General features: G+C 44.7%; 2 protein-coding genes across 4 annotated transcripts; one reads left to right on the top strand and one right to left on the bottom strand.

Moving 5' to 3' along the window:
- The first annotated feature begins 2,305 nt into the window (after positions 1-2,305).
- Positions 2,306-89,107, top strand: tmem121b (transmembrane protein 121B). Of its 3 annotated transcripts, none has more exons than XM_041215704.1 (2): positions 2,306-4,629; positions 89,085-89,107. In XM_041215704.1, the coding sequence occupies exon 1, from the start codon at positions 2,480-2,482 to the stop codon at positions 3,644-3,646; it is 1,167 nt and encodes a 388-aa protein (XP_041071638.1). In that variant the 5' UTR covers positions 2,306-2,479; the 3' UTR covers positions 3,647-4,629; positions 89,085-89,107. The 3 variants fall into 3 exon arrangements, with proteins under 3 accessions (XP_041071638.1, XP_041071636.1, XP_041071639.1); XM_041215702.1 differs by lacking the exon at positions 89,085-89,107 and adding an exon at positions 14,765-14,883; XM_041215705.1 differs by lacking the exon at positions 89,085-89,107 and having other exon boundaries at positions 2,306-4,109; positions 4,528-4,921.
- On the bottom strand, positions 33,769-97,836 carry il17ra1a (interleukin 17 receptor A1a). Its single transcript, XM_041215701.1, has 13 exons — positions 97,674-97,836; positions 82,168-82,192; positions 73,661-73,807; positions 71,595-71,719; positions 69,896-70,022; positions 68,726-68,773; positions 68,016-68,167; positions 66,794-66,868; positions 58,604-58,676; positions 57,155-57,193; positions 43,802-43,906; positions 38,730-38,762; positions 33,769-37,020 (listed from the first exon to the last, which is right to left on the bottom strand). Exons 1-13 carry the CDS (start codon positions 97,755-97,757, stop codon positions 35,579-35,581), a joined length of 2,475 nt encoding a protein of 824 aa, XP_041071635.1. The 5' UTR covers positions 97,758-97,836; the 3' UTR covers positions 33,769-35,578.
- Between the last annotated feature and the right edge of the window lie 46,343 nt (positions 97,837-144,179).

Raw genomic sequence — 144,179 nt, forward strand, 5'->3', positions numbered from 1 at the left:
ATTTTGGGATTTTGTACTATGGGGTTGTGAGTGATTCAATAAAGCAATCATGAATTATCAGAAGAACTTGTCTTGCTGGTCATTCTGTTCAAGCCATAACTTGTGGATCTGGTGTCACAAACTTGAATGTGGAGAGGGTTTCGAAGGGAAAAGGGGAACCCCTATAGCCTTCAGCCATTTCTTGATATCACATGGAGTGAATCGAATTGGCTCAAGATTAGCATCCGTGATGCTGGGAGCCTCTGGAGGAGGCCAAGATGGATCATCCACTCGACACTTCTGCTGAAGTGCTGAAGATGGTTACAAATGCTTCACCCTTATCTTTTGCACGGATATACTGGGCTCAGCCATCATCGAGGATGCAAATATTTGTGGAGCCTCCTCCTCTAGTGAGTTGTTTAATTGTCCACCACCATTCATGACTGGATATGAGAGGACTGCAGAGTTTAGATCTGATCCGCTGGTTGTGGAATTGCTTAGCTTTGTCTATCCTTGCTGCTTATGTTGTTTGGCAGACAAGTAGCATTCATCCAATTCTCTTTTGAAAGTTGCTATTGAATCATCTCCCACCACCCTTTCAGAGAGTGTATTCCAGATCATCATAACTCTGTTTTTTATATCTTTATCTCTTTTACCAATTATCTAAATGCTGTGTCATCTGGTTATTGATACTTCTGGTGCTGGAAATAGTTTATCCTCAATGATTCTGTCAAAATACTTTATGATTTTAAACACCTCTATTAAATCTACCCTTACATTCTCTGCTTTAAGGAGAATAAACCCAGCTTTGCTAGCTTCTTCACATTTCTCACAAAGTTCATCAATTGACACTTAGCCACATTAAATTTTATTTGTCATGTTTCTGACAATTTCACTAATCTATGTCCTCCAGAAGTCTGTTACTATCCTGCTCACTATTTACTGTGTTGCCAACCTTTCAGCTGCAAACTTTTCAATCCATGTAATTTCCAGGGCCGGTGCAACCATGAGGCAAACTAGGCAGCTAAATTTGCAGGGCATCAAAAAACAGAATGAACTATTCATGAAACTACATAAGGAAACCAATAGGCTTCAGCCGTGGGAATGAAAGGTTTAGATCTACTGATACACATCCACATTTACTGACATACATATAAATTTCCATGTATTAACATTGCAGTCTTTCCCAAAATTTCATATTATATTTCATTCTGTTTATGTGACAGTTTTACAAATTTGTACATCTATATGAACCAGTAAATAATATCAATGAATGTAATTTAATCTAGCCCACTCTATCATGATTATTGATTATGTAAATTGCACACAATATCATTTAATAACTGTTGCAGGAACACATAATATTACATCATGTAAACCATTATACACATAATGTGCATTTCTTCCAGTATATACCCCGTGAAAAGTGTTGAACAATTCTAATGTACAAACAGTATCATATTCTCCTTTTTCATGTACAATAAATCTGTAATTATAAATGCAGAATTTTTATTCATTCTAATGTACGATATTCGGTGCAAGGCCGAAGGTTCGTCTAGGGCGGCTATTCCTCTTGCCTCGGCCCTGGTCTTTCTGCAGAAGGAATAATCCCAATCCCGACCCCTGGGGACCCCATGCCTACTTCTCCCCTGTCAGAAAAATATCCGTCCAGTATTACTCTTCCTATCCCTTAGTCAGTCATGCACCCAATTAATCGTTGTCCCTTTAATACCAAATTCTTCCATTTTTTGAATGTGTCTTAGGCACTTTATCAAGTGCCCTTTGAAAGTTGTTATTGTACCGTTTATTTCCCGAGCAAAATGTCACTATTTCTCAGCTTTGCAAATATGACAGTAAAAAGTCCACGAACAAGAAAGAAGGGTCACACGGAGTCGAAACGTTAACTCTGTTTCTCTCTCCACAGATGTTGTCAGACCTGCTGAGTTTTTCCATCATTTTCTGTTTTTCTTTCATTAATAAAACCAGAGTGGTCAGAATAGTGTCCATTGGTCATAGAGGAGGTACATATTTTACTCACTTTTAGTATTAGAATACAAAGCACAAGGAACATTTAACATAAACACGAAGCTAATACTTAAATATATTTATTAGTTGATGACCCAAATCATCGATAAAACTGCCTACCACCGGCCTCAACAGCTCATCCATCACTGGGGACTGCAAGAGTCAATGTACCCAAATTCTCTGGCAGGCCCCATTGATCAGTGTCTGAGTGAAACCGGACAGTTACTGGGAACATCTCCAATGTCAAATCTCGGCTATAGATGTAGATAATCCCGTTAAAGGTGCACTCTGCTCAACCCGCCTGTGGGTGTATGCTGGGGTATTTTTAATCTCGCTCTTTTAGGCTATCTGCCCCTGAGTGGATGATTGAGCAGCAATCCCTTCCCTGCAAATCCATCCCCGTGCTTGGGATCCGCCCGCCTCTGCCTGAGCTGCACCGATCCGCCAGGGACAGGAGGCTTTCAAAGGGGAGACAATGAGCGCTGCGCCCGGCAACGAGAGCTCCCGACCGGCTGCCCCAGTACCGAGCGGAGCCGAGGGAAACCTTCGGACGGGAGAGAACGATTCCCTGTTCATCAGGAACAGCTCCTTCAGGAGGAACTCTCAGACCTCGACAGCGAGTCTCAGCCGAGAGATCGGTGCCGCTTCCAACATCAAAGCCCGTCCAGCCTTCATCATCACTTCGGGAGAATTCCTGCAGCACAGCTCAGACTGTACCAGCAGCCCGGGGCCACCTTCAACCACCAGGACCCTCTTCTATAAGGGCCTCTGCCTTCTGCTGCTGCTGTGTCAGGGGGGGCTCCTGGATTTCTACCTGATTATTTTTACCGACCTGTACTGGTGCTCTTGGATCGCCACCGACCTGGTGGTGATGGCGGGCTGGCTCATCTTCTTCATCAAACACTCGAGGCGGAGAGGGGCCGGGGAGAAGGCGGCCCCCGGGGCAGCCGACAGCGGCCAGTTCGCTTTCGCCTACCTGGCCTGGCTCATTTATGTCATCGCCTGCACGCCCAAAATAGTCCTGATCCTGGAGACCTCCATCCTCGACCTGATTGAGCTGAAGGTTCCCCTGGGCACCACTGGCTTTAAGATCGTGGTCATGTCGTCCGTGCCCTTGCTCTACACACTCATAAACTCGGTCACTGAAGAGCTGAGCTGCCAGAGCAGTCACCGAGCGCAGAATTACTATAGCAGGACATGCCTGGATCTCCTGGACAGTTTCACCCTCATGGAACTGATGCTGTCCGGCCACATTCCCAGTGTTTACCTCAAGTATACGGTCACCACCGTTTACTTCGTAGCGTTTTTCATTCCGGTCCTCTGGCTCTATGAACTCAACTCATTGCAGCTACATTACAAGTGTGTCGTGTTCCGTTTCCTGTCCGGTTCCGCGGTCAATGGCCCTCTCTTGGTGGTCAGGTGCTTTCTTGTCTTTCTTTATGACCAACAGGTCTCGGTGTTCCTGTTGAAGAATGTCTTTTGGTTGTGTTGTGATTGTGCCGAGGTGCTGGAGAGATGTTGCAGTGTGAGACGTGTCCGCAAGTATTCGAGCCCTCCCGTGCAGTTTACACATTGCATCTCAGAGAATGAAATGTGTGCACATGGATATGTGAATACCCTGGCAGTGACAGCCCAGACATAGCAGCAGCTGGCCTTTCAATCCAACTTGTAGGATTTATTGTTACATTTTAATTTTAGTGAACTCTTTTGTATCGTTAATTGAGGATGCTTTTTGAATGTTTGTTTATCAATTCGTATTGGTGCTAGTATTCGATTTCTGCACAGCGAGTTGGATATGAGAAAATTATTTTCTGGATCAGCTGTGCATCCTGTCAGGCTGAACCCATTCCCTTGATTTACGCTTGCAAACTAATTGGTTTCGTGAATTGCCTGCCTCAGTTATTCACTTTCAAGGCTGAAGTATGTGGTTTATGTCAAGTGGACATAATCATTATAATAAATGTGGGAGGTAACTTTAGAAGTGCATCCCTTCCCGGCTTTAATTTTAACCAGCCCCCACTGGGCCTCTGTCGTTAACCTGATCGCGATACTCAAAGGAAACCTAACGTTCACCACGGTGTAACTTTAATTTTGAAGCCCTGGAAGTAAGAGATATACTTCGATTTTGTCAAGTTCCTGCTTTGTCTGAATTCAGTTTAGACATTGTAAATGCAATTGTCAGCATAATATAGTAAATAAGTAGGACTCTGGAACAAACCAGGAATTACAGGGGTAATGAGAAATAAGTTCCATATGAGAAATTCAACTTTAATTGTGTTCATTTTGTAACTTATCAACCGAATCAAAAATGATAACGGGAAATCATAGCACAAATCATGTACATGATGAGACCCTTAGAATACAGAATAAGGTTAACCAAGAGGGTCCAATGGGTGCATTTGAGACATTTACACCAATGTCAACTATATTGTAATACAAAGGGAAAGTTGCACAAACAGACATATGTCAACAATTACTCGTTTATGGAACTGGTTACGAAATATTGAAGCATGTTTGCAACAGGGTCGACTGTGGAATATTTACATGGAAAACCTTTTTTAGAAAAAGCTTACCAAAATGGAATTGCTTCAACTTCACAGCGTTACACGAGATCAAGATAGCAAGGTACATAATAATTCTTGTTTCATATTAATATTTACATGTCATTAATTTTGCATTTTACCAAAAGCAGTGTTAATGCAAATAAATTGATAAAAGCCTTATATAATTTGGATGCTTATTTAACCAATCTTATTGTATTTTTCATCTGTGATTGTAGAGTTTTTGTATTGAAGTCAGTATGTTCAGGAGAAAGCCTTTTTATATTTGTAAAGTGTTTTGCACAGTTAGTATTGAATGTTCACAAAATTGTGTATGAAATCCTTTTAAAATGTAAATAAATTTGTGCTGATTTTAAGTTTGTTCAGTTGATGTAATGGAAAATATTTGTTATTTGGAATTTTACTAATGAAAAGATTCATGGTCATAGTGTCAAAATAACAAAAATTGAAAATTAAAAATAAAAACAGAAAATGCTGGAAATACTCAGCAAGTCTGACGGCATCAGTGGAGATAGAAACAAAGTTAATGTTTCACGTTTGTGACTTTTCATCAGAACTCCGGTTCCCTGCTTTAGTTTTCCCCTTAATCCAAAAAGTGCTGGAAAATGTTGGAAATACACAGACCTGAAACATCAACTCTGTTTCTCTCTCCATAGATGCTGCCTGACCTGCTGAGTATTTCCAACATTTTTAGTTCTTATCTCAGATTTCCAGCATCTGCAGTATTTTGCTTTTGTATAAGAATCACAGGTTTTTATTTACAGCTATTACACTTCTTGAATGGAGCGGAAGCCCAAAGCAGGGAACCTGATTTCAAAGCCATAGTGTCACACAATGGTCTCAACAAAACTCGTTTCTGCACATGCAAACTGGACCTAAGTATTTGGTGGTCACAAAGTCTGTCTACATAAGTTATTTCTAAACCATATTTGAGATCCTTGCATCATTGGTTTCTGTGTGTTTGGAAAGCTTGGTGACAATATGTGCTTTTATCTCTGGCACATGAGTTTGAATCTTCTCTGCTGGCTGTTAAGATCCTATATAAAATAAATCTGGGACAAACCTACAGCCTTCAGGCACTGCTCAATCAGGGGGTAACCTGCACCTTTTAAATTTCCTTTCACGGGCACATCTTCCCCCTTCCATGACACCACAGATGGCACAGAATCGGTGCTCAAGGGGAGGAGGTAAGGGACTGATGGTGGAGGGTGAGACGTGGAAGGGAAAAAGAGGTGGAGGGGAGAGAGGTGGGGGGAAATAGAGGTGGAAGGAAAGGGGTAAAGGGGAAATAAAGGTGGAGGTGAGAGAGAGAAATGGAGGGAAGAGAGGTGGAGAGAAGAGACGGGTGAGTGGAGAAGGGCAGGAGTTGGGTTACATTGGAAGATGGTGGGCAAGGTTTAGGGGATTGAGATCCAGGGCAGGCATAGGGGTGGGGAGGTGGGGCAGGACGGACAGGGTAAGAAGTGCAAGGATGAGGGGAGTGACAGGAGCGATTGGGGGAAGACAGAGAGATGGAGATGTTGAGGTTGGGCGAACTGGGATAATAGACAGAAGGACGACTGAAGGGGAGATGGATTGGAGGTCAAGGGGTACAAGGGGAATAGATTGACAAGAGGGAGGGAGTGACTGGGGAAAGGAGCGGTGACTAGGGAAAGGGATGGTGACTGGGGAAAGTGGGGTATCTGAGGAAAAGAAAGGCAGGACGACGGGAAGGGGAGATGGGAATGGGGTGACTGGGGTATGGGAGAGAGATGGGAGGAGCAGGAAGTGGGAGTGAGGGGACAAGGGGATAGACAATAGAGGAGGTGTGGGAGAGGGAGGGACTGCAGAGAGAGTGAAACTTGAGGGGAAAGAGTGTCAGGACTGGGGTTAGGGGATGGGTGCTCAGTGGAGAACATTGCATGAAAAACAATTGGTTGAAGATGGCTGGCTGTGGGCTGGATGACAAAGACTAGCAGGTGGGTAAGCTGGGGAGATTGTGAAATGGGCTTGGGGAATTAGCGCTTGTATTGGATGAAGAGAGAGGATCAGAGAATAGGATAGAATGGGCCTGGGACTCAGCATTTTCTGCAGTGCAAAGAGCAACAGCAATAACATGGTCATTGGAAGTGATGTCCACAGAGCAGCAGCCAATAAAGGGGCAAGTGAAACTGGGGTAAACATTACCTATCCTACAATATCTTCAATTGATCTCCATCCAACCTTTAAGGACCACTGTCGAGCTGAAAAATCTTGTTGCAGCTTGCAAGGTATATGCTCCACCTAATTTTTACACATTTTGCCGAAGGGTCCTGAAACAAGCACAGGACTGTCTCCATCTCCGACTTACCCCACGTGGATTTCAACTGAAATTCCACCCCTCATGTTTCGAACCCACCCAGGATTACAGGTATTTCCGGGACAAAAAACGTTTCTCGGACTGCTGTTCCCATCACATTCTGAAATCCACACTCAGTGCCATGCGCCGCCATATGAACACACTCGACCAGCAGCACCGCCATACCCTTTTTCAAAGCTGCGCGTGCCCCCAGTTTCATTTTATCCTTTGGCTCATCCGACGCCTCAACAAGAAACTTTTTCTCTTTCTCTTAAGTGCTAAGGAACGCAAGCTCCAACAACTCATCGACACCAACACCCATCTAGGACCCTCCACCCCTGCCTGTCCCTCCGTCCCCACCTTTTCTTCCAATCCCAACCCCAGCCGTGTATTCACTATACCCCCTGACCTTCCCCTCTCCGATGCTGAACGTTCAGTGCTCAGCAAAGGACTTAGTTTCATACCCTTACGCCCTCACCTCAATGAATTTCGGGCTCGGCATGATACTGAACTCTTCTTCCGCCGTCTTCGTCTCCGGGCTCACTTCTTTGGGCAGGAGTCCTCTCCCCATTCAACGGATCCTTTTACCCATCTCCAATATTCTCCCTCCACCTGGACCCCTCCCTCTGGATTCTTACCTTCTCTTGATCTTTTCATTGAGAACTGTCGGCGCGACATTAGTCGTCTCAATTTCTCTGCTCCTCTCACCCATTCTAACCTGTCTCTCTCTGAACTTACTGCACTCCATTCTCTCAGGTCCAACCCTGACATTGTCATCTAACCCGGTGACAAGGGTGGTGCTGTTGTAGTCTGGCGCACTGACCTCTACCTCGCGGAGGCTGAGCGTCAACTCGCAGACACTTCCTCCTACCTCTCCCTGGACCATGACCCCACCACTGAACATCAAGCCATTGTTTCCAGGACTGTCACTGACCTCATCTCCTCTGGGGATCTCCCTCCCACAGCTTCCAACCTGATAGTCGCCCAACCTCGGACGGCCCGCTTCTATCTCCTACCCAAAATCCACAAACAGAACTGCCCCGGTAGACCGATCGTCTCAGCTTGCTCCTGCCCCACAGAACTCATTTCTCGTTATCTTGACTCCCTTCTCTCTCCCCTTGTCCAGTCCCTTCCCACCTACATCCGTAATTCCTCTGACACCTTACGTCACATCAACAATTTCCAGTTCCCTGGCCCCAACCGCTTCCTCTTCACCATGGACGTCCAATCCCTCTACACCTCCATCCCCCACCAGGATGGTCTGAGGGCCCTTAGCTTCTTCCTCGAACAGAGGCCCGAACAATCCCCATCCACCACTACTCTCCTCCGTCTGGCTGAACTTGTTCTCACGCTGAACAATTTCTCCTTCAACTCCTCTCACTTCCTCCAAATAAAAGGTGTGGCTATGGGTACCCGCATGGGCCCCAGCTATGCCTGTCTCTTTTGGGGTATGTGGAACATTCCTTGTTCCAGTCCTACTCTGGCCCCCTTCCACAACTCTTTCTCCGGTACATCGATGATTACTTCGGGTGCCGCTTCATGGTCTCGTCGGGACTTGGAAAAATTTATTAATTTTGCTTCCAATCTCCACCCCTCCATCATTTTCACGTGGTCCATCTCTGACACTTCCCTTCCCTTCCTTGACCTCTCTGTCTCAATCTCTGGTGATAGACTGTCCACCAATATCCATTACAAACCCACCGACTCCCACAGCTATCTCGACTACAGCTCCTCACACCCCGCTTCCTGTAAGGACTCCATCCCATTCTCTCAGTTCCTTCGCCTCCGTCGCATCTGTTCCGATGATGCTACATTCAAAAACAGTTCCTCTGACATGTCCTCCTTCTTCCTTAACCGAGGTTTTCCACCCACGGTCGTTGACAGGGCCCTCAACCGTGTCCGGCCCATCTCCCGCGCATCCGCCCTCACGCCTTCTCCTCCCTCCCAGAAACATGATAGGGTCCCCCTTGTCCTCACTTATCACCCCACCAGCCTCCGCATTCAAAGGATCATCCTCCGCCATTTCCACCAACTCCAGCATGAGGCCACCACCAAACACATCTTCCCTTCACCCCCCCTTATCAGCATTCCGTAGGGATCGCTCCCTCCGGGACACCCTGGTCCACTCCTCCATCACCCCCTACTCCTCAACCCCCTCCTATGGCACCACCCCATGCCCACGCAAAAGATGCAACACCTACCCCTTCACTTCCTCTCTCCTCACCGTCCAAGGACCCAAACACTCCTTTCAAGTGAAGCAGCGTTTCACTTGCATTTCCCCCAACTTAGTCTACTGCATTCATGGCTCCCAATGTGGTCTCCTCTACATTGGAAAGACCAAACGTAAACTGGGCGACCGCTTTGCAGAACACCTGCGGTCTGTCCGCAAGAATGACCCAAACCTCCCTGTCGCTTGCCATTTTAACACTCCACCCTGCTCTCTTGCCCACATGTCTGTCCTTGGCTTGCTGCATTGTTCCAGTGAAGCCCAACGCAAACTGGAGGAACAACACCTCATCTTCCGACTAGGGACTTTACAGCCTTCCGGACTGAATATTGAATTCAACAACTTTAGGTCATGAGCTCCCTCCCCCATCCCCACCCCTTTTCTGTTTCCCCCTTCCCTTTTTTTTTCCAATAAATTATAAAGATTTTCCTTTTCCCACCTATTTCCATTATATAAAAAAAATTTAAAAAAAACCCCACTAGAGCTATACCTTGAGTGCCCTACCATCCATTCTTAATTAGCACATTCGTTTAGATAATATCACCAACTTTAACTTTAACACCTATGTGTTCTATTGTACTATTGTCGTTGACATCTTTTGATGATCTGCTTCTATCACTGCTTGTTTGTCCCTACAACCACACACCCACCCCCCTCCCACCTCTCTCTCTCTCTATCTCTCCGCCCCCCACACACACATCTTAAACCAGCTTATATTTCAACTCTTTCTTGGACTCGAACTCAAGTTCTGTCGAAGGGTCATGAGGACTCGAAACGTCAACTCTTTTCTTCTCCACCAATGCTGCCAGACCTGCTGAGTTTTTCCAGGTAATTCTGTTTTTGTTACAGGACACTTGTTTGGAAGTTTCAAGTGCTGACTTAATGCAGCTGCCAGGTTTGCCTAAAACAATGAGGACCAATGAGCAACCATACTGCTGGCATAGATAAGGTGCAGGAATTTGTGCCCAGAAATTCATACCTATTGAGCCAGCTTTACACCCAACAAATCAGTGAAATGTATACCAATTTCCAGTGATTTTTAAAAAATAAATTGTACCCTAATGTGTGATGTCAGTCTTTTACTGATAACCTTAGTTTTAAGGAGACTATTTTATTGAATTTACTAAAAATCTGGCATTAAAAGTCTGACGATGACCGTTGTCGATTGTCGTAAAAACCCATCTGGTTCACTAATATGCTTCAGGGATGGGTATCTGCCTTCCTTACCTGGTCTGGCCTACATGTGATTCCAGACCCACTGCAATGTGATTCACTCTTAACTGCCCTTTGAAATGACCTAGCAAACCACTCAGTTGTATCAAACTGCTACAATGCCTATAAGGAATAAAACTGGATGGATCACTCAGCATTGTCTTAGGCACTGGAAATGACAATGGCAAACTCAGCCCTGTCGACCCTGCAAAGTCCTCCTTACTAACATCTTACAAAAGTCGGGAGAGCTGTCTCACAGCCGAATCAAGCAACAATCTGACATAGTCATAGTCAGGGAATTGTACCTGTCTCAGACACCACCATCACCATTCCTGGGTGTCTCCCACCTGCAGAACAGACCTAGTAGAGGTAGCAGCAGAATGGTATACAGTAGGAGGGGAGTTGCCTTGGGAGTCCTCAACCTCGACTCCAGACCACATGAAGTCTCATGGCATCAGGTCAAACATGGGCAAGGAAACCTGCTGATTACCACATACTGCCCTCCCTCAGCTGATAAATCAGTACTCCTCCATGTTGAACACCACTTGGAGGAAGCACTGAGGGTGGCAAGGGCACAGAATGTACTCTAGGCGGGGGACGTCAACGTCCATCACCAAGGGTGGCTTGGTAACACCCCTACTGATCGAGCTGGCTGAGTCTTAAAAGACATAGCAGCTAGGCTGGGTCTCTGGCAGGTGGCGAGGGAACCAACAAGAGGGAAAGACATACTTGGCCTCATCCTCACCAATCTGATTGCCGTGGATGCATCTGTCCATGACAATATCAATAGGAGTGACCACCACGCTCCTTGTGGAAATAAAGTCCCTTCTTCACATTGAAAATACCTTCCATCGTGTTGTGTGGCACTACCACTGTGCTAAGTCGGATAGATCTCGAACAGATCTAGCAACTCAAAATTGGGCATCCATGAGATGCAGTGGGCCATCAGCTGCAGCAGAATTGTCTCAACTGCAGTCAGTAACCTCATGGCCTGACATATCCCCCACTCTACCATTACCACCAAGACAAGGGATCAGCCCTGGTTCAATGAAGAGCACAGGAGGGCATGCCAGGATCAGCACCAGGCATGCCTAAAAAAAATGAGGTGTCAACCTGGTGAAGCTACAACACAGGACTACTTGCATGTCAAACAGAGTGAGCAGCATGTGATAGAGCTAAGTGATTCCACAACCAACAGATTAGATCTCAGCTCTGCAGTCTTGACACATCCAGTGGTGGACAATTAAGCACCTCACTGAAGGAGGAGGCTCCACAAATAGCCCATCCTCAAAGATGGGGAAGCTCAGCATATAAGTGCAAAAGATAAGGCTGAAGCATTTGCAACAATCTTCAGCCAGAAGTGCTGAGTGGCTAATCCATTTCAGTGTCTTCTGTGGCCCTCAGCATCACAGATGTCTTCAGCCAATTCAATTCACTCCACTTGATATCAAGAAATGGTTGCAGGCACTGGATACTGCAAAGGCTATGGGCCCTGACCATATTCCAGTAATAGGACTGAAGACTTGTGCTCCAGAACTTTCTGTGCCCCTAGCCAAGCTGTTCCAGTACAGTTACAACATTGGAATCTACCTGGCAATGTGGAAAATTGCCCAGGTATGTCCTGCACACAAAAAGCAGGACAAATCCAACCTAGCCAATTACCGCCCCATCAGTCTACTCTCAATCATCAGTAAAGTAATGGAAGGGGTCATCAACAGTGCTATCAAGCGGCACTTGCTTAGCAATGACCTGCTCACTGCTGCCCAGCCAGGGCCACTCAGGTCCTGACCTCATTACAGCCTGGGTTCAAACATGGACAAAAGAGCTGACATCCTGAGGTGAGGTGAGAGTGACTGAACTTGACATCAAAGCCGCATTTGACCGAATGTGGCGTCAAGGAGCACTTGCAAAACTGGAGTAAATGGGAATCAGAGGGAAAACTCTTCGCTTGTTGGAGTAATACCTAGCACAAAGGAAGATCTTTTTGGTTGTTGCAGGTCAATCATCTTAGCTCCAGGACAGCACTGCAGGAGTTCCTCAGGGTAGTGTCCTCAGAACAACCATCTTCAGCTGCCTCATCAATGACTTTCCTTCCATCGTAAAGTCAGAAGTAGGGATGTCTGCTGATGATTGCACAATGTTCAGCACCATTTGCAACTCCTCAGATACTGAAGCAGTCCATGCCCAAATGCAGCAAGACCTGGACAATATCCAGGCTTGGGCTGACAAGTGGCAAGTAACATTTATGCCATACAAGTGCCAGGCAATGACCATCTCCAACAATAGAGAATCTAACCATCGCCCTTGACATTCAATGTTACAGTCGCTGAATCCCCCACTATCAACATCCTGGCAGTTACCATTGACCAGAAACCAATCTGGACTAGCCATATAAATACAAGAGCAGGTCAGAGGCTAGGAATCGTGGCAAGTAACTCATCTCCTAACTCCCCAAACCCTGTCCACTATGCACAAGGCGCAAGTCAAGAGTGTGATGGAATACTCTCCACTTGCTTGGATGAGTACAGCTCCAACAACACTCAAGAACCTGAACAACATCCAGGCCAAAGCAGCCCGCTTGATAGGCACTACATCCATAAATATTCATTACCTGCACCACCGACACAGTGGCAGCAGTGTGTACCATCTACAATATATATTGCAGAAACTCACCAAGCCTCCTTAGTCAGCACCTTCCAAATCCATGAATACTACCATCTAGGACATGGGCAGCAGATGCATGGGAACACCACAGCCTGGACTTGGAAATATATCGCCATTCCTTCACTGTTGCTGGGTCAAAATCTTGGAACTCCCTTCCTAACACTGTGGGTGTACCTACACCACATGGACTGCAGCGGTTCAAGAAGGCAGCTCACCACCAGCTTCTCAAGGGCAGTTAGCGATGGGCAATAAATGCTGGCCCAGCCAGTGACGCCCACATCCCATGAATGAATTGTGTTAATTGTGAAAGCAGATGGAATGGTGTTCACTACATAGCTGCTGGACTGCAGGATGAACTTCTTTTGGCAGTTTACTTTCTTTCCTCAATCCTCTAATTTCATTCGTGTCACGAGACTATGTCCCTTCAATTCTGAGATAGGATTTTCAAAATTTCAACCGACTGGAAATTTTGCAATTTGAAATGAGACATACCAAACTACTTAAAAATGCAAGGCCACCTTCCAAGGTGCAGGTGAGAAACAAACAAGCCACCCTCAGGGGAGTGTGAAGATTCAGGGACCTATCAGAACTTGTCACCATCTAAGGAAAAGACATTAAAATGCAAAGTACTGAATATTGAAACAATGGCAGCCACAGACAGACCCACCCAAAACTCTGTGGAAATACACAATGGGTGAAGTCTAACAGGCCAAGCTGCACACACTGCAGAGACTGCAAGAAAGTTTTCAGCAAAGGTTCATGGAATGCTGGGGGAAATAATAGGAAGTACTTCTTCACACAAAAGGGTGGTAGAAGTTACAGTAATTGATGCCAGATCACTTGTAAACTTGAAATCTGAAAATGATAGATTTCTGTTGACCAAGAGGATGAAAGGGGAACCAGTTCGCCCCTTCTCACCTGATCATGACACTACACAGATTCCACCAGTGCCTCAGCTACTGCTTTGCTGCTTGAATGGCTTCTGAATCCATAGCTAACTCCAAACCTGACTGCAAACCTTTTACAAGACAACTTCATCCCAATACCTCAGATTTTAACTTTGCATTATTTTAGATCATTTTTCTATCCTCTGTTTATGGCTAAAGCTTGGCTATATCTCCAGTAATTTCTGCCATGCCTGTGTAACCCAAATTCCATTTATACTTATTTCCATGCAGCTACTCTGGACCAAAACCCAATAGTTCTATGGATTGCATATGTTTTTAAAAATAAAATAATGCTCTGTAATGCAGTGAACTGTTCCATGAAGAGATAAATTATTTAGGATTTGTGACTTCAGTGACTGCCTTTTACTGTCAAAAGTAGTTAGGGCAATGATTTGTAAAGCTTGTAAAAGTGAGAAAATATTAGATCTATATGAATCTTCATAGCAGAGCATAAAGCCGTACCACATAATGAACGTTAGTTAGATGGCTAAATACAGAAGGGAGCCATGATAGAAAATGGATAGTATGTGCATGGAAAGAAGATCGGTTATTTTTAAATTGCAAAAATAAAAGAAACACAACTTTTTTGGAAAATGATTCATAAGAGCAGATGTGGACACAGGTAACTAAAAGGTCCAAACAGTGGAATCCTATCTCTCTACTTCTGCATCCCAGCTCTGACAGCAAAAGATGAAGGGAGTTGTGAAATAAATGGAAAACATGGTATGGATCTCCATTCAGAGGACATACATAATCTAGTTGTTAGAAGTTGCCTGACTTTCAGTAAAGAATGTGGCATCCTCTGTTTATATCAGATTTCACTGTATTTCAGCTGGCTTTGGCCCAATTTGAGGACGGAACCAACAAGAGGGAAAAATCAACTTGACCTTGTCCTCCCGAATCTAAGTGTTGCAGATGCATCAGTCCATGACAAAATTGGCATGAGTGACCACTGAACAGTCCTTGTGGAGACAAAGTTCCGACTTAACATTGTGTTGTGTGGCACTACCACCATGCTAAACAGGATAGATTTTGAATAGATCTAGCAACTCAAAACTGGAATCCATGAGGTGAGCCATAAGCAGCAGCAGAATTATATTCAACCACAATCTGTAACCTCATGGCCCGGCATATCCCCTGCTCTACCATTACCATCAAGACAGGGTATCAACCCTGGTTAAATGAAGAGTGCAGGAGGGCATGCCAGGAGCAGCACCAAGCATACGTAAAAATGAGCGTTTAACCCGGTGAACGCACATAGGACTAATTGCATATCAAACAGCTGAAGTACCTTGCAATAGACAGTGCTAAGCGATCCCACAGCCTATGGATCTAAGCTCTGCAGTCCTGCTATATCCAATCCAAGGAGGCTGCACAAATGTCCCCATCCTCAATGATGGGGGAGCCCAGCACATCAATGCTAGAGACAAGGCTGGAGCACTTGTGACAATCTTCAGTCAGAAGTGTCAAGTGGATGATGTCCCCAGCTTCACAGATGCCAATTTTCAGCCAATTTGATTCACTATATATGATATCAAGAAATGGCTGAAGGCACTGGATACTGAAAAGGCTATGGGCCCTGACAACAGTCCAGCAATAGTACTTAAGACTTCTGCTCCAGAACTAGCAGCACCCCTGGCGAACCTGCTCCAGTACAGCTGCAACACTGATTTCTACCTGGCTATGTGGAAAATTGCCCAGGTATGTCCTGTATACGAAAAGCAGGACAAATCCAACCCAACCAGTTACTGCACCATCAGTCTACTCTAGAAAATCAGCAAAGTGTTGGAAAGGGTCATTAACAGTGCTATCAAGTGGCACTTGCTTAGCAATAACCTGTTAACTGATGCTCAGTTTGGGTTCTGCCAGGGCCGCTCAACTCCTGACCTCATTACAGCCTTGATTCAAACACTGACAAAAGAGCTGAACTCAAGCTGAGTTGAGATTGACTGTAACTAAAACAAAAAATGCTAGAAAAACTCAGCAGGTCTGACAGCATCTGTGGAGAGAAAGACAAAGTTAATGTCTCGAGTCTGTTTGACCCTTCTTCAGAGCTAAAGGGAAGTAGAAATGTGATGAAATATATTTCACCACATCTCTACTTCCCTTTAGTTCTTAAGAAGAGTCATACGAACTCGAAACATTAACTCTGTCTTTCTCTCCACAGATGCTGTCAGACCTGCTGAGTTTTTCTAGCATTTTTTGTTTTTTTGTTTCAGATTTCCAGCATCCACAGTATTTTACCTTTATGTTGAGAGTGACTGCCCTTGACATCAAGGCAGCATTTGACTGAGTGTGACATCAAGGAGCCCTAGCAAAACTGGAGTCAATGAGAATGAGGGGGGAAGCTCTTCACTGGTTGGAGTCATAGCTAGCACAAAGAAAGATGGTAGTGGTTGTAGGAGGTCAATCATCTCAGTTCCAGAACACCACTGCAGGAGTTCGTCAGGGTAGTGTCCTGTGCCCAGCTATCTTCAGCTGAGTCATCAATGACCTTCCCTCAATCATAAGGTCAGAAGTGGGGATGTTCACTGATGATTGCATAGTGTTCAGCATCATTCACGATCCCTCAGATCCTGAAGCAGTCCCTGTCCATTTGCAGCAAGGCCTGGACAATATTCAGGCCTGGGCTGATACATGGCAAGTAACATTCTTGCCACACAAGTGCCAGGCAATGACTGTCTCCAACATGAGAGATTCTAACCATCTCCCCATGACTTTTAGTAGCATTACCATTACTGAATTCCTCTCTGTTGACACACTGGAGGTTATTATTGAACAGAAACTGTACTGGAAAAGCCATATAAACACTGTGGTTACAACAGTAGGTCAAAAGCTAGGAATTCTGCAGTGAGTAACTCATCTCTTGACTCCCCAAAACTGTCCATCATCCACAACGTACAAGTCAGGAGAGTGATGGAATACTCTCCATTTGCCTGGATGAGTACAGCTCCAATAACAATCAAGAAGTTTGAGACTAGTCAGGACAAAGTAGTCCGTTTGATTGGCACCCCATCCACCACTTTAAACATTCACTACCTCCATCACTAATGCACAGTGGCAGCAGTGTGTAACATCTACAAGATGCACTGTAGCAACTCACCAAGACTCCTTCGATTGCACCTTCCAAACCCGTGACCTCTATCACCTAGAAGGACAAGGGCAGCAGATAGATGGGAACACCACCCACCTGCAAGCTTCCCTACAAATCACAGCCCATCCTGACTTGGAGTTATATCGCTGGTCATTCACTGTCGCTGGTCCTAGCACTCCCTTCCTAACAGCATTACTGGTATACCTACACCATATGGACTGCAGTGTTTCAAGGCTGTGGCTCATCACCACCTTCTCAAGGACAATTAGGGATGGGCAATAAATGATGGCCTAGCCACCCTGTGAAATGCGTTTTTCTTGATTTCAACTTGGGTTCTCCTGGGCTTTATATGAAAGTTAACGGGAACAAGATACTGGTGTGAGCAATGATTCAGTAACAAAGGAAGGAATGAAGATGCAATAATTACATAAAGTTGTGATCAACAGGAAAGTCTTCATGAAACAATGTTCTTTGTTTGGTTACAAAGGAACAGCATGATGTAAATTGTGGTGGTTTGATCTGCAACATATGTAAACAATGCTTGGTATTGTGGCTTTTCTCCCACTGTGAATTTATGACTCATCTGGAACAAGAAAGTGACAAAATTAGTTGGAATAATCGGAAGCTTGCCTTTCCATTTAACATGACGGACATGGTTTAATCAAATTTTGGTGGAATTTGAAATTTCTGAGCTCCTAAGCATAATAAATAATTGTGCTTTACAATCTGTGCTACCTATCCATTATGTTTTCCATTATACAGAAGTATTTGGCTTGATGAAAATTAAACCAGGTGATTTCTGTGTTTTGCTCCTATCTATGTGATGCCCTTTGACCTAGAAGCAGTAAGAGTAAGGAAAATTTGTCATTACTTTAAGGTGTTTGTGGAATCTGTAATTGTTTCTAAAAATGTTTAAAAATGACTTTTAAGAGTTTGTATCATTTGTGAAGGGAAATACTGGTCCATGTGATCTGGTGACCCTTGACCTAGGTGCATTCCAATAGGAAGTAATTTAAGAAACAGTGGCCATCTGGCCGGACACAAAAAGAAAGTAGATGAGAGGGAGACCAGAAGGTGATCAGCAAGCCAAGTTGTGGAGCTGGATTCCTGAGTGGTTGAAAGCATGTTTAGGACTGATGCTGCTGATTCTTTCGCTTCTGAGTGGTTGAGTGCTCCGAATCAGTCACACAGTTTGAAGGTAAAGGCTGTTCTGACAGATCCATGCTATTATGACCAATGGGAGCTGAGTGTGGAGAAGGCTCCAGAAAGAAGTGCACCGTATAAGTAAGACTGCTTGGGTGAAACGCTGTGAATCCCTTAATATGAAGAATCTGCTGAGTCTTTGAAGGAAAGGGACTGGAATTCTGCTTGGGAGAACTGTGTCTATGCGGGCTGAGTGTACTGCCTAGAAAATCTGTGAGGTAGTCCTTGTTGTCTCTGCAATTCAATTTATTCAGGTCAGTCCAATGCCCTTCTACCACCACTGCAATGATTGTGAGGCTTCACTCTTCTGCTGAGTCTGTATCTGGCTATTGGCTCAACTGATGTCTTTTCAGCTTCAGCCTGTTGCTTGCCACAGGCCACATACACATGGGCATATGATCACGCACACACCTAACACAGTAATGTCTCACAATACAGCCTGGCCTCCAATTGCCTCTGAAGCCCTTGCCATTGGACCAAGGCCCTGCTCTGCAGAGACCATGTTGTGGTCAGCATGTGATGACCACCCCACCTTAAAAAAAAAATCACACACCAGTATCTTCCACTTGTCAAACTGAAGCATGGCACCTGGAACGTCAGGGCACTCATGGACAACCCCAACAGCGACAGACCTGAGTGCTGCACTGCCATCATCGCTGGGGAGCTCAGGTACCTTGGCATTGACATTGCTGCCCTGAGTGAGTCACAACATGCAGGTGAAGGCCAACTGAAGGAATAAGCCAGAGGGTACACCATTTTCTGGCAGTGTCTTCCAGATGAGGAATAGTATATCTACGGGGTGGGCTTCACCATCAAAAATAAGCTTGTCTGGTGCCTCAGTGACCCGCCCTCCCCACTGTGAGATAAGCGAGTGCCTCATGACAGCTGGCTCACCTCAACCAAGAATCAGCATGCCACTGTCATCAGCACAGACGCTCCTATACTTGAGGCAACTGATGAGACCAAGGATGGATCCTACACCAACACTGAGCAATCCCTAGCCCAACTCCCTGCATGTGACAAACTGATCATCTCAGAGATTTCAACGCCAGAGTCAGGAATTTGCAAATTTCTGTAAGAATGTAATAGGCAAGGAAGGAGTAAGGAAAGCCAACTCCAACGGAGTTCTCCTACTGATGAACATGACTTTGTCATAAGCAACACCTTGTTCTGTCAGCAAGAGGAGCACAAAACCTCATGGCGACATCCATGGCCGTAACACTGGTACTTGCTTGACCATGTCATTGTTTGTGCAAGGGATCACAGAGATGTTGTAAGATTTCAATAATCTACTAATCTTAGGATCTTACATTGATTAGGACTAGCATTTTGGGATCTCATACTAACCACATCTTAAATAGACCAACTTAAGTTCCTGCCTGCTGTGACAGGTAATTGATCAGGCTGCTAGCAATATGCAGTTGTGAGACTCAAGGTTGTCAGTACTGTGTGAAGAATTGTCTTGCTAATAAGAGTTAGCTTGTCTGCTTTTCTGAAGTGTTACAGACTCACACTCAAGGCCTCCTAAGAAATCTCAGCATGAATTCCTTTCTACAGTGATAAAGGCTAGTACCAACACATGTATCTTTTAATTATAATAGTTTTCTAACATCATAATAAATACAGAAAATTCTGGAAAAACTCAATAGGCCTGGCAGCATCTGTGGAGAGAGAAACAGAGTTAACATTTCGAGTCCATATATCTCCTCTTCACAGCTGAAGAGAGGTAGAAATGTGGTGGATTTTATACCATTGAGTGGGGGGGGTGCGGTGCTGTTGGTGGTGGTGGTGGGGTGGGGGGGTGTGGTGTGGTGTGTGGAAGGGGGGTGGGTGGGTGCGGTGTGGTGAAGCAGGTGGAGTAAAATAGAATGTCAGGGATAGGTGGGAGCTCAGGAAAGATTTGACAAAGATGTCGTGGACACAAGACAAAGGGAGTATTAAAGACCAAAGAAGGTGCTGATAGTGGCATAAAGGTAAGATACCAGAATGCGTTAATAGCAGAACAAGTGACAGATAGCCCCGTAGGATGAGGTGGGGGTTCAGGAAAAAAACTTGGGTTAAAAAAGGAGTCAAGATGAAGGAGGCAGTCCATAGTCTGAAGTTGTTGAGCTCAATGTTAAGCCCAGAAGGCTGTAAAGTGCCTAATCGGCAGATAACGTAACTGGAAGAACAGCACCTCATCTTCCGATTAGGCACTTTGCAGCCTTCTGGACTTAACATTGTTCAACAACTTCAGACCATGAACTCTCTCCTTCATCTTGACCCCTATTTTAAATCAATTATTTTTCCCCAAACCCCACCCCCCCACCCCATGATGTCATCTGTCACTTGTTCTTTTGTTTTGTTTTCACATAGCGCTTACCCTTGTCTTGCTATTAATACATCTTTATGCCAATATCAGCACCTTATTTAGTCTTTAACACTGCCATTAACACTCCTTTTGTCCTGTGTTCATGACAGCTTTGTCAATCAGTCCTGAGCTCCCACATATCCCTGACCTTCTATTTTGCTCCACCAGCTCCACCCCCTCTTAAACAGTATAAAATGCATCACATTTTTACCTCTCTTTATCTCTGAAGAGGAGTCATTCCGTCTCAAAACGTTAACCCTGTTTCTCTCTCCACAGATGCTGCCAGCCCTGCTAAGTTTTTCCAGCATTTTCTGTTCTAATTTCAGATTTCTACCATCCACAATATTTTGCTTTTATTTTAGTTTTCTAACATATTGATCATTTAAGAATATAGAATAAGTCATTTTAAACAATTTATTTTCAAGTTCAAATATTGCATAAAGATCTGCAGAATTTGGGATAACTAGTAAAGGTTTCAAGACATTGATGAAACAGCATCACCATGGTGATAACTCTCTTGAGATACAGCTCGAATCAGGACAAAGACAAAGATCTCACCTATGCTGTCAACAACAGAGGAATCTCAGGGGGATAAGAATATCCTAGCTCCCTTCACTGTCATTTGTTAATTATATTGACCATTCTTGCTTAATAAATTCTATTTTGATTCACTACTCCTGATTGTCTCCATCACTTGATTGTACCTTTTGGGTCAACTCAGCGAGACCTGTACAGGTTGTGAATTTGGGATAAAAAGCTAAATTGACTAAAGATACCAGCAGACCTAAATTTTAATCAGCCCAAATTCTTATAATGTCTACATCACCTGCACCATGACAGGCACTGATGACTGCTGGACTGATCATCATCCTATCTGATCTACCGTCTCTTTCACCCTGGCCCCCAAACAGCGGCAGCAACAGGAGCAATGCCACTAGAAAGTGAACATTGAAGGCCTCAAAGATCCTATCAAAGTGGTCCTTCCCACTCAGTATCTCACTGTCAACCTCCCAACGTTCACCCACGAGGAGTCACAGTGTGTCCATAATGCTTGGTCGACCCTAAAGCCCACCATAATAACTAGCGAAGATGTCCTTTGTCTCTACAAGGAAACCTGGTCACTGGTTTGATGACAATGACCAAGAGATACATGACCTAACTGAACATAAGTGCAAAGCTTTCACTGACTCGAAAATCCACCATGGCTCAAGAGAAATGCAGCTACAGGTGGTTGTAGGCTGTAACAGTCCTTCAGGGTGTGGAGAGGAACTGGACCTGCGTGGGAGCTCCTCTAATCAGAATGTATAAATAGAGGATGAGGTTGGGGGCTTTCACTTAACTTCAGGAGCATAGAGGAACCAGACCAACAACGGAGAACCTGTAATCGGGAGCAGATAAACGGAGGGTGAGACTTGGGGCCTTCACTTAGCTTCAGGGAGTGGAGAGGAACCTGACATGTGTGAGAACACCCCCAATCAGGAGCTTTCAGGAGCTGACTGTGTTTGAAAAGTAAACCAAGCAGTGACAGCACAGGAAACTATAGCTGATTGATTGGTGAGTAACTGCTGTTAAGGAGTGTCTGTGAATAGCTGGAAACTTTAAGAAAATGTACAGTTAGAAATGTTTTTTAAGTAGAGACAGCTACTTAAAATTAATTAAGAGATTCAAGCAGAAGGAAAGTAAAGTTAAGGCAAAGTAAAATAAAGTTAAGGCAAGTGAAGCAAAGTTAAAGCATGGAAGGGCAGCTCAGCCACATGGAATGGGCATCCTGTGGCATATGGAAAGTTATGGATGCTTCCCATGACCTAGATAATCACCTGTGCAGGAAGGGTCACCAGCTGCAGAAATTTGAGCTCTGGACTTCAGAATTTGACCGGTAGCTGGAGTAACTGTGGTGCATCTGCGAGGCTGAGAATTATGTGGATAGCATGTTTAGGGAGGTGATCACAGTATAGATTTAGGGAGTGCAGCAGAGAGGGAATGGGTGACCGCCAGACAGCCTAGGAGGATCAGGCAGGTAGTGCAGGAGTCTCCTGAGTCCATCATGCTCAATAACCATTTTTTTGCTTTGGATACAAGTGAGGGTGATGATTCCTCATAAGAGTGCAGCCAGAGCCAAGTCTGTGGCACCACAGGTGGCTCAGCTGCACAGGTTGGGAGGAAGAAGAGTGGAACAGCAGAAGTGGTAGGAGATTCAATAGTTAGGGGAATAGACAGCATTTCTGCAGCCATAGACTTGACCCCAGGATGGTATGTTTCCTCCCTGGTGCCAGGCCAAGGATGTCACTGGGTGGCTGCAGGGAGAGGGTGAACAGCTAGAGGTCTTGGCCCACGTTGGTACCAATGGCATAATTAGAAAGAGTAATGAGCTCCTGAAAGCAGATTTTAGAGATCTAGGAAAGAGCTTAAAAAGCAGGACTTCAAAGGTAATAATCTCAGGATTACTCCCAGTGCCACCTGTTAGTGAGTACAGATATAGGAAGATAGAGTAGGTGAATGTGTGGCTGGAGAAGTGGTGAAGGAGCAAGGGCTTTAGATTTATGAGGGACTGGGACTTGTCTTGGGGCAGGTGGGGCCTGTACAAGGAAGATGAATTACACTTTAGCAGGACTGGGACCAAGATCCTCACAGAGAGATTTGCTAGTGCTGTAGGGGAGGATTTAAACTAGCTTGGCAGGGGCATGGGAAACCAGAGAGGGAATTGAGATAGGAGAGAAACAAAGCTGGTTTTGATAGGAAGAAAAAGTAATAAGCAAAATTGGAAGGCAGTGGAAACAAAGGCCACCATCAAATGGGGTCAAAATATGGAAAATGTTAAAAAGGTAAAATTAAAGGCACTCTACATGAATTCATGGAGCATTCACAACAAGGTAGATGAACTGATGGCACAAATTGAAGTAAACAGGTATGATCTAATTGCCATTATGGAGATGTGGCTGCAGGGTGACCGGGTTCAGGCTGGGAACTGAAAGTATTTGATATTTAGGAAGGATAGGTAAAAAGGCAAAGGAGGTGGGATAGCACTGTTAATAAAGGGTGAAATCAGTACCTTAGTGAGAGAGGATCTTCAATCAGAAGACTAAGATGTAGAATCAATTTGGGTGGAGCTAAGAAACAACATGGAACAGCAAACATTGGTAGGAGTTATTCATTCAACCTGTAGTATTGATGTCAGGCATGGTATAAATAGGAAATTTGAGGTGCATGAATTAAGGGTAATACAGTAATCATGAGACTTGAACCTATATATAGACTGAGTAAATCAAATTAACATTAATTTGGGGAGGACGAATACCTAAGATGTATACAAGATGGCTTTCTAGAATAGAGGAACCAAATAGGGAATGGGATATTTTAGATCTAGAGCTGTAACCTTCGAGCTCCCCTGTATCAGATTTGGGGGTGGAGGTACCCCAAAGATGCACTGGGGAATCTCTCTTGGCAGTTCCCAGTGCACACTTCCTTTGGACAATTGCCCTGTGCTGGGAAACCATCCAAAAATGCAGTTTAAATCTTAAACTTCGGATGACTGTCTCCTATGGGACTCCCCCCACACCTCCGATCACCCCTGACATTATGGGGGAAAATACAAAAAAACCTCTCAGAAATACTAGAGCACCAAGGGACTAGCAGGAATGAGAAATTAGTATTAGCTAAAAGGTAGTACTAGAAAAAATAATGGGACTGAAAGAAGATCATCTTCCAAAATCCTATAGGTTCTGGAATGGCTTGTACAGATTGGAAAGTAGCAATTGTGACCCCCACTATTTAAGAAAGGAGGGAGAGAGAAAAGGGGGAATAACACACCTGTTAGCCTGATATCAGTTGTATGAAAAATGCTAGATTCTCCTACAAAAGATGCGATAAATGGACACTTAAAAGTAATGGTAGGATTGGACTGAGTCAGCATGGATTTATGAAAGGAAACTCATGTTTTAGAAACCTGTTGGAGTTTTTTGAGGATGTGACTAGCAGAACATATAAGGGGAACCACTGGATATAGGACAGAATTTTACCCTTGCGGGCACACACGATCGGCAGGCCCAGGACCGATTGGGAAATGGACCGTCGAGTGTGATCAGCCCCCGACCATGATTTCATGCTGGCTGGTCTCAAATATACCAGTGGAAACTGCGTGTTCCCTCTCCAGGACCACCTGGTCATGAACGTTGCTGCTGAGGAGGGGCAGTCGGGGCTAACTATCCCCTATTTATATGTGCTCCAAGTACTTAATTAAACAATACCTTCACCTGTCTGCCCTAACAATATAATTAACATCGAAGCCTCATGGAATGTACATCCTGTTCCGTGTGGAAACTCCAGCACCCTGCATCCTGGCCACCCATATGTACAAGTGTCACCAGCTGGAGCAGCTCAAGCAACAGGTTTCCACACTTAAGCAGCAGCTCGCATCACTGTGGTGCTTCCATGAGACTTACAGCTATGGATGTGGTCACCTTGGAGCTTAAGGTGTGCAAGCTGAGAGGGAATGGGTGACACCAGGCATTTGCAGTGGACCAAATAGGGAGTTCAGAAATACCAAGTGCATCTTGGTCTCTAACCAGCATTCAGTTCTGAATGCTGGCCATGATGATGGTTCCTCTCGAGAGTGCAACCAGAGCCAAGTCCATGGCATGGGTGACACAGCTGTGCACAGGGGCAGGAGAAAAATTGGGAAAACAGTAGTGATAAGAGGTTCTATAGTTATGGGACCAGACGGGCATTTCTGCTGCCGCAGATGTGAATCCTGCATGGTACGTTGTCTCCCTGGTGACAGAGCCATGGGTGCTACTAAATGGCTGCTGAGCACTCTGACAGGGGAGGGTGAACAGCCAGAGGTCATGGTGCATATTGGTAACACAGTAGGTAGGAAGAGGAATAAGGTCATGCAAACAGATGTGAGAGAGCTAGGAAAGAGACTAGCAAGCAGGACCTCAAAAACTGAGCATAGAAATAGGAGGATAACTCAGATGAATGTATGGTGTGAGGGATTGTGCAGGAGGGTGGACTTTAGAATCCTGGGAGTTTGAGATTAGTTCTGGAGAGGTGGAACCTATGCAAGCCAACTGGGTTGTAGCTCAACTGGAACCAATGTTAGAGAGTCATTACAGCACAGAAGGCCATTTGGCTCATTGAGTCCATGCCAGCTCTGTGTAGAGCAGTGCCCTGCAGGCTTATTTCCCTTAATTGCCAATTCAATTTCTTTTTGAAATCATTGTTCATCTCCACTTCCACCATACTTGTGGGCAGCAAATTCCATTACCACTCAATATATAAAAATGGTCTTCCTTTCATTCACCCTGCATCTCTTGTCCAAAACCTTAAATCTGTGTCCTCCAGTCATGTACCATCAGTTAATGGGAACAGCTTTGTTGTCTACTTTATCTTAATCTGTCATAATCTTGTACACCTCTATCAGATTTCCCCTCAACTTCCCTTACTCCAAGGAGAACAATTTCAGCTTCTCCGGCCTAACTTTGTAGCTAAACTCCTTCATCCCTGGAACCATTCTGGTAAAGCTCCTCTGCACCTTCTCGAGGAGCCTCACATCCTTCCTAAAGTATGGTGACCAGAACTGGAAGAAGTTGTGGCCTATAAAGGTTTACAAAGGTTCCGCATAACTTCCCTGCTTTTTCACCCAATAGCTCAAGTTATGAAGCTCAGGATGCCATATGCGTTGTTAACCAGTCTCTCATGCCACCTTCAAAAATCTATGCATATGAACCCCTAGGTCCCCTTGTCACTGCACACTCTTTAGAACAATCCCATTAAGTCAGTATTGCTTCTCCCTATCCCTTCTGCCAAAATGCACCAGCTTATACTTCTCTGTATTAAATTCTATCTGCCACTTGTCTGCCCATTCTGTTAGCCTGTGTCCTGTTGCAGTCAATTAAGAACATAAGAAATAGGAACAGGAGTAGACTGTACATCCCCTTAAGCTTACTTCACCATTCAATACATCCATGGCTATCTCAGCCTTAAATGTACTCAACAATGCAACCTCCACAACCCACTGGGGTAGAGAATTCCAAAGATTCTTAATTCTTTGAGTGAATAAATTTCTAATCTCAGTTCTAAATGTTTATTCCTTATCCTGAGATTGTTCCATTGTGTTCTAGATGCCCCAGCCAGGGGAAACAAACTTTGTTAAAAATAAAAAAACCGTGGATGCTGGAAATCCAAAACAGAAACGGAATTACCTGGAAAAACTCAGCAGGTCTGGCAGCATCGGCGGAGAAGAAAAGAGTTGACGTTTCGAGTCCTCATGACCCTTCGACAGAACTTGAGTTCGAGTCCAAGAAAGAGTTGAAATACAAGCTGGTTTAAGGTGTGGGGGGGGTGGTGGGGGGGGGGGGGGTGGCGGTGTGCGGAGAGAGAGAGAGAGAAGTGGAGGGGGTTGGTATGGTTGTAGGGACAAACAAGCAGTGATAGAAGCAGATCATCAAAAGATGTCACCAACAATAGAACAAAACAACACATAGGTGTTAAAGTTGGTGATATTATCTAAACGAATGTGCTAATTAAGAATGGATGGTAGGGCACTAAAGGTATAGCTCTAGTGGGGGTGGGGAGAGCATAAAAGATATTAAAATATTTAAAAATAATGGAAATAGGTGGGAAAAGAAAAATCTATATAATTTATTGGAAAAAAAAAGGAAGGGGGAAACAGAAAGGGGGTGGGGATGGGGGAGGGAGCTCAAGACCTAAAGTTGTTGAATTCAATATTCAGTCCGGAAGGCTGTAAAGTGCCTAGTCGGAAGATGAGGTGTTGTTCCTCCAGTTTGCGTTGGGCTTCACTGGAACTATGCAGCAAGCCAAGGACAGACATGTGGGCAAGAGAGCAGGGTGGAGTGTTAAAATGGCAAGCGACAGGGAGGTTTGGGTCATTCTTGCGGACAGACCGCAGGTGTTCTGCAAAGCGGTCACCCAGTTTACGTTTGGTCGCTCCAATGTAGAGGAGAGCACATCGGGAGCAACGAATGCAGTAGACTAAGTTGGGGGAAATGCAAGTGAAATGCTGCTTCACTTGAAAGGAGTGTTTGGGCCCTTGGACGGTGAGGAGAGAGGAAGTGAAGGGGCAGGTGTTGCATCTTTTGCGTGGGCATGGGGTGGTGCCATAGGAGGGGGTTGAGGAGTAGGGGGTGATGGAGGAGTGGACCAGGGTGTCCCGGAGGGAGCAATCCCTACGGAATGCTGATAGGGGGGGTGAAGGGAAGATGTGTTTGGTGGTGGCATCATGCTGGAGTTGGCGGAAATGGCGGAGGATGATCCTTTGAATGCGGAGGCCGGTGGGGTGATAAGTGAGGACAAGGGGGACTCTATCATGTTTCTGGGAGGGAGAAGGCGTGAGGGTGGATGCGCGGGAGATGGGCCGGACCCAGTTGAGGGCCCTGTCAACAACCGTGGGTGGAAAACCTCGGTTAAGGAAGAAGGAGGACATGTCAGAGGAACTGTTTTTGAAGGTAGCATCATCGGAACAGATGCGACGGAGGCGAAGGAACTGAGAGAATGGGATGGAGTCCTTACAGGAAGCGGGGTGTGAGGAGCTGTAGTCGAGGTTGCTGTGGGAGTCGGTGGGTTTGTAATGGATATTGTGGACAGTCTATCACCAGAGATTGAGACAGAGAGGTCAAGGAAGGGAAGGGAAGTGTCAGAGATGGACCATGTGAAAATGATGGAGGGGTGGAGATTGGAAGCAAAATTAATAAATTTTTCCAAGTCCCGACGAGAGCATGAAGCGGCACCCGAAGTAATCATCGATGTACCGGAGAAAGAGTTGTGAAAGGGGGCCGGAGTAGGACTGGAACAAGGAATGTTCCACATACCCCATAAAGAGACAGGCATAGCTGGGGCCCATGCGGGTACCCATAGCCACACCTTTTATTTGGAGGAAGTGAGAGGAGTTGAAGGAGAAATTGTTCAGCATGAGAACAAGTTCAGTCAGACGGAGGAGAGTAGTGGTGGATGGGGATTGTTCGGGCCTCTGTTCGAGGAAGAAGCTAAGGGCCCTCAGACCATCCTGGTGGGGGATGGAGGTGTAGAGGGATTGGACATCCATGGTGAAGAGGAAGCGGTTGGGGCCAGGGAACTGGAAATTGTTGATGTGATGTAAGGTGTCAGAGGAATTACGGATGTAGGTGGGAAGGGACTGGACAAGGGGAGAGAGAAGGGAGTCAAGATAACGAGAAATGAGTTCTGTGGGGCAGGAGCAAGTTGAGACGATCGGTCTACCGGGGCAGTTCTGTTTGTGGATTTTGGGTAGGAGATAGAAGCGGGCCGTCCGAGGTTGGGCGACTATCAGGTTGGAAGCTGCGGGAGGAAGATCCCCAGAGGAGATGAGGTCAATGACAGTCTTGGAAACAATGGCTTGATGTTCAGTGGTGGGGTCATGGTCCAGGGAGAGGTAGGAGGAAGTGTCTGTGAGTTGACGCTCAGCCTCCGCGATGTAGAGGTCAGTGAGCCAGACAACAACAGCACCACCCTTGACAGCGGGTTTGATGACAATGTCAGGGTTGGACCTGAGAGAATGGAGTGCAGTAAGTTCAGAGAGAGACAGGTTAGAATGGGTGAGAGGAGCAGAGAAATTGAGACGACTAATGTCGCGCCGACAGTTCTCAATGAAAAGATCAAGAGAAGGTAAGAATCCAGAGGGAGGGGTCCAGGTGGAGGGAGAATATTGGAGGTGGGTGAAAGGATCCGTTGAATGGGGAGAGGACTCCTGCCCAAAGAAGTGAGCCCAGAGACGAAGACGGCGGAAGAAGAGTTCAGCATCGTGCCGAGCCCGAAATTCATTGAGGTGAGGGCGTAAGGGTATGAAACTAAATCCTTTGCTGAGCACTGAACGTTCAGCATCGGAGAGGGGAAGGTCAGGGGGTATAGTGAATACACGGCTGAGGCTGGGATTGGAAGATGGGGTGGGGACGGAGGGACAGGCAGGGGTGGAGGGTCCTAGATGGGTGTTGGTGTCGATGAGTTGTTGGAGCTTGCGTTCCTTAGCACTTGAGAAAAAGAGAAAAAGTTTCTTGTTGAGGCGTCGGATGAGCCGAAGAATAAAATGAAACTGGGGGCACGCGCAGCTTTGAAAAAGGGTGCGGCAGTGCTGCTGGAGGGAGAGGTCGAGTCTGTTCATATGGCGGCGCATGGCACTGAGTGTGGATTTCAGAATGTGACGGGAACAGCAGTCCGAGAAACGTTTTATGTCCCGGAAATACCTGTAATCCTGGGTGGGTTCGAAACATGAGGGTGGAATTTCAGTTGAAATCCACGTGGGGTAAGTCGGAGACAGAGACAGTCACTGAGAAAGGAGATATGGCTGTGAAAGCGGGTTTTAGTAAACACCTTGTCAAACACCAGGAGGGAAATGGAAAGCAATGAAGGTGAACAAGGCAAAAGAGAGATACGGAAATCTTGTCACAGAGAAGAACAGAACTTCTTCAAGGAGCCTTCCGGACTGAATATTGAAATCAACAACTTTAGGTCTTGAGCTCCCTCCCCCATCCCCACCCCCTTTCTGTTTCCCCCTTCCTTTTAGTTTCCAATAAATTATATAGATTTTTCTTTTCCCACTTATTTCCATTATTTTTAAATATTTTAAAATCTTTAATGCTCTCCCCACCCCCACTAGAGCTATACGTTTAGTGCCCTACCATCCATTTTTAATTAGCACATTCGTTTAGATAATATCACCAACTTTAACACCTATGTGTTTTGTTCTATTGTTGGTGACATCTTTTGATGATCTGCTTCTATCACTGCTTGTTTGTCCCTACAACCACACCAACCTCCTTCACTTCTCTCTCTCTCTCCGCACCCCCCCTCCCCCACCCCACACACACACACACCTTAAACCAGCTTATATTTCAGCTCTTTCTTGGACTCGAACTCAAGTTCTGTCGAAGGGTCATGAGGACTCGAAACGTCAACTCTTTTCTTCTCCACCAATGCTGCCAGACCTGCTGAGTTTTTCCAGGTAATTCTGTTTTTGTTACAGGACACTTGTCGAATCATTGGCTATTAGTTTTCTGCTGACATTTTCTTATCTGTCAAATTTGAGCATATAATCTAGACTATGTGGTTTGAACCCAGTAACTTACCTTTGAGGCAAGATTGTTGGCGCTCTACCAAGCACAAAAAGCAGCAACTGTCTGTTGATGCATTTATTAGATTTATCCTGGCTGGTATTGGTTTCCTGACTTTCCTGAAGTCAGATTCATGCTGTGGTATGGTTCCATGGATGCTGTGTCCCAAATGGCCATTCATCGTGTACAAGCCTAAATCATGTTATTCATTGTCCACAGAAGTAATTGTATAGTGCAACTGAGTCCAGTTATAACAACCTACTAATGCCCCAAATGATCACTTAACTGGTTTATGACTAGCACCTCCCTTTACTCAGCATTGATGTTTTTGTTCTTGCTTATACCCTCTCTCTGTCCTTTAGACTATTACCATTTCCATTATCATTACTCTTTAGTTCTTGCACCTCTCTAATTTCCAGACGAGATATCCCGAATTGTTATGTTCCTAGGTGAGGAGGGATGAATTGCCTCCCCTTCTTTATTCAACCCCCTTGGTTGGTCGCAACAAGATTAATTTAAAAAGGATCCCTTCCCTCGTGGATACCTTTTCCCAGTCCAAATATTTTCATGTTTTAGAACAAGCCAATTTAATCAGGCTTTCTTGAGTCAAAGAAAGTGTAAGTTTATTAGTTCCTAAAAATTGAGAAAAAATAATAAAAACACAACACACATATGCACAGATTAGAAATGCAAAAATTGAGTCCAAAAATAAAAGTTAGAAAATGTATACCATCAGTCTTTGGCTTGTCCATGAGGAATTTGAAGGTGAAACATTGCGGCTGTGAAGTTGGCTAATTCTGGTAGAGCTGACTTTGGCAGTTGGACAGTTGGTTTGGAGACACTTGGTTCTGCAGGTCCTGATGAAGTTGTCGTGTTTCCTTTTTAATTGTTGCTTTGCTGACTGTCTTGTCCCCAGCAAGGGAGACTTTTTTTTAACCTGCAAGCTTCACAGCACACACTAGCACACCAGAACAGACCAGGTTTGCAGGTGGCTTTTAAACCCATTTTCTTGTGTATTCCTGGAAGGGAAAAAACATATCTTTCACCCAGAATCTGCTTTCTTTCAACTCAGACCATTTCCACATTCTGAGATATAACTCAACAGGAGATGGTTCCTGCTGAAATGGTAATCAATCTTCATTGGCTCTGAAACCACAGGAGATTAGAGTTCAGCCTTTTGCAGTGCATCTGTCCCTTTCAAGTATCTCTGTCTGAAGTAGGCCTTGACACTTTTTAGGTGCGATATTCTGTTCTCTCTCAAAAAGTCAGTCAAGTGTAATCCATAATTTCCCAGTAAGAGGTTACTTTACATTCCCAGCCAGCTTTTGCTTGTGGGGCTTTTAAAAAAATATTTTCCTTAAAAATGTTCAATATGTCCGTAAGTAATTCAGGCTGCGATCTGCTGTCATGACAGTGGCATATTGCTATGGAGGATCTAACTTTATTCAGCACGAGTGAAACTTGACATATTATAGTATGAGCAGTAATTTGCAAGGCATAATTGAGAGTTTTATTACCCCATTTATGACTTGGATAAAAGTCATGCTCACAAGTACCTTCACCCCCTGGGCTGAACCTCTGGCTCATCCTTCGAGTGTATTGGAAGTACTCCCAACTTTCAGTCTAATGGCCCCTGACCTGATTTGTTTTTCTTCTGTTGGAGCTGTTATCAGCACAGCTGTGGCAATACAAAGTGGCATATTTTACACTGGCCTTGGTCTAATAATTCTGGCCAAGATGCTGATTTCCCCCATCCCAGCCCATCCCTATCCTGAACTAAGGAACAATCCACCCCTACGTATCGCATTTCCTTATTAGACCAAGGCCAGTGTAAAACGACACAGCAGTTGGTAAGTGCTGAGTTAATTAAAATTCCAGAGGGAAACTTTAAACAACTGTTATAACCCCTATATTTTCAATTGATATGTTTGAGGTGCAACTCTGAATTCAGAAATGAAACCAAGCCTCCAGAGGTTTGTTATATCAATTAAACTAAACATTTATTAATTTTAATAAGAAATTAAACACATACACATCTACAAATTACTACCATAATAACTATTAAACAAATCCCCAAATTAATCATTTCCAGGTAATCTTCCCCAAGGCAACAATAACCCATAGACTTAAACAGACACCAGGCAAAGCACATTTTATCTTACAAATTCAAAATGAGGTCCCTTTCAATTTGTTCCTCCACAGACACAGTGGTAGGCTTACAGGCTTAGATCTTACATGCCTCCAACTTCCACACACAAAACTCTTCTTTATATATCTAGCCTTCTCTTTGAATACAAATTCTCATTGTATCACCAGGCTCTTTGAACTCCACCTCTTCTAACAATAAAACCCCTTCCATAGTACCAATTTTATTAGTAATATAAACATATTACTTGGTGTCTCCTAGCTAGGTGCAAGATTTCATCCCCAGTCTTGAATGGTTTATTCAACAAAATGTAAATGTCCCCTTTACCTTACTGTTTAACATCTCAAGACTACTGTACATCAAAGCACCCAGGCTAGCTGGCTTTAATCCAATTAAGCCACACACCCACTCACCCAGGGACATAGAAGTCCACTTTAAAATAGCTTCCAATAACGTTATATATATTAATATCCTCATGACAGATGACCCTTTGTATTGCCACAGCTACACTTTGCTCCTCTTATTTTTGCTGTGCTTTTAATTTAATTTGTGATATTACCCATACTTTATGTCCGCTACTATTTCCTCTACTTTCTTAATGTTATCCACACCTGGAACTCATAATGATTCCCTAGGTTAATGCAGAAGTATAACAAAACAAATATGTATTTAGATTGTATGGGGTTGTAGGGGAGTAGTTTTTAACCAGATATGGTTTTCTAATTAAATGTTTATCCTAATAAGCAACAAGAGAATATACTAGAGAACTCCCAGATATCATAACATAAAATAAGAGGACTGCACTGTCAAAAGTACGATCTTTCAGATGAGGTATTAAACCAAAGCTCTGCCTGTTTGCTCAGGTAATTACTCATCCATCAACCCTCACTACTAAAATATATGAGGGTCTTACTGTGTCTACCTAACAGCATCTTCTGTGTTCTAAGACATAAAAATTGAAACATCAAATTAAGAAATTTATTGACATGATACAAATTAGTGAGCATGTCTAATGCTAATAATGAGTTTTCATTGTACATTATAAACAGGAACAGTCCACAGCATGACTAATATTGTATTATCATACATTTACTGAAATCCCCTCAACAGCTCTGTTCAGATCAAGTAATTCCCATCACCACTCTTCCTCATCCCTCCAACAAAAACAGGGCAGAATTTTAACTGTGGTGTGCCATTCCTGATGGTGCAACAGGAAGTAGGCGCCACTTCCACAATCTTGCTTTTTGCTGGCTTCCAAGAGATTCCAATGAAAATTTGAAGTGCCAGCTGTGTGCTTGGGAGACAAGTGCGATCACGCTGTGGGAGAAGCTTTTCAGTGGTGAAATCCACCGTCAACAGACAATGTACAGGTACGGGCAGGCTATAAAACAGCCTCCTGGATAAACAGGGAGGCTGTTCATCACAGCCACGGCTTTATTGCCCAACTCCATTGCCATTAACATAAGACTTATTGAGAGCATAAAGATGGCATGTGTTTTTTAAATTTAAATTTCACTTGTAAATAATCCACATTACATTGGTTTCACTTTATTCATATGAGCATCATCATTATTGGTTGAGACTAGCTTAATCAGAGAGATAAATGAACTGGTGTGCCTCATGGTTGGCATGCATTGGTGATTACAGAGGAGTCAGCGACATTTCTTTATTGTGGAAGAAACAATGTTGTATTTTTGCATTCACCCTTTATTGAATGTTCATGTTAATGTCCAGTGTTGTAGTCGTCACTCCATGGGACGTGCTGAACTTGCAGGCTCAACCAGACTTTGCACTGTAAAGGGAATTGTCCAAAATCACCCTCAGCAGGGATAATTGAAATGTTGTAGGTGAACTCAAAGCCCTATAAGGACTCTGCCAGAGATGAATCACAAGTGGATAGTGCTGACACTGCCCTTTGGGTCCCTCATTTTCTTACCTTGATGAATTGCTCCCATCACCCCCACGAGGCAGGTTCTTCTGACTTCTCTCCTCCATGCCCTGACCCCACCCTCTCATCTCTCTTGTATTCTTCTTCAACTCCTCCATGATTCACTCCGCCCTACAACTGACTTACCCTTGCCAGTCCTGGGTCTCCAAGTTGCCATTCTCTTGCTCCCTTCCCTTGTGCCAAAGGGTTCAAGAAGAAAACCCGTTTACCTCAGACACAACTGCACAAAGCCTGTACGCTACCTTTAAATGAATGTGAGCCGGGTGCCACGAGATGCACGTGCACCACTAACTTTATCAGGAAAAACAACTTTGGCATCTGGAGATTGATTTGGATGTATATTACATGGATGTATGTTTTAAAAAAAAGCTAACAATACCTTAAACTTACAAGCTTGGAATTACCTTGATTAATAATGCTTTAGTGCCCTTTGTTGTCCTTCACAGAGATTAATTGGGCTGAAATTCAGAGTGAATCCTTTTACATAATCAGATTTGTACTCAGATTTTATTCTGAATCCAGTTTTGGTCACAGATTTTAACAAGTCAATTTAGTCAATTTCATTTCTACATTTGTCTTAGAGAGTGATAAGTAGTGTGCAAACATGATGAGCAATTTAAATCACTTCTGTTTTAAATTATTTACCTGATGGCTTACATGTTGATTTCACATGTGACACACAACTTAAGAAAGGGAGGGCAGGAAAAGTTCATTGGACTTGCCTCATCCACACAACTCTGCTAATATTTACTGTTCTGAGTCATTAAGGTAGCTTGTCTATAAGTCACAACATTGTGCAATTTTGCAGCATACGTTCACCTTCTATTCAGTTACTCATGCTTTCATTAAGTAAAGCTACCTGCAGAATTTGTAATTCATCTAGTGCTTCAGAAGAAATGCTCACACCTGACGGGACTTCACCCACTGAGAATGACTGCTTGGAGCTATAGCCTTGGTCTGAAGCTACATTCTCTTCTTTCTCAAGAGAGAGAGATTGTGGATATCCAATAACCTCACTTTGCAAATGAGAGAGTCTGGTTGAGTCCTGTGAAGACATTAAACCCTGAAGAAATAGCATCTGCTGAAACTCTTCCAGTTTCTTCTTTACATCATGAGAAATACATGAGACTTGGTCACCTCCTGAATGCACACCAATTTCATTCACTGTAATGTCACCTTCACAACTTTGCAGAGGAAAATCTATGACATCATTCCTCAATATCCAATCCTTTTCCAAGAGTGGTTCCTCTTCTGCCTTAGGGAGCTCAAAGTTGGGACAGTTTAACTCATTCTGACTACAGCCAGATAATGACATGCTGTACAATGGTTCCAGGGTATATACTGGATTTAGCACTTGTGCCTCATTGCAGTCTACTTCAATTACATTTTGAGACAAACTTATATCTTGGACTCTATGCTCAAATCCCACTGGATGCTTGATAAGTGCCTCATTGCTCGATGTGGCCATGTACACTTCATTCACTGTGCAGGGCATATCATCAAGGGGCTTGTAACGCACAACATTTTGACTAATTGATAGGAGATCACAAGGTTCTTCATTCCAGTTTGGTTCAACCCCTGCTTCGTCTGGAGAGATGATACATTCTTTCTCAAACCAGTCCGGCTGCTCCATTTGCAACAACTTGAACTTTTGAACTGCATCTTTCAATGTTTTACCAGATGGATGTTCATGGTAATCATCCATTGTTATTCCTGCCACACGGTAAGTTTTTCCTGGTTCATATTTCTCCAAGTCTTGCACTCGGAAGTGTATTTCCTCAAACTGCTTCATCAGCTTATACTTCACACCAACATTAAATGGATCAGGTATGTCTTCTTCACTGCTGATGTCATCAAAATATGCAACAATGTACTTCCCAAACGAAGCTGGCCGTTTAAAGTCTGGCAAAATCAGGTTCATGGCGGGAGTGAACATGTCACGCATTGGTGAGCGTTCATCACTTCTCAGCAAAATCTGATTCTGTCCAACCCGCAGCATGGCTTCCCATTTCAATCCTGTCCCACGGGAGCATAAAATTATAACTTTGTCTGACTCATTTTTGTGCAATGTGAGCCAATTGATGTGTCCGACTTCCGCAATCTTGTTAATCTCTAAAAGATCTAAAGTTACTTTGGTACCACAGGCAGTCATTAGGAACTCTGCAAACGCCAGGACCACATTCTTGTAGAGGTCATGGTCCAATGAATATATTATCAGGACTTTCTTTTTCACCTGTGGAAGTTCTGGGTGTACAACTGTTGGTTCATCTGGAACAATGAAGATAGTTTCATCAATTTGAATAAAAACAGAAACAAACGAGTTAAATAAATCCAGACTGATCTTTGATGATTGAACTTATTTATTGCAGCTAGTTAGACTGATGTAAGGTCAAGAGAATAAATTTGGCCAAATTCTCTATTCAGTGAACACTGACAAATACATATGGGGCAGAATTTTGCCCTGGGTAGGCGGGATCAGCAGGGACCACACCACGATTTCACGCTGGCGGGCCAATTAAGGAGGAGGGTGAGTGGGCTGAGCGTGAACTTGGCACATGCGCACCAATCAGTGCGAGCATAGAGCTGCCTCAGGGAGAGGAAGAGATATATTAAAAATATAAAAATGTAATAAAACGTCCCCTCATGTGACTCTGTCACATGAGTGGGGCATGTTATTAATTCAATTGTAAGACTTTTATTTTATTTTTATTTGCTTTTGGAAACCTCATGCCACTCGTGCATGAGGTTTCCAAAAAAATGCAAAGGCCCTTGACCGTTAGGTTGGATGTCAACCGTTAGGTTGGATGGGCAGTGAAAATTTAACTTAATTGATTATTTAATGGCCTTAACAGGCCTTTTAACTGTCGGTGGGCAACTCCAGCATGTGCCTGCTGACCAAACTATCGTGCAACTGCGCACTGACGTCGGCATGCTTGGCTGACGTCAATGCACATCATTTCATGCTTGAGCGGATTGGGCACGCACCCGCCCGCTGAGTGAAAATTTCTGCCCATGTAAACAAGGGCTGCCAACTCTGATTGAAGGCATTCCTGGACGTTTGCTCACATGACATTCTGACCATATGACATGTACAAATATTAATTTACTTTGTAAAGGTTGGGATCTGTGCAGTTAAGTAACTGCATGTGGTTTTGTGCCAGCACCTTCTTGAAATGGGAGGCAGGCTGTAGCAGGAGGGAAGTGGAACGTAAGGGATGTAGGAAAGGTATTCACTACAGGCGTACATACATAGTGGCATGTGGTAAAATGCAGAACATCATTTGAAATTAAAACAGGGCTGTGGAACAAGAGGGCAAGTTGAAAATAGTGAAAATTCTATTCATAAGGATCAACAAGTGGCCATCTGGTTACCTTGTGAAGGCAATAATTCTGGAATCATTTAAGATGGGCTAAATGACTTTTCTTATCTGTATCTATGCTGTGATCTTTGACAGGAAATTGCAAAAGGGAATAAATCATTGTCACAAAAATATGTCCTACTCATCTATGGCATAGTGTGAAGAAGCACTGTTACACTGCATGTTTACCTGGCACAAAGATTGTAAGTAAATATGGGTCAAATGCACGCATGGAATCAAAATCTAATGTAGTGTTCATATGAAATGGGATTAGAGGGCAGAGGGGTATTGGCCTGGGGCTGCAAACACCAGTTACTATTTTTGTATGATCCTTCTAACCTTATTTAATTGAATTTATTTTATTTGAATTCCTACATCCACATTTATAATGGAGCTTCCTTCGTCATACAGTAATTCTACCCTCTTGCTTGTGATGTGCTGGGTGCTTTTCTAGAGGGAAACTAAATATTAAAAGCATAACAAGTTTATATAGGTAGTTTCCATTATAAACGTGAACATAAGAATTTATTAAAACTGAGATAAAACGTGTACAAATGTAACTTGATTAATAACATGTATTACATATATAAAATAACTAGTTTGGCTTGTTTAACTTACCAATCCATAACTTGTCATGTGAGGGCTTCATTTCTAAAAGAAAACAAGATGGCTTAGAATTATTGATATTAGTGCCAGTGAGTATTGGTTTATTTTTAAATTACAAGCAGAATGCCAAGATCTGTGACGCCAAAAGAAAACTGTTTCCCTCTCCTCATCCTTTTCCTGAGCTACCAAATGAACACAAAGTTCACAGATTCAGCGCATGTTATAGAATACGTTCTTTTACTGAACCACACACCATCACGCATTTCGGCATCAGCACTGTACTCATATACTTTTTTAAAATTTCAAAATGATGAGAAATGGGGGAAAGTAAGGAAGAAGATAAAGAAAAGCAAGTATTGGTGAGTAAAAATACTTCCTAAACAAAGCACTATAGAGGATATGGTTTTCAATTTTAAAAACTCTACTTGTAGCTTTGGGAGACTTAACCTTCCATATCAAATAGAGACACTGATTTCAAAGTAACTGATGTCAAGGACAACATTAATCAGCAAGCGGTTTATATGTAATTGGTACTGGTTGTACTATAACCCAGTATCATCCTATAATTTGAAGGTACATTGACCCATCCACCACCTGACAGCCTCTGAATCTTGGTCTCAGCAATTTAGAGTTTTTTAAATTTATTCTTTCATGGGAAGTGGGCATCATTGGCTAAGCCAGCATTTATCCTGAATTGTCCTTGAGATGATGGTGAGCTGCCTTCTTGAACCCCTGCAGGCCAGGTGGTTTACGAACACTCAGTACTGTTAGAAAGGGAATTCCAGGATTTTGACCAAGCAACACTGGAGAAATGGTAATATAGTTCCAACTCAGGATGGTGTATGGCTTGGAGGGGAACTTGCAGGTAGTGATGTTCCTATGCATCTGTTGCCCTAGTCCATCCAGATGGTAGAGGTTGCGGGTTTGGAAGTTGCAGTCGAAGGAACCTTGGTGTGTTGCTGCTGTGCATTTTGTAGATGGTACACACTACTGCCACTGTGCATTTCTGGTGAAGGGAGTGAATGTTTAAGGTGATGGATGGGATGCCAATCAAGCCGGCTACTTTGTCCTGGATTGTGTCAAGCTTCTTGATAGCTGTTAGAACTGTACTCACCCAAGTGAGAATATTCCATCACACTCCTGACTTGTTTCTTGTAGGTGGTGGACAGGCTTTGGGGAGTCAGGTGGTGAGTTACTCGCTGCAAAATTTTCAGTCACCCACTCTTGTGGCCACAGTATTCATATGGCTGGTCCAGTTCAGTTTCTGGTCACTGGTAATACCCAGGATGTTGACAGTAGGGACTAAGCGATGGTAATGCCATTGAATGTCAAGGGAAGATGGTTATATTTTCTCTTGTTAGAGATAGTTATTGTCTAGCATTTGTAAGGCATGAATGTTCCTTGCCACTTATCAGCTCAAGTTTGAATGTTGTCCAGGTCTTGCTGCACATGGACACAAAATGCTTCTGTATCTGAGGAGTTGCGAATGGTACTGAACAATGTGCAATCATAAGCCAACATCCCCACTTCTGACCTTATAAGGAGGGCAGGTCATTGATGAAGCAGCTGAAGAAGGTTGGTCCTAGGACACTACCCTAAGGAACTCCGGGAGCAATGTCCTGGGACTAAAATGATTGACCTCCAACAGCCAGAACCATCTTCCTTTGACTCCAACCAGTGGAGAGATTTCCCCCAATTCCCATTAGCTCCAGCTGTGCTATGGCTCCTTGATGCCATACTTGGTCAAGGGCAGTCACCCTCACCTCACCTCGAGTCTATGTTTGGACCAAAGCTGTAATGAGTTCAGGAGCAGAATGGCCCTGGCAGAACCCAAACTGAGCATCAATGAGCATGTTATTGCTGAATAAGTGCTGCTTGATAGTATTGTCAATGACAGCTTCCATCACTTTGCTGATGATCAAGAGTAGACTATTGGGGTGATAATTGGCAGGGTTGGATTTTTCCTGCCTTTTGTGGATAGGATATACCTGGGCAATTTTCCACTTTGCCAGGTAGATGTCATTGTTATAGATGTACTGGAACAGCTTGACCAGGGGCGTGGCTAGTTCTGGAGCACAAGTCTTCAGTACTATTGATGGAATGTTATCAGGGCCCATAGCCTTTGCAATATCCAGTGCCTTCAGCCATTTCTTGACATCACGTCAGTGATTCGAATTGGCTGAAAACTATTTTCTGTGTTGCTGGGGACCTCAGGAGGAGGCTGAGATGGGTCATCCACTCGGTCCCTCTGGCTGAAGATGGTTGCAAATGCTTCAGCCTTGTTTTTTGCACTGATGTGCTGGGCTCCCTCATCATTGAGGATCGGATATTTGTGAAGCCTCCTCCTCCAGTTAGTTGTTTAATTGTCCACCACCATTCACAACTATTTTTAATAAAATGCAATCGCATTTCAGAAATACAATCATAGTTCAAGGCCATTAAGTACTCAGTTTTCAAGGTATATAACTGTTTGATTTGTATGTTGGGGTACTACCACTGCTTCTGTGTAGCAGGACAAGCTTATGGGGATCTCTCTTTTGGCTATCCATTCGATGGCTTCTGAGTTGCCGAGTGGAGAAATGAGGTACCTCCTGTAACAGATCTCAGTGGGTAGGTTGATGCGAGGTATTCAATGGCCACAATTGCACTTTGGGTATAATGTGAACGGAGTTCAAGACTGGAAGAATACCAATTGAAGACAATCATGAAAGGGGGCAGTCTGCCCAAGCCACTCACACCTTCCCTTCAGCTGCTCATCTTGCTTTAAATTTTTGGTTGTATATTACAACAGTGCTTTCACATTCCAATAGATCAAGGGTGGGGAACCTTTTCTTATCAAGGGCCACTCACACAGACAAAATCAGTGGTGGGCCACAGACATAAAAACCAACTTAAATTTATTTATTTCTTTAGAGAGATAATACAGAAACATTCAACTCACCCACTGCTTTAATGCGGTGGTGAGTTTGCTTTCCCTTAATAAGCCTTGTTATTGTAGATTCTATGCGTTCACAATGACTGGTGCTTTGGTTGCATTACTGCCGCTTCTAAAACCTCCTGCCCATCACATGCCAGAGGCATGAACACTGTGGGCTGTGACTGCCACTGGTAGTGACCTTTAAATGGTGGAGTTTGGCTTGCTACCACCTTCTCAAGGACAATTAGAGATGGGCAACAAATGCTGGTCTAGCCAGTGATGCCCACAACACATGAATGAATAATAAAAAGATGGCACAGTCTGAACTTTCCTCCCTTGCTAAACTCAGTTAAGTTCTGGGACTAGATTTTATTGTGGGGTGGCCCTCCAATATGTTCTGGTGTCCTCCTTTACTCATCCTCCAGAAAGAGTATGGCCCTGAGGCTAATCCACACGGTGTTAAAGGAGAGTGGCAGCAAGTAGAAATGGACAGGGTCACTTTGAAAGAGCAGAACTGGGTCTGCGTTGAACGCCAACTTAAAATGTAAAACAATGGTCGCACTGTTTAACAGTGGGAATACCACATGGTACCCCCCATCAGGCAATGTGTAGCCTTGAACAGGTAAAAAAAAAACCTCACATAATCAGGTAAATGATTCAGGGATTCATAAGGCATCACTGAGTTCTGGATTTCCAATTTAGAACCAGAAACACTTAAGAATGTTAATTGCAGAACAGGGCAGGGGGCGTTCTCTTTGTCATATTATATGAGAATAAAATGTTCACCACGTAGCAGAGGCAGTGTTAACACAGAGAGAGGGGGAGGGAATGAAGGTACAATCTTATTCTCCCCTGGGGGAGATTTGGGCGAGGAAGAGCAGAGCAGCTGTAATTCAACCATTCCAAACAATACTTATTCACTGCAAGGAAACTTCTAACCATCCATAAGGTCACCTTATAAGTGTCTTTGTTTCTGATAAGTGAGCAAGTTTGCCTTAAGATTAAGATTAAGTGCGTACAGACTCGAAATGTTAACTCTGTTTCTTTATCCACAGATGCTGCCAGACCTGTTGAGTTTTTCCAGCATTTTCTGTTTTTATTTCAGATTTCCAGCATCCGCAGTATTTTGCTTTCATCTTTGATTTTAGATTAACTGATAACTGCAACAGTTACATCCTTGAACTCATGAAATAAATTTGCTTTTTACGGATGTTTCAAAGTAATTAGCAACACATTATGATTCCGTTGTGCAGCATTTTTAAGAGGCGTATAGAAGCAGCAAATGAATTTTGGCCTAGCAGCAGCTGACTGCCTGTTATGAAATTTGCTTATGAATAGGCTTTGCTGAAAGAGGCAGCATTTGCATGAAATTGTTGGCAAGCGAGTTATTAACTCGTGTAGACTCCGTGTTTTCTTTGTTCTATGACTATTTATTTAGGAATTGTTTTCTCTGATATATTTTTTGAAAACTCACTGCAGGCTGGATGTAAAAGTGCAACAGGCTGCATCCGGCCCCTGGGCTGGAGGTTCCCCACCCCTGCATAAAATTTTCCGGGTGTTTATTACTTGCCTGTCCTTCCCACAAACCTGCTTTATGAGTTAAATAACGCTACCCTCGCGATGAGAGCTGGCAGCAAGTTTGGAAAAGCTGCCCAGGGTAACTTTCTTCCTTTTCATGAAAAAGAGCAACCAATACCTCCATTTCAACTCCTCTGCAACAACTGAAACCTGTAACATGCTAATTGATCAGAAGGGAGACAGATATGCATGGAGTTTTTATACAGTGACAATGTGATAAATGACTGTTTTATCTTAGCTGACTTATTCAGGCAAGATTTTCAATCTTCCCTCTGCATGCCCCTCCATCAAATATCCAGCACCACTAGACAAAGAGGATCCCCCATGGGCTAAGTCCTGGATTTCAGGGGTGTCGGAATTGGGGTAGGTACTAACTGGACCATGGGGAGGAAGACAAGGAGTATAGTTCTAGGTCACCATCTCACAAATGCAAACAACTGGAAGCAAGCAATCAAACTTTTCAGTTAAGATACATGGCATGACCTACTGACACCTGGGAGAGGAGAAAAGTTATGACAATACAAAAAAATGTAAAAATTAGATCAGGTGAAAATTAGATTAGATTAGATTAGATCAGGCCATTCCTTACCATTTCTCTTGGATTTTAGTTGTACCCATACTGTACAACCAAATATTATAACGAAAACTAAAACACCAGTGGCAGCAAAAAACCAAGATCTCTCAGTTGGCCCTCCTGCAATTAACAGAACAGAGGTTAAACTTTCCAAATAATAGTGTAACCCTGTAGATTACAACTCAAACTAACATTATCCTGCTAACATTTAGAGCATGTTAGTGCATGCTATATCTCAAAGTAGTTCCTATATTAAGGACGATTTCCTGCAACACCCAACTGTAGAGATGAATGGGGAGACTGTAGAGTACTCTACCAAGCCAGGTAATTTTGCACTTTGTCTTGAGATTTCTGCAGTACAAGAAACAAGCAGCTCCCAAGACCTACAAAAGTGTTTGTATGTCTAAGATAATACAGAAGAATCACAGAATTGCTATGGTGCAGGAGGCAATGTGGCCCATCATGTCTGCACCAGCTCTCTGAGTCTTTTAACTTAGTGCCAATCTCCTGCCTTTTCCCCGTAACCCTGCACATTGTTACTATTTAAATAATCATCCAATGCCCTCTTGAATGCCTCAATTGAACCTGCCACACCACACTTCCAGGTAGTGCATTCTAAACCTTAACTAGTCACCATGTGAAAAAGATATTCTCACCTTTGCTTCTGTTGTAAAACACTTTAAAACTGTGCCCTCCGGTTCTCGATCTATTTATGAGCAGGAACAGTTTCTCCCTATCTACTCTTTCCAGACCCCTTATGATTTTGAAAACTTCTATCAAGTCTCCTCTTAGCCTTCTCCTGTCCAAGAAAAACACTCTTAACTTCTCCAATCTTTTCCTCATAACTGAAGTGTCTCATTCCTGGAACCAGTCTTGTAACCAGTCTAATGCACTCTCCAATTTGTTCACATCCTTCCTATAGTCCATAAGACTATAAGACGTAGGAGCAGAAGTAGGCCATTCGCCCATCGAGTCTGCTCCAGCATTCAATGAGATCATGGCTGATCTGATAATCCTCAACTCCACTTTCCTGCGTTTTCCCCATAATCCTTGATTCACTTACTGATTAAAAATCTGTCTATCTCAGCCTTGAATATCCTTAATGACCTAGCCTCCATAGCCCTCTGCGGTAAAGAATTCCACAGATTGACTATCCTCTGAGAGAAGAAATTCCTCCTCATCTCCATTTTAAATGGGCGTCCCCTTACTCTGAGATTATTTCTGGTCCTATACTCTCCCACGAGAAGAAACAATCTGTCCACATCTACCCTATCAAGCCCCCTAAGAATCTTATGTGTTTCAATAAAGTCGCCTCTCATTCTTCTAAACACCAATTAGTACAGATCCAACATACTCAACCTCTCCTCATAAGAAAATCCCTCCATATCTGGGATCAACCTAGTGAAGCTTCTCTGGACTGCCTCCAATGCCAGTGTATCTCTCCTTAGATAAGGGGACCACATTTGCTCATAGTATTCTAGGTGTGATCTAACTAGTGCCTTGTATAGTTTTAGCAAGACTTTCCTATTTTTATACTCCATCTGCCTTGAAACAAAGGCCAACATTCCATTTGCCTTCCCTGTTACCTGTTGAACTTGTATGTTAGCTTTTTGGGATTCATGCATAAGGCCTCCCAAGTCCCTTTGTGCTGCAGCTTCCTGCAGTCTTTCTCCATTTAAGTAATATTCATTTCCTCTATTCTTCCTGCCAAAGTGCATAACCTCACATTTTCCCACATTATATTCCATCTGCCAAGTTTTTGCCCACCCACTTAACCTGTCCATATCCCTCTGTATGGGACACCTTATGTCACCCTCACCACTTGCCTTCCCACCTATTTTTGTGTCATCCGCAAACTTAGCTATAGTACATGCACTTCCCTCATCTAAGTCATTTATATATATTGTAAATAATTGAAGCCCCAGCACTGATCCCTATGTCACCCCAACAGTTACAGGTTGCCATCCCAAAAATGTCCCCCTTATCCCAACTCTGTCCTCCATTAGTTAGCCAATCCTCTATCCATGCTAATATACTACCACCAACACCATGGGCTCTTATCTTATTAATTAGCCTTATGTGCGATACCTTATTGAATGCCTTTTGGAAATCCAAATATATTATATCTACTGGTTCCCCTTTATCTATCCTGCTTGTTACCTCCTCAAAGAATTCTAATAAATTTGTTAGGTAGGATTTTCCCCTTTATGAAGCCATGCTGACTCTGCTTGATTAGATTATGTATTTCTAAATGCTCTGCCATTACACCCTTTACAATAGATTTCAACATTTTCCTAATGACAGATGTTAAGCTAACTGGCTTATTTGCCATTTACCTGTTTTTTGCCTCCCTCCCTTTTTGAATAAGGGTGTTACATTGGCTGTTCTCCAATCTTCTGGGACTTTTCCAAGATTCTTGGAAGATTGCTACCAGTGCATCTACTATCTCTGTAGCTACTTGCTTTAGTGTCCTAGGAGGCAACCCATCACGTCCAGGGGACTTATCAGTCTTTAGTCCCATTAGTTTCCCTAGTACCTTTTCTCCAGTGATAGTTATTGTATTTATTTCCTCCCCACCTTTTGCCCCTTGACTATTTAGTATTTTTGGAATGCTATTAGTATCTTCTACGTGAAGACTTAAGCAAAGTGTTTATTCAACTCCTCTGCCATTTCCTGGTTCCCCATGATTATTTCCCCAGTCTCATTCTCTAAGGGGCCCATGTTCACTTTGGCCTGACTCTCTTTTTATATATTTAAAGAAGCTCTTACTGTCCGTTTTTATATTACTTGCTAGTTTACCCTCAAAGTTTATTTTCTCCTTCTATTATTTTGTTGGTCATCTTTTGTTGGTTTTTAAAACTTTCCCAATCCTCTGGCTTACTACTAATCTTTGCCACATTGTATGTTTTTTCTTTCAATTTGATACTGTCCTTAACTTCCTTTGTTAACCATGGTTGGTATATCCCCTTCCTTGAATCCTTCTTTCTCACCGGGATATATCTTTGTTGTGAGTCATGAACTATTTTCTTAAACATTTGCCATTGTTTGTCAACCGTTTTTTCTGCTAAACTGCTTTCCCAGTCCACTCCAGCCAACTCTGCCCTCATTCCATTGTAATTACCCTTATTTAAGTTTAGCACAGTTGTTTCCGACCCAGGTTTCTCATTCTCAAATTGGCTGCTAAATTCTACCATATTATGGTCACTGTTTCCTAGTGTGGCACCCAGAACTGTACACAACACTCCAGCTGAGGTCTAACCAGTGTCTTATATAAGTTCATTATAATCTCCTTGCTCTTGACCTCTAAGCTCCTATTAATGAAGTCTAGCATACTGTATACTTTAGAAACAGCTCTCTCTACCTGGCCTGTCACATTCAATGACTTATGTATATATACACTTAGGTCGCTATGCTCCTGTACACCCTTCAGAATAGTATGCTTTAATTTATACTGTTTCCCAATTTCTTTGTACCCAATTGTATCACCTCATACTTCTCCGCATTGAACTTCATCTGCAACCTATCTACCCACTCCACCAATGTGTCAATGTCCTTTTGAAGTTCTACACGGTTCTCCTCACAGTTTACAATTCTCCCAAGTTTTGTGTCATCCGCAAACTTTGAAATTATCCCCTGCACACCAAGATCTAGATCATTTGTTTATATATATATATATATATATATTATATATATATATATACACACATATATATATATATCTCTCCAGAAAAGCAAGGGTCCCAATATCGACCCCTGAGGAACTCTACTACGAAACTTCTTCCAGCCTGAAAAATACGCATTACTCTGTTTCCTATCCCTCAGCCAATTTTGTATACACATTGCTACTGTCGCTTTTTTCCATGACCTGTAACTTCCCTCATAAGCCTGTTGTGTGGCACTGTATCAAACACCTTTTGGAAGTCCACATACACCAAATCAATGGCCTTACCCTCATTGACCATCTCTGGTACCTCTTCAAAGAACTCCAGCATGTTACTTACACATGATTTTCCTTTAATAAATCCATGCTGACTCTTCCAAAGCAATCCACTTTTTTACATGTGATGATAATTCTATCCCAAATAGTTGTTTCTAGAAGTTTCTCCACCATTGAAGTTAAACTGACTGGTCTGTAGTTGCAGGGTAGATCTTTACAACCTTTTTTGAACAAGGGTGTGATGTTTGCAATTCTCCAGTCCTCCGGCATCTCCCCCAGGTCCAGGGAACATTGAATGATTATTGCCCCTGCAATTTCCACTCTCACCTCCTTCAATATTCTTGGATTCATCTCATCTAGTCCCAATGCCTTATTAACTTTCAGTACTGACAGCTTAACCAATACCTCCTCCTTATCAATTTTAAACCCTCCTAGTGACTGAATTTCCTCCTCTGGCCTGGGCAGCATCTGCCTTGTAGATAAAGACAGCTGCAAAGTAACACCTCAGCCATGCCTCTAGTCTCTGTGTAAATACCCTTTTTGGTCCATAATCGGCCCAACTCCTTTTACCAGCCCTTTACTACTGATGTGCTTATAGAATACTTTGGGGTTTCCTTTTATATTAGCTGCCAATCTTTTTTTATAATCCCTCTTTGCTCCTCATATTTTCTTTTTCAAATCCCTTCTGAACCTTATGTATTCAGCTTAGTTCTCAATTGTATTTGCTACCTGAAACCTGTTGTAAGCACACTTTTTCTTCCTTAACTTAATTTCTTTCTCCTTTCTAATCCAGGGAACTCTGGATTTGTTTGTCCTACCCTTCCCTTTTGAGGGAATATACCTTTACCGTGCCCAACCCATCTTCTCTTTGAAGGTAGTCTATTATTCAGCTACTATTTTTTCCACCAACCTTTGGTCTCAGTCTATCTGGCCCAACTCCATTCTTGCCTCATTGAATCCGCTCTCTGCCAGTTGATTATTCTTATTCTGTATTAACCAATGTCATTTTCCACCGTCATCCTAAACCTTATGATACAATGATCACTGACCCCCAAATGTTTTTTTATTCATTCACAGGATAGCTGGGCCAGCATTTATTACCTATCCCTAGTTGCCCTTGAAAAGGTGGTGGTGAACTGCCTTCTTGAACTGCTGCAGTCCATGTGGTGTAGGTACACCCACAATGCTATGAGGAAGGGAATTCCAGGATTTTGACCCTGCGACAGTGAAGGAACAGCGATATACTTCCAAGTCAGGATGCTGAGCGACTTGGAGGGGAACTTCCAGGTGGTGGTGTTCCATCTATCGGCTGCCCTTGTCCTTCTAGATGGTTGTGGTCGTGGGTTTGGAAGGTATTGTCTAAGGAGCCTTGGTAAATTCCTGCAATGCACCTTATAGATGGTACACACTGCTGCTATTGTGTGTCGGTGGTGGAGGGAGCAAATGTTTGTGGATGTGGTGCCAATCAAGTGGGCTGCTTTGTCCTGGATGGTGTCAAGCTTCTTGAGTGTTGTGGGAGCTGCACTCATCCATGCAATGGGGAATATTCCATTACACTCCTAGCTTAGAAACATAGAAAATAGGAGTAGGAGTAGGCCATTAGGCCCTTCGAGCCTGCTCCACCATTCTTTGTGATTGTGGCTGATCATCCAACTCAATAGCTTGCTCCTGCTTTCTCCCCATATCCTTTGATCCCTTTCGCTCCAAGAGCTATATCTAACTACTTCTTGAAAACATACCATGTTTTGGCCTCAACTACTTTCTGTGGTAGCGAATTCCACAGGCTCACCACTCCCTGGGTGAAGACATTTCTCTTCATCTCAGTCCAAAATGGTCTACCCCGTATCCTCAGACAGTGATCCCTGGTTCTGGACTTACCCACCATCGGGAACATCCTTCCTGCATCTACCCTGCCTAGTCCTGTTAAGAGTTTTATAGATTTCTATGAGATCCCTCCTCATTCTTCTGAACTCCAGTGAATATAATCCTAATCTCTCATATGTCAGTCCCGCCATCCCAGGAATCGGTCTGGTAAACCTTCGTTGCACTCTTTCTATAGCAAGAATATCCTTCCTCAGATAAGGAGACCAAAACTGCAAACAATATTCCAGGTGTGGTCTCACCAAGATATCCCTGCTCCTACACTCGAATCCTCTCGCTATGAAGGCCAACATACCATTTGCCTTCTTTACCGCCTCAATTTTCCCCTTCTTAATCAATCCCTTGGTCCTCCTTTGTTGAATTCTAAATTACTCCCAATCCTCAGGTCTGTTTTTTTTTAGCCAATTTGTATGCCTCTTCCTTGGATCTAATACTATCTCTAATTTCCGCTGTAAGCCATGGTTTGGCCACCTTTCCTGTTCTACTTTTGTGCCAGACAGGAACGAACAATTGTTGCAGTTCACCCATGCGCTCTTTGAATGTTTACCATTGCCCATCCACTGTCATCCCTTTAAGTAACGTTTCCCAACCATCATAGCCAACTTGCACCTCATACCATCGTAGTTTCCTTTATTAAGATTCAGGACCAGAATCAACTAAGTCACTCTCCATCTTGATGAAGAATTGTATCATATTATGGTCGCTCATCCCCAAGGGACCTTGCTCAACCCCCTCCTATGGCACCACCCCATGCCCATGCAAAAGATGTAACACCTGCCCCTTCACTTCCTCTCTCCTCACCGTCCAAGGGCCCAAACACTCCTTTCAAGTGAAGCAGCGTTTCACTTGCATTTCCCCCAACTTAGTCTACTGCATTCGTTGCTCCCAGTGTGGTCTCCTCTACATTGGAGACACCAAATGTAAACTGGGCGACCGCCTTGCAGAACACCTGCGGTCTGTCTGCAAGAATGACCCAAACCTCCCTGTCGCTTGCCATTTTAACACTCCACCCTGCTCTCTCGCCCACATGTCTGTCCTTGGCTTGCTGCATTGTTCCAGTAAAGCCCAACGCAAACTGGAGGAACAACACCTCATCTTCCGACTAGGCACTTTACAGCCTTCCGGACTGAATAGTGAATTCAACAACTTTAGATCTTGAGCTCCCTCCTCCATCCCCACCTCCCTTCTGTTTCTTCCCCCTTCCTTTTGTTTTTTCCAATAAATTATATAGATTTTTCTTTTCCCACCTATTTCCATTATTTTTAAATATTTTTAAATCTTTTATGCTCTCCCCACCCCCACTAGAGCTATACCTTGAGTGCCCTACCATCCATTCTTAATTAGCACATTCGTTTAGATAGTATCACCAACCTTAACACCTATGTGTTCTTTTGTTCTGTTGTCTGTGACATCTTTTGATGATCTGCTTCTATTACTGCTTGTTTGTCCCTACAACCACACCAACCTCCTCCACTTCTCTACCCCCATCCAAACTCACCCCCCCCACTCCACACACACACACCTTAAACCAGCTTATATTTCACCCCTTTCTTGGATTCACTCAAGTTCTGTCGAAGGGTCATGAGGACTCGAAACGTCAATTCTTTTCTTCTCCACCGATGCTGCCAGACCTGCTGAGTTTTTCCAGGTAATTCTGTTTTTGTTTTAGATTGCCAATTATTCCTTTCTCATTACATAATATCCAGTCTAGGATGGCCTGTTTCCTAGTTGGTTCCTCAACGTATTGGTCCAGAAAACCATCCCTTATACACTCCAGGAATTCCTCCTCTATGCTATTGTTACTAATTTGATTTGCATGGGTTTCTAATTTCCTGTTTAATGCCATTCCCAACATCGCCACTACTATTTGGGGGTCTATATACAACACCCTCTAACGTTTTTTGCCCCTTAGTGTTTCTCAGCTCTACCCATACAGATTCCACATCGTCGGAGCTAATATCTTTCCTCACTATTGCATTAATTTCCTCTTTAACCAGCAATGCAACTCCACCATCTTTTCCTCCTGATTCCCATCGATTCCAGTTTTGCTACCTGTTTATAGATTGGGATAATGGTAGTGTAAGCGGTAGTGAGGGTCAAGCGTTCCTAGATTGTGTTTAGGAGAATTTCCTACAGCAGTGTGTCCAACAAGAAAGGAGGCAATGCTAGACCTGGTTCTTCGGATTGAGGTGGGCCAAGTAACACAAGTGACAGCGGGGGAACAGCCTTGTCGACCCTGCAAAGTCCTTCTTACTAACATCTGGTGGCTAGTGCCAAAATTGGGAGAGCTGTCTCACAGACCAGTTAAGCAACAGCCTGACACAGTAATCCTCACAGAATCATACCTTAGAGATACTGTCCCAGACACCATCATCACCATCCCTGGGTATGTGCTGTCCCACCAAGAGGACAGACCCAGCAGAGGTGGCGGCACAGTGGTATACATCCAGGAGGGAGTTACCCTGGGAGTTCTCTACATCAACTGCAGACCCCATGAAGTCTCTTGGCATCAGGTCAAGCATGGGCAAGGAAACCTCCTAATGATTACCACGTTTCTCCCTCCCTCAGCTGATGAATCAGTGCTCCTCCATATTGAACATCACTTGGATGAGAAAGCACTGAGGGTGGCAAGGGCGCAGAATGTACTCTGGGTGGGGGACTACAATATCCATCACCAAGATTGGCTCGGTAGCACACTATTGACCGAGCTGGTCGAGTCCTGAAGGACATAGCTACTAGACTGGATCTGCAGCAGGCGGTGAGGGAACCAACAAGGGGGAAAAAACATACTTGATCTCATCCTCACCAACCTGCCTGCCGCAGATGCATCTGTCCATGACAATATCGGGCGGAGTGACCACTGCACAGTCCTGTGGAGACGGAGTCCCACTTTCACATTGAGGATACCCTCTATCATGTTGTGTGGCACCTACAACCATGCTAAGTGGGATAGATTTTGAACAAATCTAGCAACTCAAGACTGGGCATCCATAAGGCACTGTGGGCCATCAGCAGCAGCAAAACCGTACTCGAACACAATCTGTAACTTCATGGCCCGGCATATCCCCCCCGCTCTACCATTACTACCAAGCCAGGGAATAACCTTGGTTCAATGAAGAGTGCAGGAGGGCCTTCCAGGAGCAGCACCAGGCATACCTAAAAATGAGGTGTCAGCCTGGTGAAGCTATAACACAGGGCTACTTGCGTGCCAAACAGCATAAGCGGCAAGTGATAGACAGTGCGAAGTGATTCCACAACCAACAGATCAGATCTAAGCTCTGCAGTCCTGCTAATGGTGGTGGACAATTAAACAACTCACTGGAGGAGGAGATCCACAAAAATCTCCATCCTCAATGATGGTGGAGCCCAGCACATCAGAGCAAAAGATAAGGCTGACGCATTCGCAACAATCTTCAGCCAGAACTGCCGAGTGGATGATGCACCTTAGCCTCCTCTGGAGGTCTCCAGTATCACAGATGCCAGTCTTCAGCCAATTCAATTCACTCCATGTGATAACAAGAAAGGGCTGAAGGCACTGGATACTGCAAAAGCTATGGGCCCTGACAATATTCCGACAATAAAACTGATGACTTATGCTCCAGAACTTGCTGCACCTGTAGCCAAGCTGTTCCAATATAGCTACAACACTGGCATCTACCCGGCTATGTGGAAAAATGCTCAGGTATGTCCTGTACACAAAAAGCAGGACAAATCCAACCCAGCCAATTACCGCCCCATCACTCTACTCTTGATCATCAGTAAAGTAATGAAGAGGGGTATCAAGTAGCATTTGCTTAGCAGTAACCTACTCACTGATGTCCAGTTTGGGTTCCGCCAGGGCCACTCAGCTCCTGACCTCATTACAGCCTTGGTTCAAACATGGACAAAAGAGCTGTACTCCTGAGGTGATGTTACAATGACTGCCTTTGACATCAAGTCTGCATTGGACCGAATGTGGCATCGAGGAATCATGCAGTGTAACCTTGATTTAGACTTCATTACTTGCTCCCTTACTCTGACTCCATCTATTAACTTAATATTCTCTATTTTAGTGCTATCTGCATCTCCCAGCATTTGGTGTGCTCTGGTATTACTTTCTAATGTTCTCTCCTGGTTCCCACACCCCTGCTGAGTTAGTTTAAACCCTTCCCCCAACAGCACTAGCAAAATGTCCTGCAAGGAACTCAGTCCCAGTTCTGTTCAGTTGCAACCCGTCCGCTTGTACTGGTGCCATCTCTGCCAGAGCTAGTCCCAGTGTCCCAGAAATCTAAAGCCCTCCCTCCTGCACCATCTTTACAGCCATGCATTCATCTATCTTAGCTTCCTATTTATGTACACACTTGCATATGGCACTGGGAGTAATCTGGAGATTATTACTTTAGAGGTCCGGTTTACAAATTTTCTACCTAGCTCCCTAAATTCTGACCACATCCCCATTCCTACCAATGTCATTAGTACCAATCTGGACCACGACCTCTGGCTGTTTCCCTCCCCCACAAGAATGTCATGCATCTGTTCTGTGACATCCTTGACCCTCGCGCCAGGGAGGCAACAACTCATCCTGGAGTCATCTGGGCTGATGGCCGCAGAAACAGCTGCCTGTTCCCCTAACTAAAGAATCCCCTACCAGCACTTCCCTTCCGCTCTTCTTCCTCCTCTCCTGTGCAGCTGCGCCACCTGTGGTGCCACGGGCTTGGTTCTTGCTGCACTCCTCCAACGATCTATTGCCCTCACCAATATCCAGAATGGACAGCTGGTTAGTGAGTGGGACCTCTGGGGATTCCTGCACTACCTGCTTGTTTCCCTTGAACTGCCTGGCGATTACCCATTCCCTATCTGCTGCTTGCCCCAGCTCACGGTGTGATCACCTCTCTGAACGTGTTATCCACATAGTTCTCTGCCTCACAGATACACCTCAAAGACTCCAGCTGCCACTCAAGCTCTGAAATGCAGAGCTCAAGCTTGTGCAGCCGGTGACACTTCCTGCACATGGGCTTGTCTGGGTCACGAGAAGTGTCCACGACTTCCCACATGCTACAGGATGGGCATTCTGCTTGGCTGAGCTATCCTGCCATGCCTTAACCTTAAACCTTTAAATCACTTTTGTACTTAAACTTTAGTTACATTTACTTTAACCTTAATCTTGTACTATTAACTATAAACTGGAGATTAGTAGAAAGTAGAAATTCTTCACCCTTACTCACAAATCAGCTCTGTCTCCTTTGCCTATAAATTTTTACTTTCCTTGTGCTTGTTTAGGAATTTACGTTTCTGTACTCGTGCTGTTTTATCTCCCGAACTCTCGCTGTTTTATCTCCCGAATGCCCACTGTTTTAAATCCTGAACTCTCGCTGTTTTAACTCCTGAACTCTTGCTGTTTTATCTCCTGAACTCTCGCTGTTTTATCTCCTGAACTCTCGCTGTTTTATCTCCTGAACTCTCGCTGTTTTATCTCCTGAACTCTCGCTGTTTTAAATCCTGAACTCTCGCTGTTTTATCTCGCGAACTCTTGCTGTTTTATCTCCCGAATGCCCGCTGTTTTAAATCCTGAACTCTTGCTGTTTTAACTCCTGAACTCTTGCTGTTTTATCTCCTGAACTCTCGCTGTTTTATCTCCTGAACTCTCGCTGTTTTATCTCCTGAACTCTCGCTGTTTTATCTCCTGAACTCTCGCTGTTTTATCTCCTGAACTCTCGCTGTTTTATCTCCTGAACTCTCGCTGTTTTATCTCCTGAACTCTCGCTGTTTTATCTCCTGAACTCTCGCTGTTTTAAATCCTGAACTCTCGCTGTTTTATCTCGCGAACTCTTGCTGTTTTATCTCCCGAATGCCCGCTGTTTTAAATCCTGAACTCTTGCTGTTTTAACTCCTGAACTCTTGCTGTTTTATCTCCTGAACTCTCGCTGTTTTATCTCCTGAACTCTCGCTGTTTTATCTCCTGAACTCTCGCTGTTTTATCTCCTGAACTCTCGCTGTTTTATCTCCCGAATGCCCGCTGTTTTAAATCCTGAACTCTCGCTGTTTTATCTCCCGAACTCTTGCTGTCTTATCTCCCGAATGCCCGCTGTTTTAAATCCTGAACTCGCGCTGTTTTATCTCCTAAATACTGCAGGGATCTGAATACAGTCAAGATCTCAAGGATACCCCACTTCTGAACAATAAGACAGTCAGCAAAAACAAGACAACAACAATTTTTATGCCAAATGAAATAAGAAAGTGACCTTGGTAAGAATTCTGGATGAGTTGGAAGAAGTAAATCATGATGCCAAAGAACGATTGATTCACAATCAGAGGGAATTCAATGGCTACACAGCCTGAAACTAAGGACATCAATAAAGAGTTTTCTTTGAATGAAAAAATATGTTGCAACTGAAAATTAAAATGACAATTTGGAATCAGCAAGGATTTGGCTAACTGGTTTGAATTGAGAAATTCCCTAACAAACTGGAAATCAAAAACTCATTTGAACTGACTGCAACATTATATGCTTTGACAGCAAATGAACTCTGTGAAATGACTAATATATCAGCCACTAGGAGTAAGAGTGATCTTTTTCTAGAAAGGATGCCAGACCTGCTGAGTTTTTCCAGCACATTCTGTTTTTATTTTTGAAACAGCTATCCAATTAGTCCCATTCCACTGTTCTTTCCCTAAAGCCCTACAAGTTCTTCCACCTCAAGGATTTATCCAATACCCTTTTGAAACTTATTGAATTCTGCTTTCGCCGCCCTTTCAGGCAGTACATCCCAGATGATCATACTTGCTGCGTAATGTTTTTCCTCTCCTGCCACTCTGGTTCTATTGGCAATCACCATAAATCTGTGTCCTCTTATTATTGCCCCTTGTGCCATTGGAAATGGAGTAAATGAGGAGAAACTATCATAACCCTTTTGAACACCAATCACATCACCCCTTAGCCTTGGAGAAACCCAGGTTTCTCTAGTCTTGCCGTCTATTATTATAATAAATCTCATCAGCACCCTCTCTAAGGTCTTGACATCCTTACAGAAGTGTGGTGCCCAGAATTTTCTTCAATCTCTCTTGGGATGTGGGCATCGCTGGCAAGGTCAGCCATTTGTCACCATCCCTGATTGCCCTTGAACTGAGTGGCTTGCTAGGCCATTTCAAAGGGCAGTTAAGAGTCAACCACATTGCTGTGAATCTGGAGTCACCAGGTAAAGATGGCAGATTTCCTTCCCTAAATGACATTAGTGACCAGTTGGGTTTTTATGACAATCAATGATCACTGAGATGAGCTTTATATTCCAGGTTTATTAACTGAATGCCAGTTCCACCAACTGCCATTGTTGAGATTTGAATCCATGTCTGCTAAGCATTAGCCTGGGTCTCTGGATTATTAGTCCAGCGACATTACCACTGTGCCACCAACTCCCCTACTCTGTGTTAGGATTTCATTTGCCATGTGTCTGTCCATTTCAACAGTCCATTTTATGTCCTCTCAAGTGCTATCACTTACAACAGGTAAGTAATGAGATTATGCTCACTCATTCAATACTATACTTTCAAAACAAGAGTTCTGTTCAACCCACCTGGAGTTGATAGTGTTGGCAATTCTGGTGAAGGTTCTCCTGGAAGAAGTATAATCCAAACAGTATTAGAAACATACAAAAAATAAACATGCAGTTGGGCAACACAGATAGAAATGCCTTTCACTTATAAGCCCTGGGCTTGAAATTGACCCAGACTGATGGGCTGAAAGTCTCACTCGAAACTGTAAGGATTCAGTGTGACATGAGTTGGGGACTGGCTCAGCAACAACTTGCATTTATACAGAGCTTTAAACACAGGAAAACATCACATGGCACTTCATAAAGGTATAATCAAACAAAAGTGTGTGCAAAGGCAGAAGGAGATTTTGGGAGATGTGACTAAAAGCTGGATCAGACAGCAGATTTTAAGGAGAGTTTCAGAGGAGGCGAAGAGGCTTGAGGGGCAGCGGGGTTTATAGGTACGGAATTCCAGAGGATATAGCATATGGTTGAGGATATAGTTAGGAAAGCTCCAACAACATTGGGCATAGGGTGTACAAAAGGCTGGAGTCAGAGGAATGAAGGTTTTTGTTGGTGGGGGGTGGGGTCGTGGTAGTTGTGAAATGGGAACAGTTAGGGAAGAGTGAGATCATGAGGATGCTTAAACATGAGGGTGAGAAGTTAAATTTAACACCTAGAGGAACCAGGATAATGAGCAAGCAGGTTTTAGGACAGCAATGCATACAGCAGCTGTGGTGTGGATGAGTTAAGGTTTATGGTGGAGTTTGGGAGACAAGCCAGGGCAGCAGGGAATAATCAGGTTGGGAAATGATGAAGGTATGGATGAAGGTTTAGGGAGCAAATGGATTGAGGCAGTGGTGGAGAGGGGAAACAGTATGGAGTTAGAAATAGGAGGTCTTTGTGATGACAAGCATATGGAGTCTGAAGCTCAGCTCAGGGTTGAACAAGACATTGAGATTTCCAAAAGCACAGTTCAGCATGAAGCAATGGCTGAAGAAGAGGGCAGAATTGATGAGGTTATGAGCCAAACACAATGGCTTCAGTCTTCTCAAAGTTTAACTGGAGGAAATTGCAGCTCAACCAAGATTGGATAAGTTAGAAAAGCAGTCTGCCAACATAGAGCTGTGGAGGGAGGGCCAATAAGTTAGTGGAAAAATAAGTTTGGTGTCATCAACATACATGTGGGAACTGACCTTAAACCTATGTAACAATATTGTCAAGGAGAATCATATGATTGAAAAAGAGTTTTGCTTCAGGACAAAGAAAATTACTAGCCCTTTGGGCTCATAGATTTCAAAGTCCATTATATTATTCAAGTGAATAACTGCTCCTGAACTTTGCTTCTCTGCAATTTCAGAGGGTCATTCATAACCCTGGAGTATGCTTTCTATGAGTCATTGCTCAAACAGGCCAGAAGGTAGGGTGGGGAAAAGAGGGGTTGTGCAAAGATTACGGAGTAATATAAATACCTTTGCTTAAATGCCTTACCGTCAATAATCATCAATATTTTTTTTGTAAATCTTGTGCAGTCATTGTCGCAATCAATGAAAAATGGCTGAATCTGAAACAAAGACAAAAGTGTTATTTAGAGATGTTTCAGCAATTTTCAACAGGATGCTGAGGGGGTTGAGGCATTAGGGCTTCTGTTAAGTAAAGGATTTTATAAAATGCATTTGAAAGGCTACTTTGAGATCCGATTTCTACTTGATATCATTATAGGTTTTGAGAGCCAAGCTGCTCAAGAAAGCAAGCTGAGTTTCCCGTTAGACACAATTCCTGCCCAAGAATGTACTGAGCACAACCTGCCCTCAACACTTCGTGAAGAAACAAAGGGATTTGGATGAGCATGTACATTAAGTACAAAAACAATCAAGAAGACTCAGGATGTTGGCCTTTATCGCAAGGGGATTGGAATTTAAGAGTGAGGAAGTAATGCTTCAACTGGTCAGGTCCCATCTAAAGTACTGCAACAAGTTTTGCTTCTCAGGAGAAGTACATTAGCCTAGATTTTGTCATCAGCAATGAAGGAACAGCACTTGCCATTTACAAAAATGACAGCTCCCCACATACTTTTCATGGGCTTCTGAGCAGGCTTGCTGTCATTGGACATCTGATCCAGTGTGGCATCCTCTAGAGGGTGGTGTGCATGAGTAGTGCAAGCAGCAGCATGGCACTGCAATCGGATTGATGAATTCTTACTGAGCCAAGTGGAGTCTAAACCAGGAAGTATAAATCAGATTTAAATCATGCACAAAAAGCAAAATAAAAATTGGGATAGAAATATAAGATTAAGAGGGGAAAAATAAGACAGTACAAATGAGTTTAATTTGTTATTTAAAAATTCTCCAATGCTAATTCAATTCTAAAGGAATGAGACTTTGCACCTTTAAAGCTAAGTTTTCCAAGACCAGAGAAGTTGGTTTGCAGTAATCATGATTTATGCACTTATGCCTGAATCACCTTCTTCAATGAAGAGCGCAGGAGGATGTGCCAGAAGCAGCACCAGGCATATCTAAAATTAGGTGTCAACCTGGTGAAGCTACAACACAGGATTACTTGCATACTAAACAGCAGACACAGCGTGTGATAAGCAGAGCTATGCAAGCCCACAACCAACGGATCAGATCTTAGCTCCTTAGCTCCGCAGTCCTGCCACCTCCAGTCATGAATGGTGGTGGACAACTAAATAACTAACTGGAGGAGGAGGCTCAAAAATATCCCTCTCCTCAATGATGGGACAGCTCAGCACATCAGAGCAAAAGACAAAGGCTGAAGCATTTGCAGTTATAAAGTTAGCATGAAGGTACAGCAAGTCAAAGTCAGTATGTAGGTACAGCAAGTGATTAGGAAGGCAAATGGAATGTTGGAGTTTACTGCAAGAAGAATGGAATATAAAAGTAGGGAAGTTTTACTGCAGCTGTACAGGGCTTTGATGAGACTACATCTGGGATACTGTGTGTGGTTTTGGTCTCTTTATTTAAAAAAGAGGTATCATTGCTTTAGAAGCTGTTCAGAGAAGGTTCACTGGACTCATTCCGGAGATGAAGGGGTTGTTTATGAAGAAAGATTGAATAAGTTAGGCCTGTACCCATTGGAGTTTAGAAGAATGAGAGGTGACCTTACTGAAACGTAAGTTTCGAAGGGGACTTGATAGAGTGGATGTTTCCTCTTGTGGGAGAAATTAAAACTAGCGTCATGGTTAAAAAATAAGGAGTCCCTTTTAAGAAAGAGATGAGGAGAAAATTTTTCTCCCAAAGGATCAATGGTGTGTGGAATTCTCTTCTCCAGCAATTAGTGGAGGCTTGGGCATTGAATTTATTAAAGGCAAAAGTTAGGCAGATTTTTGTTAAGCAAGGCAGGCAAGGATTTTGGGGGCAGACAGGAAAATGGAGCTGAGACTACAACCAGGTCAACTATGATCTTATTGAATGGTAAAGTAGGCTCGAAGGGCCAAATGGTCTACTCCTGCACCTATGTTCCTATGGAGGGTCCATCTTGGCCTACTCCTGACGTCCCCAGCATCACTGATGCCAGTCTTCAGCCAATTCAATTCATTCCACATGACATCAAAAAACAGCTGAAGGCACTGGATACTGGAAGGCCATGGGGCCTGACAACATTCTGATAATAGTACTTACGACTTGTGCTTCAAATCAAGCTGGGCCCCTAGCCAAATTGTTCCAGTACAGCTACAGCACTATCGTCTATGATGTGGAAATGTAGAAATTTGTCCAGGTGTGTCCTGTCCACAAAAGCAGGAAAAATCCAATCCAGCCAATTACCGCCCTTTCAGTCTACTCTCAACCATCAACAAAGTGATGGAATGGGTCATTGATGGTGTGATCAAGCAGCACTTACTCAGCAAGAACCTGCCCACTGACACTCACTTTGGGTTCTGCCAGGGTTGCTCAGTTCCTGAACTCATTACAGCCTTGATCCGTACATGGACAAAAGAACTGAACTCCGGAGGTGAGGTGAGAGTGATAGCCCTTGACATCAAGGCAATTTTTGACCAAGTGACATCAAAGAGTGATACCGCAACTGAATTCAATGGGAATCAGGGGGAAATTCTCCACTGGTTGGAGTGTATATAATGTGATTGGAAATTATTATTTTTTTAAAAATAGACTTTTAGTCTGTGGGTGCGGCTTAATTGGATTAAAGCCAGCTAGTCTGGGTGCTTTGATGTATATTAGTTTTAAGATGTACAAGAGGTAGAATGCATTTACATTTTGTTGAATAGAGCATTCAAGAAGGGGACTGAATTCTGGCACCTAGTTAGCAGAGACCAAGCAATATGTTTATATTACTAATAAATCTGGTACTATGAAAGGTGTTTTATTGTTAGAAGATGTGGAGTTCAAAAGGGCTGGTACACAATGAGCATTTACATTCAATGAGATATGGTGGGTATAACTGATAGTAGTTTAGTGTGTGCAGGGCAGAAGCAATGTAAGATCAAAGCCTGTAAGCTTGCCACTGTGTCTGCAAAGGAACCAAAGTGAAAGGAACCTCATTTTGAATTTGTACGGTGAAAATGATTTGCCTGGTGTCTGCTCAAAGTCTATGAGTTGCTGTTGCCTTAATGGAGATTAGTCTGGAAATTTAAGTTATGATAGTAGTAATTTGTAGCCATGTGTATGTGTTTAATGTGTTGTAACTTAACAAAATGTTTCATTTAATTTAATATAAAACCTCTCATGAACTGGTGGTCTGATTTCTGAATTTAGAGCTGCATCTCAAACATACCACTTAAAATATAGGTTATGACAGTTGTTTAAAGTTTCTCTCTGGGATTTTTAAAAAACTCAGCTTTACCAACTGTTGGGTCATAACATGGAGTCATACCTAGCACAAAAGAAGATGGTTATGGTTGCTGGGGGTCAAACATCTCGAGTCCCAGGACATTGTTGCAGGAGTTCCTCAGGGTAGTGTTCTAGTCCAAAACATCTTCAGCTGTTGCATCAATTACCTTCCCTCCATTATAAGGTCAGAAATGAGGATGTTTGCTGATGATTGTACAATGTTCAGCATCATTCATGACTCCTCAGATACTGAAGGAGTCCTTGTCTATATGCAGCAAGGGTGGGACAACATTTAGCCTTGGGCTGGTAAGTGGCAAGTAAGATCCATGCCACACAAGTGCCAGGCAACGATCAGCTCCAATGAGAAAATGTAACTGTCTCCCCTTGACATTTAATGGCCTTATTATCGCTGAAACCCCCACTATCAAGTTCCTGGGGGTTACCATTGACAGAAACTGAACTGGACCAGACATACAAATACTGTAGCTACAAGTGCAGTTCAGAGGCTGGGAATTCAAGTAACATACATTCTGACTCCCAAAAACTTGTCCATAACCTACAAGGCACAAGTCAGGAATGTGATGGAATACTTGCCTAGATAAATACAGCTCCAATGACACTTAAGAAGCTTGACACCATCCGAGACAAAGCAGCCTGCTTGACTGGTGCCCCATCCACCACTTTAAACACTCACTTCCTTCACCACCAATGCACAGCAGCAGCGTGTACCATCTACAAGGTGCACTGCAGCAGTTCATCAAGGCTACTTCAACAGCACCTTCAAAACCCACGACCTCTACCACCTGGGTGGACAAGGGCAACAGATGCATGGGAACGCCACCAGCTGTAAATGCCCCTCCAAGTCAAACAGTATCCTGACTTGGAAATATATCGCTGTTCCTTCACTGTTGCTGTGTCAAAATCCTGGAACTTCCTTCCTAACAACACTGTAGATGTACCTACACTACATGCAGCAGTTCAAGAAGGTGGCTCACTACTACCTTTTCAATGACAATTAGGGATGGACAATAAATGCTGGCCTAACTAGAGACACCCACATCCCATGAAAGAATAAATAAAACTGCAGCAGCCGTAAAGCTTCTTTGAAATAAGAAGTGCTAGAAATATTTGGCAGGTCAAGCTGCATTTGTGGAGAGAAACAGGATTAACCTTTCAGGTTGGGATGACCTTTCATCAGAGCCAGGACTCAAAGGGCCAGGCTCAAAGTTTTTATTTGTGAAGTAAGGTTGCATAAAGCTGGCTTAATAGTTGGTTGATGGATTATCTAATCAAGGTCTTTAAAATGATAAATTTGGACACAGAAACTATTTCTTTTGGTGGGGAGTCAAGAATAAGAGGGCATAATCTTAAAATTTGAGCTAGAACATCAAGATGTGAAATCTGGAAACATTTTTCATGCAAAAGGTAGTGAAAGGCTGCAACTCGCTTCTCCAAAAGACAAAGCTTGGCAGACTGAAATTTTCAAGACAGAGATCAACAGACTTATAACACTTAAGGACATCAAGGGTTATGGAAAAAAGGCAGATGAATGGAATTAAGGCATGGGTCAACTATGATCAAATAGAATGGCAAAACAGGCTCCAGGGATATGGAGCAAAGGTGGACAAACCAAAGAGGCCAGCCAGTCCAAGCTGGCCAAAGTTCAAAGGAATAGACTACAGAGCTGTATCAGCATGTCCAATGGCACCCACTGCTCTCCAGATTTATCTCAATGAGATCAAAGACAAATTTAGAAAGCGCTCGAGTTTCTCCCTTCTCTTGCAAATCCAGCATGTTGACAATTTTGTGCCTTTCATCAGTCACTGCAAATTTTAGATCTGAATCACTGAGCAATACCGCAGGGGAACTGTGAGGAGTGATACAGACTTGACACATTAACTCTGTTTCTCGCTCCACAGATGCCACCGGACTTGCTGAGTTTTTCCAGCATTTTCTGTTTTTATACCATAGGAGAACTCCTAGTTTCATTTTTAAAAAAGGTTAAGGGTCATAAAATTCAGCTAAAGTCTTGCTGAAAACTGTTTCTCAATAATTTTTGGGATTAGGGAGAGAGCAAAGCAAGAAAACCCATTGCAATAATTACTTACAAACAACATGATGATAAGCTTTGACAGAATCAGCAGATTTATAAAGTCTATATACAGGTAACACGAAATGCAATACTCTGTAGCAACTGATGTGTCCCTTTAAAGCCACAAATGGTGATAGCTGAGCTTATGAAAGTAAATTAGAGCTAGGTGGTCTCAACAGATTAATTTACAATCAAACTGGTTTTCTTTTTTCCCCCAAATGGTTGCCAGAAAATTGTTTGCATGACACCTGAAGTGTGATATTTAAATCACAAAACCTTTGTGTGCTGAAGAGTATCCCTGTGGCTCACAGTAATTTGGATAACACACTGGTTTTTAATCACAGGTTTAGTTCTGTTAAGAGATACTGGGAGGGGGTTGGAGGACAGGTGAGTTTCCATGAGTGTTGTACTGATAGCCCACTGTTCTTTGCCAGTAGAGCCATTTCGCAGACTGAAATAGTTTTGTTAGTTTCAGTTCAGTATCACTTGCATTTTAAGATTATTTTGCACCTAATAAAATGCAACATAGGCATACCGTTCCAAGTGTATTAGTAACTGATCTCTTGTGACATTGTTCACGGCAAGTCAGATGATACACTATTTTATTGTTATACCATGCAATGCAAAGAATTGTGTTCTGCTAGAAGGTGGGGTAGTATCCATTTCAAGGTCACAAATTTCAAATATTAATTAAAAATCCATGACAGATCATTCAGACTTACTCATTCTTTTTTGGTCTGGAACTCTGCAAATTAGAACATGCTTGTCAGTTTACATTTCCAGCTGAGAAGGTATGATAAAATTGTGTCACATCTGTAACAGTGTAGAGTCTGCAGTGATACCTGTGGATGCAGATATACCATTTCTAATATATTACTAGCAAATCTTGTTCAGAGCAAGTTGTAAGTCAGAGCAAGTGTTGTTTTATAAGGTTGAATTTTACTGCCCCCCCCGGGGGCAGGGAGGGAGGTGGGGGGTGCAGGGGACAGGTAAAATTGCGTGGATCTATGTTGGATCAGCTCCTGACCAAGTCGCATCATCAAGGAATTTTACCGATCGGGGGACTTGAATTGGAAAGGCTGTTGTCCCCCCTCAAATTTACACACTTAAAAAGGGACATACTAAGGGCTAATTTACCATGCCATTGATATTTTGCCAACTTTGGATCTATCCCCCACTGCATGTGGACGCCACCAGATAAGTGTAGGCAGCTCAGTGGCAACCTGATGGAGGTAAGGGTTTTTAAAGCAAAGAGGGGATCGCAGGAAGAGAAGGTAGCCCCTGTGATTTCCCCAGAGCATTTTCCCCTCCAGCAGTCAGCTCTTATTTAAAGGATTTTGTTATCCTTCCTGAAGGCAGCAGGTCTCCAGCGTGCCTCTGCAATCGCCACCATTCCTGGTGGAGTTGCCGAGGCTGCTAGTCTTCTGATTGGCCTGGCAATTCTCGGGGGTGGGCTGTCATCATGAACAGGACAGTAGCCTCGGCAGCAGCCACTTAATTGGCTGCTGCCTGTAAAATTCAATGACATGCATTTCCTCCTGATGTTGGGCCATCCATCCATCCAATCGGTAAAATTCCACCCATAATCTCAGGAACATTATACTAATTAAACTATGGGTGTTTGACTCCTCAAGGCTAAAAGTCTAATTGCGTAAGCAAAACTGGGTTGACAGAGATGAATTGAAAGGCTGCAGATTTATTTTTGCTTTTGTTTCAGATTTCCAGCATCCGCAGTATTTTGCTTTTATCCTATGTATCTGATGGCCATCTGTTCCAGTACTGGGATTGTTCCCTGCACCCAGATCACACTGGGTCTATCCAACATCAGTCACTTGAAGCGTGACAGGCAGCAAATACATCTTAGATGTGCCGCTTTTAGGTTTCATAGAATCATGCTGCATGTTTGCAAATGACATCTGAAAAGCATCCCATGCAGTTTTAGGTCTCTACATCTTGAAAATAAACCATACAGATGTGAAGATAACTTGTTCTTGATCTGTTGCTAGCTATTACATCTGAAGATTCTCATGGTCTAATATGGACCAGTGTAAGTAAGAGTCACTCTGAAGGAATCAACTTAGCAACAGGAATGTATTGCAGAGCAGTCAGATTCTTGTTCACACATGACCATACACTGGAAATGACTAATTTAGTTCCTCCCTCCACCTTGGGACATGTTGGGCTGTAACACAGAGTAACATGATTTACAATGGGTTTGAACACTTCATTTCACAGTGCTATATGGTGGTGTTGCAACATATTTTGCTGGTGTGTTACTGATTATCTATAACTTCACACTCGCAACTGTTGATGCATTATTCATCCCACTGGGCATCATTAAATGGAAGGATTTGTCATGGTGCATTTTAACATCATCACTGTATCAAATGCATCTGCCATTGAGCCTGCAATTGTTAATGCACAATTTTCTAACATATTAGACATTTCATTATTAAGCCAAAAAGGAAAAACTTTTGGGCCCACCACTTGGAATTAATGTTTGACAGACAGACCAGACATCATAACCCATGAACCACCATGTCATTGTCATTTGTGATCAAATTCAAGTGCTGTCCCCTTACAAAGGGTTTCATTTCAGATTGACATTTCACAGCAACATACCCATAGAGTTTATCAAACTAAAGACACATTTTATGCCGACAATGTTTGCATTCCAGCCTCTTACCCCACAAGTAAAATTAAACAATTTAACCCTTAAATTCCAGAGATTAAGCAATACATTTAACCAGAAATCTTGAGCGGATCTCTGAAATTTCTTACCTCAATATTATAAGCCATGCAGCTTTGCATCCAGTTTTCAGTTGAAAAGGTTACATTGGCTTTTTGTTCAGTTTCCTTTAACAAAAAAAAAGTTAGAATAAGACCCTTCGCTGAAAGTTTCACCTATCTCCAGAGAATTGTTGTCTTCTCTAGACGTTCCATTCTGTTTTCTGGAGAAAGGATATAATGCTCCAATAATAGGCACCAGCACATTCCCAGCTGACCCACAAAAGTAATCAAAGGTTAATCCATGGTTAACTCATCCTGAAGTTGCCTAAAGAGCCACCTCTTCAAGAGAAGCAAACCTTACAGATTAGCCATGATCTCATTAAGTAACAGAACAGGCTGGAGGGGCTGAATGACCTACTCTTGTTCCTAATGAGTGGAAATAAATGCTGTGTGAAAATATATAAAATCACATGTACATGATGTCACCATGATGATCCTGGCTCCCTGTGCCCAAATGCAAAAAGGGTCAAACACTTTTTTCATGAAATACTTCCCTAAAAAGGGATTCTCAGTTGACCTTAATTCTCTTACAGGTGGCTGGAACTTGTTTAAAATGAACAAAAGGAATTTAGTAATAGTTGAACTTGGAATTCAAAGTTGTGAATCTAAATTGGGAGTATAGTGTCACTGTTTGAGTATTCCTTTATCCATGACAAATCTGGAAGTTATTTTTATATCATATCTGTGCTGAACCCTACAAAATATAGGCAAATAAAGAATCTGTACATTTGTTTAAATCTACATATTTACTGTGGTGTTAAGAGGTAACTTCATTTCAATATTATTTTATTATGTACTGGCAGCAGATTGTTGAGCTGATATAGGGCAACAAACCCACTGAATCAACTGCTGCGATACTTGTCAAACAAAAGTTAACTTATCAAATAAAGATCAGTAATACTAGCACAGAAGGGGAAAAATCATCAATTTAGACCTTTGATCCTACTAAATAAGTAAATCTTTTGCAAAGAAAAAATAGCTGAAAATACACAACACCTGAAAGAGAAAAGACAGGCTGATGTTGTGATGAAGGGTTTCTATCTGAAACACTATCTTTCACCTTTTCAGATACTGACTGAGCAGTTATGGATATCCAGTGTTTACTTTCTCCATTCCAGAATTTGAGCATCTGAATGTTTTTCTTTGTAAACAAATCTTCTGATTGTGTTGAAGTAAATACAAAAGCTACATAAAAATCAGCATAAGGTTTTACCTTCAAGATACACTGTTGGTTGCAGCGCTTCCCATCTGAACCATGACTACTCAAACAGACACGGTATTTATTGGCGTACTTGCCAGCTTGGAAGAAGATGGTTGTCTTCATCTCACTTATGGTGTGTGTGATATTGGGGTTCCATATACTCCCTGTTGACAGTAAATGCAGAAAGAAGTGGGAAAATAACAACACCTTACACGATAATAGTATCTGCCAAATAACCACAGGCACCATATGTGATATCATCAAAATCTAATGTCTTCCATGTCTTTTCCCCTGCCCGATTTGACCTATACCCTCAGTCAAGCAATAACCACGGCATAATACCAACCACTGTGTATCAGATACTATGGGCCAGGTTTTCATTTTGAGTTGGGACACCAGCCTCAAGATAATTTCTGGGTTTGGTCCTGTGCAGCTTTGGCATGACACACGCTTTGTGATTTTTAAATGTAAATGAAAGGCCACTTAATGGCTAAAGGGGAAAGAAGGGATGAGTGGGAGATGATGAGGAGAGGATGGGGAGGCAAGAAGGGGAAGGGGGAGGGAAAAGGGAAGGGGTGGAAGGGGTGAAGCGGGGAGAGAGGAGGAGGGGGAGGGTAGGGGATGGGGAGAGGGTGCGGTGGAAGGGGAGGAGGTGGAGGAAGGAGGAGTAGGGAGTGAGTGGAAATTTGCCTGAGTGTATCTTTAAAGTAACCTTCACTTACCTCTACGTTTGCAGATCTCTGTATATTTGATTCGATCATCCTTACAACCTACAGAAAAAGTTCAGGTTAGCTTGCCCTCTATCAGGATAAAAGCAAATTACAAGCTGCTCTGAAACTTCGCAAAATGCAAAAATGAATGGTGTTTTACTGGAATTAATTGCCTAGCTTCACTACACAACTGGGCCTGAAAGGACTATACTGGGATTCCTGTTATCTGTGAGACTGTTCCCATCAAGTATCATTCAAAGCTTCTCACATCTGATAAATCACCCAGAGATGGAAATGAAGATGTTCGTGCTCTCACTCAATTCCTGTTCCTCATTTCCCACAGTTAGTCATATCTATTTGATAAACTTGTTTGCATGAACACAATGCAGAAGATACACTGAAAGATGGTGCTCATATGACACAGTTGCATTTTCAAAATTACTTATTACAAAATTGGACAATAGATGTAAATCTTCCCTGTCACTGAGTGACTTACTCTCAAATTTTCTAAATCATTAAATCCAATCTACTCAAACACTGCCTCTAAAATCTCTGGAAATGGTCTAATCTGGACAGGTGAAAGAAAGTAAACTATGAAAAAATGAGAACACAAAATGTTTTCAGATATAACCTTGATCCCAGTGACTGAGTTAACCATTAACTAGAATATTAGCCTACTCTAATTTTATATTAAGAATCAAAACAAAGAGTCTCACCACCAATAACACTTTATAGCATTAAACATTATGAATAAATGAATTTCTCTTTATTTATTTCTGTATATCTCTGAAACTTATTGTTTAAAAAGTGAATCTTGACATAATTCGGTGGTGTTTTGCAGGAGGTTCAGATCATGACGGGGTGAAGGAGCTGAAATGCCACAAGCGCTAAAGTATAACTGTTAGTGACTATCTATTGCTTAAGCAAATCAGTAACTCCTCCCAGCTGGCACCATGTGCGGTTGTGAGAACACACCAGATACTTCCCAACAAATCATTATTTGGCAAACACTGTGCATCCTTTCAGCAGCAGCCTCGGCTGTTCACCTGGCCACAGGAGATGCACAACCCAATAAGATCTATGCAAGAAGGACGCAATATGGGATTTGAAAAGAAGAAAGCAAAAGTGGTGACATTTTCCAGTAATAGTGCACCACCAACACTAGCAACTGGGTAGACGCACCAGGCACAATAAAAATGAATACTTCGCAATCATTATCTTGATTGATGTTGGCTCTTGGTAAACTGCATGCAGACACCTTGTAGGTCTGCTCTGGTTCCGCCACAAATCTCTCCAGGGAGAAAGTCCACTGCAAGAGAACACACACAATCAACTGCTTTCAGAAACGATTCTATACTCTTTACACATCCAGACTTGGAATAATCAACTAAGATCACCTTTAACTGTTTGAGTACTATTGCCTTAGTTAAGACTTTCTCATTGCTCAGCATATTATACATGCCAAGCATGAAGAATAGCAAAACTTACCAACTTTGCCAGAAAAACTGAAATTTTAACTGTCCCAAATATTGGCTGTACACACAAAGATAGACTGAAAAATGCAGCAGATCATGGGATCATAACTTAAGCTGCAAGTGTGTCCTACAATCATTTTTTTTTATTCGTCCCTAGGATGTGGGCGTCACTGGCAAAGCCAGCATTTGTTACCCATCCATAATTTCCCTTGGGTAGGGTGTGGGGGTGAACCACCTTCTTGAACCACTGCAGTCCATGTGCTGTAGGTAAATCCACAGTTTGGTTAGGAAGGGCATTTCAGGATTTTGACACAGCAACAATGAAGAAATGGCGATATAGCTCCAAGTCTGGATTGTGTGTGACTTGGAGGGAACTTACAGGTGGTGGTGCTTCCATGTGTCTGCTGTCCTTGTTCCAGGTGATAGAGATCACAGGTTTGGAAGGAGCCGCCAAAGAAGCCTCAGCAAGCTGCTGCAAAGCATCTTGTAGATGGTACACACTGTACTGGTGGTGGAGGGAGTGACTGTTGGTTGATGAGGTGCTGATCAAGTGGGCTGCTTTTTCTTGGATGGTGTCAAGCTTCTTGAGTGTTATTGGAGGAGCATTCATCCAGGCAAGCGAGGAATATTTCATCACACTCCTGATGTGCCATGTAGATGGTTCCAGGGTTGACCATAAGGACAGTTCATTTGGGTTTAGCTCTCAAACCCACGATCTTAACCACCTAGAACAGCAAGGGCAACAGGTGCACTGGAACACCAGCACCTCGAAGTTGCTGCCTCAAGTCACACATTATCCAAATTTGGATAGATATCACAGTTTCTTCATCTTCACTGAGTAAAAATCTTGAAATATCTGACCCAACAACACTGCGGGAAGAACATTTCTATGTCAACTGCAGTGTTTGAAGAAAGCAGCACACCACCACTTTTTCCAAGACAGTAGTGTCAGGGATGGGGAATAAATGCTGGCCTGCTAGCAACACACAAATCGCAAAATAGATGTTAAAAAAAATGTCGACTCTCATTGGACAGATTCCTGCTCTGTTACTGCTTCACCTGCTTAAGAGTCCATTCCAGCTCACTCTGGTCTGCTGTGGCCAAAAAGGTCCCCTTCTTGGGATCATGATCTGCTTTGGCTGCATCTATCAAATCCCTTCCTTCCTCATTCCACAGGCCCAAACCCTGTCCTGGTCTGTTCTTAATGGTCAAATAGCCTTCAGTCTCCACCTTTCCCAACTCTGGTGGCCCGAGGGAGCAGTTCCCAAACCGAAACTGCGATACAGACTGGTGCTGTGTTTACCAACCCTTAGGCTTCAGATCATAGAAGCTTGGTCGGCTACGAAAGTGCAAACATAAGGAAAAGCCTGAGCTGTAACATCTACAGGGCTTTTTGTGGTACGTACCTTATCTCCTTGTGGATTTACTTGGCTGCTTATCATGTTATTGAACCGGTATTGAACACATTTCTCCTCCCCATTGTTCTGTTTTGTCACAGAGATCGTTACTCCTTGAGAATACTTTATACTGGCTGAAAAACCCAAATGTACCAAACAGATTAAGATAAGTAAAATCAAAACTTTATTCAGCGCAGAGGTTTAAGGATGCTATTATTAAACTGGGATGAAATATGTACTCAGTATGGTGTTGAGGCATCAATGCACTCGTAATTTTGTCCCCCTCACGTTTTGGATCCAGTGTCAGCATCAAGTGCATCACACATAACTGATCACATGGTCACACATTCAGCTCAGATATACTGGTGATATAATCAGACAGCAGGATATAGTTTCTGCCTTGATGTAATCAGTGCCCAGAGAACAATTACACCTGAAGCTACCATTTAGAGGTGTGTTTTGTTTCCACCTATAAGAGTTTTCAATCAAGCTATCTTGCAAATTGGTGAACACAAAATCTGGTAGGAGACAGCACAATTGGGCAGCGTGAACATAATTTTTAAAAAAAGCACTTAAAAATTCCTTGAGATATTTAAGAGTAGCTTGGTACAGTTTGATTAATACAGCTGAAAATGGACTTATTACAAAGATAAGCATTTTAATTAGTGTCTACTCCACCACCTATAAGCAACAGAATTTAAGTAACTGAAAATGACTTTAGTCATCACTTTCTCAGTAAATCAAAAAAAATTCAAAAGTTTTTAAAATATGTCTATTAGTGGCCTTCCACTTAGAAAAACCAATTTAACGTTTTTAGAGACTCTTTGAACGTCACAATCAAGCATAATGGAAGAATAAGAATCTAGAACTAGGGAGCACATTTTCAAAATATGGGGTGGCGATTTAAGATGGAGATGAAGAGGAATTTCTTCTGAAGGTGCTAACCTATGGAATTCTCTTCCCCAGCAAGCAATGGAGACTGGGTCATTGAATATATTCAAGATTGAATTAGGTGGATTTTGATCTATGGAGGACACACAGCAAGTGATATTAAGGCCACAATCATATCTGTTACAATCTTACTGGGTGGTGGAGCAGGCTTGAGGGGTTAATAGCCTACTCCTGCTCCTATTTTTTATGTTCTCATCATTGGTGATTTGCAATGTAGGGACATAAGCAGTTCAATGGCGGGGTTTCCTAAACTAGTGCAGCAGATTGTGGAAATTTGATTTGCACTGAATACAACTTTTGCTTAAAGTTCTTCAATCTTTGCAACAAAGGGCAATAGAAATGGAGCAAGGTCCTGTGAGGTGTGGGCAATGCCTAAGAGAAAGTCTGTAGCTGCAGCTTCAATGCTGAAAAACTACAGTGGCAGCTGGATGGGTAAGATACCAGGCACTAAGTTATTGGGAAGTAAAGGCCATCAATATAAGATAGTAATCAAGAAATCCAACAGAGAAGTCAGAAGAAACTTCTTTACCCAAATAGTGTGAGAAAATGGAACATGCTCACAACAATGAGTGGTTGAAATGAATAGTATAGATGCTTTTAAGGAGAAGCTAGACAAGTATGAGGCAAAAGGGAATAAAGGATTATGATAATAAATTTAGATGACGAAAGATTGGAGGAGACTTGAGTGGAACATAAATTCCAGCATTTATTAGTTTGATCAGAAGGTCTGTTTCTGTGTCGTCTATTCTATGTAATCTTATGTAGAGCAGACCCAGAGGTGCAGGGAAAATATGCTTATGTACAGAATGTTTTTAAAATGTCTCCACATTTAGCTGAAAAATGAATCAAGAAAAAAAAACCAAAGTCCATATCTCTGGGTTCATGGATCAGCCTGTTCATTTTGCTGCTACTTAAGGCATCAAAATAATCCACACGTTCTTCCCCCATCCTCACTCATGGAGATGAAAATCACTCCTGAACAATTGCTGCAATGGCTGGAGAGTGACAGTCCATCGTCACTTCACACAGCTATCCTTTCAACAACAGACAAGACAAAAAAAGGGGAGAAACTCATCAAAATCTACCCACCCTCAAAGAAAAATCTTTTGATTTTGTGTGCTTACCATCAGTTCCCAGTCTCCACCTGATGGACAGTACAGGTACTGAGATTCCAGTTGTATCCTCTTGCTTGGCTATATTTACAAGCAGTTCTTTGGGAGGTGAAGGTGTCCACTTGGAAGGTGTCAGCCAACTGCTATCCAAACAGCCACCTAGCATGAGAATGGGGATGAAAATACAACATATTTTTCCCACCTTGTTAGTCAATTCTAATTGAAAAAAAATCTAGTTTAGAAACAAGTCACTCTTTAGTTTCTGACTGTACTACTAGGTTAGGAACACAACTGCTATCCAGAAGCACCGAGGGGAGGCCATGCCACCCCTCACAGGTTGGAGAAGATTTCCAGAGATACCCTCTTCTGTGTCTTTGGTCAGTACTTCAGGATAGGCACTGGTGCTGGCCTGTGGGTCAGCTGCCAATCCTGGGTGGAACAATAATGGGAAAACAACTTGTGCTGTCGCTGACTCCAATCTGTCAGGCCACAGCTGGGATGCATCACAAGTGCTGCAGTCATTTGATCACAGAAGGGCACTGAAATTAGTCAAACACAAGCTCCCAGCAGACCACTCTACCCTGGCAAGTTTGTGGATACTATTAAACCAATTATAGTTACATTTATCAAAATATGATAATTTCCTTCATAATGTGATCTCTGATCTACAGGATCTCAATTTACAAGTCAGAAACTCAGTTGTTCTTGACCGAATCATTCTGCCAATTAGAAAAGTACCCAATTGGCAGAAAGTGAAAATTGGGTCACAAGGCCTTGACTGTACACGTGGTGGGAGCCAAAAAGGGCAAGACTCTCAAAGTCATACATAGCGAAAAGGACACCAAAAGGTAAAGAAATAAAGAATGCAACAAAGAACAGCTTCATTTCTAATGATAAAAAACAACTCTATGTTTTTTGTGATACCTGACACATTTTACAGAATGTGCATTTTATATGACTTAGTTCCAAAACAACACTATCCAATATAATCAGGCATCTAAACAATGACTCAGAAAAAGGAGAGCCCTGCATTCCCAGCCAACAGCATCAGTCTCCTGAAGTCAGATTTGGAATGTCTCTCAGGTAATTTTGAAGTTGCATCACCTGCATGTTTTGGTTGGAGCTGCTCTGGGATCTTCTCTTGTAACTTATATCACTAATATGAATATAAAGAAGAGGAGCAGAAAAAGGCCATTCGGCCCCTTGAGCCTGCTCTGCCATTCAATAAGATCATGGCTGATCTGCTTGTGTTTCAAATTCCACATTCCCATTTAGCTCCGATAACTTTTGATTCCCTTGCCTAATGAGAATCTATCGCCCTCTGCCTTAAAAATATTCAATGGCCCTGCCTCCACCACCTTATGAGGCAGAGTGTTCCAAAGCCACAAGGGCAATCCCTAATTTTAAAACAGTGACCCCTGGTTCTGGACTTACCCATAATGGGAAACATCATTTCCACGTCCACCTTGTCAAGACCATTCAGGATCTTATATACTTCAATCACGTCACCTTTTGCTCTTCTAAACTCCAGTGGAAACAAGCCCAATCTGTCCAACCTTTCTTCATAAAACAACTCATTCATTCCAGGTATCAATCTAGTAAACCTCCTTTGAACCACCTCCAATGCATTTACATCTTTCCTTAAATAAGGAAGCCAAAGCTGCATACAGTATTCGAGATGCAGTCTCACCAATGCCCTGTATAACTGAAGCATAACATCATTCCATGTTCAATTCCTCTCTCAATAAGGGATAGCATTGAGTTAGCCTTCTTAATTACTTGCTGTGCCTAGCAAGGAGGAAGACCCTGCTTAAAAAGTATCCAGCAACAAAAGTGATTAAAAAAAAAATCAAAGCAGCATCTGGTAAAGTTATTCATTTCTTTGCTTTACATGAGGGGTCTAATTTTAATTAAAAAATAATTTCCCTAACCTTTCTTTCTCCTTCAAAAAGTAGCGAATGTCTTTCAACTTATAGCAAAACCTGAAGATCTCTTGTGGTGAGTGTTGCGGGTTTGTGGCCAATAAATAACAAGTTCTGCACTCTGTGTGTCTACGGTGACAACTACTACTGACAGGTGGCAAGGAGAGTAATTCTCATGGAGAGCAGAGTGCCCTAAGGATCAATATTGGGGCCTCAGCTATTTACAATCTATATGAATGAATAGGCGAAGAGACCAAGAGTAATATATTCAAGTTTTCTGATGATGCAAACTGGTGGGAATGTAAGATAAAAGCAAAAAACTGCGGATGCTGGAAATCCAAAACAAAAACAAAAATACCTGGAAAAACTCAGCAGGTCTGACAGCATCTGTGGAGAGGAACACAGTTAACGTTTTGAGTCCGTATGACTCTTCAACAGAACTAAGGAAAAATAGAAAAGGGGTGAAACATAAGCTGGTTTAAGGGGGGGTGGGACAGGTAGAGCTGGATAGAGGGCCAATGATAGGTGGAGATGACCAAAAGATGTCATAAACAAAAGGACAAAGAGGTGTTGAAGGTGGTGATATTATCTAAGGAATGTGATAATAGGTGACATTAAGGGTAGAAAGCTGGACAATCAAGGTGCAGATAGCCCTAGTGGGGATGGGGTGGGGGGAAGGGATCGAAATAGGCTAAAAGATAAAACAATGGATGGAAATTTATTTAAAAATAATGAAAATAGGTGGGAAAAGAAAAATTGGGTGTGCGTCACGCTGGGTGGGCCTGAATTGGCCCGGCCACATAAAATGGAGGCACAAACCCAATCAAGGGTGCTGATCAGGTCCCCACCTGCCCGTGCCCACTCCGTCTGCCTGACAGGCAGAAAATTCTGCCCAATGTTCCAACTGAAGCTGAACCAGTGTTTTATACAGCTTGCTTGCTTTTGTACTCCATGCCCCCTTTGTTTTATATTGCCTCACCTTGTTCTTCCTGCCAAAATGAATCACTTCACATTTCTCTGCATTAAGTTTCACAATGCTTCCAAGTTTTGTATCATACACAAACTTTGTAATCGTGTCCTGTACACCAAAGTCTAGGTCAGTAATATATATCAAGGAAAGCAATGGTCCTATCATCAAATCCTGGGGAATCCCACTTTATACATTCCTCCAGTTCATCACTATTCTCTGTTTCCTGTCACTCAGCCAATTTTGTATCCAGACAGCTACTGTCCTTTTATTCCAACTTTACTGATAAGCCTGTTATGTGGCATTCATCAAATGCTTTCTGTAAGTCCATCTGCACCACATTAACCACATGACCCTATCAACCCTCTCCAAACCCTCATCAAAAACTCACACAAGTTAGTTAAGTATGATTTGCCCTTAACAGATCTACGCTGGGTTTGCTTAAAAATCCACATTTGTGGAAGTACTGTTAATCTAGTTCTGAATGATCATTTCTAAAAACTTTCCCACTACCTTGACTAAAGTGACTGACCTGGTGTTGTTGGGCTTATTCTAACAACCTTGTTCAAAAAGGAGTGTATCATTTGGGGGAGAATTTTCTCCTCGACGGGCAGGCTAGGTGGGTGCCGCCATTTTGCATGGGCGGGCCAATTAAGACCCACCCAGCGTGACACGCACCAGGAAGCGCTCAGCACTACTTGTGCAGGTGCGGCGGGGGTGGGGGGGGGGCGGGGTGGAAGAGTCAGGGCCTGCACATGCGCACAAAAGAGTGCAGAAATCTCCCTGAGGCACGGAGTTGCCTCAAGGAGATTAAGAAAATTTATAAAAATGTGAACAATAAAAGAATAAAACTATTCAGACATGTCCCCTCATGTGACATTGCCACATGAGCTGGGACATGTTTATGAACTTACATGAAACATTTTATTAAATTAATAAACACTTCACGAAACCTCCTCCCATCCAGGGATGAAGTTCCATGAAAAAAGTGAAGGTCACCTGGGCTCTTCGCCTGCCTGCCAACCTTAAGGTTGGACGGGCAGCCCTGACAAGTACCTCAATTAGTTGATTAATGGCCTTAATAGGCCTTTGACAGTTTGGCAGGCGGAAGATCGGAATGACGTGCGGTGACATTGGGATGCACATCCGACCTCACCACGTCATTTTATGTGTTGGCGTTCGCGCCCCCCCCCCCCCCCCCACCCCACACACACACTGAATTGAAGATTCAGTACTTGTAATTTTCCAGTCCTCTGGCACCAGGCCTGTGTCTAAACAGGAAAGTTGTGACCAATGCCTCTGCAAATTTTACTTAGTTTCCTTAGATGCCTTTCATTTGGTCCTGGTGACTTATCAGCTTCAAGTACAGTCGGTCTATCTAATAACTCCACTTTATAAATTTCTAGCCCATTCAGTGTCTCAACTATCCCCTCTTTCACGATGACTTGGGTCGCATGTTCTTCCTTGGTAAAGATGCAAAGTATTCATTTAGCATCTCAACCATGGCCACTGCCTCCATGTGTAAATTCTCTTTTAGGCCTTACTCCCATTTTTACCACCTTTTTACTATTTATATGCCTATAAATGGCTTTTAGATTCCCTTTTAAGTTAGCCCCTTCTCATACTCTCTCTTTGCTTCTCTTACCTGTTTTTTCACTTCCACTCTGCATCTTCTATATTCAACCTCCTCTCAACTGTATTATCCACTTGACATCTATCATATGAGGGACTAGTTAGCTTGATCAGCTCAAGACCAACAGTGGAAGGATCAATATCCATTCCAGCCTGCCTCCTCACCCTACCTGTGGTAAGAAATCATGCCACTTTGCAAATAATTGCCAAGGACATAGAACTCATGAAGATGATCTGTCATATGCACCCTTTCTGAGCTTCATTTTACTCTCTAACTTTTTAGTCATCCAGTGAGCTCTGAGTTTGCTTTCCCTGTCTTTTCCACTTGTGGGAATGTACCTTGACTGTACCCGAACTATCTCCTCTTTAAAGACAGCCCATTGTTCCATTACAGTTTTGCTTGCCAATCTTAGACTCCAATTTACGTGGACAAGATCTGTTCTCAGCGATGATGTTGGCTCTCCCCAATTAATTATTTTTACTCTGATTGCTCCTTGTCTTTTTCAACAGCCAACCTAAACCTTATAATATACGATTATTGCCCCATAAATGTTCCCCTACTGACACTAGATCCACCTCATTCGCCAGCACCAGATGCGGCAAAACATTCTTTGTCGTTGGAATGGAAACATACTAGCGTAGAAAAATTTCCTGAGCATACTATAGAAATTCTTGCCCATCCCTGCCCTTTACACTAATTATCCTAATATAGACTGGGGTAATAATAAAGTCCCCCAACATCATCACTACTCTATAATTCTTGTACCTCTCTGTAATTTCTTTGCAAATCTGTTCCTGCACATCTTTGGAATACATCTAGCAATATAACGGTACTTCTATTGTTTCTTAGTTCTAACCAAATAGATTCTGCCCTTGACCCTTCCAAGACCCTTCCCTCCAGCACCGTAATGTTCTCCTTAATCAATATTGTTACCCCTCTTCCTTTCTTTCCTTCTCTACCTTTCCTGAACATCTTTTATCCAGGAATATTTAGTACCCAGCCCTGCCCTTTTTTGAGCTAGGTCTCCGTTACTGCCACAAAATTATATTTTCACATGGCAATCCATACCTGCAGCTCACCACACTTTATTTACCATACTTCGTGTATTTACATACATGCATAATAGATCTAATTCAGATCTTATTACATTCCTTCTTACTCTGACCCATCTTACCACTTTCTTACACCAGTGATATCTGTCTCTCCAAATTCCTGTGCATCTTGGTTTTCTTCTCTAACATTACTTCCAGGTGCCCACACCCGTCAAGTTAGTTTAAACCCTTCCCAACAAATCGGTCTACAAGGAAAGTGGTCCCGGCTCTATTCAGGTGCAACCTATCCAGTCTGTACAGGTCCTATCACCCCCAGAACCAGTTCTAATGTCCCAGGAAACTAAAGGCATCCCCACTGCACCATCTTTCCATTTATCTGCTCTATCCTCCCATTTCTATATTCGCTATCGCATGGCACTGGGAGTGATCCAGAGATTACTACCTTTGAGGTCCTGCTTGATAGTTTCTTCCCCAGCTCTCTAAATTTTACCTGCAGGACCTGATCCCTCTTTCTACTTATGTCATTGGTACTGATAGAGTATAATGTGGGGAAGTGTGAAATCATTCATTTTGGTCGTAAAAATAGAAAAGCAGAATATTTTTTAAAAGGTCTGAACATTACAAATGTTGATATTCAGGGAGACATGGGCGTGTATTGTACAAGGAACACATGCTGCTGATACAGTAAGCAATCAGGAAAGAAATGGCATTTTGCTCTTTATTGCAAGGGGACTGGAGTTCAAGAACAAGATGTCTTACGACAATTGTATAGGGCCTTGGTGAGACCACACCTTGTGTTGTGTGTGGAGTTTTGGTTGCCTTTTGCATGTTTCTAAAACTCTTCCAATCTTCAGGCCTACTTCTATTCTTTGAAATATGATAAGCCTCTTCTATTAATCCAATGCTATCTTTAATATCCTTAGTAAGCCACAAATGGATCTTTCTCACTGAGTTTTGTTTTTCTAGAGGTAACAAAGGCATGTATGTGGGTGGAAATAGGTGGTCTTACTGATGGTGGAGACATGTGATTGGAAGCTCACCTCATGTCAAATATGACACCAAGATTGCGAACAAGCTGGCTCAGCATCAGATTAATGCCAGGTAGAGAGATTAGGGCTGTGGCAAGGTAACAGAGTTTGTGGCAGGGAGAAAGATAATGGCTTTAGTTGAAGAGAATTTCTGCTCATCCAGTACCATATGTCGGACAAGCAGTCTGACAATTTAGAGGCATTGGAGGGGCTGAGGTAGAGCTGCATGTTGTCAACGCTCGTGGAAACCGAGATGATGATGTTGAGGATAGCTTGTAGGTGCCTACTTTTCAACTATTTAAAATAACATCTGGAAGTTCATTCTCTAAGTGCAGCAAGTGAATAATCTTTTTGTGTGTAGCACTGGTACAAAAATAGGCCTGGAAACAAATGCAGTGCACATCATCCTGTGGTGCAGGCATATAATTACATTATTTATCTAATGAGAAATGCAAAGTAGCTGGAAGGCACTTCTTTTTCCAGTACCAAAATGTTTTCTACTGTCATGAAGCCAGGTGAACATTCAACAAAGTGCTATACAAAGGCAGTTAATTTATAATAATGATGTAACACATCTTAATATTATTTTAAACCCTCCCTTGTGTTCAGTATTAAAACTGCTTACATATGCATGTGATGTCTCCTGTGTCACTTTGTGAATTGTTAACAGTTGCTGTATTTACCTTGTTTGATTCATCAGCTACCATGGTAATTTTATTATTATAATGTCAGGGGGAAAGATGATTGTCATGTTCTGGATCAAATTCTGTACAAGGTGTGATTTAACACGATAATTTGATGAGGGAGTTTTCGGGCAGGTTCAGCACTTGGAAGGTCCATCACTGCTACAGATCAGAGGGCTCAAGCTGATGACAATTTGCTGCAGAAATCTTTCACACAGAATGTTTTAATAATAACAAAGAGGGAAATAACAATAATACCGATGGAACAAGATCTGTGGTAGTGGCAAGCTGATCTATTGATCATTTTGGACTCCAACACGCTTTTAAGAGAGCGGAAAAAACATATTTCACATAATTCCATTCACTGCGAGTGCCTGATCCGCAGACCCCCCACAATTTGGACAGACACCAGGCGGAGGCTAGTTCCCTCCCTTTTCTTCCACGGGTGGAAAAGCGGAGGCAGAGTTACACCGACATTTTTGTGCAAGTACTGGTGGCTGGCTCTGGAGCATCACGTGGAAATATTGAATCCCATAGCCCTATCTCTGCTCCAAGCCCGTCCCAGCTCAGAGCACATCATGGTGAGCGCACAGGGTAATCTCACAGAAAGAACACAAAAAAGGAGGAGAATGAAAGGTTTCTCTTATTTCCTCTGATTGCTTAAGGACATGCTCCAATTAGGGCTACAGCTCTGACAATGCTACTGTGAAGTGGAATTCGGGAGAGTTGTGAAGATGCTTTGGAGATAATTCTGCCTCATGTTTTTGGCCTCCACCTCTCAAGAGAAACACACTTGGGAATTAATGATTCAGACAGTCCCCCAAAAGCTGTGGTTCATGATGGTACACCCATGAGCCTGTTGGCATTCTCACAAGAGTTGGAACTATACATCTAATATTAAATGTTATCACTATAGTAACAAATGGAATATATCAATCTACTGATCATTTTGATGTGCTCATTTCAACTTACTAAACAATGGGTTGTCCAGTATGATCATTTACTAAAACAGTAAATAATTGACTGATTCACCTGTCCGTTCCATTAGGGTTTAAACACAAATCTAGAAAGCAGAGCAGCAGACCGATATTTTTAAAATTACATTATTAAAGTGACCTATCAAATTGGTCAGCTGTACAAACCATTCTTATTGAAACGTGCGGCCAAAACTGCCTTTCAAGGATGGGCATTGACAACAAATAAAAGGACATATTAAAATGTTAACTGTACTTACCAGTTTGAATGGTACAATTCAAACCCTGTTTGGAAAAAGACAAACAATGAGACACTTCTTGTATGAGAAAACACAACACTATGTTTAATATAGTTATGGGTCATAAACAGAAATGCTTGAGGGAATCACATCAACTGGTATTCAGTGAGTTAACATTTTTGGTCTCTTTATTTTTTAAAAACAGGAAGTATTTAAAAACAGGAAATATATTTACCACAGTATCAGTATGATATGTGGTTATTTCTTGTCTCCTTTGCTCACCGGACATATAATGCATTACTTGTTTGGCATGAAACACCCAATTCTGGGCTAGCAATGTCCTGTAAACAACAATGACCAGTTTAATAGCTTTTGATGCTGTTGGCTGCAGGGGGAATGTTGGCTGGAACAATGGGAAAGCTCCTCGATTGCCTTTGAGCATGCGCCATAGGAACTTCAATGTCCACAAGCCCAGGCAGGATCAAATCTTGGTTTAATGCCTCCTTCTCAGTACTGTACAGGAGAATCAGCTTTGATAATGTGTTTAAGTTGTGGACTATGAGCTAAATCTATAATTTTCAGATCCACAAGTGAGAGAGTTAATTGGGCCAACCTGAAACAATTCATTCTGAAACAAGATGACATAAAAAGGAAGTTTATTATGACATTCAAACCTTCTTGATAAGCCGGTTTTAAATGAGCTTTGGTGCAGACTCAACAAAGCATAATGTTCTAGAAAAACACAGCATTGCACAATAATCATCTTTGATGACTCACACATTGCTGACTTGGAAATTCCCTACCCTTTTTGAAGCATGGTCTGGTGTGACAAAATATAAAGGGACCACTTAGCCAAAACTGCATTTTGCCACAAATTCTCACGTGCCAGGAACGCACTATTGAGAAATGACCCTCCTCATCAAAAATATTACTAACTTAACATCCATGTTACAACAAAGTAATCCTTAGACCCAATCAAAAAATATAGGTGCATAAATCTATGTACCCCTGACAATACTTTGCTGGTGAGACAGTTTGTAGGGGACACGGTTATTACCAAGGAAGAAGATGCTACCCAGGCCATGGTAAAAGAGGAGGTAATTCAGACACTAGAAGGAAGATTAACCAGGGAAGTTAATGACAGTATCAAATTGAAAAAAAAACATACAACGTGGCAAAAATTAGTGGTAAGCCAGAGGATTTGGAAAGTTTTAAAAACCAACAAAAGATGACTAAAAAAATCCAAAGAGGGAGAAAATAAACTTTCAGGATAAACTAGCAAGTAATATAAAAATGGACAGTAAGAGCTTCTTTAAATATATAAAAAGGAAGAGTGGGGCCCCTTAGAGAATGAAGCTGGGGAAATAATAATAGGGAACCAGGAAATGGCACAGGAGTTGAATAAATACCTTGCATCAGTCTTCACAGTGGAAGATACGAATAGCATTCCAAAAATACTAAATAGTCAAGGGGCAAGAGGGCGGGAGGATATAAATACAATAACTATCATTAGAGAAAAAGTACTAGGGAAACCAATGGGGCTAGATGCTGATAAGTCCCCTGGACGTGATGGGTTGCATCCTAGGATATTCAAGGAAGTTACAGAGATAGTGGATGCACTGGTAGTAATCTGCCAAGAATCCTTAGATTCTGGAAAAGTCCCAGAGGAAAACTGCCATTGTAACATCCTTAATCAAAAAAAGAGGGGGACAAAAAACAGGTAACCTTAGGCCAGTTAGCTTAACGTCTGTCATTGGGAAAATGTTAGAGTTTATTATAAAGGTTGTAATGGCACAGCATTTAGAAATGCATAATCTAATCGAGCAGAGCCAGCATGGCTTCATGAAGGGAAAATCATGCCTGACAAATTTATTAGAATTCTTTGAGGAGGTAACAAGCAGGATAGATAAAGGGGAACCAGTAAATGTAATATATTTGGATTTCCAAAAGGCATTCAATAAGGTGCCGCACATAAGGCACTGATATGACTCCATAGTGTTGGGGGCAGTATATCAGCATGGATGGAGCATTGGCTAGATAATAGAAGATAGAGAGTTGGGATAAGGGGGGCATTTTCAGGATGGCAACCTGTAACTAGTGGAGTGCCACAGGGATCAGTGCTGGGGCCTCAATTATTTCCAATATATATTAATGAATTAGATGAGGGAAGTCAATGTACTATAGCCAGGTTTGTGGATGACACAAAAATAGGTGGGAAGGCAAGTGGTGAGGGTGACAGAAGGAGTCTACAAAGGGATATTGACAGGTTAAGTGAGTGGGCAAAACTTGGCAGATGGAATATAATGTGGGAAAATGTGAGGTCATGCACTTTGGCAGGAAGAATAGAGGAGTTGAATATTATTTATATGGAGAAAGATTGAAGAAGTCTGCAGCACAGAGGGATTTGGGAGTCCTTGTGCATGAATCCCAAAAAGCTAACATACAAGTTCAACAGATAATAGGGAAGGCAAACGGAATGTTGGCCTTTATTTCAAAGGGAGTGGAGTATAAAAATAGGGGTGGCTTGCTAAAACTATACAAGGGACTAATCAGCCCACCTAGGATACTGTGAACGATTTTGGTCTCCTTATCTAAGGAAAGATATGCTGGCATTGGAGGCAGTTCAGAGAAGGTTCACAGGTTGATCCCGGGTATAGAGGGATTTTCTTATGCGGAGAGGTTGAGTAGGTTGGGCCTGTACTAGTTGAAGTTTAGAAGAATGAGAGGCAACCTTATTGAAACATAAAGCGCTGAATCTTCAGCTCGGCAAGCAGGGGTGAGGGGCGCTCACCAAGGCGTAAAATGACATCAGGCGTGTGTCCCAACTTCACCGCAGGTCATTTAGATTTTCAGTTCAGCGGGCGCACAGCTGACTTGGCTGCGCACCCGCCGAACTGTCAAAAGCCTGTTAAGGCCATTAATGAACTAAGTAAGCCTATTGAGAAAGCTGCCTATCCAACCTTAAGGTTGGCGAGCAGGCAAAGAGCCCAGGCGGCCTTTGCATTTTTCATGGAACCTCATCCACAGGTGGCATGAGGTTTCATGAATGATTCAAAATTTTCAGAAAAGTTTTTATTAAAATTAATGCACATGTCCCAGCTTATGTGACAGTTTCATGTGAGGGGATATGTCATAAAAATGTTTACAACACCACAATAGACTAGTTAAACTTAAAATTAATCTCCCTGAGGAACCTCTGTGCCTCAGGGAGATTTCTGCACTCTATCGTGTGCAAGCGCGCAAGAGCACACTCCTGATCCAGGCAACCCCTCCCTCACCGCCCGTACAGGGAGCACTCAGCACTTCTGGGTGCAAGTCACGCTGGGCGTGCCTTAATTGGCCCGCCACGTAAAATGGCGGCGCCCAGTTGATCCGGGGCACCGATCGGCTCTGTACCCACCCGCCCCTCCCCCGCACGACTCCCCCCCCAGACAGGGAGAAAATTCTCCCCATAAGATTCTTAGGGGGCTTGACAGGGTAGATGCTGAGAGGCTGTTTCCCCTTGTGGGAGAGTCTAGGGCCAGAGGGCATAATCTCAGGGTAAGGGGGTGCCCATTTAAAACAGAGATGAGGAGGAATTTCTTCTCTCAGAGGGTAGTCAACCTGTGGAATACTTTACTGCAGGGGGCTCTAGAAGCTGGGTTGTTAAGTATATTCAAGGCAGAGATAGACAGATTTTTAATCTGTAAGGGAGTCAACGGTTTATGGGGAAAAGGCTGGAAATTGGAGTTGAGGATTATCAGATCAGCCATTATCTCATTGAATGGTGGATCAGATGCGTTGGGCCAAATGGCCTACTTCTGCTCCTATGTCTTACGGTCTCAGGGTTTAAAATTGATAAGGAGGTGGTAGTGGAGAGGCTATTTGTACGAAAAGTTGAAAATGCACCAGGACCAGATGAGATGCATCCAAAGGATACCGAGGGAAGCGAGAGTGGAAATTGTGGAGGCATTGGCCATAAATTTTCATCTTCCTTAGACTCAGGGGTGGTGCCAGGGGCCTGGATAATTGCAAATGTTACACCCTTGTTCAAAAAATGGTGAAGATAAGCACAGCAACTACAGGCCAGTCAGTTTAACTTCTGTGGTGGGGAAACTTCTAGAAACAATTATTCAGGACAAAATTAATAGTCAATTCGACAAACGTGGGTTAATTAAGGAGGGCCACCATGGATTCCTTACAGGAAAATTGTGTTTAACTAACTTGCTGGAGTTTTTTGATGAGGTGACGAGGATTGATGAGGGCAATGCTGTTGATGTGGTATACTCGGACTTCAAAATGGCAATTGATACAGGACTGCACAACAGAGTTGTTAGCAAAGTTATAGCTCATGGAATAAAAGGGAAAGTAGCAACATGAATACAAAATTCGCTGAGTGACAGGAAACAGCGACTAGTGGTTAATGGGTATTTCTCGGGCTGGAGGAAGATTTGCAGTGGAGTTCCCCAGCGATCAGTGTTGGGACCCTTGCTATATATTAATGACCTAGACGGGGCACAATTTTAAAATTTGCAAATGATATGAAGCTTGGAAACATTGTGACCTGTGAGGTGGATAGTGTAGAACTTCAGAAGGAAATAGACAAGTTGATGGGATTGGCGGACAGGTGGCAGATGAAGTTCAATGCAGAAAAATGTGAAATGATTCATTTTGCAGAGAAATGTGAAGTGATTCATTTTGGTAGGAAGAGAATGTAAAATAAAGGGTACAACTCTAAAGGGGGTCCAGGAGCATAGGGACCTGGTGTATATGTACATAAGTCATTGAAGGTGGCAGGGCAGTGTGAGAGCACGGTTAAAGAAGCATACAGTATTCTAGGCTTTATTAATAGGGACATAAAGTACAAGGAAAAGGAGGTCATGTTGAACTTGTATAAGACACTAATTCAGCCTCAGGTGGAGTATTGCATCCAGTTCTGGGTGCCGCATTTTGGGAAGATGTGAAGGCATTGGAGTAAGTGCAGAAAAGAGTCGCAGAATGGTTTAGGGGATGAGAATCTTCAGTTACGAAGGTAGAATGGAAAAGTTGGGACTGTTTACCTGGAGAAAAAAAACGGATTTCATAGAGGTATACAAAACCATGAGGGGTCTGCCCACAGTGGAGTGGGAGAAACTGTTCGAAAGGCACAGGTTTAAGGTAATTTGCAAAAGAAGCAAAAGTGATATGACAGCACACTTTTTCACACAGCGAGTTGTTAAGGTCTAGAATGCACTGCCTGAGAATGTGGTGGAGGCAGGTTCAATTGAAGCATTCAAAAGGGAATTGGGCTGTTATCTGAAAAGGAATAATGTGCAGTTATGGGGAGAGGGAAGGAGAATGACACGAAACAAACTGCTCTTTCGAAGAGCCGGTGCAGACATGGTGGGCAGTAAAAATTCTGCGATTCTATGATAAAGAAGGATATGTGACAAACAGACATACAAAAGAGGAGCGGAAGTAGGCCATTTGGTCTCTCATGCCTGCTCTGCCATTCAATAAGATCATGGCTGATCTGTTTGTATTTCATTTTCCACATTTCTATCTACCTCCACAATAACCTTTGATTCCCTTAGCAAATAAGAATCTATCTACCTCCACCTTAAAAATATTCAATGACCCCGCCTCAACCACCTTCTGAGCAGAGAGTTCCAAAGTCGTACAACCCTCAGAGAAAAAAAATTCTCCTCAACTCTGTCCTAAAAGGGTGACCCCTGGCTCTGGACTCATCCACAAGAGGAAACATGCTTTCCATGTCCACCTTGTTGAGACCATTCAGGATGTTATATACTTTAATCAAGTCATCCCTCACTCTTCTAAACTCCATTGGAAACAAAAATCCAACCTTTCCTCATAAGACAACCCACTCATTCCAGGTATCAATCTAGTAAATCTTTTCTAAACTGCCTCCAAAACATTTACGCCTTTCCTTAAATTAGGAGACTGCACATAGTATTAAGACGTAGTCTCAGCAATGCCCTGTATAACTGAAGCATAACTTTTATGTTCAATTCCTCTCGTAATAAAGGATAGCATTTCATTCGTCGTAATTACTTGCTGTACCTGCACACTAAGCTTTTGTGACTCATGCACTAGAACATCTAGATCCCTCTGCACCTCGGAATTCTGCAGTTGCTCTCCATTTAAGAAATGCTTTGCTTTTTTATTCTTCCTGCCAAAGTGAACAACTTCACATTTTCCCACATTCAACAGAACTAGGTGAATCCAAGGAAGGGGTAAAATATAAGCTGGTTTAAGGTGGGGGGGTTTGGGTGGGGGGAGAGAAGTGGAGGGGGGTGGTGTGGTTGTAGGGACAAACACTGCTTGTTTGTCCCTACAACCACACCACCACTTCTCCACCCAAACCCCCACACCCCCCCCAACCTTAAACCAGCTTATATTTCACCCCTTCCTTGGATTCACCTAGTTCTGTTGAAGGGTCATGAGGACTCGAAACGTCAACTCTTTTCTTCTCCGCCGATGCTGCCAGACCTGCTGAGTTTTTCCAGGTAATTCTGTTTTTGTTTTGGATTTCCAGCATGCACAGTTTTTTTGTTTTTTTCTTCTTGTATATTTTGTCCTAAATTGTGGATACTGTTAGGGGGCCTGCAGACCACTACCACTAGTGACTTCTTTCCCCTACTATTCCTCATCTCTATTCAAGCCGATTCTACATCTTGATCTCTGGAGCCAAGGTCATCTCAACTATTGCACCAATACCAACCCTGATTAACAGTATAACCCCTCCACCTTTACCGAGCTTCCTATTCTTCTTGAGTGTCATATACCCCTCAACATTCAAGACCCAATCTTGTCATCCTGAGCCAAGTCTCTCTAATGGCTATCAGATCATACTTATTTACTTCAATGTGCTTTCAGTTAATTTACTTTGTTATGAATGCTACATGCATTCAGATACAGAGACTTTAGTTTTGTCTTTTTGTTATATTTGAAAACTTTAGACATCTTCTGTGGAGCAACTACTTCCTCATTCTAAGGACAGCACCAGTTTGGGGGAAAGGATCAAGAATGCAGTCCTTTCTAAATTGTACGCTCACTGCCAAAACACTTCCAAAAAAGGTACCAGCTACGGGCATTTTTCTGCACTGCTTACTCCCAGTAAGTGTATTACAGCAAGTCCGAAGACACTGGTTGCTGAAGATGCAAGTTGGGCAAGGTAGGCCAGAACTTCACAAAAAGTTTCACCAGATCTCTGCAATATTAAAAAAGTTAATGATTTTAAAATTTCAACAGAGGTGAATGGGGGGTTCCAATCCCTCTCTACCAATGTCAGAAGAAGCCGGACTTGCAGGATGTTGTCATGTAGCAGAAATCCTGGAAATCCTGCCTCTTTCCCCCCACCAAGCACAAATTAAATCTGCATGATGCAGACATACTTGTGTTAACAGAATCTTATGCTAGTGGAAGTAGGCCTCAAATTGCTAGTTTCCTAATGGCAAAAATAAAGCCCTTTTTTTCAGGAATCCTGTGACCCTACAGAGCAGGAAGGTGCTGCTCCAAAACTCCAGTCCCCTTTCTCCTATTTCTGCTTCACTGGAAATCTACATTTGCTCTCAATTCCCAAGTGCAGCCAACAAGATTGGCCAGCAACATAGCAAAATTCTTGGGTTTTCCTTTTATTTTTGTGCCTACTTCTTGCTGTAATTGTAAATGTTTTGAAATAATATAGGTAACTAAAATACCATACTGGAAGGGCAGCAGTAACTCTTGTTATTCAATACACCTACTATTGTGGTGCCACATCAAGTCATCCAGCTCCATCAACCATTTTGCTTTAAACTGGATCTTATCTTGTTCCCAGTAAAATAAGTTTCACTTTTCCTTGCAGAAACAAAAGAAATAAAATTGAGGATATGGCCACACCATCAGTGTAACCCAATTTGATTTACCACTGCGTTTCTTTGGCTTGATACTAATTACAGTCTCCACAACCCTCTATGTTCAATGGTCTCCTGGCAAATACATATAAGAACATAAACTGCCACATGGAAAAGCCACCAGAGATGAGGGTTATGATGCCCATAAATAGCATCCTAGCTAGGAGTTAATAACTTCAGGATAGGAAGTGAACAGAGTTTAAAAGATTAGTGACAGTGGTGGGCTTTAAGCATATAAGGGATTCAGGAAGCATCACCTCACAAAAGTTTTGAATATTACATTTACTGCAACGTGCATTTTCCATACAAGACTTTCATGGTTCTGTTGTGGTGCACAGTTATGATATTACAAGTTTTTAGAAAAACTGGGAGGTGGTTGCAGGGTATGGGTGATGGGCTGTGAAGGGTGAGGAATAGAGGGCCAGAACTGAGGTAAGCCTGCCTCAGCACTTGGCTGCCTCCAATCTGCATTCAGGGGCAGGAGGTCCGACTCTATCCTGCAACCAACCCCACTTCCCCGGAAGGAGAATCGAGTTTGATGGGGTTCTTTGACTTGAGATGGGACCGGCGAGCCAGGAAATCTCCTAACTCACAATATCTGTTTCCGTAGTGAAAATCCAGCCCCTTACGTCACATGCCCAAAAGCTTGGTCAAAGAGGTAGGTTTAAGGAGTGTCTTAAAAAGAGGAAAGTAAGCTACAGAGGCAGAGAGGTGTAAGGAGGGTACTCCAGAGCTCGGGGCCTAAGTATCTGAAAGCACAGCTGCCAACGGACCAATTAAAATTGAGGATGTATAACAGATCAGAATTAGAAGAGTGCTGATAGGTCTTGGAGGGTTGTGAGATTGGAGATTAAAATTGGAGATTGGAAATCACAATAGCCATTATAGTTCAGCGAGCATAGGGGTGATAGGGGGATGGGACTTATTGTGAGTTAAGACACGGGCAGAGTTTTGGATGACCTCAAGTTTAGTCGAGAGAAGTCAAGGAGGGTAGAATGTGGGAAACCAGTTAGGAGTATTGGAATTGACTTGTAGGCATGAATGAGAGTTTAAGCAGCAAATGAGCGGAAACAAGGGCAGTTAGTCGATGTTAAAGAGGTGGAAATAGGCAGTTTTAATGATGGCATGACTATAAGGTCTGAAGTTTAAGTTGGGATCAAATGTTGCAAACAAACTTGCTTAATTGCAGACTGTTGCCATGGAGACGGATGGCGTCAGTAGCAAGGGAACAGAGTCTGGAGCGGGGGCTGAAAACAATGGCTTCAGTCTTCCAAACATTTAATTTGGGAAAATTTCTGCTCATCCAGTACTGCATGTCAGATAAACAGTCTGATATCTTGGCAACAGTAGAGAAGTCAAGAGAGGTGATGGTGAAGTAGAACCAAATGTTGTCAGCGTACATTTGAAAACTAATGTTGTGCCTTTGGATGATGTTGCCAAGGTACAACTTGTGGATGAGAAATAAGAGGGCGCCAAGGATAGATCCTGGAGGGATGCCAAAGGTAGCATCAGTTCACCAGAGGTAATTCCAACCCCTCAGTTTTTCTGCTTTAGTCTTATCAATACTGACTCAATGTTTGCTTATTAAACTATAAAAGACAGGTGGTGATATATATAAATGTCGAGGATATTGGAATTCGGAGTAAAATTTCAAAACTTGCTGATGACACCAAACTTGGAGGTGTGGCAAACATTGAGGACGGTACTAATCTATTTCAACAGGACATAGATAGGCTAGCAGAGTGGGCAGGAAAGCAGAACTTAGTGCAAGGTGATGCATTTTGCCAAAAGGGATAGGGTGAATCAATATAGATTTAATGGCACAGTTCTAAAGAGTGTTCAGGGTTAGAGGCACCTAGGTGTGCATGTGCATAGATCTCTGAAGGTGTCAGGGTGTATTGAGAAAGTAGTTAGCAAAGCATATGGGATCTTGGGCTGGAGAAGCTGGGGTTGTTCTCCTTGGAGCAAAGAAGATTGAGGGGAGATCTGACAGGTATACAAGATTATGACTGGTTTGGATAAGGTAGACAAAGAAAAACTGTTCCAATTAGCTGATGGTACAATGACTCGGGGTATACAGATTTAAGGTTTTGGACAGGGAGATGGTGGCGTAGTGGTAATCTCACTGGACTGATAATCTAGCGGCCCAAGGATTCAAATCCCACCATGGTAGCTGGTGTAATTAAAATTCAATTAATTAAAAAATCTGGAATTGAAAGCTAGCCACAGTAATTGTAACCATGAAACTATCATTAATTGTCATAAAAACCCATCTGGTTCACTAGTGCCCCTTAGGAAAGGAAATCTGCTATCTTTACATGGTGTGACATACTTATGACTCCAGACCTACAGCGATGGGATTGTCAACAATAAGGTATGAGCAACAAATGCTGGCTTTGCCAGTGACACCCACATCCCATGAACGAATAAAAAAAAGATGCAGGGGAAATGTAAGGAAGAACCTTTTTACGCAGCAAGTGGTAATGACCTGGAACCCGCTATCGGCAAGGGTGGTGGAAGCAGAGATAATGGGCAGAATTTTACTCTTGGCGTGCGCCCGACACACCCGAGCGTAAAATAATGCACAATGACATTGGGAGTGCCTCCCGGCATCATCACACACTCGCACAATATCTTGTTCGGCAGGCACGCGCTGGAGTTGGCTGCGTGCTTGCCAATAATTAAAAGGCCTATTAAGGCCATTAACAAGCTAATTAAATTCAATTCTATGCCGGCCATCTAACCTTACCGAGTGGGATGAGGTTTCCTATAGCAAATAAACATTAAATAAAACTTTGTTTTGGAATTAAAAACATGTCCCATCTCCTGAGACAGAGTCACATGAGGGGGACACGTTTTTAAAAGTTTTTTGTCTTTATTAATTTTTTAAAAAAGCACTTCAATCCCCCTGTAGCAGCTCCGTGCCTCAGGGAGATTGAATTTCTCTTTCGCGCGCATACACAAACTGTGTGCTAGGCCCACTCTCCCTCCTCCCCCCGCCCACACAGGTAGTGCTGAGCGCTGCTGCTCGCGATCCATGCAGGGCGGGTCTTAATTGGCCCACCCATGTAAAATCGCAGTGCGGAGCCCATCGTGGGTGGTGGTCAGCTTCCCGACAGCCCCTGCCCGATGATGGAAAAATTCTGGCCGATGAATTTCGAAAGGAAATTAGTTGATCACCTGAAGGAAATAAACTTGCAAGGCTACAGAGATACAGCAGGGGAATGAAACTGACTGAATTGCTCGACGGAGAGCTGACAGAGACTTGATGGGCCGGGCTTCCTTTTGTGTCATAAATGACTCTACAAAAGATTCCTCCTACACACAAACACACACACAGTGAAGGCTACTGAAATTATATTAGATATGATGGGTAGAAATTGATCCACATTGTTCCCAAGGAATACGGGTGCAAGAAAGGCCTATTTCAGGGTGCAACATCCTGTGCCCCAAGCTCGTCCTGAAAATTCTGAACCAAAATTAGATGGGGCAAATGACTTGGATGTGCACTTGCAATGCCATGGCATACAAGGCTATGGGCCTAGTGCTGGAAACTGGGATTAGAATAGTTAAGTACTTGTTTGACTGGAGCAGACTCGATAGGCTGAAGGGCCTTTTTCTGTGCTGTAGATCTCCATGACTCTAACTGTTCATGTGACTGGGTGGCGATCCTTGGATATGTTACATCTGTTTAAGAACCCATAAGAAAACTGGGCTACCCCGGGCAGAGTGGGTGTTGGGCTTTTTGGACAGGGATAGAGTCACCACCATAAAGGCAAGTAGAACATTTTAGAGTTCCTCCCAGCTCCACAGTAGTGCCAATAAACTACAAGCAGCCTTCATCCTGCTATCCTTCCTCTAGACCAGGAATTACGAGGCGCCTTCCATTTGTTTCAATCTGACAAGGTGCACAAGGAGGCGCAACAATTTCTGGCAGCTCATAAAGAGTATTTATGAGGTGTGAGGACCAATTTCTTGCAATCCTTTGTCACCAGAGATCATTCCTTGTGCCCACTTCACACCGGCAGACTAGCACTGTGCAATTAGAAAGTTAAAGGTTTTTTTCATTCGATCGATCAGCAGGTTAATATGCTAATTTCCTTGTGAAGTGTGCCTAATTCTCTTCCCCACCTCTAATAATTAGACATACAAATCTGTGTGCTCACATGAGTGACAGTATAGTACATAAATAAAATTTTAAATGGTTAAAATGCATGCATAAGAATCAGATATGACAAACATGCAGGTATTGGAAAATTATGTTCCATATTAATTTTTGTCCCTAGCCTTACAGACAGCTAAATTTTATGCCATTCACTCTCAAGAGGCAGAAAATTGAGTCTCAGTCTAATGGTATGAATACATGGAGAAAGATGACACGTTGTGCAAAATTTTACCACCTCAAATTGCTCTGCTATTCTGATAGATCTGTGACCACGAGCACTTCACCCAAGTGTTACACAAATCAAAATTCTTTGCAGCCAACACTCATTTGGAAAGGCAAAGCTTACAATTGGACCACAGCGTGTTTTACACAATTCAAATACAATGTGTTAAAATTTTGCAAAAAAAGACCACTACATTTTACTGAAATCTGAGTGATGACACTGATCAAATATTTATAAATTGCTTGATTTCTCTGACTGACTGCTTTAGCTTGCTGTCTCATTTGGTTCTATTTTTCTTTTCTCCTGTCACTTGTGCATACTGCTTTCTAGATTGGTCATATTTATATACAGGTAGAAATTTTATCTTCCCACTTTCCTGATGTTCAACTGGAGGTATGATCAACACTTTGTATCAATTTTAATATTGAAATGTGACTGCCAAACAATGAGCAACATGCAAAATTTGAAAAATAATAGCTCATCTCCCATGGTGTTGCTCATGGTATGTCAGAAAACACTATTTTCTAAGAACTGGAATGTTATACCATATAAATAGTGTGTGTTAATAAAGTGTGTTTACTAAAGTAAAAGTGCATCTCCCTCAAGGCTACAAAGACCATCTGTGGCTTAACCAACTTTGGCTTAAATTCACACCAATCTTAATCACTATTTAGACTGGCTTTCTTTGAAGGAGTGGAAATTCTGACTTTGGTTCATTGTGTTAATGAAAAGATTCCAAATGTTTTATACTTCTTGCCAAAAGTGAGCAACATTATTTGCAGCGTGTGACATCTGAAATGTGAAGTCTTTATTGTGAAAGAGGGGAAAATACAGAGACAGAAATTGAATACAGTATCAATGAAAACATGGGAGTTAATTACAGGTCGGAATCTAATAGAGGGGTTCAAATGGATATATATATCTATAAAATAATGGCTACCTGATAATGAACTATAGGTTACAATCTAATTCTGAAGCCCATGATGAAAATATTACTCCCATGCAGCCATTAATTTTGTAATAACCTGAATTTCAGAGCTGTTTTTATTTGGTAGCAGATGTAGAAGATGAAGTGAAGCTAGGATCACACTGCAAACTGGGATTTGAAAGAACTGCTGTCCCAACAAAGGAAAATTTAGGCTGATTGGGCTCTTTCTGTACTGTAAATACAGTTGTTAATGTGCTGCAGTACTTGGAGGCAGGGTAATTAAGAAGCAGGTACAGTATATCATGTCATTAGAGCTTCTGAATTAAGAGCCAACATCTGTTTAACAATTAATCTATCATAGGTTAAGTGCTCTGATATAGACTAATCTAAAAGAAAGGTTTAAAAAGGTATAGAAGAAATGATTGAGATAGACTGTTTGAGGAAAGAAATTTTTGATCCTGAGACACAATACAAAAATATCTCCTTAAACAGTCCGCTTATGTAGCAGTGTTTTGCTGTTTAAAACAAAAACAAAAACAGAATTACCTGGAAAAACTCAGCAGGACTGGCAGCATTGCTGTTTGTTTGCTTCATAGTATTGCTCTTAGTTTGTGCAGGAAGTTGAATGATCCCTGCGGAATGCTGTCGGGGGGTGAAGGGAAGATGTGTTTGGTGGTGAAATCATGCTGGAGTTGGCAGAAATGGCGGAGGATGATGCTTTGAATGCGGAGGCTGGTGGGGTGATAAGTGAGGACAAGGGGGACCCTATCATGTTTCTGGGAGGGAGAGGAAAGTGTGAGGGCGGATGCGCGGGAGATGGGCCGGACACGGTTGAGGGCCCTGTCAACAACTGTGGGTGGAAAACCTCGGTTAAGGAAGAAGGAGGACATGTCAGAGGAACTGTTTTTGAAGGTGGCATCATCGGAACAGATGCGACGGAGGCGAAGGAACTGAGAGAATGGGATAGAGCCCTTACAGGAAGCGGGGTGTGAGGAGCTGTAGTCGAGGTAGCTGTGGGAGTCGGTGGGTTTGTAATGGATATTGGTGGACAGTCTATCACCAGAGATTGAGACAGAGAGGTTAAGGAAGGGAAGGGAAGTGTCAGAGATGGACCATGTGAAAATGATGGAGGGGTGGAGATTGGAAGCAAAATTAATAAATTTTTCCAAGTCCCGACGAGAGCATGAAGCGGCACCGAAGTAATCATCGATGTACCGGAGAAAGAGTTGCGGAAGGGGGCCAGAGTAGGACTGGAACAAGGAATGTTCCACATACCCCATAAAGAGACAGGGCCAGCCGCATCACTGACCCCCAAACCTCTCCCCGCCCTGAGCTGGAAACAGACTCCGTCCCCATCCCCGTCCCCGTCACCGTCACTAGCACTATCACCGGCACTAGCGCTATCACCGGCACTGGCACCATCACCGGCACTGGCACCATCACCGGCACTGGCACCGTCACCGGCACCGTCACTAGCACTATCACCGGCACTGGCACCGGCACCGGCACCGTCACTAGCACTATCACCGGCACTGGCACCATCACCGGCACTGGCACCGGCACCGGCACCGTCACTAGCACTATCACCGGCACTGGCACCGTCACCGGCACTGGCACCGTCACCGTCACCGGCACCGTCATGGTCACTAGCACTATCACCGGCACTGGCACCGGCACCGGCACCGTCACTAGCACTATCACCGGCACCGTCACGGTCACTAGCACTATCACCGGCACTGGCACCGTCACCGGCACCGTCACTAGCACTATCACCGGCACTGGCACCATCACCGGCACTGGCACCATCACCGGCACTGGCACTGGCACCATCACCGGCACTGGCACCATCACCGGCACTGGCACCATCACCGGCACTGGCACCATCACCGGCACTGTCACTGGCACTGGCACCATCACCGGCACCGGCACTGGCACCGTCACTGGCACTGGCACCGTCACCGGCACTGGCACCGTCACCGGCACTGGCACCGTCACCGGCACTGTCACCATCACCGGCACCGTCACCGGCACTGGCACCGTCACCGGCACTGTCACTGGCACCGGCACTGGCACCATCACCGGCACTGTCACTGGCACCGTCACCGGCACTGGCACCGTCACCGGCACTGGCACCGTCACCGGCACTGTCACTGGCACCGGCACTGGCACCATCACCGGCACTGTCACTGGCACCGTCACCGGCACTGGCACCGTCACTGGCACTGGCTCAGCAGCACACGGCCATTCAGGAAAGGACCATCAATGAGGGCCCAGCCGGGGAGGGGTTCACTTCCCCGGGCAGAGTTTAAACAAACCCCCCCCCAGGCTCCATCTTACCGGCTGTGAACAATCTCCCGGAGTCTCCAAGCCCACAGCCCCGGCCACAAGCAGAAAGATCCCGACTAATCCCCGGGGATCCATGGCCCGGGCGGCAGCGGCGGGTAGAAGCCGCCGATCCGGCTCCGATTCTCCCTCTGAGGAACCAACGCCCCGAGGCCGCTTCCTGGAGCCGCTCGGAGGGCGGAGCAACTACCCGGAATCGGCCGCGTAAAGGGGACAGTGACCCCAATCCCCCCGTGTAAAGGGGACAGTGACCCCAATCCCCCCGTGTAAAGGGGACAGTGACCCCAATCCCCCCGTGTAAAGGGGACAGTGACCCCAATCCCCCCGTGTAAAGGGGACAGTGACCCCAATCCCCCCGTGTAAAGGGGACAGTGACCCCAATCCCCCCGTGTAAAGGGGACAGTGACCCCAACCCCCCCGTGTAAAGGGGACAGTGACCCCGATCCCCCCGTGTAAAGGGGACAGTGACCCTGATCCCCATGTGTAAAGGGGACAGTGACCCTGATCCCTCCGTGTAAAGGGGACAGTGACCCTGATCCCGCTGTGTAAAGGGGACAGTGACCCTGATCCCTCCGTGTAAAGGGGACAGTGACCCTGATCCCTCCGTGTAAAGGAGACAGTGACCCTGATCCCTCCATGTAAAGGGGACAGTGATCCTGATCCCTATGTGTAAAGGGGACAGTGGCCCCGATCCGCCCGTGTAAAGGGAACAGTGACCCTGATCCCTATGTGTAAAGGGGACAGTGACACTGATCCCCATGTGTAAAGGGGACAGTGGCCCCGATCCGCCCGTGTAAAGGGAACAGTGACCCTGATCCCTCCGTGTAAAGGAGACAGTGACCCTGATCCCTATGTGTAAAGGGGACAGTGACACTGATCCCCATGTGTAAAGGGGACAGTGACCCTGATCCCTCCATGTAAAGGGGACAGTGATCCTGATCCCTATGTGTAAAGGGGACAGTGACACTGATCCCCATGTGTAAAGGGGACAGTGACCCTGATCCCTCCATGTAAAGGGGACAGTGATCCTGATCCCTATGTGTAAAGGGGACAGTGACACTGATCCCCATGTGTAAAGGGGACAGTGACCCTGATCCCTCCATGTAAAGGGGACAGTGACCCTGATCCCTATGTGTAAAGGAGACAGTGACCCTGATCCCTCCGTGTAAAGGGGACAGTGACACTGATCCCCATGTGTAAAGGGGACAGTGACCCTGATCCCTCCATGTAAAGGGGACAGTGATCCTGATCCCTATGTGTAAAGAGGACAGTGACCCTGATCCCTCCGTGTAAAGAGGACAGTGACCCTGATCCCCCTATGTAAAGGGGACAGTGACCCTGATCCCTCCGTGTAAAGGGGACAGTGACCCTGATCCCCATGTGTAAAGGGGACAGTGACCCTGATCCCCATGTGTAAAGAGGACCGTGACCCTGATCCCCCCGTGTAAAGGAGACAGTGACCCTGATCCTCCCGTGTAAAGGGCACAGTGACCCTGATCCCCATGGGTAAAGGGGACAGTGACCCTGATTCCCCCGTGTAAAGGGGACAGTAACTCTGATCCCTCTGTCTAAAGAGGACAGTGACACTGATCCCCCGTGTAAAGGGGACAGTGACCCTGATCCCCATGTGTAAAGGGGACAGTGACCCTGATCCCTCTGTGTAAAGGGGACAGTGACCCTGATCCCCATGTGTAAAGAGGACAGTGACCCTGATCCCCCTATGTAAAGGGGACGGTGACCCTGATCCCTCCGTGTAAAGGGGACAGTGACCCTGATCCCTCCGTGTAAAGGGGACAGTGACCCTGATCCCCATGTGTAAAGGGGACAGTGACCCTGATCCCCATGTGTAAAGGGGACAGTGACCCTGATCCCCATGTGTAAAGTGGACAGTGACCCTGATCCCGCCGTGTAAAGGGGACAGTGACCCTGATCCCCATGTGTAAAGGGGACAGTGACCCTGATCCCCCCGTGTAAAGGGGACAGTGACCCTGATCCCCCCGTGTAAAGAGGACAGTGACCCTAATCCCGCTGTGTAAAGGGGACAGTGACCCTGATCCCCCTGTGTAAAGGGGACCGTGGCCCTGATCCCCTGTGTAAAGGAGACAGTGTCCCTGATTCCCCCTTGTAAAGGGGACAGTGACCCTGATCCCCATGTGTAAAGGGTCAGTGACCCTTTCCCACATGTAAAGGGGACAGTGACCCTGTTCCCGCCATGTAAAGGGGACATTGACCCTGATCTCCCTGTGTAAAGGGGACAGTGACCCTGATCCTCCCGTGTAAAGGGCACAGTGACCCTGATCCCCATGGGTAAAGGGGACAGTGACCCTGATTCCCCCGTGTAAAGGGGACAGTGACTCTGATCCCTCTGTCTAAAGAGGACAGTGACCCTGATCCCCCCTTGTAAAGGGATCAGTGACCCTGATCACCCCTGTGTAAAGGGGACCATGACACTAAACCCCCATGTACAGAGGACAGTGACCCTGATCCCCCTGTGTAAAGGGGTCAGTGACCCCAATCCATCCGTGTAAAGGGGACAGACCCCGATCCATCCGTGTAAAGGGGACAGTGACCCTGATCCCCATGTGTAAAGGGTCAGTGACCCTTTCCCACATGTAAAGGGGACAGTGACCCTGTTCCCACCATGTAAAGTGGACAGTGACCCTGATCTCCCTGTGTAAAGGGGACAGTGACCCTGATCCTCCCGTGTAAAGGGCACAGTGACCCTGATCCCCATGGGTAAAGGGGACAGTGACCCTGATTCCCCCGTGTAAAGGGGACAGTGACTCTGATCCCTCTGTCTAAAGAGGACAGTGACACTGATCCCCCGTGTAAAGGGGACAGTGACCCTGATCCCCATGTGTAAAGGAGACAGTGACCCTGATCCCCCCTTGTAAAGGGATCAGTGACCCTGATCACCCCTGTGTAAAGGGGACCGTGACACTAAACCCCCGTGTACAGAGGACAGTGTCCCTGATCCCCCTGTGTAAAGGGGTCAGTGACCCCGATCCATCCGTGTAAAGGGGACAGTGACCCCGATCCATCCGTGTAAAGGGGACAGTGACCCTGATCCCCCCGTGTAAAGGGGACAGTGACCCTGATCTCCCTGTGTAAAGAGGACAGTGACCCTGATCCTCCCGTGTAAAGGGGACAGTGACCCTGATCCCCATGTGTAAAGGGGACAGTGACCCTGATCCCCCCATGTAAAGGGGACAGTGACCCTGATCCCCCCGTGTAAAGGGGACAGTGACCCTGATCCCTCTGTCTAAAGAGGATAGTGACCCTGATCCCCCCGTGTAAAGGGGGCAGTTACCCTGATCCCTCTGTCTAAAGAGGACAGTGACCCTGATCCCCATGTGTAAAGGGGACAGTGATCCTTTCCCACGTGTAAAGGGGACAGTGACCCTGATCCTGCCGTGTAAAGGGGACAGTGACCCCGATCTCCCTGTGTAAAGGGGACAGTGACCCTGATCCCCCCCTGTGTAAAGGGGACAGTGACCCCGATCTCCCTGTGTAAAATGGACAGTGACCCTGATCCTCCCGTGTAAAGGGGACAGTGACCTAATCCCCATGGGTAAAGTGGACAGTGACCCTGATCCCGCTGTGTAAAGGGGACAGTGACCCTGATCCCCCTGTGTAAAGGGGACAGTGACCCTGATTCCCCCGTGTAAAGGGGACAGTGACCCTGATTCCCCTGTGTAAAGGGGACAGTGATCCTGATCCCCATGTGTAAAGAGGACAGTGACCCTGATCCCTCTGTGTAAAGGGGTCAGTGACCCTGATCACCCCCGTGTAAAGGGGACAGTGACCCTGATCTCCCCATGTAAAGGGGACAGCTGTCCCAATTTTGGCACTAGTCCTCAGATTTTAGTGAGGAGGACCTCACAGTGTCGACAGGGCTGAGATTGCTGTTGTCATTTCCGATGCCTAGGTCGATACCTGGTGGTCTGTCGGGTTTCATTCCTTTTTTGAGACTTTGTAGCAGTCTGATACAACTGAGTGGCTTACATTTAAGACCAACATTGCTGTGGGTCTGATGTCATATGTAGACCAGACCTGGGAAGGATGACAGACTTCCTTCCCTAAAGGGACATTAGTGAACCAGCTGGATTTTTAACAGCAATCGGGTCATCATTAATCTTTTAATTCCAGATTTTTTTCTACATTAAATTCACCCATACTCTGCCGTGGTGGAATTCAAACCCGGGCATTACCCTGGGTCTCTGGATTACTAGTCCAATGACAATACCACTAAGCTATCATTTCAATAACCTGCCTGCCATCTTAATTGGATGGCGAGCGTTGAGGCAGACAATTAGGCATCGGCTTCTGGGAAAATAGCTCTCCTGGATCCCGGCATGTGCAGGCTCAGGACCCCCATTTAGTCCCGATATTGGAATTCCGAAACACGCTGGAAAATCCTGTCCCGTAACTGTGTTAGATTTAGCTTAGTTATTGAAAAGGACAAAGATAGACCAGGGGTAAATGTTCCCAAATGGAGAATGGCCAATTTTACTAAGCTGAAATTTGATTTAGTAAAAATGGACTAGAAACAGCTATTTGTAGGAAATCTGTGCCAGAGCAGTGGGAGGCATCCAAGGAGAAGTTAGTAAGGGCTTAGAGGAAAGGTATTCCCACAAAGAAATTGCCAAATCCACAACCTTTGAGTGCATGTCCATAGATTCTTGCAGGTAACTGGGCAGGTGGTGAAGATGGCATTAGAGATATTTTCCTTCATTAGCCAATACTTGGAATGTAAGGGTGGAGAGTTTATGCTAAAACTGTATAAAACACTAGTTAGGTCACATTTAGAGTAGCGTGTGTGCAGTTCTGGTCACTGAGAACACAAGCATGTGTTCACACTAGAGACACTACAGAAAGAAAGAGTTGTCTTAATATAACACCTTTCATAGCCTCAGGACATCTACAGCTAATGATGAGATTTTTGAAGTGTAGTCACTGTTATAATGTAGCAAATACAGCAACCGAATTGCACAAAGCAAGCTCCTTGAAAAAACAATGTTAACGACCACATAATCTGTTGTTGTGATGTTGATTGAGGAACAACTATTGGTCAGGACACCAGAGATAATTCACCTTCCCCTTGAAATAATGCCAAGAGATCCTTTGCAGAGAGGGCCTTAGTTTAAAGTTTCGATAGGTATGTGAAGAGAAAAAGATTGGTGAAGACAAATGTAGGTCCCTTACAGTCAGAAACAGGAGAATTTATAATGGGGAACAAAGAAATGGCTGACCAACTAAATACATACTTTGGTTCTGTCTTCACAAAGGAGGACACAAATAACATACCAGAAATGTTGGGGAACACAGGAGGAACTGAAATAAATCAGTATTAGTAGGGAAATGGCGTTGGAGAAATTGATGGGATTGAAGGCCAATAAATCCGCAGGGCCTGATAATCTACATCCCAGAGTACTTAAAGAAGTGGCCCTAGAAATAGTGGATGCCTTGGTGGTCATCTTCTGAGATTCTATAGACTCTGGAACAGTTCCTACAGATTGGAGGGCAGCTAATGTAACCCTGCTATTTAAAAAGGGAGGTAGAGAGAAAACAGGGAATTATAGACCAGTCAGCCTGACGTCGGTAGTGGGGAAACTTCTAGAGTCCATTATCAAACATTTAATAGCTGAGCAAGTGGAAAACAGTGGCAGAATCAGACAGAGTCAGCTTGGATTTAGGAAAGGGAAATCATGCTTGACTAATCTACTGGAATTTTTCGAGAATGTAACTATGTTGATGAGGGGGAGCCAGTGGATGTGGTTTATTTGGACTTTCAGAAGGCTTTCGACAAAGACCCACATAAGAGATTAGCGTGTAAAATTAAAGCGCATGGGATTGGGGGTAGTGTATTGAGATGGATAGAAAGCTGGTTGGCAGACAGGAAACAAAGAGTAGGAATAAACGTGTCTTTTTCTGAATGGCAGGCAGTGACTAGTGGGGTACTGCAGGGATTGGTCATGGGACCCCAGCTATTCACAATTTATATTAATGATTTAGATGAGGGAATTAAATGTAATATCTCCAAATGTGCAGATGACACAAAGCTGGGTGGGAGGGTGAGCTGTGAGGAGGATGCAGAGATGCTTCAGTCTGATTTGGACAAGCTGAGTGAGTGGGCAAATGCTTGGCAGATGCAGCATGATGTGGATAAATATGAGGTTATCCACTTTGGTAGCAAAAACAGGAAGGCAGATTATTATCTGAATGGCTATAAATTGAGAGAGGGGATGTGCAATGAGACCTGGGTGTCCTCATACACCAGTCGCTGAAGGTAAGCATGCAGGTGCAGCAGAAAGGGATCAAAGGATATGGGGAGACAGCGGGAGCAGGCTATTGATCATGATGAATAGCGGAGCAGGCTCAAAGGGCTGAATGTCCTACTCCTGCTCCTATTTTCTATGTTTCTATGTTTAACATCTCACCTGAGAGACACTTATGAGTGTGAGGTTTACTAAGTTGGTTATGTTTTAAACTGTCTCTTAATTCAAGATAAAATGGAGCATGTAAGCTTCTGCAATTTCTGCCTGGTGATAAGCTGGTGTGACCTGGTTGCCGTGGGGACCTGGGACCCAGGTCAAGTCCTATTGAAATTCAAGTGCCAGATTTAAACCTGAAAACAAAGGCAGAAATAGTTGGCCTGGCTTTGTACAGACTTACAGACTCTCAGATTTACTGACTGAGAAACTCTGGACACAAACCGAGTGACAGATGATGTGTGCCAAGTGGATCAAATTCATGAGAGAAACTTGATTACGCGGTCACAACTGTTTTATTTTGTATTTTATTTCGAGATGCTTGCCCTGAATTCAGAAGTACTAAGTTTATCACAAATTCAGAGGTTTTTAGAAAACTAAGTTAAACATTTATTAACAAAAGAAAAGATTTCAAGTACATACATGGGTCTACAAATTACTACTATAATAACTTCTAAAACCCTTAATTAATCTGGCTCCTCCATTATGGCAACATTAGAAACAAATAGATTTAAACAGACCGAGACAAAGTTAACGATACCCTGGACAGTAGAATTCAAAGTGAGTTTTCTTAGCTTTGGTTCCTGTAGACAGCAACTTAATGCACAGAAACTGGAGGTTTTTCACATGTGTTAGATCTTAGAATTCCTTCCCCCTTGACACATAGCCTTATCTCCTTTACACATGTTTCTTCCTTTTTAACGTAAATTCCATTGTTCTGATATGTCTTTGGAACTTTATCCCTCTCGTAAAATAAATATTTTCATAGTACAAATGTTATCAGTAACCTTTGGGTAAAATAAACCCACAGTTTGACTTGGCTTCATCTGGCTAGGTGTAACAGCTTACCATCTCTTTGAAATTCAAACTAACCTGAAATGCAAATTTTCCTTCCACCTCACATTCTAAAACTTCAGCCATGTTTATGTATTTAGCATTTCAAACCTAGCTTTTTGTTGATGACGCAAAGCCTTCATACTAGCTGTTTCCAATTCAATTAAATCACACACAAACACAAACAGAAACTATCCAAACCCCACTATTAACCTATCTTTACAATAATTCACAATAATATTATGAGAATTAATGTATTTTCACGACAAGAGAGAGTGTTGTTGTTGTGGACATCAGGGGAAAGGCTGTTCTCTCTCAGCCAACAAGCAGAATGCGGCTGGTAACACATTCTGTGGTCAAAGGGGCAGAACCTGTGGAAATTGCTGAACACTGGAAAATTTGCTCTGGCGAGGCTGGGGTAAGGAATCATCAGAGTGGATCTTTCTGCTGGAAATTGATTCAGGGTTTCCCAGAAGACTGAAGGAAATGACTTTCGACAGACACTGACAAACACTATGACTCAGTTAAATGGAGAAGTGAGCCTGTTGGAAGCCGGGAGTAACATTGAACTGGCTCCTATAAAGTGTACAGTTCCACAGAGAGTGCAGCATAATGTATAATCTTAGTATGGGGTTATCAATCATAAGAAACTAATAATAACTGTTCTGTACTTTAGAGTATTAGTTGCCTACTATGTAATGTTTAGCCGAAGTTGATTTTAATTTGGTTATTACAGTAAAGTCTTAAAACTTGAATTCTTGTCATGCGATTGCTTGAAGTTGGTCACTGGGAATTCAGATCTCTTTTTAAACGTTATCCGTTTCTATAGGGATCATAACAAATGAGGGGCTTGTCTGCGATATGAATTCAGAGGCTGGAAACAGGTACACTGGACTTTGCCAGAATTTAAATGAACAAAATTTTATATTTACTTCTGCCGTATTCATTTAATGTAGAAAGAGAGGACCTACCTGTGAATGACTTGCAACAGTTAACATAGGTTTATTTGAAGGTGGTGGCAAATGAATTAGGAATAGATTTAAAAGTAGGGGATAAAAAGGCATAAAAAGATTTTTAAAGTATTGGCTTAACATCTAAACCTTGTAGAAGAGAATGGTAATCCGAATAGCACACAAATTGAGTTGACTAGGGGGAGAATTCTACCCCCGTCAGGTGGGTTGGTCGGGAGCAGGTGAGCACGGAGCCAATCACAGCCCGCGATCGTTGTGCACCGCCATTTTACAAGGGCGGGCCTGTGTGGGGGGGATAAGGAGGGAGAGTTGGGGCCTGCGCTTTTTTGCGTATGCGCGTGAAAGAACACAGCAATCTCCCTGGATTAGGGAGTTTAAGTTCAGTTTTAAAGTTGGAAAAAATATTTTAAAAAATTATTCAGACATGTTCCCCTCATGTGACAGTGTCACATGAGCTGGAACAAGTTTATGAATTTTTATAAATATTTTTATTTAATTAATAAAACCTTCATGAAACCTCATCCTGGCAACCTTAAGGTTGGACGGACAGCTTTCTCAATTGGGTTAATTGTTTTATTAATGTCCTTAACAGGCCTTTGACAGTTCGGCGGGCGTGCAGCCGACTCAGGTGCGTGCCTGCCGAACGGAAGATCAGAATGACGCGTGGTGACCCCGGGATGCACGGCCGATGTTACCGTGTGTCCTTTTACAAGCAGAAGATTCTGCCCTAGAATTCAGCTGCAAATGAAGCAACTTGAAATGAAAAAAGAGAAATGAGAAAGGTTGAATTTAAGAAAGAAAGGGAATGCGAAAACTTGAACCTGAATTCCAAAGAGCAAAACAGTAGGAAAACTTTGAATTCCAAAGAGAATGGGAAAGGAAAAGAAAAAAAACAGAAAGGGAAAACCTTGAAATCCAGAGAGAAAATTTGATCTCGACAATGTAAAGCCTCATTTACATGAACAGCAAGTGGCAAGAAAATTTGATGATGACTCAGATTTAACTCCTGGTTTTCATTTGGCAAGGAATATTCACCTAACGCCTAAATTCAGTAATAAAGGAGTTGAAATGTATTTTGCATTGTTTGAGAAAATTGCTACAAAGTTGCAATAGCCAAAAAAAGTTGGACAGTTTTATTGCAAAGCGTTTTTGTGGGGAAAATGTTACTCATTTCTCTCGGATATACAGTCTAGTGACTATGTTAACAGTGAAAACTGCGGTTCTCAATGCATATGAGTTAGTTCTGGAAGCTTACAAGCAGAATTTTAGAAATTTAAGGAAGAAGCAGAATCAGATTTTTGTAGAATTTACCAGAGAAAAGGAAATGATATTTGATAGGTGATGTAAGTTGAATAACATTTTGAAAACCTTAGAGTGGTAATGCTCATGGAAGAATTTAAAAATAATGTCCCTTTGATGTCAGGTTCCACTTAGAAGACCATAAAGTTTCTAAGGCAAAGGCAACTGCTGTAATGGCTGAGAATTACGAATTGTCTCACAGACATGTGAGTAGCAGTAACCCTTTGTTTGCAAACCCCTACAGAAACAGGGAAATAGGAGATCTGATGATGAACAGATCACTGGTTACAGTGAAGAAGATAGCAGAGATGAAAAGACAGATATATCTCTGGGTAGTAAAAAAAAAGTATAGAGGATAAGTATGATTCAAGAGGACCAACGTGTTATTTTTGTCATAAGGGAGGACATGTGAAGGCTTGACTGGTGGAATTTAAAAACCAAGACCACTTGTGGGAGTAAATTGCATGTCTTCAGGAAATGCTCTACTAGTAGGTGGAGCTTGTGACAAACCAATGGCTTTGAACATATTTCCTATTTGAATAGTTCAACCCATTTTAGTCCAGTATAGCTGGCAAGCAAATTAATATTTTTAGAGTTATAGGGTCAGCTCAATTGTTAATTGTTGCAGGAAATGCGGATTTCCTTCCAGAAAGTTTGCTGTATAGACATGTAGTGATACAGGATATTAATGGAGGTTGTTTAACCACTCTTGCATAAAGTTAATTTAAATTGTGGTTTAATTTTCAGTATTGTACTTGTGGGGATTGTGTCTAGGTTCCTCTTAAAGATGTTGATTTTATATTAGGAAATTACCTGACTGGCGATAAGGTGCTGCCAATCCAGTGATTTCTGAAAAAGAAACAGTGAAGCTGTTAAAATTGCATATGTACAAGAGGAAACAAATGATATACAGAAATCCATAACTCTCTGTAAGCCTGCTGTGGAAATTGTTTCAGGAAGGGTATAATGAAAGAATCAAGAGCTCAGTCTGCTGATGTTAAAGGGACATTGGAACATCAGACTGACAACAAAGGATTAATAGCATTAAAGCAAAATACTGCAGATGCTGGAAATCTGAAACAAAAACAAAAATAGCTGGAAAAACTCAGCAGGTCTGACAGCATCTGCAGAGAGGAACACAGTTAACGTTTCGAGTCGGAATGACTCTTCGTCAGAACTAAGGAAATATAGAAACGAGTGATAGGTGGAGGCAAAGAAGAGACTGCCAAAGATGTCTTGGACAAAGGGGTGTTGACAGTGGTGATATTAGCTAAGGAATGTGCTAATGGTGACATTGAGGGTAGAAAGCAGGACGAGCAAGGTACAGATAGCCCTAGTGGGGGTGGGGTGGGGGGAAGGAATCGAAATAGGCTAAAAGGTAGGGATAAAACAATGGATGGGAATACACTTAAAAATAATGGAAATAGGTGGGAAAAGGAAAATATATCTAAAAAAGATTTTTTTAAAATTATAAATTATTGGAAAAAGGGAGATCGGAAAGGGGGTGGGGATGGAGGAGAGAGTTCATGATCTGAAGTTGTTGAACTCAATGTTAAGTCCAGAAGGCTGTAAAGTGCCTAGTCGGAAGATGAGGTGCTGTTCCTCCACTTTGCGTTAAGCTTCACTGGAACATTGCAGCAGGCCAAGGACAGACATGTGGGCATGAAAGAGGGCGGTGTGTTGAATTGGCAAGTGACAGGGAGGTCTGGGTAATGCTTGTGGACAGACAGAAGGTGTTCCGCAAAGCGGTCACCCAGTCTGCGTTTGGTCTCTCCAATGTAGAGGAAACCGCACTGGGAGCAGTTAAGGGTTAATAGCAGCTGGTGATGAAATGGCATTGTCTGAATTAAACCTGCAGACTGAACCTGAGCAAGAAGTGTCAAAACAGATAGCAGCAGCACTCCAAGCTAATGATAAAACAAGAACAAGGGAATGACTAAGATACAAACGACAATGAAAATATGGAAAACAAAAACAGAATTACCTGGAAAAACTCAACAGGTCCGGCAGCATCGGCGGAGAAGAGCAAAGTTGACGTTTTGAGTCCTCACGACCCTTCAACAGAACTGAGTAAAATTAGGAGAGGAGTGAAATATAAGCTGGTTTAAGGTGGGGGGAGGGGGGGGGGAGAGAAGTTGACGGGGCAGGTTGGGGGGTGGTGGTTGTAGAGGCAAGCAAGCAGTGATAGGAGAGATAATCAAAAGATGTCACAGACAATCTTGTCCTGGCAGCACCAGAGCTCACTAGTGGGCACTGCTAGGATTGCAAGCAGGCCCAGGAAGAAAAGAAGATGGACCTGGAGCCAAGTAAGTTGGGCCTTTTTTGGGCAGGGAGGGATCGGGTAGCTGAAGGAGGAGTGAGGGGGGGTTGGGGTGGGGGGGTGGGGGGGGGGTGTGGGGGGGGGGGGGGGGGGGGGGGTGGGGGGGGTGGGGAGGTTGGTGGCTGCTGGGTTTGAATGCCAGGTGGGAGGGAAGGAAGGGTGTAAAACTTTGGAGGGTTCCCCGATGTGCACAGGACCCCCTCCCCACCAAAGGGCTTGCACCCCTTCCTTCCCGCCTTGAAAACACTTGTGTTTAAAAAAATGCCTGCCCACTCCTTCCAACCTGCCCATGCCAACCATATTGTGGCTTGAGCAGCATATTATCCAGGTCAATTGGCTTGTTGACAAGCTCGGTTGACTCTTAATTATTTATTTAAAAATGACAGTTGGGCTGCTGGTTTCAGTGTCAGCCCAGCTACCGTGTTATGGGGAATAGCTGAGAGGTGGGCAGGAAGGTGGTGGGCTTGCCACCCATCATATTTTACGGTGTGCAGAAAACCTGCCTGTCAGGGGGCTCATAGAGTCTTACAGGTCTACAGCCCAGAAAAAGGCCCTTTGGACCATCGAGTCTGCGCTGGTCAAACAAATACCTAACTATTCTAATCCCATTTTCCAGCACTAGGCCCATAGCCTTGTATGCCATGGCATCGCAAGTGCACATCCAAATACTTCATAAACGTTATGAGGATTTCTGCCTCTACCACCCTTTCAGGCAGTGAGTTCCAGATTCCCACCACCCTCTGGGTGAAAAAATTCTTCTTTACATCCCCTCTAAACCTCCTGCCCCTTACCTTAAATCTATGCCCCCTGGTTATTGATCCCTCCACCAAGGGGAAAAGTTCTTTCCTGTCTACCCTATCTATGCCCCTCATAATTTTATACACCTCAATCATGTGCCCCTCAATCTCCTCTGCTCCAGGGAAAATAACCCCAGTCTATCCAATCTCTCCTCATAACGAAAACTCTCCAGCCCAGGCAACATCCTGGTAAATCTCCTCTGCACTCTCTCTAGTGCAATCATATCCTTCCTATAATGCGGATTCCAGAACTGCACGCAATACTCTAGCTGTGGCCTAACCAGAGTTTTATATAACAAAAACAGAATTACCTGGAAAAACTCAGCAGGTCTGGCAGCATCAGCGGAGAAGAAAAGAGTTGACGTTTCGAGTCCTCATGACCCTTCGACAGAACATGAGTTCGAGTCCAAGAAAGAGCTGAAATATAAGCTGGTTTAAGGTGTGTGTGTGGGGGGGCGGAGAGATAGAGAGAGAGAGAGGTGGAGGGGGGGGTGTGGTTGTAGGGACAAACAAGCAGTGATAGAAGCAGATCATCAAAAGATGTCAACGACAATAGTACAATAGAACACATAGGTGTTAAAGTTAAAGTTGGTGATATTATCTAAACGAATGTGCTAATTAAGAATGGATGGTAGGGCACTCAAGGTATAGCTCTAGTGGGGTTTTTTTTTATAATGGAAATAGGTGGGAAAAGGAAAATCTTTATAATTTATTGGAAAAAAAAAGGAAGGGGGAAACAGAAAGGGGGTGGGGATGGGGGAGGGAGCTCACGACCTAAAGTTGTTGAATCCAATATTCAGTCCGGAAGGCTGTAAAGTCCCTAGTCGGAAGATGAGATGTTGTTCCTCCAGTTTGCGTTGGGCTTCACTGGAACAATGCAGCAAGCCAAGGACAGACATGTGGGCAAGAGAGCAGGGTGGAGTGTTAAAATGGCAAGCGACAGGGAGGTTTGGGTCATTCTTGTGGACAGACCGCAGGTGTTCTGCAAAGCGGTCGCCCAGTTTACGTTTGGTCTCTCCAATGTAGAGGAGACCACATTGGGAGCAACGAATGCAGTAGACTAAGTTGGGGGAAATGCAAGTGAAATGCTGCTTCACTTGAAAGGAGTGTTTGGGTCCTTGGACGGTGAGGAGAGAGGAAGTGAAGGGGCAGGTGTTGCATCTTTTGCGTGGGCATGGGGTGGTGCCATAGGAGGGGGTTGAGGAGTAGGGGGTGATGGAGGAGTGGACCAGGGTGTCCCGGAGGGAGCGATCCCTACGGAATGCCAATAAGGGGGGTGAAGGGAAGATGTGTTTGGTGGTGGCATCATGCTGGAGTTGGCGGAAATGGCGGAGGATGATCCTTTGAATGCGGAGGCTGGTGGGGTGATAAGTGAGGACAAGGGGGGACCCTATCATGGTTCTGGGAGGGAGGAGAAGGCGTGAGGGCGGATGCGCGGGAGATGGGCCGGACACGGTTGAGGGCCCTGTCAACGACCGTGGGTGGAAAACCTCGGTTAAGGAAGAAGGAGGACATGTCAGAGGAACTGTTTTTGAATGTAGCATCATCGGAACAGATGCGACGGAGGCGAAGGAACTGAGAGAATGGGATGGAGTCCTTACAGGAAGCGGGGTGTGAGGAGCTGTGGTCGAGATAGCTGTGGGAGTCGGTGGGTTTGTAATGGATATTGGTGGACAGTCTATCACCAGAGATTGAGACAGAGAGGTCAAGGAAGGGAAGGGAAGTGTCAGAGATGGACCACGTGAAAATGATGGAGGGGTGGAGATTGGAAGCAAAATTAATAAATTTTTCCAAGTCCTAACGAGAGCATGAAGCGGCACCGTTTTATATAGTATATAGTTCCAGCATAACCTCCCTGCTCTTATATTCCATGAGTCAACTAATAAAGGCAAGTATCCCATATGCCTTCTTAACCATCTACCTGTCCTGTTACCTTAAGGGACTGGTGGACATGCACACCAAGGTCTCTCTGATCCTCGGTACTTCCCAGGGTCCTACCATTCATCGTGTATTCCCATGCCTTGTTTGTCCTGCCCCACCTCACACTTATCCGGATTAAATTCCATTTGCCACTGATCAGCCCATCTATATCCTCCTGTAATCTAAGGCCATCCTCCTCTCTATTTACCATCCCACCAATTTTTATGTCATGTAATAGCTATCACATCATACTCATTTATTTCTGTTCGTGCAATCAATTCATCCATCTCATTATGATGCTGCATGCATTCGGATAAAGAGCCCTTAATAACTATGGACCTGGAGTCATTTGTAGACTGGATGAAGTAAAGGTAGCAGATTTCCTTCCGTAAAGGACATTAGTGAACCAATGGGGTTTTTATAACAAATTATGGTTACCATTACTGAGACTAGTTTTATATTCCAGATTTATTAATTTAAATTTCACCATCTGTCATGGTGGGATTTGAACCCACATCCCCCCAGAGCATTAGCCTGGGCCTCTGGATTACTAGCCCTGTGACATTACCACTGCATCACCATCTCCCCAAGCATTTCAGAGGATAGTTAAGAGTCAACCACATTGCTGTGGGTCACATGAAGGCCACACTGGGTAAGGATGGCAAATTTCCTCCCCTAACCAGTTTGAAATTTCACTGGCTTTATATTCCATATTCATTAGTTGAATTTAAATTCCACCAGCTGCTGTGGTGGGATTTGAACCCATATCCCCAGAGCATTAACCTGGGCCTCTAGATTACTGGTTCAGTGACATTACCACTATGCCACCATTTCCCACCTAATAGTGACATTTTCAAGACATTCAACATTTACCTTCTAAAAACAGCTTCTGAAACCCAAAAAAGCACGAGAAAGGAAATACAAATTTTCTGTGGTCTTCACAATGTTGATGCTGACCTCAAGAGAGGTGTGTGCAGGGTTTGCACTCAAGGACTTCCAGGATTGTGAAAAGGCAACGCAAAAGCCAGCCCATGGAAACAAACTTAAAGATAAAAGTAATGCTGCATTTAAACAGGAGGATGACAATTTCAATGCATTGGTTGAGGCTTTCTTTACAGATTTGGACATTAAAAGACCTGCAATCAGAAGAAAATGGAGATCAGGTGTTGAATCTTCATGTTGCACTCAGGAAATGAATGTCGGGAAATTTCCTGAGTTTGGAAATTATGAACCCATCACCTCTGCTTATAACAGCTGTATTATCATCTCCTGGCGATGTGGGCAGGCAGGATCAGGTTTTCTGAGTCCTGATTCAACATCAAAGGAGTGTGGGTGCCGAGGTGGACTGGTTAGAGGCCTGGCTTGATTTGTTGGGGCATTGGCCCAGCTCTCCAGCATTATTCTTATGTCTCTATCACTTATCCCCTCACCCCCACACACCCCACACACCCCACGCCTCCTTGTACTCCCCATGCCTCCTTCATGATTCCTTTATATCCCCATGCCCCCTCATAATGCCCAAGCCTGCTCCATGCTCCCTTATACTCCCCATGCCATCTCCATGTCACCCATGTATCCTCCATAGCCGTTCACCCAGTATCTATTATAGGCAGATCTCATGACATCTTTGAGATGGACATAAAAAATTTATTTAGAGCAATCCAATAGAGATGTCATATTCAAAGACACCTCATACTGAAAAGCATTTCTTCCATAAACCCCACTGAAAAATGTATATTCCCTCAAATAGTCAATCTGTTGTAAAAACAAATAAACATTTATCCTCTTACAACATCAAACACAGATAACTCCTTAATGAGCACTTAAAAATGTCAATCAGAGATAAACATCCCCTCCCTCCCTAATTGAGATAAATGATCCTGGGACTTTTGAAACTCATTCAAGAATTCATACTAAAGCCAACTATCAAAACAAATCCTGGGGAATATCAAAAATGTACTTCATCGAAACTGAAACACCAGATGTCCTTTTTTCAGCTGCAGGTGGTGTTCATTTCTATTTCAAAGCAGATTGTCTGTCTATCAGTGTAGCAAGCGCTTAGATTTTTAAAAAATGTTCAACAGCAAGACCATTTCTTTCAAAGCTAAGGATTACTGGACATTTAAATCTCAGACCAAAACATTAGAGTTTCCCAGCACATTTTTCCACAATCTTGAATGCATTGTGGAACTTTCTTCATTAGGAAAAGTACTGTAATGCATGTCAACACTTACACGGTGGTCAATTTAATGGTTAACAGGATAAAGCCCCATAATCAATCATTGCATTAAAAACACAGCTACATGTCAATACAGCACTTAATAGTGACATTTTCAAAATATTTACCTTACCTTCTAAAAACAGCTTCTGAAACCTGAAAAAGCACGAGAAAGGAAATTCAAATTTTCTGTGGTCCTCACAATGTTGATCCTGACCTCAAGAGAGGGTTTGCATTCAAGGACTTCCAGAACTGTGAAAAGGCACCACAAAAGTAGCACAGGGTTGAGAAGGCACTGCAAATTAGAATTTGCAGTCAAAACTCTTAATTTTTTTCCTTTCTCAACCTCATTCACAGCTCTAACAGCAGACAAAAATTCAGCTCCAGGAATTAAAACCTGAACAGGCTAGTCCAAAGACTGCTTTAAAAATTCAACAATTTGATGACAATGAAATGTCTGGTTTTAAAGAAGAGCAAAGGGAATTACTGAATCCGGAATGTGAGAAACATTATGACAGAGGATTCCTTCTGGATTTCCTATTTACATCTGCCACTACCAGAAAGCCTGAGGGATTATCAGAAATCAGTGACATTGTTCCTTACAAACTTAACTGGGGAACAAATCAAGTCTGGAATTTTCTGTTCCCGTTGCCATTGGGCATCATGGCGGGTGAGAGCAGACAATATGACGGTAAGGCCAAAAATTGGTTTCACGATGTCATGAAACCAGTTTGTCATCGTCTGCTCCAGCCACCAATGGTGGGCCTCATTTCCTGCTGGCAGATGTCAGGAATGTCATTTTAATACATCTACATATAGTTATAATCCCTGCTTGCTGGAATTATCCCCCTCAAGCTAGAGCACCCGAACAAGCTGGCCTGATTGCATGCTGACGTGTTTCACAAAAGCACTTAAAAGGTATGTACCTGGCAACCTGAACTTCAAGGGAACTCAGATGTGAGTGCTTACTAATGTTGCCCAGCGCTCACAAAGGTTCACCTATTTGACTTCAAGGTTGACGTGCCATGCATTCAGGTGAGGGCACAGGCAACTCACTTTTCCCTGGCTGGCTGACAGTGCAATACCAGGGCAAGGGCTGCACTGCAGTTGGTGGAGGGGGGTGGGGGGGTGGGGGGCAAGTCAGCACAGTCTGAGGTGGTTGGGGGGGGGCAAAGCAGCATGGTCTGAGGTGGAGTTCATCAGCATGGTCTGATGGTAGTGCACATGCTATGGGCTGTGAAGTAGCCACACATTAGAGAAATACATTGGAGTCAGGCCTGTAGCTTATCTGTCCACACAAGTAATGCAGAAACTTGAAAGTGCCATCAAATACTCCAGAAATTTTCACCCCTTGGGCACAGACTGCAAATTAATGAACATTTTAGTGCACTGCAGAACAATTGGACAACTGAGCAAGATGTACAATCTCCTTGTGAAAGCTGGCCATGGAGCAGTCACTGGTGGAGTTGCTCACAGCCCCTTGCAATATCTTCAATCAGGTATGGACCAGTCTCCCCCATGGTTCAAGCTAACAGCACAGCCTTGCAGTGTGGGTTAGAATACCCGTGTCTGAGCTGAGAGCAGAGCATGCAGTTCAGTGGGTGAATCTGCTGCCAATCGGTCAGGTGGTGTGAGGTGCAGGTGGGTGGGGTTTTGGGCAGCCATACAACATACTAAACTCTGGCCATCCAAGTGATGGCCAGCACATTCTGGCATGTGTTAACCAAGAGAGGTTCTTAGTACACCCAAGCTAACCCAAGCGTGTCTTTCTTTCATCCTGCAGGAGGAATACATATGGAGCCTGATGGATCTGGCTGTATGGATCATGGCTTACAGGGAGCAGAGACACAGGAGAAGAGAGTGATGGAGGTGCATGGCTGGGCAGTGGGAGGAGCAACACCCTCAAGTAGAAGGGATGGCTGGGGCTCCTGTGCACATCGCTGAAGGGCCACAGCAAGCTATCGCTGGTCAGCCCCTAGCTGGACCCAGGGTCTACAGTTGGCGCTTGTCATTCATAAAGATGACCAAGAACCAGTGTCGCTGAAGACTGCAGTTGTCCATGGACTTGGTTGGTCATATCTGCCACCGGCTGCAGGATTTGGTGCCATGGGGACATGGAGGGCATCCTCTGCCTGTGGCTGTGAAAGTGACTGCAGCGCTTAATTTTGCACCAGAGGCTCCTTTCAGGGCTCCACAAGTGACCTCTGTAGGATATCGCAAGCCTCCACACATAAATGCATCCAGGAGGTCACGGATGCCATATTCATGAAGGGATCAGGAAAGCCAGAAAGCAAGAGTGCTAGGATTTGCCAAGATCTCTGGTTTTCACAGGTGCAGGGTGCCATCGACTGCACTCACGTGGTGCTCAGATCTGCAAGGCAACAAGCAGTTACCTATGTCAACCAACTATGCAAGGGCTTCCACTCGCTAAATGTTCAGCCGGCATGCGACTACCACAATTGCATCCTGCAGGTTTGCGCATGAGTCTTAGGAGGTGTCTCCTGGAGGCCTGCTTTCGGAGTCCTGCTGTGTGGCAGTGGCACCCTGCTTGGCCTGTGAAGCTGCACATGCAGGAGTCACAGGAAGAGCGGATTCAGATGGGCCGGACACTCCCAGAATAACCTGGATGGATGGCCCCAGGTTGTGCACCTACTGATCCTCCTCCCTATGATTTCCCGAGGGCTCCTGGCTGACTCCTTGAGGAGAAGGGGAAGCTGGAGTGAGATTGAACTGTCCCGCACCCTTCTCGAGTTGACACTGTGGTTGTCAGCAATGGAGTTCAGCCCGCGCAGCAGTGCAGGACTGATGTCCTGGGCCAAGTTCTCCATGGCGGCTACCATCCTACCACCGTTGACCTTGGTGCATTGGCAAGCCCCCGCTCTCACTTTAGACTGAAGGCGGACGGACTCCTCCATTTTGCCTTGCAATCTGAAGAGTGTCGCAGACATCCCTTGCTGATGTTCCTGAGCTTGCCTTTCAAGATCCAGCAACTGATATATGACCAAGTGAGTGCTGCATCCAGAGGCTCGTCAGCTGACTCAGACTCAGCAGATTTCTGGTCTCCAGCTCTCCTCCGAATGCCAGCTACCTGGGAAGTCCCAGCTGTCACCTCCTGTGGGTCAGACAGTGTGATGTGCTCACCAGATTGTGACCCTGAGGTTACACTAGAGCTAGGCCCCACTGAGGTGTGTGTCTCTGTGATGCTGGAGGGTGTGAGGGAGCGCTTTGACGGGTCTTCAATGAGGATGTCATCAAATTCTTCTTCTGAGGTTTCTTCAGAGCTTGAGTCGAGGACCTAGGTTGTGGGCCCCCACGGCTGCTTCCCAGACGTGACTGCGAAAGCAAAGAGAGATAATCAGTGCATGGCAGAGGACTGTGGATCAGGGGAAGTGACTCACATCTTGGTTTTCTGATGGATGTTGCACTGCTGAATCCTCACTTGTTTGGCACCCCCACCCTCACTGTCAGCACAGAAACGGTCCAGATCCTCACTGGCCAGCTGGATAACTCATGGACTTTGATTTCAGTGATTCCTCTGCCAGTCTGCAACCTCTTCCTTTTGTTGGGTGCCGCCTTGTCCTGCATGAATGCAAATGAAGAGAGTGTAAGCAGGGCGCCTGCCAGGCCAGATAACAGGGGTGCCTGGCATGTGAGCGGGTAGTGATTGGTGCCATGGACAGGATGAGGACATGGTCCGCAGGGCAAATGAAGACCTATTTGAGAGAGTGAATGTGATGTCCCTTGAACTGGCAGTGAATGTGATCCCTGTTGATGTGTGTTGGGTTTGTGAGTCTATGAGTTGAGAGTGATGAGAAGAGTGACTTACCCTGGTGGAATGGGTGAAGTAATTCATCATTTTCCTGAACTGGATGGTTGTCCTCTTTGGCAGGGTGTTGGCATGGACCACTGCTGCTGCTGCCTCTCATGCTGGGTTGATGACCTTGCTTGCTGGTCTTTGCCCAGAACAGGGATAGAGGACTTTGCAGCGAGCCTCCACTGTGTTCCAGTAGGTGCTCAAGGGAGGCATTGCTAAATTTTGGGGCAGCGTATTTCCTCCCTTTGGCAGCCATCAGTTCCCAGCAGCTTCCTATCACTTGAGGAGTGCTAGCTCTGTGCAGGGATGGCATATAAAGATGGTGCCCAGTTTACTGAAGTTCTTTGATCAAAGAGATGGAATCTGTGGAAGTTTAAGGAGACTGGAAGATTCGCCTTGGCAAGACTGGGAGAAGAAATCACTGGAGTGGGCCTCGCTGCTGGAACTTGGTTCAGTGATTCTCAGATGACTGAGGAAAATGACTTTTGACAGACATTGGACATTACGATTCAGTGAAACAGGGAGAAGCAACACCATTGGAAGCTGAAAGTAACCTTGCACTGGGTCCTTTAAAGAGTATAACACTGCAGAGAGTGCAGTGTAATGTATAAACACGGTGTGGAGTTATTGGTTGTGTGTTCAGCATTAGTTGCCTACTAAGAAATGTTTAGTCAATATTGAGTTTAGCTTTCTTATTACAAAAGAACTCTTAAACTTGAAATCTTGTCATGTGATTCCTTTAAGTCAGCCACTGGAACTTCAAATCTCATTTTGAAAGTTATTGGAAATTATAGGGATTGTAACACACATTTTGAACAATGCAGCATCCCTCATTACTGAAATGCAGTGTAGGCCTTGACTTCTCTGTTAAAGTCCTTTATTGATTTCTCTTCAGCTTTTAATACCATGCAGCCATTCAGGCTTATGAAAAAAAATTAAAAACCTTTAAGTCACTCCTACTCTCCTACTTTGGATCAGTGATTTCCTTCACAACAGGACCCAACAGGTGGTAGTTTCTGGGATTGACTTGGAGCCCGTGTTAACAACTACTGCATACTGCATCTCTCTGAGATGTGTACCTTCACCTTTGCTTTTCATCCTCCATACAAACGATTATCAGAGTACGATGACAGAAGGATCCTGAAGAATGCTGATGATACGGTACTTATGGGTCTCATGAGGGATAATGAAGAAAACTATAGGAACTCAGTGGAAAAGATTGTAAAATGATGCAATAACAATTGCCTTAAACTGAATGAAAATGAAACAAAATAACTAGTTATACACTTTAGGAAAAAGCCCATTAATGATATTATTCCTGTGAAGATTCATGACGTAGACATTGGAATAGTTAGTAATCACAAATCTTGCTTTCAAAGTAGATGATAAGTTGAATTGGAGGGAACAGTGCACAGATATGGTGGCCAAGGGATGTACAGGATTATAGTATCTCGGAAAATTAAAATCCTTTCAAGTAGATTCCACAATCACACAAGAAACTCTTCTATAGAACTGTAGTTGAGATGTTTCTCCTGGCATTGTGTTTTTTAATTCTTTCGCAGGATGTGGGCATTGCTGGCTAGGCCAGCATTTATTGCCCATCCTGAATTGCCCTTGAGAAGATGGCAGTGAGCTGCTGCTATCCATGTGGTGTAGGTACACCCTCAGTGCTGTTAGGGAGTTCCAGGATTTCAACCCAGTAACAGTGAAGGAACGGCAATATATTTCCAATACTGTATAATGTGTGGCTTAGAGGGAAACTTGCAGGTGGTGGTGTTCCCATGCATCTGCTGCCTTTGTCCTTATAGGTGTTAGCAGGCATGGGTTAGGAAGGTGCTGTCGAAGGAGACGTGGTGAGTTGCTGCAGTGTAGCTTGTAAATGGTACATACTGCTGCCACTGTACGGGAGGGAGTGGATGTTGAAGGTGGTGGATGGGTTGCCAATCAAGTAGGCCGCTTTGTCCTGGATGGTGTCGAGCTTCTTAAGTGTTGTTGGAGTTGCACTCACCCAGACAAGTGGAGAGTATTCCATCACACACCTGACCATAAGACCTTAAGACGTAGGAGCAGAAGTAGGCCATTCAGCCCATCGAGATCGTGGCTAATCTGATAATCCTCAGTTCCACTTTCCTGCCTTTTGCCCATAACCCTTGATTCCCTCACTTATTAAAAATCTGTCTAGCTCAGTCTGGAATATACTTAATGACCCAGCCTCTCCAGCCCTCTGCGGTAAAGAATTCCACAGATTGATTACCCTCTGAGAGAAGAAATTCCTCCTCATCTCTATTTTAACTGGGCGCCTCCTTACTCTGAGATTATGCCCTCTGGTCCTAGACTCTCCCACAAGGGGAAACAGCCTCTCTGCGTCTACCCTGTCAAGCCCCCTACGAATCTTATGGGCAGAATTTTTCAGTCGTTCTGGGGTGGGTCCGACATGTAAAATGATGAGTGATGTTGTTGGGCGTGTCCCATGATGTCACTGCGCGATATTTTGCTCGGCAGGCACGCGCCGGAGACGGCTGACCATTGGCCGAAATGTAAACGGCCTATTCAGGCTATTAAGAAATTAATCGAAGCACTTGTGAACGCTACCCTTCCAACCTTAATGTTAGCTGGCGGGCAGGCAAAAAGCGCAAGCAGCCTTCACATTTTTTAGGAAACCTCAGCCATGAGCGGAAAGAGATTTCCTAAAGGTTTTATTAAATGAATAAATTTTCATAAATATAAAAACATGTCCCAACACAGTCACATAAGGGGACATGTTTAAATAAATTCTTACACCTTTAACTAAATAATTTTAATATTGACTCAATCTCCCTGAGGCAGCTGAGTGTGAAAGCGCTGACCCTGACTCTCCCATCTCCCCCTATCTGCACAGGTAGCACTGAGTGTTACTGGTCACGTCTTACGCTGGGCGGCCCTTAATTGGCCCATCTGTGTAAAATGGCGGCGTGGATCCAATCGCAGATGGGGATCAGCTCTGCACCCGCTCCCATCCAGCTCACCAGCCATATGAAAAATTTTTCTCTATATGTTTCAATAAGGATGCCGCTCATTCTTCTAAACTCCAACTAGTACAGGCCCAACCTACTCAACCTCTCCTCATAAGAAAATCCCTCCATACCCGGGATCAACCTAGTGAACCTTCTCTGGAATGCCTCCAATGTCAGTATATCTTTCCTTACATATGGGGACCAAAATTGTTCACAGTATTGTAGGTGTGATCTGACTGGTGCCTTGTATAGTTTTAGCAAGGCTTCCCTATTTTTATATTCCATTCCCTTTGAAATAAAGGCCAACATTCCATTTGTTTTCCCTATTACTTGTTGAACTTGTACGTTAGCTTTTTGGGATTCATGCACAAGGACTCCCAATCCCTCTGTGCTGTTCCTGTTCCGGTCCCTGCTGACCTGTTCCTTGTAGATGATGGACAGAATTTGGGGAGTCAGGAGGAGAGTTACTCAGCACAGAATTCTCAACCTCTGATCTACTCTTGTAGTCACAGAATTTATATGGCTAGCCCAGATCAGTTTCTGGTCAATGGTAACCCCCAGGATGTTGATAGAGGGGGATTTAAGTTATGGTAATACAATTGAATATCAAGGGGGATGGTTGGATTCTCCCTTGTTGGAGATGGTCATTGCCTGGCCCTTCTGTAGTGCAAATATAACTTGCTAGTTATCGGGCCAAGCCTGAATGCTGTCCAATTCTTGCTGCATTTAGACATGGTCTGCTTCAGTATCTGAGGAGTTGCAAATGGTGAACATTGTGCAATCATCAGCAAATGTCCCTACTTCTGACCTTATGATGGAGGGAAGGTAATTGATGAAGCAGCTGAATGTGGTTGGGCCTATGACACTGTCCTGAGGAACTCCTGCAGTGATGTCCTGGGACTGAGATGATTGACCTCCAACAACCACAACCACCTTCCTTTAAGCTAGGTATGACTGCAAACAATGTAGAGTTTTCCCGCTGATTCCCATTGACTCCAGTTTTGCTAGAGCTCACTGATGCCACACTTGATGTCAAGGGTAGTCACTCTAACATCACTTCTTGAGTTCAGCTGTTTAGTCTATGTATGGACCAAGGCTGTAATGAGGTCAGGAGGTGATTCTCCTGGTGGAACAGAAACTGCGCATCAGTGAGCGGGTTATTGCTAAGCAAGTGCCACTTGACAGCACTGTTGATGACCCCTTCCATCACTTTACTGATGATCGAGAGTAGACTGATAGGTTGGTAATTAGACGAATTGGATTTGTTCTGTTTTGTGTGTACAGGACATACTTGGGATGGGTAGATGCCAGTTTTGTAGCTGTATTGGAGCAGATTGGCTAGGGGCACAACAAGTTCTTGGGCACAAGTCTTCAGTACTATTGCCGGAATATTGTCAGGGCCCACACCTTTGCATTATCCATTGTCTTCAGCCATTGCTCGATGTCACGTGCAGTGAATCAAATTGGCTGAAAACCGGAATCTGTGATGTTGGGGACCTCAGGAGGAGGCCGAGATGGATCAATGACTCAGCACTTCTGGCGGCAGAAGATTGTTGCAAATGCTTCAGCCTGGTCTTTTGCACTGATGTGCTGGGATTCCCCATCATTGAGGGTGGGGATATTTGTGGAGCCTCCTCCTCCAGTTGGTTGTTGAATTGGCCACCACCATTCATGACTGGATGTGGCAGGACTGCAGAGTTTAGATCTAATCCGTTAGTTGTGGGATCGCTTAGCTCTGTCTATCACTTGCTGCTTATGCTGTTTGGCATGCAAGTAGTCCTGTGTTGTAGCTTCACCAGGTTGATACCTCACTTTTAGGTATGCCTGGTGGTGCTCCTGGCAGGCCCTCCTGCACTCTTCATTGAACCAGGACTGATCCCCTGTCTTGATGGTAATGGTAGAGTGGAGGATATGCCGGGCCTTGGGGTTACAGATTTTTTTTGTCTACAATTCTGTTGCTGCTGATGGTCCACAGCACCTCGTGGATGCCCAGTTTTGAGTTGCTAGACCTGTTCAAAATCTATCCCATTTAACACGATATTTGTGCTGCAAGATGATGGAGAGTATATTCAATGTGAAGTTGGGACTTGGCTCCACAGGGACTGTGCGGGGTTCACTCCTACCAATACTGTCATGGACAGCTGCATCTGTGCAGGTAGATTGGCGAGGATGAGGTCAAGTTTGTTCCCTCACTATCTGCCACAGGTGGTGATCAGCAGGAGGTTTCCTTGCCCATGTTTGACCTGATGCCAAAAGACTTTGTGGGGTCCAGAGTCGATGTTGAGAACTCCAAGGGGAACTCCCTCCTGACTGTATACCACTGTGCTGCTATCTCTGGTGGGAATATCCTGTCATTTGGATGGGGCATATCCAGAGATGGTGCCGTCTGGGGCATTGTCTGTAAGGTATGTATTGTTGGATGTTGGTTCCAGTTTGAAGTCTGAAGAAGTCTTTGTAGTCATGCTTACGTTAACTGTGGGAAGAATTTTGCCCTCATCTGGCGGGCTCTGTGGGGGCAAGCGGAAGCGGTTGGGAAGCCAATCTCCACGTGCGACCGGGCTGTAACCACAATTTCACACTGTGGGCCAATTAAAGCCTGCCCAGTGTGAAGGCTGGCTGTAGAACGTCTGAGAAGGGTTGGACGGGGTAAGGGCCAGTTCAAAAATGGCGCATATAGCCCTAGGGAGGCTGCCTGCATCGGAGTTGCTGCAACACCATGGCTGCCAACGAAGATGTAGACACCAGGGCGGAGGTGAGTTCGGCTGGGCACTTGGTACCATGTTTTATCGATGAGTGCCTTGCCGCCCTCCTGGAGAGGCTGGCTGCCAGAAGGGACATCCTTGTCCGCAGAGATGGGAAAAGGGGGCCACCACACTTCACAAAGAGGGCATGGGAGGAGGTGGCAGCCCAGGCAAGTAGCCATGATGATGTGCAGTGCACCTGGGTGCAGTGCCGTAAGCGCTTCAATGATCTGCTGCGCTCAGGAAGGGTGACTACTGTGTTGGCATGGGTCAGTGTGTTGAATTGTTTTGGGCTGGCCATCCCCCTGTGGAGCTCAGGGGGATGGCCAGTGTCAACTGTCAATGACACCGGAGTTGGCCAAGGGGGTGAGCCCTGGCTGCTTGGACTGAGTGCCTTGCGACTTGAAGGCCACGACTCGGATGTGCCCTCAGGTGGGGTTGGCCAGGCTGCAATGGCGCTGCAGGTAAAGTGGACTAATCAATGCTCCTCTGTCCTTTCAGGTGAAGACATCCCATAACAATATTGAGAGACTGAGGACTGGTGGAGGACCCCCACATCTCCTCATCCTCTCAAGGAACGAACAGGAGGCCTTAGAGCTCGAGAGGTGCCACGCACCTTGATCAACCGGCTGGGGTGTCAGACAAAGGTAAGAGTTCATTGCACTGAGGTGAGAGTTTCAGATGTTGCAAACAATCCTGTGCAGTCTCATCATTGACGAGAGCCTCCAGACTCATTCCTCATTAATCATTGAAAGACGACTGCACCATGATGCAAATCTCCATTGTCTCACCAGGGTGCCTGGTAAACACAGTGACTGTCATGACTTAAACTAATGACATGTCCTTCTTCCATCTTAGATTTGCCACCAAGCTGCCAAGCGCAGGATCTCCAGGAGCTGCCCCTGACACTGGAGGACCATCATGTTCCAGAAGCACCTGCGTCACACCTACTCTCTGAACCAGGCACCAGTGCAGATACCATCACCTCGATGGGCATTAGTATGGCAGTTAATTTCTCGGTGCACATTGGGGAGAGCACTTCACGCTTGCTTGCCGTGCAGGTGGAGGCAGAGAGTGCCCAGGACGGCAGTCGGGGGACTGCTGGAGACAAGGAAAATGCTCATTTGAAGGCTGATGATGGGCCTCTGGAGTTGTCCATTAGGCAGCCGATGCTCGATGTGTGGAAGGATCTGGCAGAGATCCATGAGGGCATGATTGCTATGGTGTCCATTGTGGAGAGGTCCCTGTGGAGCATGAGCTCTGCGTTGACCCTCATGGCATGGCACAATGCCTCCTCCATGGAGAAAGTGGCGACTCTCATGGAGAGGCTGCTTCAGGAACAGAATCAGGGTTCCTGGGGTTGCACTTGGACCTGCAAGCCCTCACACAGGCATTGACCTCAGGTGGTCAGCGTCTGTGTGTGAGATGGATGAGGCACCCAGTATCCCAGCGAGGTGCCTGTCCATCAATGGTGAGTAGGGAGGTCCACAGCAACCTCACATTGGTGCACAAGCTGCTTGTCGTCTCTGTGGGCTCCTCTCAGGGCGCTCCGGATGAGAGCAGCAGCTTCTCCGTCCCTCTGCCAGTGACCATGGCATCTGACGAGGCTGTGGTGACTGGGGAGATGCCAGCCATGGTCATTCCCTCTTGGATGGGGCCATCATAGATGCCGCTGGCCAGAGGACGGCTGCCATGGTCATCAAGGCCAACAAGACAGCAGAGTGAGCAGGCTGTCTCCAATGCCGGTGCCAGTGAAGGGGGAGCACGTAGACGTAGCACCTGTAAATGTAAGTTTAAAGCACCTTAAGCACAAGAGGGACAATTCACGAGTGATCTTTTAGTTCTCACACTTTTTTTTACTTCTGTCAATGGTGTGACCATCAACGCCTGATATTGTTCTGTTCGATAATCTGTGAGTTCCAAAATTAAATCACATTTGCTTTTGTGTTATTGGCCTAAGTATGCTTCATTTGTTTTGTAGGTGCAGGGTATGCCAGTGTGTAATGCTGGATGTGGGTGGCTAGAAACTTTATCTTGGGGGCAAAGGAAGGGGTCATTTCTGCGATCCAGGATGGTAGCAGTAGCTCTGGCATGAGGTGGTAGCCTTAATTGGCAGCCTAACTGAAGGAGCATTGGATCAAGGTGTCCCTAGTGTCCCTGCCTCCCTGGAGGTTACCGAGGTCTGCCTCCATGCCCTCAGCATTCTCCTCACTGTGCTCCTCTTCTGACTCACTACTGGATTCATCATTTGTGGCCTGTGCAGCTGTGTCAAGATCCTCTTCCTCCAGTGGGTCCCCCCTTGCCAGTGCCAGATTTGGAGAGCACAGCATGCAACCGCTATCAGTGATACCCATTCTGGGGGCTATTGCAGTGCGCCCCTTGAGCGGTCCAGGCAATGGAAGCACATCTTGAGAAGACTGATGGCTCTCTCCACCAAAGCCCTTGTGGAGGCCTGGCTCCTATTGTACCGCTGCTCCGTCACTGTTCTTGGGTGATGGGGAGGTGTCATATGCCACCTTTTCAAGGGATAGCCCTTGTCACCCAGCATCCATCCAGCCGGGCTGGAGCACTGAAGAACCCCGGCACCTGGGAGTGTCTGAGGATGTAAGTGTCATTGGAGCTGCCTGGGTACCTTGCACAGACTTGCAGAATCTGCATCCTGTGGTCACACACTATCTGCATGTTCATGGAGTGGAAGCCCTTCCTGTTGTCAAAGGCACCCGACTCACCCACTGGCACCCTGATGGCCACATGTGTGCAGTCGATGGCAGCCTGAACATGGGGCAACCCAGCAATCGCTGAAAAGCCTCTGACTCGCTCAGCCTGGCTGGCCTAGGCTGTACAGAAATTAAAGAAAGTCAATACTTGCCTGAACAGAGTTTCTGTCACCTGTTTGATGCAACTGTGGGCAGTTGATTGAGAGACTCCAAACACATCTCCCATTGACCCCTGGAAAGAGCCGGATGCATAGAAGTTGAGGGCCACTGTGACCTTCAGAGCCACTGACATGGGGTGTTTACCCACACAGTCAGAGCTGATTTCAGGCCCGATCATATGACAAATAGAGGTCACAGTCTCCCTGGAGAGATGGAGCCTCCTTCGGACACGTTGAGGTAGCTGCATCACCGCCTGTAAACCCTGGCAGCAGGATAGTGGTGCCTTTCCCGGCCCCTTCTGCCTTGGACTTCCTGCTGGCCCTCTGCCCCTTGTGCCTCTCCTCCCATAGGTCCCGCCTCTGGGAGCTGCATTCGAACACCTAGCCTCCTCCCCCTTCTGGCCCTCTCTTCCTCCTCAGAGCAGGTGCCTCCAGTGGAGACCACAATCCCCATTACCAATGTAAGGGAAGGCTGTCTGATACTGGGAATGGTCCACACGGTCCGAATCCCCAAGGGGCCTTGGAGACACCAATGCATCCTGAAATGATGTGTGGAAATGCTAAGAATGAAGCCCCGATCAGAGATTAAGCTGACAAGTACCTATAAGCAACTAGCAGCAAGTTATCTTCAAAACTATTCACTACTCACATTGGCAATGCTGCTGACTCTTTTATCCCACCCGTGGATAAGGCTTTGCAAATCGTGGGCTGTCCACCTGCCCGTTTTGTCTGTGTGAAGAGTGAAAAATCGCATGGGCAATGTTACATTGACGTCAATCGGGTTGTCAAGGGCCTTGATAGCCTTTTAATGACTGGTGGGCACAGCTCCAAATCCTGCTCGCGCCCGCTGACTGAAACGTCATGCGAGTGCCTGATGACATCGGGACTCTCGCCCGACATCATCACGCGTCATTTTATGCTCATTTGGGTCAGCTGCACGGCTGCCCAAGGAGCAGAAAATTCTGCCCTGTAAGTCTATATTGATGCTTAGAAGTATTTACAAATATATAATAAAGGGTGGAAGATAGGAGCTGTTTCAATAGTTGCAGGTACACACAGTTCTGTCCAACATTAGGCTGATGCTGGGTGCGGGTTAAGTGTTCTCTTACATCACTGTGTGGGTGGTTCTGTACTCAGTCCAACATTAATCTTATGGGAAGAATCATCCCAGATTTGCACTAAGTGCTGTAACTAGCGGGTAAAAGAACATTTTACTTGCAAGCCACAATGGCGGGTTTTCACACTGTATTGTCCCAATCCCACCTCATTAATCACACATTCCCGGGAAACCGCCACTACCTCAGGCCTTCACTAAACTGGGTGCCATATTTAAAGGCAGCCCCTGCACGGAGCTAGCACTCTTCAAGGGATTGGAAGCTGCTGCAAATTCTTGGCTGCCAACAGGAGGAAACATGCTGCCCCCAGATTTACTGAGGCCTCCCTTGAGCTCCTACTGGACACAGTAGAAGCCCGCTGCGATGTCTTCTTCCCCTGCTTTGGTTGAAGCAAAGTGACAAATCTAGCATGGGAGGCGGTGGCAATGGTGGTCAGCGTCAATGCCCTGCAAAAGCAGACAAACACCCAGTGCCGAAAGAGGATGAATGATCTCCTCTGTTCTGCCAGGGTAAGTCACTCTCCTCATCAGTCTCAACTCACACACCCACAAACCCATCACACATCAACAGGGATGACACTGGCAGTTCAAGGGACATCACCATTCACTCTGTCACACACACCTTCATTCTCATCTCATCCATGGTACCACTACCCACCCACACATGCAGACATACTTATCATCTGGCCTGGCAGGCATCCTGCTCACACTCTCACCATCTGTATTCATGCAAGACAAGCTTCCAAATAACAAAAGGGAGAGGTTGCAGACTGGTTGAGGAATACCTGAATTCAAGGTCCTCACAGAATTTGAAAATAGAGTCATCTAGCTGGCCGGTGAGGATCTGGACTGTTCCTGTGCCGATAGTGAGGTTGGCGCTACTCTGCCAAGTGAGGATCCAGCAGTGCAACATCCATCAGGCAACCATGCTGTGAGTGATGTGTCCTGTTTCACAGGTCACTGCCATGCACTAATTATCTCCCCTTGCTTTCATAGGCACATCTGGGAAAGAGCCGAGGGAATCCACAACCTAGGTCCTCGACTCAAGCCCCAAAAACACCTCAGAAGAGGAATCTTCTGAAACCTTGATTGAAGACCCAATCAGCACTCATCCACACCCTCTACCAGCGCAAAGACACACACCTTGGTGGAACCAAACTTTCGAGCAGCCACGGGTCACAATCTGGTGAGCACATCGCACTGTCTGATCCACAGCAGGTGGAGGCAGGGACTTCCTAGGTCTCTAGAAATCGGAGGACTGCTGGAGACCGGAAATCAGCTGAGTCTGAGTCAGCTGACAAGCCTCGGGACTCAGTCATAACTCAGTTTCTGGAGTTGCCAAAGGCAAGCTCGGGAACATCAGGGTGTGCACAGCACTCCTCAAATTGCAAGGCACAATAGAGGAGTTCATCCGCATTCAGTCTGAGGATTTAGCGTCAACGTGCCAATGCACTGAGGTCAACACTGGTAGGATGGCGGCCACCATGGAGACCTTGGTCCAGTCCTGCACTGCTACGTGGGCTGAACTCCATTGTTGATGCCATAATCTGCCTCCAATAGTATCAATGTGAGAGGGATGCGGGACACCTTGATCTCACTCCAGCTTTCCCTTCTCCTCAAGGAGTCAGCCAGGGGCCATTCGGTACCTATAGAGAGGAGGATCAGCAATTCAACACCCCGGGGCCAACCACCCAGATGACTCTGGAAGTGTCCAGCCAATCCAAATTCCCTCTTCCTGTGATCCCAGCAAATTCAGCTCCACAGGCCGAGGATGGTGCCACTGCCACACAGCAGGGCCCCAAAAGCAGGCTGAGGCCCTCCAGGTCTCAGCCTTCCAGAGGACGCCAGTCAAGGTCATCACAGACAGGGTGTAGCAGTCAGCAGGCGGTCTTCACCTCTGCTGTGTTTGTCCGGAGAGCACCAAGACATAGTGGCAGTGTTAGGAAGGTTAAAAAGAAAACTTTTTTGAGTCAACCAAGTAAACTAAATTAACAAAATAAGGGACAAAGTAAGAGGCAGCCCCGTAAAGGAAACTGCAAAAACAAAGACAAAATTTAAAGGAAACTTGCAAACATTAAACCAAAATGTGATTAAGAGCGTCAATAAAACACCCAGTCCGCGCGGTGCCCACTGATCAGTGCCAGCAGATCACTGTGAGCTCCCTCTCCAGGGACACCCAGCCATGAACATAGCCGCAGAAGAGGGGCAGACAGTTGGGTTGGAGGACCCCCCTCGATCGTCCACTGCCTGGACCTGTTAAGGCCAACTTGGCTAGGCCCAGGAGCAGGTTCACGAGGAGGTCCTCCTCCATCCCTGCCCCCCTCAGCACCGGATGCCTGTAAATCAGGAGCGTGGGGCTGAAGTGCAAACAAAACTCCGGTAAAAGATTGTTAAAATAACTGAAAAGGGAGTGCAGCCTACAATGTCCTATATAGACATGGCCCACGGACTCCACAAGGCCGCAAAAGGTGCTGGTATCTCGGGATTCTGTGAACTGACACATCCTATGTACAACAGCCCCCACCCCAGGTCCCCGAAGGAAAGTGGGGTGACACCCTTGTAGAGGGCCCCCCCACTGGGGACATCCGCCACCGGACGGCAACAAGACACGCCAGGGCATGTCCGGGCGCTGGGGGAGGGAAGGAAGTGAAGGGTGTGCAGCAGCAGCCCATACAGGAAACCCCTCCGTGCCGTGCTATAGGGCTTGGGGAGCATTTCCATGAGGCGACTCAGGCTGCGGGGCACCGGGTCCCGAGGGAGGGTTTGGGGCTTGAGGCCAATGTGGAATTCCGTCCGAACAGAAGTATATTTGGACGGAAGACCACAGCACACCTGTGTCGCCTTGAATCTCAATATAAAGTTGGGGCCGAGCATGACTGTCCTAAGGTCTTGAATGGCATTGGCCGTGTGCCAGATGTCCACAGACTCGCAATGTGCCAACTCCTGCGGTATCATCCAGCCCACTCCTCCGTCACCCAGCACGTCCCTGATCCTGGTCACCCCGGCAGCCATGGGAAGGAAAGTGAGGAGAGGGGCGGGTCCAACATGGAGGTATCCCCGGCCCTGAAACTCACCCGGGAGAGGCACCACCCCTCGGAGGGAGAGGACCCGGTCGAGCACGAGGTCAAGCAAGTCAACCCCTCCCCTGATGAAGAGGTGGTGGTGCCCTTGCTCTCCCTGCCCCATGACCCCTCGCCCTGCCCTCCAGGAGCCTGGGATGACAATGCCAAGCTGCTGCAGTTTCCTGAGGTAGGCATCTCACGGGGTGGTGAGGGTGCAGCTGTCCAGGCAGCACCCTGTCCAGAGCCGCTCTGTAGCCACGAGGCGCCTGCTGACCCACTGGGGGACTGCGATACTGCCACTGACACTGAGTCATTGGGTGGGGGTGGAGAAGAAAGCTTCCCCGCTCCTTCACAAACTTTGGTTCCTGGGCCGGAGCTATTTCCGGACTCGCCAGGGACCCGGTGCCTGGGGAGGGAGCAGGGCTCTGAGCCTCCTCAAAGGTTATGTCAAACTGCCCCTCCGTGCACTCCTCCCAGGCCAGACAAACAGAGATCTGGCGCCGGAAGGAGTACACATGGCGGAGACTGGGCTCCCTGAGGCCGTGTGGGATCAGTAATACTCCGGACCTGACCTCTCCTAGTAGATGAAGGTGCGGGAGGAGGAGCCCACCAGGAATGAAGGGCGGGACCTTAGATAGAATAAGTCTCTCTGCGGTGACCTTGAGAGGACCCACCACCAGGTAGATCCACGGTGAGCCCTTGGCCAGGGTCAGCTTCGCTGCCTGCTTGGACCTCAGGAAGAACATCACCTTCCTGTACATGCGCAAGGCTGCAACAATGGCCGAGGGGCCGAGAAACCCTGCAAAAACCTTCACGCACGTTTCAATGGTCATCTCGGGGTGAACGTAGCTCTTCACCTCCAGGGCCCTAGTCAGGAGGCGGCACGGTGAAGGGGCCATGGGAGCAGAAGAGGCTACGGAAGCAGCCATTCCTGCATAGGTCTTTTGGTGAGCCCCAACACTGGTGATAATGCCACCTCCACAGCTGCCCCGGAGGGCCCTGCCACCAGTGAAGATGGTGTTGCCATGGGGGAGAGCCACACCCACCCCGAATCAGGCAACCGGGAGAAAATTCCAAATAGTCTGGAGTAGAGGGGAGCAAGAGTAGGGGAGAGTGAGAGGGTGAGAGAGAGAGATAGAGAGAGGACAAATAGAGGTGGATGATTTCATGTCTCTTGGGGGCAGGAGGGAGAGGAGGGGGGTGGCGGTACACATTGATCTTCATCTGCAGGGAGAGGCATCTTCCCCTGGGCAGCTGGCACCACCCAGGCACAATTCAGGATAAGATGTTGTTTTCCTTTTATGCAGCTGGCTGTGGGTAGCGCTGGCTAACCCAGGCAAGGGAGGGCAGGGAGAGGTGCAGATCGTGTTTCCGTTCAAGGCGCATTCATTAACTGTTATTTTCTCCTGGTTGCCTGATTCGGGGTGGGTGTGGCTCTCCCCCATGGCAACAGCCCTTCCTTGTTGCAACAGATATTCCTTTCCTCCCCCTGCAGCCAATAAAACAATTTAAAGTGTCTTAACTTCTTCTCCTCCCCCAGGCACCCACCTCCAACACGGTATCAGTCCTCCCCCTTCCGGCTGAAGCGGGGCTCCATCTCCCAGCCCTCTCCGAACTCCTGCTCCCAGGCTCCTAAGGCCTTGCTAGGCCCTGCCCTGTAGGAGCAGTGGCAAGGTATAGTAGTCCTCAGAAGTCAACTCCTTTATTATTTATTCATTCTTCTTGGTAAGCAGCAGTCCTCCTCTTTCAAGAAAGGAAGGGAAACCCACCACAGCAGTAACAGTAGCAACAGCAGCAACACCAACTCCCAACTGCAGCTCAGGCAACAATAAGCTGCACCTGAGCCCACCTTGTTAATAAACTTCCAAGAATGTCTCCCTACCTCTGGCTCCTTGTTCTGATGAGCAATGATCGTGTCACTCAGATGTGAAACTTTGGTTCCTGCACAAGATTGTCATGAAGCTATTAATGTATATAATATTTTGGAAAATATTTTTCTTTTAAAATAGAGGTTTAATCTGTGGGTGTGTCTTAACTGGATTAAAGCCAGCTAGTCTGGATGCTTTGATGTGTACACATTTTGATATGTAAGAGAGATAACATGCATCTACATTTTTTTGAACAGAGCATTTAAGAAGTGGGGTGAAAACAGACACCTATCTAGCAGCTACCAAGCAATATGTTTATATTACTAATAAAATTGGTACCATGATAGGGGTTTTATTGTTAGAGAGGTTTAGTTCAGAGGTTGTTGATACAATGAGAATTTACATTCAATCGAGGTGGTAGGTATAAGAAGACAACCATTTTGGGTGTGTAGGGCAGAGGCAATGTAAGATCAAAAGGCTGCTGCAAGCCTCCAACTGGCTGCACAGGAACCAAAGCGAAAAGAACCTCATTTTGAATTCGTAAGGTGAAAATGCTTTGCCTGGTGTTTGGATAAGTCTATGGGTTGCTGTTGTCCTAACAGAGATTAGTTTGGGAATTTGTTAAAAGTTATGATAGTAGTAATTTGAAGCCATGTGTATATATATTTTAACCTGTGTAAGTTAATAATATGTTTCATTTAGTTTAATGTAAAACCTTGAGGACTGGTGGGCTGATTCCTGAATTTAGAGCTGCATCTCAAACATACCATTTAAAATTATAGGTTATGACAGTTGTTTAAGGTTTCCCTCTGGGATTTTTAAATAACTCAGCTTTACCAACTGCATTGGTCATAACAAGATAGAGGCAGGTGTCTCAGTCCAGGGCTGCCACCCCATGCTTTGTGCAACCTTCCCTGCACGCTGATGGTTTGCATTCACTGTCACTGGTCACATCAGTCATGCCTGCACCTCAGTGGGACTTATCATTGCTGTCAGAATGTCCTGGGCCGGTGGTACAGAGTTCCGTCATTCTCTCTGTGTGTTCCCAGCAACTTTGAGGTGCAGCTGGCCCCAATCTCTTCAGCGTCTATGTCCGGTGACAGGGTGCTCGTGAAGGGTTCAGCTCACGAAGGATGCGATAGGATCAGAGCGCAAGCACTGTACCATCAGCCAGACAGGAGTCAGACATTCACACATGTGAGGATTTGTGGAGTATCTCCACTGCATGTCATCATCATTCTCCTGGAATGCAGGGATTATGAGCATTCGCTGTGTCTCCATGACAGAAGGCTTATCACACAGGGTATGTGCACTGCCATCAGCCAGACTGGAGTCAAACATTCACAGATGCAATGTGAGGACCTATGGAGTCTCCTCATTGCATGTTGTCATCATCCTCCACGAATCTAGAAACTATGAGTACCTCCCAAGCGAGCCTGCCTTGTCTGGCTAGTGCGATGATCTCATCGCTGTCATCCTCACCTTCAAGGGCCTCCTCATCCTTATCCCTGTCGATGTCTTCCTCGTTGGAGGAGATGTGCAGCTTCCCTATCTTCTCTTCAGTCAGCTACTTTCCCTGTTGCAATGCCAGGTTGTGAAAGGTGCAGCAGGCAGCAACGATGTGTGACACTCTCTGTGGACTATATTGCAGGGCTCCACCAGACTGGTCCAGGCACCCAAACCTCATTTTCAATATTCTGATGGTTTGTTCCAACAGGTTGTGAGTTGCAGCATGAACCTTGCTATACCTTCACTCTGCTGCAGTCTGAGGCTGCCGCTCCTTGTCCTCGAGGCTGCTGCTCCTTGTCCCCAAGGAGCCAACCCTGCAGCCTCTGTGGACCCTGGATGATGTCAGGGATCTGAGACCTACTGAGAATTTAGGGTTTGTGGACACTCCCTGGGAACTGTGCACAGAGCTGCAGGATGGGTTTGTGTGGGCGATACACCAGCTGAACATTCAGTGAGTGGAAGCCCTTGTGGTTGAGGTAGTTGAGCCACAGAGATCTGAGCACCACACGAGTTCAGTTGCATCTGAGGGAAACCTGAGATCTGGGTAAATCCCAGCGCTCTTGCTCCTTGGCTTTCCTGATTCCGGGCGAAATGCACTAAGTTCTGTGCCTTCATGAAGGTGGTGTCAGTGACCCCCATGGATGCATTTGTGGGTGGAGGCTTGCGATATCCCACAGTGGTCACCTTTGGAGGCCTTAAAGGAGACACTGGAGAAAAATTGAACGACAGAGTCACTTTCATGGCCACTGGTAGTGGGTGCCGTCCATTTCCCTGTGGTACCAAATCCTGCAGCAGGTAGCAGATGTGACTGACCAGTTCCTTGGACATGCAGAGTCTTCGGTGACACTGGTTCTTGGTCATCTGCAGGAATGACAAGCGCTATCTGTAGACCCTGGGCCTAGCTAGGTGCCGGCCAATAATGGCTTGCTGTGGCTCTTTGGTGGCAATGCACCGCTGCCCCTTCTTCCTGAGGGTGCTGCTCCTCCCTCTGCCCAGCCAGTTGCCTTCATCTCTCTCTTCTCCTTTGTCTCCACTCTCTGTAAGCCATGAGGCATACAGCTAGTTCACCAGGCTCCATGCTCCTGATGTACTCCTCCTGCAGGATGAAAGAGAGAGATGCGTGGGTTAGTTTAGGTGTACTTAGAACCTCGTTTGGTTAAGTCTGAAGGTGCCTTAACGCATCCTGGGGAGTGCTGGGCACCACATGGGTGGCCAGAGTTTAATGTGCTGCATGGCTGCCTGAAACCCCACCCACCTCTGCCTCACTCCACCTGACCAATTGGCTGCAGCTTTGCCCATTGGACTGCACACTGTGCTTTCAGCTCAGGTACAGGCATTCTCCCAACCTGCACTGCAAGTCTGCACTGTTAGCTTGAACCATTGGAGAGACTGGTCCAAACCAGGATGATGACATTGCTGTGGGTGACCTCCCAAATGACTGCTCCATGGCCAACTTCCGCAAGGAGATTGTACAATGTTAAAAACAAAAAAACTGCGGATGCTGGAAATCCAAAACAAAAACAGAATTACCTGGAAAAACTCAGCAGGTCTGGCAGCATCGGCGGAGAAGAAAAGAGTTGACGTTTCGAGTCCTCATGACCCTTCGACAGAACTTGAGTTCGAGTCCAAGAAAGAGTTGAAATATAAGCTGGTTTAAGGTGTGTGTGTGGGGGGTGGAGAGATAGAGAGAGAGAGAGGTGGAGGGGGGGGGTGTGGTTGTAGGGACAAACAAGCAGTGATAGAAGCAGATCATCAAAAGATGTCAACGACAATAGTACAATAGAACACATAGGTGTTAAGGTTGCCCTGCAAATGATGGTAGTTGGTGGGATAAGGGCTGGACTGCAGATGGTGGTAGTTTGGGGGGGTAAGGGCTGGACTGCAGATGGTGGTATTTGGCGGGATAAGGGCTGGACTGCAGATGGTGGTATTTGGTGGGATAAGGGCTGGACTGCAGATGGTGGTATTTGGTGGGATTATCACCAACTTTAACTTTAACACCTATGTGTTCTATTGTACTATTGTCGTTGACATCTTTTGATGATCTGCTTCTATCACTGCTTGTTTGTCCCTACAACCACACCCCCCCCCCCCCACCTCTCTCTCTCTCTATCTCTCCACCCCCCACACACACACCTTAAACCAGCTTATATTTCAACTCTTTCTTGGACTCGAACTCAAGTTCTGTCGAAGGGTCATGAGGACTCGAAACGTCAACTCTTTTCTTCTCTGCCGATGCTGCCAGACCTGCTGATTGTACAATGGGCCCAGTCATCCAACTGTTCTGAAGTCCACTAGGATGCTCATTAGTTTGCAGTTTGTGCCCAAGATTTGAAAAGCTCTGGAGCATTTGGTGGCTCTTTAATGTCTCTATGTTGTTTTAGAGGGCAAGTAAGTTAGAGGCTCGACTCCAAGCATGTCATTATGGCTGCACTTGAACTTTCTTTGCTGTGGAGGAATGGTCACTTTGTACAAGGTTTCCCTAATGTATGCCTTTTTCCCTCTCTGCCACTCTGCATGTGCTTGTGCACAGCCAACATCTGCAGTCCAGCCCTTATCCCACCAAATACCACCATCTGCAGTCCAGCCCTTATCCCACCAAATACCACCATCTGCAGTCCAGCCCTTACCCCTCCAAACTACCACAATCTGCAGTCCAGCCCTTATCCCACCAACTACCATCATTTGCAGGGCAACCTTATCCCCCCAACTACCACCATCTGCAGTCCAGCCCTTACCCCCCCAAACTACCACCATCCACAGGGCAGCCCTTACCCCCAAACTACCACCATCCGCAGGGCAGTCCTTACCCCCCAACTACCACCATCTGCAGGGCAGTCCTTACCCCCCAACTTCCACCATCCACAGGGCAGTCCTTACCCCCCAAACTACCACCATCCACAGGGCAGTCCTTACCACCAAACTACCACCATCCGCAGGGCAGTCCTTACCCCCCAAACTACCACCATCCACAGGGCAGTCCTTACCGCCAAACTACCACCATCCGCAGGGCAGTCCTTACCCCCCAACTACCACCATCTGCAGGGCAGTCCTTACCCCCCAACTTCCACCATCCACAGGGCAGTCCTTACCCCCCAAACTACCACCATCCACAGGGCAGTCCTTACCGCCAAACTACCACCATCCGCAGGGCAGTCCTTACCCCCCAAACTACCACCATCCACAGGGCAGTCCTTACCGCCAAACTACCACCATCCGCAGGGCAGTCCTTACCCCCCAACTACCACCATCCACAGGGCAGTCCTTACCCCCCAACTACCACCATCCGCAGGGCAGTCCTTACCCCCCAACTTCCACCATCCACAGGGCAGTCCTTACCCCCCAACTACCACCATCCGCAGGGCAGTCCTTACCCCCCAACTACCACCATCCACAGGGCAGTCCTTACCCCCCAAACTACCACCATCCGCAGGGCAGTCCTTACCCCCCAACTACCACCATCCACAGGGCAGTCCTTACCCCCCAACTACCACCATCCGCAGGGCAGTCCTTACCCCCCCAAACTACCACCATCCACAGGGCAGTCCTTACCCCCCAAACTACCACCATCCACAGGGCAGTCCTTACCCCCCAACTACCACCATACGCAGGGCAGTCCTTACCCCCCAACTTCCACCATCCACAGGGCAGTCCTTACCCCCCAACTACCACCATCCGCAGGGCATTCCTTACCCCCCAACTTCCACCATCCACAGGGCAGTCCTTACCCCCCAACTACCACCATCCACAGGGCAGTCCTTACCCCCCAACTTCCACCATCCACAGGGCAGTCCTTACCCCCCAACTTCCACCATCCACAGGGCAGTCCTTACCCCCCAACTACCACCATCTGCAGTCCAGCCCTTACCCCCCTAACTACCACCATCCACAGGGCAGTCCTTACCCCCCAACTACCACCATCTGCAGTCCAGCCCTTACCCCCCCTAACTCCCACCATCCACAGGGCAGTCCTTACCCCCCCAACTACCACCATCCGCAGTCCAGCCCTTACACCCCTCAACTACCACCATCCACAGGGCAGTCCTTACCCCCCAACTACCACCATCTGCAGGCAGTCCTTACCCCCAAACTACCACCATCCACAGGGCAGTCCTTACCCCCCAAACTACCACCATCCACAGGGCAGTCCTTACCCCCCAACTACCACCATCCGCAGGCAGTCCTTACCCCCAAACTACCACCATTGACAGGGCAGTCCTTACCCCCCAAACTACCACCATTCACAGGGCAGTCCTTACCCCCCAAACTACCACCATCCACAGGGCAGTCCTTATCCCCCAAACTACCACCATCCGCAGGGCAGCCCTTACCCCCCAACTACCACCATCCGCAGGGCAGCCCCTGCCCCCCAACTACCACCATCTGCAGTCCAGCCCTTACCCCCCCTAACTACCACCATCCACAGGGCAGTCCTTACCCCCCAACTACCACCATCTGCAGTCCAGCCCTTACCCTCCCAACTACCACCATCCGCAGTCTAGCCCTTACCCCACCATTTACCACCATCTGCAGGGCAGCCCTTACCCCCCCATCTACCACCATCCGCAGGGCAGCCCTTACCCCCCCCAACTACCACCATCAGCAGTGCAGCAATTGCCCCCCACCCCATCCACCAAAACTCGCACCAACCACAGGGCAGCCCTTGCCCTGGCAATGCACAGTCAGCCAGCTGGGAAAAAGCGACTTGCCTGTGCCCTCGCCTGAATGCTCGACAACTCAACCTTGAAGTCCAACAGGTGGCTGTTGTGAGGGCTGCACAGCATTACTGTGCATTTATCTTCGAGTTCCCCTAGAAGTGCAGTTCACTAGGTGCATGCCTTATAACTGCTATTATGAAACACAGCGGCGTGCAATTGCATCAATGTGCCTGGATGATCAAGGGTGGGAGGATGATTCCAGTGAGCAGGGCTTATAATGATATGCAGATGTATTAAAATGATATTCCCAATGTGAGGCGGCTGGAAACATCGGCATTGAGGGGTGGAGCAGATAAATGCAACCTGATTTCACAACGGCGTGAAACCGATTTTTGACCTTCCATCATATTGTCCACTCACTCCTACCATGATGCCTGTGCCAATGGGCACGGAAAATTCCACCCTTTATGTGCCAGCCCCTCATACTACACCTCCCCCAATTCTTTATCCAATATATTTTAAGTGATTATAGTTTACCTTATGTCTTATATTGTTATTCCCATTATATATTTACATTGTCATTATTACATTATCTCTGTCCCATCTCACCTCTTCAAGTCCTTGAACTCAAAGGTTCATGTGGTCAGGGCCTTATAACCCACAAAATCTCAGAATCACAGAATTGTTATGGTGCAGAAGGTGGCTATTCAGCCCATTGTGTCTGCACCCTTCCATATCTCATTCACACGGCTGTCAGAGGAGTGGTAGATTCTTTCACTGCTGGTTCTTCCTATAGGTTTAGATGTTGTTCTGGCCCCTGGGTATGTTTTCATCCTTTTCTTCCGTTCTTTCGTGTTGAACTGCACTTGGTCGGTCCGGCTGTTACGTTGAACGTTGGTTGCTGCTACTCAAACTCATTTCTTGGCAAACATTGTGCTCATCCCCTTGTCATTTCTTTCGCTTCTTCTGTCATCATTTTTGTCATCACATGTCCTCTGCGGTGGAGGATGAGATTCCTGTGACTAGATTAGGGTTCAGTGCTGCACTCACCTCTGCTTTTTGCTGTCGGCAATGGATGACTGGTATTGCGTTCCAGTATCTTTTGTGGCTTTGGCTTGCTGGCTGGGAGTTGCAGCGTATGTTCAGTGTTTGCAGTGTTGACCTGCTGTATCGTTGTTGGAGCCAGCAGTTGAGGCTTATCAGGCTGTTGGTGGCTCTCTTTTACATCCTCCACTAGAGGCATCATGGTTAACTCCTGGGTGATTGGCTGGTCTGACCATTGAAGGTTTTCCAGCACCTGTAATGAGAATGGACAAACCTGCTCCGCAAAGAGAGCAGACAGTTCAGAGCCGAAGTACAAGTCAGCATACTCTTTATTGTTTAAGTACTCGGGAACATGCAGTTCTGTATGATTAATGACAGTGGTTGTTTTGACATCTTCTGCCATTTTGAGGAGATCCAGGGCTACACAGGCATCTCTGCTCAAGACAGAGAAAGGCTGGTTATGGATGACATACATCACATTGAAGGTTTGTTTGCTGTCATACCTTAGTGGTTCCAGAATCAAGCTTATGACCAGAAGTTGGATTCCTCCAGGCCAATAGAGTGCTGTGTCTGTTATTCAAAGCCAGAGGTCTTTTAGCCATGGTTCTTTGTCTGACAGAGCTGTTATGCTGGCTCATGAGCCTAATTTTAAATTTGTTAAATGGCCATTGACTGAGATGTACACATTCCAAAGTGAGAAACCAAAATTTTTGACCTCATCCAAGAAGCATGGCTGTGTGTCTTCCGAGCTTGCAGACTGAACCTTGTGGATGATCTTTGAGCCTTCTGTGCGTTTCAAAGATTTGGTCTTGCACAATTTGCTGCCATGTACAGTCCTGTTGCATTGATGGCATTAAGCTGAAATTTCAGGGCAATGATCTCATTTGAGGGAGTGCTTTGATCCACTGTATTGGCATGGTCACTCTGCTGGCTGGTTCAGGCATTGATTTCCCTGGCCTGGAATGTCCCTGTATCTTTGTTGCCTAACTAGCTAAACTGTGCATTGGCCTCTGCATCACAGTTTATTTTCTCCCCTTCAATTGGTTCTGTGCTGCTCATGGAGTTCTGACTGCTAACTACCTGGATTGTCTTTCCCAGAGTTAGATCTTCCTTTGCTTGCATGAGGTAAGAGTATGCATTGTCCGCTATTCTTACCATTGTTCCTTCCTTGACGAGTTCAGGTTTTAAGATTCCTTATTCACAACCTTCTGCCATCTTGTACAGATCATTGATGAATGAATCAAAAAGTTCTCCTGGCTGCTGAACTTGCTGTTAAATTTTAACTCTTTTGAGTATTTTATTGCTTCTTACATTTCAATAAATGTCGAAAGATTTTAGAACAACTACAAATTTGGCGGATGCTTTGTTGATTACCTGTCTTGCAATAATGTCATTCTGCAGTTGGGCCTATCAAGTAAAGCAGTGTGTTAACCTGCCCTGCTTCAGATTTTTTGTATAAACCTGAAGTGATGCTTTATCTTAGCAATTTTTTCCCCCAAAGTCCCCAGTTATGTGATTGATCTGGATCTTAGATTAGCCCGTATTGATTTGGAAATGTGTAATTCTGATCCATGGTTAAATTTTTACAAGTGTAGGTTCTACTTTAAGAGATTTATGAATTTCAAGACAGCAGCACCATTCACTTGCAGATAAAGGGATTTCCTGCACTTGCCAATTTTGATGAGATCCACTACGATGGCAATTGTGACCAGCTTGAAAATAAATTCTCAACAATGGCTGCCTGGATTGACTGTCTGCAAAATTCTCTTGCTCATTGTTTTACTTTAAATTCATGAATTTGTTGAATTCTGCTTTTTGCTTTCTCTCGGTTGAGTTTAGAAGTTGTGATTCTCCCTGATTATTTAATTATTTTTTCTGTTTCATGTTGAGCTTGGACGCCACTTGTAAGGCAATGACTCTGTTTTTTTCAGCGATAGGTTTTTTTCAAACTGCACCTCTGACTCTAAATTATTTAACGTTTTCTCTGGACTTACTGTAGAGTGGAGGTTTAAAAAATTTAGTTCACCCCTGCTAGGTCTTTAAACCCCTGCTTCTGGAGCTTCATTTCAGGTCAGACTGCTTTGATGAATTTTCTTCTCAGTCTCTCAGCCTTTTAATTTTTCTCTGCAGTTTCTGTAAGGTTTTGGGCTTTTCCACAAGCTGTTGTTAGTTACAGTTCGGTAGGTCTAAAGAAGTCTTTGTAGTCATACTTAGGTTAACTGTAAGTCCATATTGACTCTAAGAACTATTTACAAATATGCAGTAAAGTGTACAAGATAGGAGCTGTCTCCATACTTGCTGGTACACATAGCTCTGTCTAACGCGAGGCTGACCCTGGTTGCAGATTATGTGCTCTCTTACATCACTGTGTGGGTCAGTCCCACATTAACCTAAGATGTGCCAGATCCTTATACCATAGTATGATTCTGTATGGCTATTGGGACAGCTCTTCCAATTTTGGCATAATCCCCCGGAGGTTACTGAGGAGGACTGCATTTGCTGTTGTTGTTCGCTTGGTTGATGTCCAACTTTCACTTTCATTCCTTTTTGTAGGCTTTGTAGCAGTTTAATACAACTGTGTGGCCAATTCAGAGGCTACCACGTTGCTGAGTCTGGAGTCCCATGTTGGCCGGACTAGGCCAGGATGGCAGATTTCATTTCCTAAATGACATCAGTGAGCCAGCTGGGTTTTTACAACAATGACATCATGGTCACTATTATCAAGATTGGCTTTTAATTCCAGATTTTATTAATTGAATTTAAATTCTACCATAGTGGGATTTGAACACATGTTCCCAGAGAATTAATATTAACCTCTGGATTACTCGCCCAGTAGCATTACCACTACACCACTGCCTCCCCCTGTCATATTAGAAAAGTAGACTCTATAAGAGTACAGATATTACTGAACGAGGCAAGAAGCGCATTTGATGAGCAGATCTTTCTTGATTAAATCTGGTCTCGAAGAATTTTGACAGAAGTAAAGGCTAACATGAACAATGAAAATCAGTCTTTGTCTCAGTTTTACAATTGGCTGTGCTCAGGGAAAAGGCTGCAATCCTTCAGAGGCAGGACAAATCAATCCCTGACCCCATTTGTACCCTTTGTAAGAGCTTTTAACAGGAGTTTTATGTATGGATAAGGATATGCAGTCATGGTGGAATTCACTGACTGATGATCTTAATGCATTGGAATGGCTTTTAATACCTATTTTAATTAAATTTAGAGCTCTATGATAGGGTGATTTTTTTCTTTTTATTGTTATTATTCAATTACATGTATTCCTTTAATGAACAAGCAATGTGCCCGAAATGAATTTCCATACGGACAATAAAGTAAAATTGACGAATTCTTTTTATGAAATATTTTGGAATGCTTTCTGCATTAAAGGTGCTGGAAAAATCCAAATTGTAGTTGTTATTGAGAGCAAATTAATTTATTGATTAAATTTTAGTTGGGAAGGGATAACTTCCATTCTCTCATTTGTAGAACTTGGAAGGCAAGTTGCAAATAGAATGGCTCAATGGTAACACGTATGTCTCTATGTTAGAAGACTCTGGGCGGAATCGTCCCAGATTTGCACTAAGTGTGGTAGTAGACGTGAAAAGTGACCTCTTACCCGTTGGCCGCTATGGTGGGTTTTCGCACTGTGTTGTTCCCTCTCTGCCTCATTAATTATGCAGCCACAGGAAACATGTTGTCTCACTAATGGGGCCAAGCAAGTCCTAGCCCTGCAGCTGTTGAAAAGCCACCCTTGCCTTATGGCTGGTCTGGTAGAGACCTGCCTGTGAGCCCCCCTAGAAGTGATGTTGTGCTGCCTGTGAAGCCTGGTGCTGATGACCAGGAGTGCTGCCTGAAGGAAGGTAGGCAAACAAACTTCAAAGTCCTGAGTGAAGTGTAGGTCACCAAGTGCATGTCACTTCTGTACAATCGTGAAATACATCAGCGTGCAATCATGCCAAAATGCCTGCA

This window comes from Carcharodon carcharias, chromosome 21, assembly GCF_017639515.1.
Source record: "Carcharodon carcharias isolate sCarCar2 chromosome 21, sCarCar2.pri, whole genome shotgun sequence".
Taxonomy (NCBI): Eukaryota; Metazoa; Chordata; class Chondrichthyes; order Lamniformes; family Lamnidae; genus Carcharodon; species Carcharodon carcharias.

Excerpts from the sequence above, each read along its gene's own strand:
- tmem121b (XM_041215704.1), top strand. The coding sequence starts at position 2,480 with ATGAGCGCTGCGCCCGGCAACGAGAGCTCCCGACCGGCTGCCCCAGTA.
- il17ra1a (XM_041215701.1), bottom strand. The coding sequence starts at position 97,757 with ATGGATCCCCGGGGATTAGTCGGGATCTTTCTGCTTGTGGCCGGGGCT. Across the intron at positions 73,808-82,167 it reads GAATTGTACCATTCAAACTG|GTGGCTGTTTGGATAGCAGT; the intron begins GTAAGTACAGTT and ends TTCTCATGCTAG. Across the intron at positions 37,021-38,729 it reads ACATGACAAGTTATGGATTG|ATGAACCAACAGTTGTACAC; the intron begins GTAAGTTAAACA and ends TCATTGTTCCAG.